Below are 144,179 nucleotides of genomic sequence, written 5' to 3'. Positions count from 1 at the left end.
GTTGCGAACCCGGACGCACCAACGGACGACACCAGGCTCGGGGGATCTGTCGAAGCAGGATCTCACTTTATTGTGCGGGGGCACACCTTATATAGAGCAGCAGAAGGGAAGTAAGGACAGAGGGGGAAGAGCCAATAAGATCGGGCGAGAGGAGGAAGTGCCATAGGTTTCAGGAACCAAAACTGTGAAATTGGCGCCTTGTTGGCCGGTGGAGGCACCTTATATCCCCTGAGTGGACAATGTGTGCCTAGTGGCTTTGGTTAACTGGCTGGAACTGGAGTAGTCACAGGCTGTGGGGATGCTGGGCTGTGCCATGTGTCTAGCTGAGCAAGATGCATAGAGCTAGAGTAGGTACATGGGTGAGGTACCCTGGGGCACACCATGCTGAGGCTGCCTCAGCAGAAGGGCTAGAGCTATAGGGGTACAGATTAGGTCTGTGCCTGCATATGCCATGCCGAGGCCACCTTGGTAGGACAACTAGGATATATAAATGCTTCACATTTATTATATTACAAATAATTCCAGGATGACCATTCGTATAACTATGGATCTCACCTGTATTCCCACTTATTTTCTCAGGTTGTGTTGAACTTAAGGAAGTTGAATAGTTGCTTAGCATTTTACGAACCTTTTGAGGTTTTGTAGATATAATGGGCAAAATACTTTTCAGGTTTGAATAAATTCATAAAGATTGAAATAAATTAATAAGCATAAACATGGATTTTTATTGGGGCGCCTGGGTGGTTAAGCCGCTGCCTTCAGCTCAGGTCATGATCTCAGGGTTCTGGGATTGAGCCCTGCATCGGGCTCTCTGCTCAGTGGGGAGCCTGCTTCTCTCTCTGCCTCTGCCCTCCTCTCTGCCTACTTGTGATCTGTGTCTCTCTCTTACTGTCAAATAAATAAATAAATAAAATCTTTTAAAAAAATGGATTTTTATTTTTCCATGTGTTGAATTTGTATAATGTCTGAAAGGCATAGATTATTTGTTTCTATGTGACCATTTTGCATTTTCAAGACTAGCCTTTTTTTACAATTTAGACAACACTATTCCATTTCACTCACCTTCATCACACATCTAGGCAGAAATAAAGTTGTTAAAGTATCATTGAAGCAAAAAGGGTCATTTGTGGTGAAAGCTGTTACTTAAGTTATTTTAGTGTCGACAAGTTGTCCTTCAAGAGTTCTATGACAATGGTGACTCAGGAAATGAAGTGCTATTATAGAACCTGCTTTTAAAGAAGCCTTAACTCATTGATGTGGTGGTGTTTTAATGCCACTGTCATGTAGTGAACAGTTTTTTTCTTCATTTTTAACTGTAGAGTGTTTTTTATCCTAGAATTTCATTCACATTGGTGTGGAAGGCACAGGAAAATGCCTTGGTCCTTATCATTTACAAGTTTTATCATCTTGGGTAAACCCCTTAAAAAAAATGTACCTTTCTCTCAGTTTCCTTTTTCTTCTAGAACGCTTGATCATATACTGTGAAAATCACCTGATGTAGTTGGGATAACAGTAAAGAAGTGAGGGGAGAAAGGGCAGAAAGAGATAGGAGAGAGAAAAAGAAAGCAGGGTAGAGCCTGAAAGAGAGATAGTAAGAATGTTAAGAATATTGAGGCAAAATCTCGTTATTTTCTTCCTGGTTGTTGCCGACATATGCAGTGGTGATCCCCCTGGCCAGTGCTGTCTCACTGGGGCAGCATCAAAAATGAACAACTCAACAGAACATAAAGGGTAGCTTCTGTTTATTCTTGTAAAGCCTAAAGAAAACCAAAGATATATTGCCATCTATTCTTTTTATTATGCTATGTTAGTCACCATGCAGTACTTCATTAGTTTTTGATGTAGTGTTCCATAATTCATTGTACGCATATAACACCCCAGTGCTCATTGCAATACGTGCCATCTATTCTCATACCTTTCTCATGTTTCTGTTTATGTTTAGAAATGAATATAATTAAATTCACCGTTTTTTTTATTTCTTTTTTTCTTAATTATGTTACTTACCGTACAGTATAGTTATTAAATTCACTGCTGAAAAAGTAAGCTATAGGGATATCTGGGTGGCTCAGTTGGTTAAGTGTCTGCCTTAATCTCAGGTCATGATCCCAGAGTCCTGGCATCGAGCCCCACATCGGGCTCCCTGCTCAGCAGAGAGTCTGTTTCTCCCTCTCCTTCTGTTTCTTCCCCGGCTTATGCTCTCTCACTCTGTCAAACTAACTTTTTAAAGGAAACTGTATCACATATAGAACTATAAAAGTTAGGAAACAATTTTAAATGATGTACATCCTGGGTTACTTCTCAATCACTCATCTTTGAACAATTGCTTCTTTTATTACATTTTACTAGGGCCAGCTCATGAAGATTTCCATTGTTTGTAATCATATACAATGGGTTAACAGGAGTTGTTAAATTGTTTTCTGCCTTCTATAGAATTCAGTAAATCTATACTGCCTAACTTTAAGTTGTATTCTTTCTTTTTCTCTTGGGTCTTCACATGTCGACTTAAGCCAGTTTGATTGATGTTTACTCAGTGTAATAAAGTAGCTCTTCTGGAAGGTCACATTTGCTTTCTTTATGACAATAAATTTCCAAGTTGAAAGCTCTAGAAAGAGCTTATGAAGCAATTTCCCTTGGTAAACAGATTTTTTTTTTCCTTTTTTTAGCATCCAAAATGGCCTCTGGGACCCTAAGATTATTTAATCCTTGGAAGAAATTAGCTAGAAAATGTAGACAACATAACCAAATTGTCTTTTTATTGCGTGGAATTTTTTGAATGAGTTAGTCAGTTGTTCAATTTGATTTTATAGGACCAGTATAGCAATGCTTTATAATCATGGAATTGAAATGGAGTTCAAATAGGTGGTTTACCAAATCTCTGCCATTTTGTCATTGCTTGGGAAATCTTTCATGTGTGCTCGGCCACAGGGTCCTTTCTATCCCACTTTGGCATTCTGGGGTGATTAGCAGGTGATGCTACTATTGTGTACGATGGTTTTTTGATCTGAGTTGCTTGACTGAAATCACTGGGTCAGTGAACAGGCTTTTGGATCCCTATGCCTGAAAAGTAATTGAGCTACAGAGTAAATGACTCGCTTGAGCAACAGGGCTGTAATGACTCACATGACCTGGGAAGTAGAGAATTTAACGTGGCTAAATCATGACAGATTTAAGGTACTCATAGCCCAATTTCGAAAAAAAAAAAAAAAATCCCTCTGTGCGTTTATCTGTGTAGAGAGAACTTCTTACACATGGCTAGAGAAAATGGTCATCAGCCAGTTTAAATATAAATGGTGCTTACCATTCATGGGTTAATAGGGTGGGCTTCTCTGATTTTTTTTTTTCTTTTCTTAGATCTCATGGCCTTCTCAACCATTCCTTTAGCAGAGGTAGGGAGTTGGTTGGGATATCATGTTGGACATGCTGTCTCAAAGACAAGGTGCTAGGAAGGGGTGGTTTCCAGAACATATGTATTAAGATTTACTGGAAAAAAATGAACAATTAGCAACTCTGATATTTGGTACTGCATCTGAAAGCTTGAACGTGTGTGACATCTTTACTCAACAGGCCTTTTCCTTGGGAAAAAAAAAAGTTACAGGGATGTTTTCTCCTTAAAATTGGAGTGACTGAACAGTTGCCATTGTGCTAATGAAGCTTAAAGAAAAGCAATTAAAAATCCAAATGTCTGAGAAATGACATCCATTAAACCTTCATTATACTGCTATTAACTCAGGGAGCTTATTATGTCACACGGTAGATGTATGAGATGATCACTTTGGAAAAGCTAAAATTGACTTATTTACATGTATTTATTTTCTTACATTTACCATAGATACATTTCCACATTTTGTATAAAATATGTTAGTCACAAGTTGTATTTAAATCTGCTACAGATTTCCAACCGGATCTTGTATAAAAAATTTATAGATGTAAACACTCAAAAATTAGTAGCTTTACATTGGTAGCAATAAGTACAGCTGGCTCTGTAAGCTTTACCCTCTTTTTCACACTTAAATGTAAGGCAGTCACTGCTCTAACTTTTCCTTAGCCTAGCTGAACTGGAATTAAAGAATGTGGACCCTATTTAAAAGGACCCTATTAAACATAAATACATGCCTTCCCAAAAAAGGGGGGGGCATTGCTTAATTAGCAACACCTTAGGAAAACAAGTACACCTCAGTGAGAAGTTACCTATGAAGCCCCATGGTGTCAGACTTTGAACTCCAGAAAGGGTTGGGAGTGAAAAAGGTATAGTTGATTCTTTAGCATATTGAAATAAATATTCCAACACAGATTGTTGGTTTGTGGAACTAGAAGTTGTAAGGGCAATTGGAAAATACTTCTGCTGCATTTACCTCTACTTTAAGGAAACGGCACATCTATACGTCAGCTATCCAGTTTAGATTGCTACTTTCTTGGTCATCCAATCTTTCCCAAATGCTTTTCCTGGGCTAGCTTCTTTTCGCTAGGTTTCAACTCTCCTCTGTGGTTGGCATTATCAACCCCAACCATTTAAAAAAAAAATTTTTTTTTTGAAGTAAGATGCCTCATCACATTTACCTTGATAATTTCATACTATTAGCTCTTCCAACTATAATACAATTGTTACGGTCCATCCCGGGGCACTGTAATGCAGACATTAAGGATATTAGCTTTGGAGTCACACAGATTTGAATATTTACCAGTGGTTTGATACTGAGTAAATTAAGTTTCTGATGCTTATTTTCTTCATGTGGGAATAAATGCAATATTAGTATAATTACAACCTCATAGATATGCAAACACTCAATAATTAATTGCTTTACATGAATAGCTATAATAGTATTTTATTTCTGCAGATCAAGAATGCCCAAATAGGGGCACCTGGGTGGCTCAGTGGTTTAAGCCTCTGCCTTCAGCTCAGGTCATGATCTCAGGGTCCTGGGATCGAGTCCTGCATCAGGCTCTCTGCTCAGTGGGAGCCTGCTTCCCTCTCTCTCTCTCTCTTTCTCTCTGCCTGCCTCTCTGTCTACTTGTGATTTCTCTCTGTCAAATAAATAAATAAAATCTAAAAAAAAAAAAAAAAGAAAAGAAAGAATGCCCAAATATTAGGGGCCCAAATGGAAGATTCATAATGGGATCATCTTCAGCCCTATTGCTTAATGTTCTCAGATTAAGATGCTTTGTTAAGCAAAAGTATTATCCAGGATGCCAAAGAATATTCTGAAAGTATTCCCTATCCCAACTTCTTTTGGTTTAATCCCAAGCTTGTATAAGACATTAAATATCTTTCCACTTCAATGTTCTCTCATGACTGATTTAATAGAATTTAACTTCTCCATTAATCATCAGGGCCTATACTTCCAAGGAACCCAATGTAATTACTTTCTATAACTTCCACCTTGTATCTAACACCATATTCCTGAGTACAGCTATAAAAAGAACTGTGACCCACAGTTAAAATGGAGCTATACCAAATTCTGTATTACTGCATTTCCTCAGGAAGATCTGTTGGTCTTCCCTGACCAGCTTTCTCCTTTACCTCACCTCTCCAGGTAAACTCAAGCATGGGCCATATTTATACACTATGTCAAGTCTTTTAATATCTATTTTTAGTGAGGCTTAGTTTTTGTGACCATGTTGGATTCTTAGGAGTGGGCTTTCTGACTCGCTTTAGGATGAAGACATTTGCCTAGATCAGATTATCCCCACACCTTTTCTAAAATTGATACCATGTAATATGGATAGAAAATATGTTTAACCTACCCTGACAGAGTAACTAGATGATAGAGCAAACTATAAACTTCATCTTGTAAATTTAAGTGGAAAAAAGAAACCTGGGATCAGTAGAATCAGGGCTATGAGCCTGATGGTAGGTGCACAGAAGAATAGGGACAGTAAGATCTTAGGAGTAGAAGAAGACAGACAACTTCAGTAAAGGTTTACTTCCTGAAGAAGGTAGTTCTGTCTCCCATCAGAGCTCCCATGCCCAGCTCCAAGAAGGCACATGTCAGAGCCATCACAGTGAACAAATTAAAAGGAAAACGTGTGGCACAGTAGGTTTCCCTGGGAGAAGCAGCAGATACTAAAGCTACGGAATAAGCCAGCTAAGGCTAAGAACTTGTTAAAATACAGTAGAGAAAACCACTGCCAACAACAGCATTTACCTATTGGAACTGTAAGGGGCTATAGGAACGCACAGGAGAAAATCACCCCTCAGGGAGCAGAAGCAACGATCAGAGGGTTGGCATTTGTAGACATGAATTTTTGTTTGTTTGTTTTTAATTTTGTAGGCATGAATTTTTAACACAGTTACTATACATATGTTTTATAGGCTCAGATTTCAAAAAGAAACATGAACATAATGAAACAAGTAGATGATACAAGAAAAAGAATCAAATGGAAACTCTAGACCCAAAATAGGTGATATTGAAAAGGAAGTTTTTTTTTTTTTTAAGAATTTTTTTTTTAAGATTTTATTTATTTATCAGAGAGAGAGAGGGGGAGAGGCAGACAGAGGCAGAGGGAGAAGCAGGCTCCCTGCCAAGCAAGGAGCCTGATGTGGGACTCGATCCCAGGACGCTGGGATCATGACCTGAGCTGAAGGCAGCTGCTTAACCAACTGAGACACCCAGGCGTCCCGAGAAGGAAGTTTTTATGAGGTCATAATAACAATGAGTAAGGGTGCTAGAAGAGATCATGCAAACAGTCAAGAGAAGGCTGGTGTGGTTATACCAGCATCCACTAGGTCACATAGGAGGATGTTTGATATAATTTATTCTGTACGTTTAATATAGTTTTCTATATATATGTAAAATTTAAAAATTAAAAAAAATACACTGAAAGTACTAGTCAATGAAATTAAACAGGAGAAAGCAATTTGATATATAACAAATGTGGAGAAGAAGTTGAAAGTAACTCTTAAGAAATCGCTTTTTTATTTAGCTGGAAAAACTGAAAAAAAAATCAATGGAAAAGCTACTACAACTATGGGAAAATTCATGAAGGGGGCGGGATATGAATTGAATCGCTCATTATGTATAAAAACAATCAACCAGATGCCATAGTGAAAAGAGAAGACCTCATTTTCAGTAATGAAAATATGAAATATGGTAGTAAGAAATATGTTAATCTTGGAGGAAGAAAATGGTAAGTAGGTCCTCAGAAACAGTAGTGGGCCTGAGCAGTGCTTGAATAGCTGAGTAACATCTCCTAAAACACCTACATGTTAAAACCTAAGAGGAAGCGTCAGTAATAAAATCACTGCATATGACTCAGACCGACGGACAGATGCGTATAAGAGAATCTAAAATCTAGACAGACAGCCCAGTGCATAGGAAATTTAGTATGCAGTATGCATGTTGTTTCAAATCAATGAAAAAGAGGTAGACTTTTTAATGAATGGTGTTGGAGTGTTGGGTCACCTAGATAGCTCTTCCTAAAATGTTACCTCACATTGCATGATGGGGTCATATCCACATGGTCTGAAATTTAAAAATGGAAATGTAAACCATGTCATTATAAAATGACATTGGTTGAATTCTTCTGTGAGCTTGGAGTGAAAAACATTTTTATTCAAATTCTGGAAATAGTACAAGAAAATAGGAATTATTGTAATACATCATTCAGAGATTTTTAGAAAATAAGGAAAAATAAAGTAACAGGAAATTACTTGTTGTTTATAGACAGGCATAGGTCAATCTCACAAACTCATTCAGACCTCCTTGTTACCACGTAAAAAAGGTCCGAGCTCCTGAGAACACAATGGTCAAACACATAAAAAGCTTACTTAAAGAAATGCCGGTAACCTGTAAGCCTGTGAAAACAACACTCAGATTTACTCTTATAAGAGAAAAATCAAAACAACACTTAAAATGTTTTCTCATCTCTCGAAACAATGAAAATCCAGACCGTTTGATACCAAAATTAGGAGAAAAGAAATCGTGTTATTTATCTCTGTAGGGATGGTATTTGACAATATCTTACCACTTCAAGGCAAGTATTTTCTTTTTTTTAACAACTCTAAAATCAGGTTGTATTTTGTGTATGACACATCTCTCTGTAGGGTAGCAGGCTGATCATGTCTTAATTATCACTAGTGTAATTATCATGTATCATAATTCAAGTTTTTTATTTATTTCCAGTCAAATAGAGTGTGATATTAGTTTCAGATATACAATATAGTGATTTTATATTTCTATACAAAATCTGGTGCTCGTCATCACAAGTGGCCTCCTTACTCCCCATCCCCCACTCTCACCCATTCCCCCCCCCCCTTCTCTCTGGAGACCATCAGTTTATTCTCTGTAGATGAGTCTGTTTCTCGGTTTCCTTCTCTTTCCCTCTCTCTCTTTTTTCCCCCTTTGCTCATTTGTTTTTTAAATTCCACATATGAATGAAATCCTGTGGTGTTTGTCTTTCTCTGGTTGAATTCTCTCTCTTAGCATAATACGCTAGCTCTGTCCCTACTGTTGCAAATGGCAGATTTTGTTCTATTTTAGGGCTATTACTCCGTTGAGTTTGTATACCACTTCTTTATCCACGCTGTTTCCATATGTGACTATTGTAGATAATGCTGCTGTAAACATTGGGTGCATATATCCTTTTGATTTAGTATTTTTGTATTCCTAGTGTAAATTCCCCCTAGTGCATTTGCTGGATCATAGGGTAGTTCTATTTTTAACTCTCTGAGGAAACTTCATACCCCTTTCCACAGTGGCTGCATGACTTTGCATGCCTGCCGGCAGTGCACAAGCCAAGGGTGCCTTTTTTCTTCACGTTCTTGCCAATACTTTTGTTTTACTGTTTTTTATTTTACCCAATCTGATGGGTGTGATGTGATAGCTCATTGTGTTTTTTTATTTGCATTTCCATGATGATCAATGATGTTGAGCATCTTTTCATGTGTCTGTTGGCCATCTGTCTGTCTTGTTGGAAAAAATGTGTATTCCTGTCTTCTGCCCATTTTTAATTGGATTATTTGGGAATTTTTTGATGTTGAGTTATAGAAGTTCTTTATATATTTTGGATACTATCCCTTGAGTAAATATGTCATTTGCAAATACCTCTCCTATTGCATGGGTTGCCTTTTAACTTTGTTATTGTTTCCTTCACTGTGCAGAAGCTTTTTATTTTGATGTAGTCCCAGTAGTTAATTTTTGCTTTTGCATCCCTTAGCTCAGGAGACATATCTCGAAAGAGGTTGCTTTGTTGGCATATGAACATTTTAATAGGTTTTTTTCCCATCATCTAAATTGAGTTATGTGCAGAATTGAGCCACAGGTTGGAGTTGTACACCAAGCAAAGCAATTGAAGGCATAAGAAATTGCCAAATTTATCAGTATAATTGAAGACTTTTAAAACAATAATAGGCTAGTGTCACTGATTCATTCATAATTCAGAATCATCTCTGAGATAGGGTGCATCAACTTACAAAAACTTTCTGGTGATCTTGAGTAGAAAATGTAAGTTTTCTTAAACAGTAATATATCCAAGTGGGTTCCAGTCCTTTGGATTTAAAATCCAGAGATAATGGTGCCACTATATAAAGAAATGTTGCTTTCCACAATAAATGTTGCAAAAGGACAATGTACTATAAAACAATACAAAGTTTGATGACTTTGAGTTAAAAAGTGATTCAGAGTAGGGCTTAAATATGACACATTTAGAAATGGCTTAATTAAATTATTTAACTTTTAATTTCTGTTTTATACAAGAAGAATTTTGAATATATGTGTTAATAAGATATGTCTTCATCTCCAACTTGTATTTCTCTGTTTGAATTATTTTCTCTTTAATTTTTTATTTGAGTGACCCTGATACCTTAGTTTGAGTGAACGTGATGCCTTTGTTTTAAGTGTACAGCATAGTGATTCAACTTCTCTGTTACACTATGCTCAACAGATAATAATATAAGTAAACAAAATGCTTAAAGATATAAAAATGTTAGCATACCTTATGTTGATCTCCATCTTGCTGTTAATATTGTATGATCATTTTGTAACTATTTCATGCATGTTGCATGAAAAATTTTGGGGGGGAATCACATTTCTATGTGAAAGACAATATACACATATATATGTATACCAAAAAAAAAAAAAAATAACTGAAACCCTGAAGTGTTGAATTTGAAATGGAAGTACATTAGACAATATATTTCCTAGGCTCACTACCAGAAAAGTTAGAAGAAATGATACCAACAATAAACTCTGGTCCCTAATTAGCGATAAATTCTACTCTTCACTAAGAACTGGCACTTCCTGGAGAACTGACAGTCTTCAGTCCTTGACAGGGAATCATAAGAAGGGCCTGTAACATTCTGTGAGAAAAGCAAAAGACAAGCAAATAAAAATGTACTTCTAAAAAAAAAAAACCTGTAAGGGCCACCTTGAACTCCTCCCTATTTGTCAATTTTAGAACTACTTAAACATCACATAGAGAAATACTTCAGTTGCCTGAAACACTCTAAACTTATGAAAAATCCGTGTTTATAATTATGTTCAAAAAGAAAGTGAACAGCAAACAATGATGACAAATATTTGACACCATTAGAAATGACCCACTCCCTCGCTCTCTGAAAATTGGTTAGTGGGAAGAATTATACATTAGTCTTGGCATTCCTCTGGAAAATATTTTCATGGTTAAAATCACGTAATTGCTAAGAAAAATCTGTAATGAAGAATAATAGTGAATAAATATAGATAGAATGATAAAAACATATATATTTTCCCAATTTTTTTATTTCTAAAATAGTCATTTTGAAAAGACCTTCAACATATGCTAGGTCCATGATGTAAAATGTTCACAGCAAACCTGGATTGTCCAAATTCTCATTCTTTAGATTACTTGCTGTATAAAGAGTGAAACTAAGTCTGCATGGAGAGCAGTTTCTGTCACTATTTGAAGTCAGAGATGAATCTCATCATCACTAATTATGGGAGAACAGAAATGTCAGGTCTCCTAATGTGATGTGATCCAAAATGTACGGCATCATCTCTTAAAGTAATCTTGTCAAAATAATTTCAACTTGAATTTACTGGAGTCTTTAGATAAAACATGTATTCTGCCAGTAATAAAATATGGTGGGATTGTCAAATCCCAACATGAGGAACAATCACTTCAGTGCAGAAGGTAGGAAACGTCTGCAAAAGATATCACAGCCATCACTGCCATCAATGGAAGACTTCTTTGGATTAAAAAGACAACCTAAAGGGTTCAGCTAAGGGATAATTATCTATTCAAGCAGCGGGAAATGATATTGGGGAAAACAGAAAAAATATGAATATGGATTGGATATTAGATATAATTAGAGAATAATTGCTGCTTTTGTTAGGTCTGATAACCATGTCTCGGTTATATAAACGAGTCCTTATTTGTAAAAGATGCTCAGAGAAGTATTCATTGTTGAAATGTAATGATGCCTGCAATTTATTTTAAAATGCTTGTAAAAAATAGTTGAAGCAATTAGTTTTGAATTCTTCAAGGTAATGCATATAGCTTTTCATTTTATTCTGCATTATATATTTAAATAATTCTGTAACTAAGAGGAAAAACAAAAACGTTCTTCAGAGTTCCTACATCTTCTTGTATATATTTTTTAAATTTATATATTGACTTTTAATAAACATATAATGTATTTTTATCCCCAGGGGATTCTCTGTGAATCACCAGTTTACACATTTCACAGCACTCATTATATCACATGCCCTCCTCAATATTCATATCCCCACCACCCTCTCCCATCCCCCCTCCCCCCGGCAGGCCTCAGTCTGTTTTGTGAGATTGAGTCTTTTATGGTAGGTCTCTCTCCCAATCCCATCTTCTTTCAATTTTTCTTTTCCTACCCCCAAACCCCCCACATTGCATCTCAACTTCCTCATATCAGGGAGATCAAATGATAGTTGTCTTTCTCGGATTGACTTATTTCACTAAGCATAATACCCTCTGGTTCCATCCACGTTGTCACACATGGCAAGATTTTATTTCTTTTGATGGCTGCATAGTATTCCATTGTGTACATATACATCCTCTTCTTTATCCATTCATCTGTTGATGGACATCTAGGTTCTTTCCATAGTTTGGCTATTGTGGACATTGCTGCTATAAGCATTTGGGTGCACGTGCCCGTTCAGAGCACCATGTTTGTATCTTTAGGATATATACCTAGTAGTGCAATCGCTGGGTCATAGAGTAGCTCTATTTTCAGCTTTTTGAGGAACCTCCACAGTGTTTTCCAGAGTGGTTGCACCAGCCTCCATTTCCAACAACAGTGAGGAGGGTTCCCCTTTCTCCGCATCCTCGCCAGCATCTGTCATTTCCTGACTTGTTAATTTTAGCCATTCTGACTGGTGTGAGGTGATATCTCATTGTGGTTTTGATTTGTATTTCCCTGATGCCAAGTGATGTGGAGCATTTTTTTTTATGTGTCTGGATGTCTTCTTTGCAGAAATGTCTGTTCATGTCCTCTGCCCATTTCTTGATTGGATTATTTGTTCTTTGGGTGTTGAGTTTGCTAAGTTCTTTATAGATTCTGGACACTAGTCCTTTATCTGATATGTCGTTTGCAAATATCTTCTCCCATTCTGTCAGTTGTCTTTTGATTTTGTTAACTGTTTCCTTTGCTGTGCAAAAGCTTTTGATCTTGATGAAATCCCAATAGTTCATTTTTGCCCTTGCTTCCCTTGCCTTTGCCATTGTTCCTAAGAAGATGTTGCTGCGGCTGAGGTCGAAGAAGTTGCTGCCTGTGTTCTCCTCAAGGATTTTGATGGATTCCTTTCTCACATTGAGGTCCTTCATCCATTTTGAGTCTATTTTTGTGTGTGGTGTAAGGAAATGGTCCAATTTCATTTTTCTGCATGTGGCTGTCCAATTTTCCCAGCACCATTTATTGAAGAGACTGTCTTTTTTCCATTGGACATTCTTTCCTGCTTGGTTGAAGATTAGTTGACCATAGAGTTGAGGGTCTATTTCTGGGCTCTCTATTCTGTTCCATTGATCTATGTGTCTGTTTTTGTGCCAGTACCATGCTGTCTTGATGATGACAGCTTTGTAATAGAGCTTGAAGTCCGGAATTGTGATGCCACCAACTTTGGCTTTCTTTTTCAATATTCCTTTGGCTATTTGAGGTCTTTTCTGGTTGCATATAAATTTTAGGATTGTTTGTTCTATTTCTGTGAAAAAAATGGATGGGATTTTGATAGGGATTGCATTAATTATGTAGATTACTTTATATAGAATAGACATTTTCACAATATTTGTTCTCCCAATCCATGAGCATGGAACATTTTTCCATTTCTTTGTGTCTTCCTTAATTTCTTTCATGAGTACTTTATAGTTTTCTGAGTATAGATTCTTTACCTCTTTGGTTAGGTTTATTCCTAGGTATCTTATGGTTTGGGTGCAATTGTAAATGGGATTAACTCCTTAATTTCTCTTTCTTCTGTCTTGTTGTTAATATAAAGATATGCAACTGATTTCTGTGCATTGACTTTATATCCTGACTCTTTACTGAATTCCTGTACAAGTTCTAGCAGTTTTGGAGTGGAGCCTTTTCGGTTTTCCACATATAGTATCGTATCATCTGCAAAGAGTGATAGTTTGACTTCTTCTTTGCCGATTTGGGTGCCTTTAATTTCTTTTTGTTGTCTGATTGCTGAGGCTAGGGCTTCTAGTACTATGTTGAACAGGAGTGGAGTTAACAGACATCCCTGCCATGTTCCTGACCTTAGTGGAAAAGCTTTCAGTTTTTCTCCATTGGGAGTGATATTTGCAGTGGGTTTTTCATAGATGGCTTTGATAATATTGAGGTATGTGCCCTCTATCCCTACACTTTCAAGAGTTTTAATCAAGAAGGGATGCTGTACTTTGTCAATGCTTTTTTCAGCATCTATTGAGAGTATCTTATGGTTCTTATACTTTCTTTTATTAATGTATTGTATCACATTGATTGATTTTCAGATGTTGAACCAAACATTCAGCCCTGGAATAAATCCCACTTGGTCATGGGAAATAATCCTTTTAATGTACTGTTGGATCCTATTGGCTAGTATTTTGGTGAGAATTTTCACATCTGTGTTCATCAAGGATATTGGTCTATAGCTCTCTTTTTTTATGGGATCCTTGTCTGGTTTTGGGATCAAGGTGATGCTCGCCTCATAAAATGAGTTTGGAAGTTTTCCTTCCATTTCTATTTTTTGGAACAGTTTCAGGAGAATAGGAATTAATTCTTCTTTAAATGTTTGGTAGAATTCCCCTGGGAAGCCGTCTGGTCCTGGACTTTTGTTTGTTTGGAGATTTTTAATGACTGTTTCAATCTCCTTACTGGTTATGGGCCTGTTATGGGTTTTCTATTTCTTCCTGGTTCAGTTATGGTAGTTTATATGTCTCTAAAAATGTGTCCATTTCTTCCAGATTGTCGAATTTGTTGGCTAAGAGTTGCTCATAGTATGTTCTTATAATTGTTTGTATTTCTTTGTGTTCGTTGTGATCCCTTCTCTTTTATTCATGATTTAATTTATTTGGGTCCTTTCTATTTTCTTTTTGATAAGTCTGGCCAGGGGTTTGTCAATCTTATTAATTATTTCAAAGAACCAGCTCTTAGTTTCATTGGTTTGTTCTACTTTTTTTTTTTTAAATTTCTATTTCATTGATTTCTGCTCTGATCTTTATCATTTCTCTTCTCCTGCTGGGTATAGGCTTTCTTTGTTGTTCTATCTCCAGCTCCTTTAGGTGTAGGGTTAGGTTGTATATTTGAGACCTTTCTTGTTTCTTGTTTCTTGAGAAAGGCTCATACCACTATATATTTTCCTCTCAGGGCTGCCTTTGTTGTGTCCCACAGATTTTGAACAGTTGTGTTTTCATTATCATTTGTTTCCATGTTTTTTTTTTTTTCAATTCTACTTTAATTTCCTGGTTGACCCATTCATTCTTTAGAAGGATGCTGTTTAGTCTCCATGTATTTGGGTCCTTTCCAAATTTCCTCTTGTGATTGAGTTCTAGCTTCAGAGAATAGTGGTCTGAAAATATGCAGGGAATGATCCCAATCTTTTGATACCAGTTGAGACCTGATTTATGACCCAGGATGTGGTCTATTCTGGAGAATGTTCCATGGGCACTAGAGAAGAATATATATTCTGTTGCTTTGGGATGGAATGTTCTGAATATATCTTTGATGTCCATCTCATCTGGTTCAGTGTGTCATTTAAGGCCTTAGTTTCTTTGTTGATCTATTGTTTAGATGATCTGTCCATTTCAGTGAGGGGAGTGCTAATGTCCCCTACTATTATTGTATTATTGTCAATGTATTTCTTTGATTTTGTTATTAATTGGTTTATAACGTTGGCTGATCCTATTTTAGGAGCATAGATATTTAAAATTGTTAGGTCTTCTTGTTGGACAGACCCTTAGAGTATGATATAGTGTCCTTCCTCATCTCTTATTATAGTCTTTGGCTTAAAATCTAATTGATCTGATATAAGGATTGCCACCTCTTATTGTTTTCTTCTGACGTCCATTAGCATGGTACATTGTTTTCCACCCCCTTACTTTAAATCTGGAGGTGTCTTCGAGTCTAAAATGAGTTTCTTGTAAGCAGCGTATTGATGGGTTTTGTTTTTTTATCTATACTGATACCCTGTGTCTTTTGATTGGGGCATTTAGCCCATTAACATTTAGGATAACTATTGAGAGATACGAATTTAGTGCCATTGTATTGCCTGTAAGGTGACTGTTACTGCATATTGTTTTTGTTTCTTACTGATCTACTACTTTTAGGGTCTCTCTTTGCTTAGAGGACACCTTTCAATATTTCCTGTAGAGATGATTTGGTGTTTGCCAATTCCTTCAGTTTTTTGTTTGTCTTGGAAGCTTTTAATCTCTCCTTCTATTTTCAATGATAACCTAGCAGGATATAGTATTCTTGGCTGCATGTTTTTCTCGTTTAGTGCTCTGAATATATCATGACAGTTCTTTCTGGCCTTTCAGGTCTTTGTGGATAGGTCCCCTGCCAATCTAATGTTTTTACCCTAGTATGTTACAGACTTCTTTTCCCGGGCTGCTTTCAGGATTTTCTTTTTGTTGCTAAGACTTGTAAATTTTACTCTCAGGTGATGAGGTGTGGACTTATTTTTATTGATTTTGAAGGGCATTCTTAGCATCTCCTGGATTTTGATGTTTGTTCCCTTTGCCATATTAGGGAAATTCTCTACAATATTTCTCTCTGGTATACCTTCTGCTCCCCTCTCTCTCTCTTCTTCTTCTGGAAACCCAATTATTCTAATGTTGTGTCATCTTATGGTGTCACTTATCTCTCAAATTCTCCTCTCCTGGTCCAGTATTTGTTTGACTCTCTTTTGCTCAGCTTCTTTATTCCCTGTCATTTGGTCTTCTACGTCACTAATTCTTTCTTCTGCCTCATTTATCCTAGCAATAAGAGCTTCCATTTTTTATTGCACCACATTAATAGCTTTTTTGATTTCAACTTGTTTAGATTTTAGTTCTTTTATTTCTCTAGAAGGGGTTTTTATCTCTTCAGAGAGGGTTTCTCTAATATCTTCTATGCCTTTTACAAGCCTTGTTAGAACCTTGAGAATTGTCATTCTGAACTCTAGATCTGTCATTTTACCAGTGTCTGAATTGATTAGGTCACCAGCCTTCAGTACTGCCTCTTGTTCTTTTTTTTGTGGTGAGTTTTTCTGCCTTGTCATTTTGTCCCAATAAGATTTGCTTTCTCCTCCTCTGGAATTCCACTGTTCTCCTTGGTGAGTGATGTTGGTCTTGGCTGGGTTTCTTGTTGATCGTCTAGGGGAGGGGCCTGTTGTAGTGATTCTCAAGTGTCTTTGCCCCAGGAGGAATTGCACCACCCTTACCAGGGGCCGGGTTGAGTAATCTGCTCAGGTTTGCTTTCAAGAGCTTTTGTTCCCTGAGTGCTTCCCATAAAATTCTGGAGGACAGGAATGAAGATGGCAGCCTCCCAATCTCTGGCCTGGAGGAGCCAAGAGCTCGGGGTCCTGCTCCTCAGTGGGCCCTCAGAGAATAGCGCCAACCACCTCCATCTCCCTGACCTCTAGTTGCACTTGGGGGAAAGCCTCAATCGCTTGCACATGCAGAAAAAGGCCTGATCGCTTCTGTCTCTGTGGCCTCCTGCCACACTCCATGCTCACCCAACCTGCAACCGGTTCAAGGTAACTCTGAGCTGAGAGCTCACTGTTGAGCTTTGTTGCTGTAGCTGGCTTCCCCGCTCTAAGACCTGTGAGCTTTGCAACACTCAGACATCCCCAGTCCTTCTGTGACCCTGCGGGACCTGGGGTTACGCCAACCCCACATGGGCTTCCCCCCAGTTTAGCCTCTGGAGCGAGGTCCCTCCATGGAGCAGATTTTAAAAGTCCTGATTTTGTGCTCCGTTGCTCTGCCACTTGCCAGGAGCTGCCCTCCCCAACCCCCCCCCCCCCCCGCAGTCTATATTCCCATCACTTTGGATTCACTTCTCCGCAGGTCCTACCTTTCAGAAAGTGATTGATTTTCTGTTTCTAGAATTGTTGCTCTTCTTCTCTTCGATTTCCCGTTGGATTTGTAGGTGTTCGCAATGGTTGGATAAGGTATCTAGCTGATCTTCTGCTACCTGATGTCGTCTCAGCCTGCTACTAATCCGCCATCTTAACTCCTCCCCCTCCTTTTATATTTTTTAAACCTTCCGCATGAACTCTCGATGAAAGGAACCTGAACTCCTTCCTTAAAGAACTCCGCCATATAGATGACTCATAAGGAAAACAAAAACAAAAATTTAAATTTTTATTTAATTAAAATTAATTAATATAAATTAATTAAATTTGATTTAATTCAAATTTAACTAATTAAATTTAAACTGATTTTTATTATTAAAGACAAGGACATATCTTAATAACTGAAATATTTTTTTTAAATATATTTTTTCATAGATATCAGGATATTTAACTTTTTGTCAGTTTTTCAAAAAGGGATCAGCAGCTGCCTTGGAAAATGAATATTTAAGTAGCTGAGAATTGTTAAAATTTGAAATTTTTATTGAATCTATAAAACCATTACTCATTTTCATTAAATGCCCTCAAATATCTTTTTTTAATTTTTTATTTTTTATAAACATATATTTTTATCCCCAGGGGTACAGGTCTGTGAATCACCAGGTTTACACACTTCACAGCACTCACCAAAGCACATACCCTCCCCAATGTCCATAATCCCATCCCCTTCTCCCAACCCCCCTCCCCCCAACAACCCTCAGTTTGTTTTGTGAGATTAAGAGTCACTTATGGTTTGTCTCCCTCCCAATTCCATCTTGTTTCATTTATTCTTCTCCTACCCACTTAAACCCCCATGTTGCATCACCACTTCCTCATATCAGGGAGATCATATGATAGTTGTCTTTCTCTGCTTGACTTATTTTGCTAAGCATGGATGGAACTAGAGCATATCACTCAAATATTTTTTAAAAGATATATTTTTAAAAGATTTATGTACTTTAGAGAGCACATGAGCAGGGTGAGGGGCAAAGTGACAGAGAGTATCTCAAGCAAACTCCCCACTGTGTGTTGAGCCCCAGGTGGGATTTGACCCCACAACTCTGAGACCATGACTCAAGTGGAGAGCCACCTAGGTGCCCCTTAAATTCTTTTTTAAGCTTGTTTTGCATTTATCTGACAATTCTACCATTTTTTCAGTGAATATGAACTTCTTTCTTTTCCCTAATACCTTTCTCCTTCCTCTTTGATCTTATTCTGCTAGGGGATAGAGAGGAATTTAATGAAGAACACCATCATAAGAAATAAAATTATAATTAGTGTAACTGAATAATAGTTGTGTTGTAGTGTGTATAGATACAGCATTTTTCACTAAATTGAATTAAATATCAAGTCCATAAATAAATTGAGTCCCCTCAGATTGTCATTTGGTTAACCCATACTGTGTCAAGCAATACAGTTAAACTCAAGAGTTTGAAATTTCTGGGATGAGACAAGGATCCCTACCACTCTCCCACGCTGGCTGTTTGATCTCATAAGGTCTTAAAACGTTTGTGCACAGTAGATGAAACATAATTGACAAAAGCCTTAGGAAAAAGTCAATTGTATCAAAGGGGCTGGGGAAGGTACAACATAACCTGGAGGTAAAATCAAATAAAATACAGATTTGAAACTGGCTAAAAGGGAGAAATTACTACAACAACTGCACACTGGAGAAGATGATTTAATGATTTGCATTATTACAATTACTCTATTATTCGAAGGGATATTGTTTGGTGCAATATTAAAAATCCTAGAATGCAATAATGGAACTTATCCTTGAAAGTTAAATATTAGGAAAGAATAACCTCTTATTAGATTCAACTGCAGAAACCACAGAAGGACAATATGTCATCAAAATAAAAAGACATTATTCACTAATGCAAATTAAGAATTTAATAAAAGGAGATATTTAAGTTTTTAAAAAGCAAAAAGATAACATAATCCTGGATATATACCAGCTGTTACTATTTTCATCAAGATGATTATGAAGTTTAATTGCAAATTGGTATGAAACTAATATTGGGATAATTGAGTGGCATGCGGATATGATACCTTTAGACCTTTACCTCTTACATAAAAACACCGTCCAGATGGAGCACGTGCTTTAAGTGTCCAAAAATAAATCAGAAAATAATTTATTATTTTGGAGGACAGAAACCTTTCTACTTCTATCACAGCCTATAAGGAAGGTAAGGATATGTGAAGGAGATGGCCAGTAGCTGGCTTGAAATCTTGAAAGTACATGAATGACAGACCTGCTAGCAATTGCACTAATGGGACTTCTGTGGTACAGAAGTAGCGGTGTGTAATTGCTCTGTCTCTGTTATTTATGGCAAATAAATGTGGAGCCAATATAATTATGGGTCATGAGAAACACTATTTTATACTGTCAGAGTGTAAGACATGGATATGTAGTGATGAAGACAGCTTCCTCCTGTGTAAATGATGTGATCACCTACGTAGCTGAAACACCTCAGTTATTAGTTAATCTGACCTAGACAGAGAACATGTAATAAGCCAGGAAAGGACCTAGGGGTTTCTCTGGTTGATCTCAACTACATCTGGCTCTGCTCCAGCCTTCCTGGATTTATTAAATTATTAGTAGAACCTGACACTGGGTAAAATCTCTAATTTGTACTGATCGAGGCGGGCAGTGCTTGAAGTGGTATCTCCCTGAGAGGTTGTCTTCAGTGATACTGAACTTCAAACCACCTCTTCTGAAGCTGGTAATTCCCACCATGATGCAAAATGCCTTACTTAGTCATCGTTCCAGATTGTTGTCTTTCCAAAGACCAGGTACTTTTAGGAAGACTTAAGTATAATAGAGTATTTTTAGGTTTCTGAATGAATTTCTCTGTGTACCTTTTCCTGAAGCAGAATTTTAGCAGAATTGTTGAAGGCTAAAGTGGGTGTTAATTCTTGACTGTGATAGAAATTACCCCATACAAATGGTCATACCTTCCCCACCACCTCCAATGTGTATGGCAGACATCAGGATGAACGTCCAGCCTGTTTTTCTCCCAGTCAATCCCACTCTAGCTTGCAACACAGATAGATGGTTCTTTAATACCTCAGGAAGTACCGTTGATCCATACAGTTCGGTTCTCAGAATGAACTGTGTTTCTTATTCATAGTTACACAGTGCTGTCTACTAAAAACAGTATGATTGTGTGGGTAGACTGAGCATTAGAGATAAAAATAACACTGTGGGGGACCTGGATGGCTCAATGGGTTAAGCCTCTGCCTTCGGCTCAGGTCATGATCCCAGGGTCCTGGGATTGAGCCCCACATCAGGCTCTCTGCTCAGCAGGGAGCCTGCTTCCTCCTTTCTTTCTCTGCCTGCCTCTGACTACTTGTGATCTGTCTGTCAAATAAATAAATAAATAAAAATCTTACAAAAAAAGACATTTTTTATCAGTGTACTAGTAATTAACATATGCCTTGCAGGATGGGTTTGTGTTTCACGACAGCACCTATTAATTTTATCTATACCATATGTAAGGATTCTGGATTCTGTTGCTGTTTGTTGTATTAGAACCTTTTTAGAAGAATACATAGACTACATCAGTACTTCAGTACCTACATACAAGATTCTGTTAACTGTTCTGCAAGGAATATAGATCCAGCCCAGTAGCAAAGGGGGTCACAGTAAGCTCTCATGAGAACCAGCAGACCTATGCTATGTTAAACAGTATCACTGTTTCTGGAAGAGCAGAAGTGAGAGGATGAACAAAGTTAGTTATTGCATCAAATACTGAACTTTTTAAATAAAAATCCCCTGCGACAATGTGACTTTTTATTGTCAGGTGCTTAAACAAAAATGAAACACCAAACTTTCTTATTTCAGATGTCCACTTCATGCAAAGCTAAATCCTGTAGTGCACACAGAATCTTTATAATGAAAGCACTAATATGTGAATAGGCTGTGATTAAACATAATGAGAAATCTCCCATGATTTCTGCTCTCGCTACACCAGACTTTCTTCATGTCCTCAGGTATCTGTTCTTTCTCCTGGCTTACGCTCCTTCCTACTCCTCTGCCTCTTTGTAAGAAACACGGAATTATTGACTGATCGGCCTCAGGGATGGATGGTGTTTTCTAAAAATAAGCTACTTTGGAAAGAAAGCACTTCTTTCTGGAGTGACTTCATCTCCTTAGTTTTCCGCAGGACTGGGGCCCCAGGGTGATGGGCAGATAACATTTCCAGCCCCTCTGCACTTGTACATAAGCCCAGCTACTTGGTGTACAAGTACACCACTTCTCTTGCAGTCACAAACCACTCTCATGCTAACGGAAAAGGAGCAAGGTCCTCCCAGTGGAGCACAGTACGCATGGTATTCTGCCCCCCCCCCATCATGCCATTCTGCACGTTTTAGAGCCAGTGGGTGCCCAGGCTTCACTTCATCCTTCGGTACCAGGTGGTAACTGTGTTGCTTGCCCTGAGACTTTCCCACAACATGGTCCATCAGAAGATTTATCCCACATCTTGGGGATTCATTTTAGTATTCAGATCTCTGCCTGCCTACTTCTTTTTCAGAAGTGTGCCTCAATCCCTCTGGCTCATATCATTTACACACTCTTACAGCTTCCTGTAATTTTTATTGTTGCATTTGTGTCATGCTCATAGTACTCTGGATGGGCAGTACTTACATATAAAAATACTGGTAAATAATAAATACTGGTTTTCCAGGAAGGCTGTAATATTCTTGATCCCCAGGATAAAGTATATTTTATTTACTATGGAATACCAAGAGTTTGGAAAATAATGTGTTCAATTAAGCAATCATTCAATAAATGGATGAAGGAAATACCAATTGATTAAAGAAAGGACAGATGTTACATGAAGGTTATTATTCCCTTTTTGCAGGACAAGAACTAGAGTTACAGTCTGTTATCAAAATTTCAGTGCATATAGATTTGATATGGAGTTAACCAAGAGTCATGGATTCATTCTGTAGCTACTTAGAAATTGCCTCCTGTGCACCTGCCCCTGTCCTAGGCTCTGGGCATATAGTGGTGAGCAGCACAGACAGTTTCTGATGGAATTTACAGCTTTTTGGATAAGACAGACAACAAACGATTATGCCAATAAATGCCTCATCTACATAATATTCACCTGACATATTTGATATGAAAGCTAGACAGAATCTAAATTGTATAATAGAGTGATGACATAGCTTAAAACTGAAACTGGTGAATTCGAGGAAGAATGAGTTCTGAATAAAAAGGTTGAGTCGTTCTTATAAAAATGATAGTGTCAGAGGAAGGTAGCAAACCGTGTTTTGGGACTATGAATCAAGAACTTGTCAAAATCAGTGTTCCACAGGGCAAAATTCATCACATGATGGTCTTTCAAATCTTCCAGGTTTTTAATGAGTGTATTATGGATGGCCACAGCCAACCATGGGATCTATGAGAAACATCAGAATTGACTCCGGTTAATTGATCACCCATCTCTAAAATCCTCATACACAGTACATAAAATGAGACCTTAGCTGATGTTTCTGTTTTTCAGATTTATGGTTTTAAAACCTCTCACTATGAAAACTTCATTTTTTAGAGGATCAGTGAATATATCCTACATAAAGCAAATAGTTGTTAGATTACATTCTAGACATTACATTTTCTCAGATGACCCAAGACATGGGTTTGGGAAAAGAAAGCTCACCTGCCCTATTTATTGTTGGCTAATGAGGAGACAGTGCATATTTATGTCTAGGATCACGTAACAAAGCTCTCCCTGTTCTGCCATAAAAGTAGCATGCTTAATACTTACAAATCATCTCATAAATTGTGGCAGAATCATGGCATGTCTTTGTGCATGTAAATGAATATAAACAGTTAAGAAGTAAGTACAAGGGATGCAGTGACTCATTACAGTACTATTTAGAACACACAAAAAAGCACAAAACACAAACCACAAAAAAATAGAAAACATGTACCAGATATATACCCCCCCTTTTTAGAGGATTTTATTTATTTATTTGGCGAAGATCACAAGCAGGCAGAGAGGCAAGCAGAGAGTGAGGGGGGCAAAGCAGGCTCCCCACTGAGCAGAGAGCCTGATATGGGGCTTGATCCCCCATCATGACCTGGCCAAAGACAGAGGCTTAACCCACTGAGCCACCCAGATACCCCAAATTAAAGTTGACACATGGTGTTAAATTAGTCTCCCGTGCAACAGAAAAAGATTCAACAACTCTGTGCTTTATGCTATGCCTATCACAACTGTAGCTACCATCCCTCACCATCCAGCTCTGTTAAAATACTATATGTTCCCAGTGGTACACCTTTTATTCCTATGACTTGTTCATTCCATAGCTGGAAGCCTGTACCTCCCACCCCACCCAGTTCTCCCATCCCTTCTTCCTCCCACTTTCCCCGCTCTGGCAACCAGTTTGTGGTTTGTATTTATGAATCTGTTTCTGCTTTGTTTATTCATTTGTTCGTTCGTTCTTTCTTTCTTTCTTTCTTTCTTTCTCTCTTTCTTTCTTCCTTTCTTTAGATTGTACATTGAAGTGAAATAATATGGTACTTGTCTTTTTCTGTGTGATGTATTTTTCTCTTACATCCTCTAGGTCTATCCATGTTCTTGGAAGTGAAAAGCTATCAATCTTTTTATTTTTCTTAATAGCTGAGTAATATTCCCTTGTGTGTGTGTATGCTACATGCTTTTTACCCACCAGGTATAACTGGTTACTCACATTACCTCCGTATCTTTGCTATTAGTAATAATGTTACGGTATATGTAGAGGCACATCTATCCCTTTAAATTAGTATTTTTGTTTTCTTCAGGTAGGCATCCAGTAGTGAAATTGCTGCATTGTATGTTATTTCTACTTTTAATTTTTTGAGGATCCTCTGTACTGTTTTCCAGAGTGGCTGCACTGACTGACATCCCCACTCACAGTGCGGAAGGGTTCCTTTGCTCCTTGCCAATACTTGTTATCCTTTATTGTTTTGATACTGGCCATTCTGACTGATGTGGGCTGATGTATCATCGTGATTTGGGTTTGCATCTCCCTGATGATGAATGATGGTGAGCATCCTTTCATGTGTCTCTTGACCATCTGCATGTCTTCTTTGGAGAAATGTCTATTCTGGTCCTCTGTTCATTTCTAAACTGGATTATTTGTGGTTTTAGTATTGGGTTGTATCAATTCTTCATATATTGTGGATGTTAGCTCATTATTAGATGTATTAATTATGAATATCTTGTCCCATTCAGTAGGTTGTCTTTTCATTTTGTTGATGTTGTCCCTCTTTGTGAAAAATCTTATTTTGGTATAGTCCCAATAATTGATATCTGTTTTTGCTTCCCTTGCCTAAAGGAACATCTAGAAAAATGCTGGTAATGCCAATTTCAAAAAGATCACTGCCTATGTTTTCTTCTGTGAGTTTTAGGGTTTCATATCTCACATTTAGGTCTTCAGTCCATTTTGAGTTTATTTTCGTAGATGACATAAGAAAGTGGTCCAGTTTCATTGATCTGCATGAGCCATCATTTCCCAGCACCACTTTTTGAAAAGATCATCTTTTCCCCATTGTATATTCTTGTCCTCTTCATCATAGATTAATTGACCATGTATCTGTGGTTTTATTTCTGGGCTCTCTATTTTACTCCGGTGGTATATGTATCTGTTTTTAACATCAGTACCAGGCCATTTGGATTCCTACAGCTTGGTAGTATAGTTTGAAATCAGGGAGTGTGATACTTCTCATGATCAATTTTAATATTTGTGGTCTTTGTGGTTCCACACAAATTTTAGAATTTTGTTCTCATTCTGTGAAAAATGCCGTTGGTATTTTGATGGGGGATTTCATTGACTATGTAGACTGTTTTGGGTAGTACACCCTTTTTTAAGTGGAATAATTTAATCTTCCCTGTGTGTATATTTAGGTGGTTTACTTGAATATTTAGCTCTCAAGATGACATTGAATAAGCACATTAAGGGTGTCAGAAGTTGTGTTCACTGAAGAGGACGGAATTTAAAAAGAGTCAGTCCTGTTTTAGTACAGATTGTACTGAAAAGAACACAAAAAATGAAAGTGAGTACTTCTTTCAAAGGGTCATAATTGGTAATGTGGCAAATTTGTCACAAGTATTACATCCATTGTAGAGCCACCGAGATCACTGTTAGAACTGAGAAATTTCTCTCTCGGAGAATGGAAAGGTTTTTGACTCACGGTTCTCAGTTTTCAGCCCCTTCAGAAAGCTAAGTCAGCTAAAGAGAGGCTACCCATGGTCAGAGTTGTCTTCAAAGACCACCTGTATCCAGTGCCTTTTTGATACGGCAGCCTAAGGAGCCAGGTCCCAAACAGAAATCCTGAACAACCGAGATAGGTCATCACTGCAGGGATGGCTGGGACTGCATTGCTGTCCAGCTTCTTTCTCTGCAGAACCCTGTGTTTTTGTTCTTCCTTCCCCCGACGTTGACTCCAAAACACCCCCTAATAAACTTCTTCAAAGGCAATCTGTCAAGTCACTTCTCCCAGAAACCCATCCGTGACTTTCTCCAACTCTGTCCTCCTACCTGACATTGTTAATGTATCAGGTAACTATAGGACTAGTCTCTTCTTGGCCTTTCCATTTCTTCTTTGACAACACATCCATGTCCATAGGTGAGGGTAAAGAATGCAAATTTAATGTAAAAATATTTGTTCAAAGGTGGTGTAGTTGCCTATGACAGGCTAACTTTTTCCTGACTCTTCTTATCTAAAAACTCTTGATAAAATTTAAAGTAAGCAAATTTGGTTATTATGAATTAGTTTGTCTTCTGCCACCTATTTTTGTTGATCTTTTGAGTGTCCTCACAAAAATTCTATGAGGGTTTTTTGAACTATCTGTCCTGACTAAAATTTGCAAAAAAGCTGTGAGACGTTATTAAAGAAAAGGAAGGAAATATCAATATTGGAATTTTATATATCAGAGCCGTCTAGTACAGGGACAGTTTTATTTGGAAGCAAAGGGTCTTGCTGTCTTTTGTATTGCTTTAATTTGGGGATTATCTTACCCTGAGTGTAAAAGCTCAATCCTGTTAAAAAGTATGCTTTTAACCTTTTGTGATGATATAATTTGCAAATATCCTTATTCTTACTTTTTCTTCTATCTATAATTATATAAATCTTATTAAATCTTATTACCTGGCGCAAATGATTTTCTCATTCCCATCTTCAATGCTTGAAGTTAAATAAAATAATTTTATAGGAGATATCTAATGGGATTTTTATGCTGAAAATCAGCCCTATGAAGTTTTTTTTTTAATATTTTATTTATTTATTTGAGAGAGAGAACATGAAAGAGAGTGAGCACAAGAGAGAGGGAGCATGAGCATGAGCAGGGGCAGAGGGAGACAGACTCCCTGCTGAGCAGGGAACCTGACATAGAGCTTGGTCCCAGGAACTCAGGATCATGACCTGAGCAGAAGGCAGACACTTAACTGGCCAAGACACTCAGGTTGCCCCCCTTTGAAGATATCTCTTTTCAGATATAATGAATTATACACCTTTAATGTCCTACCCTCTCCTATTTGAACTCTTATCATATAATTATATTCTTTTAGCCTTAGCATGCTACAGAAAGAATAGACATCTACCTGATTCTTTTTACATATACTAAAGAAAATATACTTTGTGGATAGAATAAAATCTGTAATAGCCATGGGCATTGCTTATATACAGGCAGTGCTTATCCCAAGAGAAGGAACATAATCTTATGATCTTCTCCTGCATGCAAGAACCACTCCTGAGATTGATACGCAGACTGTATAATTTGGAATTACTTGGATCCTCAATTGAGTTCTTGGGGATCTTACCATCGAAACTCTTATGCCTTTTCTTCTTGCATGAGATTTCTTAATGTACTGCAGAAGCCAAGTGAAAGTACTTTTCAGATGTTACCCATATTAAAAAGTGAGAAAACTACACACACAACTATGATTTATGCTGCATCTTTTTTTTCTGTTTGGATGGTATATATGGATCTGCCACATCTCCATGGGACAGATTGCAGGATGTTAGACCATGAAACAGATTATTTCTCCATGCGTGCATAGTTGCTTATATGCACCAAACTGAGAGTTTGCAAAACTCTATAGGGTAATACATTAAAAGCAAATGCCACATACACAGATTACTCAGTTGCGCATCTATCTTTTATGCCATAATTTTTTAAGGATTTGCAAGCTGAAATCAGTTATGTTTCAGTCAGTGGCTTTGGGCATTATCTCTTAGGTACTAGAAATTCTAAGATAAAAAATTCACTGTCCTCTAGGACTGAGTTTAATGCAACTGAAAATTGGAACTCAACAATTTGACCAGCTGTGAGAGCTGTAGGTCCTAGAAGGGAGTCAGTTTCGTTGACAGTCTGGCTTGCACATTCTTCACCTTTGACCTGAGATGGGATGATGTGAGTTATAAGACAATGATGGGGGGGAAAGTGAACATAATTCTTCTTTGAACAAATTGTATATTTTCCATTGCCTCTTCCCTTTGAAGTAGGAGGGGGACCATTTGAGAGGCATTGCTGTTAATCTCCATGCCCCCAGTCTGTGGCACTCCTTTTGAGAAGGAGTTACTTCTTTTTGGACAACTTTGAGGAGAGGATGCTTTGGAGAGGACAACCAAGATTTTTGGTTACTAGTTAATTATTAGAGTACATTAGTCAGATGATGAAATTGTGTTAGAGGATGACAGCTAATGTGTGAGGAGAAATTTAGAAACTAAGAAATTTACAGATTGGAGAACTGTCCTCAATTTGAAACACTATCTTTCCTGGAGATATATTATGGTTATTTGGGGGTTTCTTTTCCTTTTGGAAAGAATTTCTAATCTTATTTGGTTATTTGGGGGTTCTTTTCCTTTTAGAAAAAATATCTAGGGGCACCTTGGTGGCTCAGTGGGGTAAAGCCTCTGCCTTCGGCTCAGGTCATGATCTCAGGGTCCTGGGATCGAGCCCTGAATCGGGCTCTCTGCTCTGCAGGGAGCCTGCTTCCCCCTCTCTCTCTGCCTGCCTCTCTGCCTACTTGTGATCTCTATCAAATAAATAAGTAAAATCGTAAAAAAAAAAAAAAAAGAGAGAGAGAGAGAGAGAGAGAGAAAGAATATCTAATCTAAACAGGTAGTAGAAGGGCATCTTGGCTCTTTCCACAGTTTGCCTATTGTGGACTGGAGGAGATGATGCTAAGTGAAATAAGTCAAAAGAGAAAATCAATTATCATATGGTTTCATTTATTTGTGGAACATAAGGAACGGCATGGAGGACTTTAGGGGAAGGAAGGAAAAAATGAAGGGGGAGAAACTGGAGTGGGGGATAAACCACGAGAGGCTGTGGACTCTGGGAAACAAACTGAGGGTTTCAAAAGGGAGGGAGTTGGGGCGATGGGTGAGCCCAGTGATAGGTATTAAGGAGGCACGGATTGCACAGAGCACTGGGTGTTATACTCACACAATAAATCAGGGAGCACTACATCAAAAGCTAATGATATACTGTATGGTGACTAACATAACAAGCAAACAAACAGTGGTAGGAACTGTCGCTCTAAAAGATTTTTTGTTAAAAAAAAATGTGGCCAGACAAACAACCTAACTTCAGCATCCCTTAATTCTGTTGTTTAACCTCTCCAATTTTATTTCTTATGTAGTGAAAATAAAATGCTACAAGGTTTATGGATACTTCTTGAAATCCTAGATTTCTTCTGACATTTATTTATGGAGGTTAAAATATATTAATCTGGGACACCTGATTGGCTCAGTTGGTTAAGCTTCTGACTCTTGATTTTCACTTAGGTCTTGATCTCAGGATCATGGGATTGGGCCCCACATCAGATTTTGTACAGGGTCTGCTTGACCCTCTCTCCCACTCCCAACCCCACCGTTCTCTCAAATAAATAAATTGATTAATTAAATCTTAAACATGTTTTAATCTAACATTGTAAGCCTGATATTATGTGAAATACAATTATAAAATATAATCCCTATAACATTGCTTCAGTAGTATTTTCTGTAGATTCTGCAGTTCAGGCCTAGTTTGAAATTTTCCTTTGCACTTAACCAATAATGCTTAATTTTCACTTTAAACACACTATTTAGGAGCACACAGATTTGCATGTTGCCAATTTTCTTATTCATTATCCTAGGGCCACAATATAGTTGGATCTACAGTGATTAACACAGATCTCATCTTGGATTTTCCCACTCTTAGAAATTGAGGGCCTAAAATTCTGAAAAATACTTTAATCACACTCTCATGATGTTTCCCTTATTCAAAGGAAAGTTTACATTTTTTTAATCAGTATTGATGCTACATTGATTGTATAAAATACATTAGTTGCCATGCACTAGGGTGAAGGAGTAGGAGCCTTATGTAGTGAAGACTGTAGATAGATGGAGAGATAGAAAGATAAGAAAACAGAAACATATATGCATTCATGATATTCATTCATGATTCCAGAAAAACAAGGAATCCTATTTTGCCTGGGTAATAACGAAATACCTCCCGTGATACTTATGGATGTCATTCTTTACATGTAAAATATATCCTGCCACGTTGCTGAATTGCTCTATGAGTTCTAATAGTTTGGGGGTGGAGTCTTTTGGGTTTTCCATATAAAGAACCCTGTCATCTGCGAATAGAGAGAGTTTGACTTCTTCATTGCCAATTTGGATACCTTTTATTTCTCTTTGTTGTCTGATTGCTGTTGCTAGGACTTCTAATACTATGTTGAACAAGAGTGGTGAAAGTGGGCATCCTTGTCTTGTTCCTGATCTCAACGGGAAGGCTGCAAGCTTTTTCCCATTGAGGATGATATTTACTGTGGGTCTTTCATAGATAGATTTGATGAGGTTCAGGAAGGTTCCCTCTATCCCTATACTTTGAAGCATTTTAATCAGGAACGGATGCTGAATTTTGTCAAATGCTTTTTCTGCATCAATTGAGAGGACCATGTGGTTCTTCTCTCTTCTCATATTAATTTGTTGTATCACATTGATTGATTTGCGAATGTTGAACCATCCTTGTAGCCCAGGGATGAATCCCACCTGATCATGGTGGATAATCTTTTTAATGTGCTGTTGGATCCTGTTGGCTAGGAGATTGTTGAGAATCTTAGCATCCATATTCATCAGTGATATTGGTCTGAAATTCTCCTTTTTGGTACGGTCTTTGCCTGGTTTGGGGATCAGGGTAATGCTGGCTTCATAGAAAGAGTCTGGAAGTTTTCCTTCTGCTTCAATTTTTTGAAACAGCTTCAGAATAGGTGTTATTTCTTCTTTGAAAGTTTGGTAGAATTCCCCGGGGAATCCGTCAGGTCCTGGGCTCTTGTTTTTTGGGAGGTTTTTGATCACTGCTTCAATCTCATTACTAGATATTGGTCTATTCAGGTTGTCGATTTCTTCCTGGTTCAATTTTGGTAGTTTATAGTTTTCCAGGAATGCATCCATGTCATCTAGGTTGCTAAGCTTATTGGCATATAACTGTTGATAATAACTTCTGATGACTGTTTCTACTTCCTTGCTGTTAGTTGTGATCTCTCCCTTTTCATTTATAATTTTCTGAATTTGGGCTTTCTCTCTTTTCTTTTGGATTAGTGTGGCCAATGGTTTATCGATCTTATTGATTCTTTCAAAAAAACAGCTTATAGTTTCATTGATACATTCTACTGTATCTCTGGTTTCTACCTCATTGATCTCAGCTGTAATCTTGATGATATCCCTTCTTATGTGTGGAGTTGGCTTGATTTGTTGTTGATTCTCCAGTTCTTTAAGGTGTAGAGACTGTGACTTTCTCATAGAAACCATATTGTATTTGTTCTCTCTCTCCTTCACTCACGCTCTCCTTTTTACTCTTTCTGTGTGTGAGAGAGAGAGAGAGAGAGAGCATGAGTATAATTAAAAAAAAAATTAAAATCCAGGTGTGTGCTGACTATGTTCTGCCATCTGTGATTTGGTGCTATTTCCCTGATTTGCAGATGTACAGCTAACTGGTTAGCCAGCTGAGTCCATAACCCTCAGCCTGATTGTGTACATAATTACCAAAATTTAAAATTATCTTTGATTATTCTTCCAAATGCTTACCCCCCCAAAAAAAGCCCTATTAATGAGGAGCTCATTAGAATAATCCCTCCTTAGAAGAATCAATGAAACAAGATGGGATTGGGAGGGAGACAAACCATAAGTGACTCTTAATCTCACAAAACAAACTGAGGGTTGCTGGGAGGAGGGGGGTTGGGAGAAGGGGGTGGGGTTATAGACATTGGGGAGGGTATGTGCTTTGGTGAGTGCTGTGAAGTGTGTAAACCTGGCGATTCACAGACCTGTACCCCTGGGGATAAAAATATATGTTTATAAAAAATAAAAAATTAAAAAAAAAAGAATAATCCCTCCTTAACTGCAGGGAATATGTTCTAAGACCTATAATCCCCAGTGGATACCTGAAACCTGGGTAGTACCAAACCCTATATATACTGTTTTTTCCTAAATATACATACTTGGGATAAAGTTTACTTTATAAATTAGGCACAATAAGAGGTTAACAACAATAACTATTAAGTATAATCATTATAACAATATACCATAATAAAAATTGTATAGTCTCTACCCACCTCACTCTGAAAATATTATTTAAAGATTTATTTTATTTTTTTAGAAAGAGTACTCTCCCTTTCGCAGCACATATTCTAAAATATTTATGTTAGAAAGAGAGTGGGGGAGACTATAGGGGGGAGAGGCAGAGAGAAATCCTCAAGCAGACTCCCTACTAAGTGTTGAGCACAATGTGGGACTCAATCCCACAACCCAGGAGATCAGACCTGAGCCAAAACCAAGTGTTGGACACTCCACCAACTGCACTTCCCAGACGCCCCTCATGTCTTACTGTACTAGACTCACCCTTCTTGTGTTGATGTCAAATAACACAGTGCCTCTGTGAGAGATGAAGTGAGGTGAGTGACAAAGGCACCATGCGGCAGTGTTTAACTACTATGGACTTTTCGATGGTAAGTCAGAAGGACGATCATCTGATTTGAGACCATTGTTAACTGAATAACTGAAACTATGGAAAAAAAAAACCCATGCATCAAGGATGCCTAATGTAGTCCAAAGGAGTTCTTTTCCATAGTCAGATCTGAATGATATTAAAAATCTTCATGTTAAATCAAAATCCCTGACCATACATATATTTTCTGTCCATTTACCCTACTTGAAACCATTTCAGTGGCTGTGGTTAACTGAGTGCAATGGGCTAAAGCTATGTGAGTGTGTCCATCCCCCTGACAAATTCATAAATTGAAAACCCAATGGCCCAAGGTATTGGGACCTTTGGGATGTGATCAGGTCATGAGAGCCCTTACATAAGAGATTAGTGCCTTTGTAAATGAGTCCCCAGAGAGGTAGCTCCTGCCTTCTGCGATGTGAAGTTATAAGGAGTCTGGAGCTTAAGATGAGGGACCTCACCCAACCATGCCAGCATCTTGATATTGGACTTCCATCCTGCAGGACTGTGATAAATAAATTTCTGTTATTTATAAGCTATGTTGCTCATGGTATTGTTTATGGCACCTGATGGAGTGTGCCCTGAAGCAGAATGGTCTCCTATATCTCCCTCCTCCAGCCTTCACTCCTGGTTTTCTGATAAGCTCCTATCACCTGAATGTCCTCCTGTGAAGGACTTTTTGTTCTAGCTTCTTCTATAGCCCTGTTCTTGGGGTCACTTACTGCCTAGGACACAGGGTTTTCCTCTAGCTCCATTTCATTTCATTTATTTTCTGGCAGTTGCATTGTCTGAATGGAAGAAGAAACTTCCTCCACAATGGTCCCTGTTTCCATGGGGAATACTTTGTTCTACCATTTTATCTCCCATATTTTTTACATTTTTATATTTTACAGGCTCCTCTTAGAAACAGTGTGTTTTTTAGTAGTTGTATTATTTAAAGTTCTAATGCGATTATTTCTGTACATAAGTTCTACATATCCCATAATTCCTGTTTTCTGTATGAAACATCTGACCGATGTTTTCCCCCCACTCATTTCTTGTATTTTTTTTTTTTTTTGGATATGAAGAGTTTCTTTTATCTTGACTATGCTTTCTTCTTCTGAACTATTTTCTTGTGAGTTTTTATTTAAATTCCAGTTAATTAACGTGCAGTTCTTCTCTAGTGATTTCAAGATAATACAACCTGTTTCTAATTTTCACTTCTGACCTAAGAAATTACAATTTAAAAATTTAACTTTACCATCTTCAGTCCCTTGTGGCTTATATTTATTGTTGGAATACTGGTTAATTCTTTTTTAATTAGATTTCTATAATACATTACTATAGTTTCCAGTAGTCAATATGCATTTGCATTTCCCAACATTTTCCTGACTTTTCCCCTGTCCTTCCTATACATTAAATCTTCCAGCTGAGGTAGAAATGCAGCCTTCAAAAATCCTCCAGCTAGATTTACATTGTGTTTTCTAAAAACAGTTTTATTTTGGTCATACTCTCCAAAGACAGCTTTGCCAGGAATTAATCAGTCGGTAGTTAACGTACTTCATTACAGAAGGAAAGACCATAGACATAATTTGTTATTTATTATAAATAGTGTTATTTTACAGCAAAGAGGACAAGTACCCAAGAATATTAAATTATATAGTTCTGTTTCTGAAGTATGACAAAAGATGATAAAATTCGACTTACAGAGACATCTTGTTCAAAAAAACAAATGTAAAACAATGGACACAACTTTCCACCCTATGGGCCTGAAATTGGAGTGAGGTAATCAAGTGAGAGTTAACACAAAGATGATAGAAATTGCATCTTTCTTGACTACAGTAGGGTTTTCTGCCTTCTTTCTTCAACAGTGAAATAGTGCTCTATTCTGGAACTTGTCATTATATTTCTAATTTCAGTAATTCTGTGTTCTTCCTTTAAATTAAAGAAGAGAATGAAAATTATCTATCACTGCCATATTAATCTTGCTTGTATTTAATTCACCTTAATACAGCTTTGAACTTTCCCACCTCTATAATGTGAACAATATAAACACCCTCTGATTCAATACATACAACTCTGAATCCCATCCCTCAAATTCTCAACACCTTTTGAAATCTGTGGAAATGATGTTATTTTAATTGTGTATCATGGCTTTAGTGTCACAGTCATTTGAAGTAACACTGCAGTGTGGCTTGGTCAAACTTGTGCTGGGAACTGTTTGTTATTCATTCTCCCCCCTAAAATCCACAAGAATATGCTGTTAGAAATGCCATGGTGACCTCTGGATTGTGATTTAAAGCTGCCCTGAGGTCACAGTTCGCCCAGACTTTCTTAACCAGGTTTTGTGACCATATTGGAATTTCTGTCACTAATACCATAGTGGCCTTGGGAAATAGCTCCTTAAAACTTTAAACAGCTGTATCGATACTATAGCTCTAAAAAGCCAGAGCATCATAATGAACAGAAACAACTTTGAAAAGACTCCAAAATAGTGTAATATAGGCTAGAGAAATGTGTATGAGATACCTTACAGATGCTACTCTTGATGATGGGTTATTATTGTTTCTAAACTGGACTCCATATTTTTTCTAAAGTTTTATTTATTTGAAAGAGAGAAAGACCGCACGAGCAGGCAGAGCAGCAGGTACAGGGAGAAGGAAAAGCAGGTTCAAGCAGGGAGCCTGATGTAGGACTCAATCCCAGGACCCTGGGATCATGACCTGAGCCAAAGGCAGACACTTAACAACTGAGCCACCCAGGCACCCCTAGACTGGATTCCCAAAATGAGGATCCTCAGGAAGTTCTATTTGAATTGAAGTAGAAGAGAAAATTTAAATAGTTAGATGCTTGGTTGTGTGCATTTTCTTATTTCACATAATTTGTTCCAGAATTGTTCAAGTTGGAGGAGAAACATCAGTTTAGTCCTTAGTTACCTTAACCGTTTACAGAAAGCAGTTCATCTCTCTCTAGTTGTTTTGCTATAAAGACACATGGTTTTTAGTGCAGACTAATTAGTCCTAGACACCATTTTAAAACAGCAGTTAGCAATACCACTTATTAGGCAATAAAGTGTTTACAAACCTACTCCCTTTGAAGACAATTTTAGAGAGATTTTGTGACATGTGCATTCACGCACATGCTGGTGACGTGAAGGCAGTGACATTTTATAACCATTTTTAACCACTTCCATAAAAAGGAAAATACAAATGGCCTTTTCTTCACATGAATGAATATAAATTAAAACTACATAAGCTGAAGTGTTTGTTTAGTTACACAATGTATTATGCCAATGCTTTTGAATGATGGATGTCCAAAACAAAAGGTCATCCTTCTTTAGTTCAGAGATGCACCTCCTTTTGTTTCTGGTTTGTTTGCTGCTTTTTTGTTTCTGTGATGGGAGTTAGCTTACAATCAATATGAACCTGTGATAATCCTGTCTTTTCACCCTTTCTTCCTTCCATAACTAAATCTATAGTGTGCCTTAAAAGGAAAGGAAAGGTAAAGGTAAGGATATGCAACATGTGATTTCTAATCAAAAAGTCTTTATACAAAGAAAAACTAAGTTTTGAAATGGAAATTTGGATGGACCATATTTCAAAGGCCTCTGGATCTACTAGGTGAACTGATCTAACTGCATCATATAGGAAATTGAGGGTATATTTTATCTTTTATATTCATTAAAATCAAACAACATGAAATGATTAGCACATGTAATGTTTCAGTATCTTTTGTTTTTAGTAATTTTGTTCAGCATCAGTTTAAAGAACATTTTTCCTACAGCAGTAATAACAGACACTACACTACCAAACTGACAATAAATTCTCTATAAATATGATACAATTTTATTTGTTAAAATATAATACACAATTGTGTAAATAACCTGAAAGCCACATAATTTGAAAGAACACAAAGTGTTGAAACTTGCTTAAAATTAAGATTATACTTTGGGTGCCTGGGTGGCTCAGTCAGTTAAGCATCTGACTTCGGCTTATATCAGGATCCCAGAGTCCTGAGATCGAGTCCCGTGTTGGGCTCCCTGCTCAGCAGGGAGTAAGCTTCTCCTTCCCCCCTTGCTCATGCTCCTTCTGTCAAATAAATAAATAAAATCTTAAAAATAATTAAGATTACATAAAATGTAACAATACAGTTGTAATGAGTGTTAAAGATATTGTGGAAATAATCTTGAGTATCTCAGAAGTATTCTTAAAATGGCCCATACACTGTAATGACCTTTCTTTAAAATACATACCTAGGTACACAAAGACCTGGTATAATACCAAAACATGACAAGTATATATATTAATCTTTAATTGAAGTATAATGGAAATAAAACACTATATTAGTTTCAGGTGTGCAATATAATTTTATATATATATATACATATATATATATATATATATACACGTGTGTGTGTGTGTGTGTATAGTTTCAAAACAACCAATAAGTCTAATTAATATCCATTACCATATATAATTACAAAATCTATTATCTAACCTTCAGAACTTTTAAGATCTCTCAGCAGTATTTGTGCAGTACAGAATTGTTAATTATCATTACTGTGCTATACATTATATCCCCATTACTTAATTACTCTATAGATGGAAGTTTGTACCCCTTAATCCCTTCACTCAGAACACCCACCACTCAGCCCTTGCCTTTGATACCACCAGTCTGTTTTCTGTGTCTGAGTTCAGGTTTTTGTTCGCTTACTTGTTTATTTGTTTCTTTGTTTGGTTTTAGATCCCACATACAAGTGAGATCATACACTGCTCTCTTTGACTTAATTTACTTAGCATAATGCCTTCAAGGTTCATCGATGTCCTACAAGGTCCATCGTGCATTGATTCATTGATGCACAGATAGATTGTTTCCATATATAAATCATTGTAAAAAACACTTCAGTGAACATGGGAAACATGTACCTTTTCCAGTTTGGTTTTTGGTATCTTCAGATGGAAACCTAGACATGGTATTACTGAATTATATGGTAATTCTATTTTTAATTTCTTGAGGAATCTTTGCACTCTTTTTCAGAATGGCTGCACCAATTTATATTCTAACCAAGAAGGTATACCTTTTTTCTGTATCTTTGCCAGCACTTCCTCTCTTTTCTCTTCTGGTTACTAGCCATTCTAACAGTTGTGAGGCGGTGTATCATTGTGGTTTTGAATTGCATTTTCCTGAAGATCAGTTAAGGTTTATCAGTTTTTTGTGTACATCTTGGCCATGTGTATTGCGTCTTTTGAGAAATATTTGCATCTTCCCCCAATTTTTAAAATATTTTTTTCACTACTGAGCTGTATGAGTTCTTATGTGCCCTGGATAATCCCTATTGGAGATGTATGATTTGCAAAAGATTTCTCCCATTGGGTAGACTGACTTTTCATTTTGTTGATGATTTACCTTAGTGTACAGAAGCTTTTTACTTTGATGTAGTGTCACTCATTTATTTTGTTTTGTTACTTTTGCTTTGGGCACTACATCCAAGAAATTATCCACAAGACATGTTAAGTAGCTTAATGCCAATGTTTTCTTCTAGAAGTTTTACATTTCAGGTCTTAAGTTCAAGTCTGTCCTCTATTTTCTGTTAGTTTTTGTGCATAATATAAGATAGTGGTACAGTTTTTTGTTTGTTTTTTGTTTTGTTTTGTTTTGTTTTTGTAGGTTTTCAGTTTTTCAGCACCATATTGGGAAGACTGTCCTTTCCCAATTGTGTAGTCATGGCTAATCTTTGTTGTTAATAAATTGGCCATATTATGTGGGCTTATTTCTGGCCTCTCCATTCTGTTGGATTGATCTTTGTGCCTCTTTGTATGCCAATACCATACTGCTCGGATTAATGTAGCTTTGGAAAATACATTGAGCTCTGGGAGTATGTTACTTTCACTTTTGCTTTTCTTTCTCAATATTGCTTTGGCTCTTTGGGACATTCTGGGGTCCATACAAATTTTAGGATTTTTTTTTTAAAGATTTTATTTATTTATTTGACAGAGAGAGATTACAAGTAGGCAGAGAAAGAGGAGGAAGCAGGCTCCCTGCTGAGCAGAGAGCCCGACGCGGGACTCCATCCGAGTACCCTGAGATCATGACCTGAGCCGAAAGCAGTGGCTTAACCCACTGAGCCACCCAGGCGCCCAGGATTTTTTTATTTCTGTGAAAAATGTTATTAGAATTGCCATAGAACTTGCATTAATGCTATAGACTACTTTGGGTTGTATGGACAGTTATATCATACATATTTTTTCAAATTATGAGAATGGAATATCTTTCCACTTCTTTGTGTTTTCTTCAATTTCTGTCACCAGTGTCTTATAGTTTACAGTCTACAGGTCTTTCACCTCTTCGGTGAAATTAATTTCTAGGTATTTTATTATTTTTGACACCATTATAAACAGGATTGTTATTTTCTCTTTCTGAATGTCATTATTCATGTATAAAAACTGGTTTTTGTGTATTGATTTTGTATCCTGAAACTTCACAGAATTATGAGATCTAATAGTTTTTTTTAGTATAGGTTTTCTATATAATATCATTTCACATTCAAATAGTGACAGTTTTACTTTTCTTTTATAATTTGAATAACTCTCATTCCTTTTCTTGCCTAATGGCTAGATTTCCAGTACTAAGTTTAAAGAAGGGGGGGGGATGAGAGTGCATATTCTTGTCTGTTCCTGATCATAGAGGGAAAGATTTCAGCTCTTTAACTTTGAGTATAATGTTAGCTGTGGGCTTGATATAAATACCGTATTATACCAAGCTATGTATGATTTCTTTATACACATTCAGTTGAGTGTTTAATCATAAATGGATATTGACTTTGCTTAAATGCTTTTTTCTGTATCTCTCGAAATAATGACATAATATTTATCCTTCATGTTAATGTGGTATAGCACCTTGATGATTAACAAATGTTGAATCATCCTTACTTCCCTGGAATAAATCTCATTTGATCATGGTGTATGATCATTTTAATAATTGTTAATTCTGTTTGCTCACTTTTTGTTGAGGATTTTTACATCTATATTCATTAGGGTATCTGTCTATAATTGCTTTTTTTTTTATGGCTACCTATATATTCTGGTATCAGGGTAATACTAGCCTCATAAATAAGTTTGGTAGTGTTGCCTCTGTTTGTGTGCTTTTTTAAGAGATTGAAAAGGATTGGCATTAATTCTTCTTTAATACTTGATAGACTTCATTATGAAGCCATCTGGTCTTACACCTTTGTTAGTGGGATATTTTTAATTACTGATTCTGTCTCCTTACTAGCAATTGATCTGTTTAGATTTTCCATTTCTTGATGATGCAGTCTTGGTAGTTGTATGTTTCTAGGAGTTTATTGTTTCCTTCTGGGTTTTCCAATTGGTTGGAATTAATTGTTCACAGTAGCCTCATCTGATCCTTTGTGTTTCTGTGGTATAAGTTATAATGCCTCTTCTTTGCATAAGGATAATCTGTGTTCTAAGAGGGCTGACCAAGTCAGCAGGGGAAATCCAGTCCTTGCCTCAGGGCCCTTACAGGTTATTCTTCCTGCCCCACATCCCACAGGTGCCAAAAGTGCCACATATATGGAAGTAGAATTGTATAAATTAGACCCCTTACTTGTGCTTGGGACTCACAGCTTTGGAGATCACTCACCTCTGAGCCTGCCAGTGTCAAATACACCCACTCTCCTCCAAGATCTCTGAGTGTCGCTCGATTCTTCTGTTGGGCAATCCAGTCCAGGTTCTGTAACACTTTTATTTCTAATTTTATTTATTTGAGCTTACTCTTTTTCTCTTGGTGAGTCTAGCTAAAGATTTGTCAATTCTGGGTATCTGTGCAAGTACCAGCTCTTAATTTTATTGATCTTTTCTATTGTCTTCTTAGTTTTTATTTCATTTATCTCCACTTTGATCTTGTTATTTACTTCATTCTTCTAACTTTGGGCTTTGTTGCTCTTTTTCTAATTCCTTGAGGTATCAGGTGGGGTTGTTTGATATTTTTATTGTTTTTTGAAGTAAGCATTTATTAATATGAACTTTGTTCTTAGAACTGCTTTTGTTGTGCCCCATGAATTCTGGTATATTATTTCTCCCTTTTAAACAATTAATTTTAGTTAAGGTATTTTAAAAAATTTCTCCTTCAATTTCTTATTTCACCCATTGGTTACTCAGTAGTGTGTTGTTTCATCTCCACATTTTTGTGAATTTCCCTGTTTTCTTCTTATGTTTGTTTTCTAGTTTTATACCATTCTGTTAAGAAAATATACTTTGTATGACTTTAGTCTTAAAATAATTTAGACTTGTTTTGTGGCCTACTATAGAATTTATCCTGGAGGATGAACCATGTGCATGTGAGAATATTGTGTATTCCATTGCTTTTAGATACAGCCTTTTGTATATATCTGTTAAGTGTATATCTGGTCTAACATGTCACTTAACACTACTAGTGCCATATTGATTTTCTATCTGGATAATGGATCCGTTGATAAAAGTAGGGTATTAAAGTCTCCTACTATTATTTTATTGCTGTCTAATTCTCCCTTTAGGTTTATTATTATTTATGTGCTATTTTAGGTGCCAGATATTTACACATGTTATATCCTATTATTGGATTGACTCTTTGTCATTATACAGTGCCCATTTTTGCCTTTTACTACATTATTTTTAAAGTTTGTTATGTCTGTTATATGGAATACCTTTCTCCATCCCTTTACTTTCAGTCTGTGTCTTCTTACATCTTATAAACAGTATAAAGACGTGTTTTCTGTGTCACTCTTGGTCTTTTGATTGGAGAACATATTTCATTTACATTTATAGTAATCATTGATAGGTATGTATTTACTGCTATCTTGTTAATTGTTCTTTGACTGTTTTGTAGTTCTTTTGTTCCTTTTTCTCTCCTCATGCCCTCTTAATTTGTAGTTTTGATGATTTTCTTTAGTGCTGTGTTTAGAATACCTTCTGTTTTGTTTATTTACCTAGGTTTTTGATTTGGGGTTACCATGTGGCACACATAAAATAACTTTTATTTATAATAGTCTATTTTAGCTTGAGTAAATTCTAAAGCTTTACATTCTTACTCTTCACACACACACATTCTATGTTTTTGAAGTTATATTTGACATCATTTATATTATAAATTCCTAATAACTAATTATCATATTTTTACTACTTGTATCTTTTTATCCTTTATACTAGCTTATAAAAGATTACTTCTCCACCTTTAGTTTATCTTTACCAGTGAGATTTACACTCATGTCTTTTTGTTACTAATTAGTATATTTTCATTTCAACTTAAAGAAGTCCTATTAACATTTAAAACCTTTACATTGGGGATGAAAGCCATTAATGCTTGAGTGTCTGGAAACCTCTTTACCACCCACCCCTTCAATTCTGAAGGACAGATATGCCATGTATAGCATTTTTGTTTGGCATTTTTTCTTTCTGCACTGTATGTATATTATGCCAGTACCTTCTGGCCTGCAAAGTTTCTGCTGAAAAATATTTTATGTCTCCTGTTGGGTCCCTTGTGCATAACAGGTTGTTTTTCCTTTACTGCTTTTAAGATCCTCTTCTTTCACTTTTGACTTTTTATGATGTGTCTGTGTGTCTGTTGGTTCCTGATACTAAGAACTCTTCAAACTTATAGGATATCTCTTTTCTTTTTCTAGAGTAGGGAATTTTTCAGGCATTATTTCTTCAAATAAGTTTTCTACTCTTTTCATTCTCTATTTTCCTTATGGGACCACTATAGTATAAATATTGGTCTGCTTGATGTTGTCCCATTAGTCTCTTAACCTTTACTCACTTTGTTTCTTTCTGCACATTTTTGCTGCTCTGATTGAGTCCTAGTGTCCCTTTTTCAAGTTTACCGATTCTTTGTTCTGCTTTGCCTGGTCTGCTCTTAAACCCCTGTAGTTTATTTTTCATCTCAGTTACTGTATTCTTCAGCTCTGTGATTTCAGGCGTTTATTCTTCTCCTGAGTTTAATGACCATCTTTATTACAATCACTTTTAACTCTTTATCAGGTAAATCACTGAGATTTTTACATTTTTTTTTCTGAAATTAGGTCTTTTTAAAATTTGGATCAAATTCCTCTCTTTCTTTTTTCAGTTACTCCCTGTGTTGGTTTCTTTGCACCAGTTAAAATAGTCACCTCTCCCTATCTTGAAGGAGTGCCTTCCTGTAGGAAACAAACCATATTGTTCAACCTTGCTGTAGTTCTTGGTTGTCTCCCCAACCTTTACAGTTCTTTAAGCACTTTCTTTTATTTCCAGTGGCTTCCAGTAGTTGAGCCATTTTTACACCTGTCACGGTACCCAAGGGAGGATCTTAACATTTAGATTCAGGCTGATTTGATGCCACACTTTCAGGCAGCAGCTTTTAAAGTGTACAGATGCAATATTGTGGAACCACAAAAGTAAGCCTCACTGGCCGCTAGAGTCATACAGTCTAGAAGTGTCCCCTGAGAGCATCCACAAAAATCAGAACACCATGCAGATGAAGTTCAGCAGTGGTTGAGTGCAAACAATGCTCCTGCCATTCCTTGAGAGCTGTTTTGTAGGCTCCCAGATGTGTGCCAAACCAGAAGCCTACCCATCAGGCCAAACCTCTTAAATAAGCAAGTAGCCCTCTTTTACATAAAGACTAGGTATGTTTTCAGTCTTCGGTCTGAGTAGTGCCCTGTGGTGTTAGTCAGCCAAGGACAGTCTCTCTGATTGCTACAGTCCTGTGGGATCCAGAGACACAAGTTTCTCTGGCCAGGTGACCACAGGGGTTTCTGGAGTGGCAGGCTATCAGCCACACACACTAATGATGCATGAAAGCTCCCTTTCACTGGCACTTGAGAGTGTACCAGAGGGAGTCTGAAGCTAGCACCTGCTCTCAGAGGTCTTTGAGAAGGATTACAGTCAACTCTTAGATGTGTGTTTGATTAGAAGCCTGTCCTTGAAGCCAAAGTGGTGAAGATAACCCAACAAGCCTCTTTCATATAAAGCCTAGGCTCTTGAGACTGTTATCTGTTGCTGTGTCTTGGGGGTGGCAGTCATTGAAGAACTCTTTTTCCACTGGATATAGTTCTCTGGGACCTTGGGGAATAAGTCCTGCTGGCCACAGGAGCCAGGAAATCTGGTGGTGTCCCTTGGGTGGCAACCACCAAAATCATATAGTCAGAGGTGGTTTCAAGGTCCTTTTCAAGAAATAACATCAACCTGGGTGCAAGGTTGGCATATAGTGTGAAGCAGAGAGAGTGCAAAGATAGCACCCACTAGCTTTCTTTCCTGGAGAGAATCCTAATGGCCCTCGAATGTGTATTAAGTTACCCACCTAATCCTCAGGCTGACACTTGAAGATAGGCAAATAAGCCTCTTTCACATTAAGACTGGGCACCTTTCAATAAACTGCCTTTTCACTGGTCATTGGAACAGGTGAGTCTGAAAGCCTGAGATCTTTTAAGAACTGTTTCCCAGTTTGCTATAGCCTTGTGGGTCTTGGGGATGTGAGTTCCAGTGGTTTCCAAGGCTAGATATTGAAGGGCCCATTAGTCAGGAACAGATCCTAAAATTTGAGGTTCCTGTTTAGTTCCAACTCTTTCTTTCTGAGGGAGAAGCTTCAAATTTTGAGTTACCTCTTGATTGTCATTATACTGGAGCTAGAGTTTATAGTCAGATTTTTGTCTCAGTCTCTTTTACCTGCTTGGGTGTTTTTTTCCCCTTGTTTTCCTGATAAGTGTAGGTGTTAATCATCTAATTTTTACGTTTGTTTATAAGGAAACCGTTTCATATGTAGCTGTAGATTTAGTGTTTCAATGTGAAGAGTGAGTCCAAGGATCTTTCTTTGTCATCATCTTGGAACAGAACCTTACATATTAATTAAATTTGAGTCTTAAAGAAAATTGTCTTACTGAGCTTGGATTAACTTTTCAATAACAGCAATATTAAACTTAAATTAAAACTTTTAAGTTTAATTTAATATTCAGTTTATAGTTCTAAATCTAAAGGCTCCTCTACCATATTTTTAGGTGATTAAAAATAGATGGGTTGGTGAAATACTGATAAGACCTTTTGACTCGCAAAGAGAAGTATAGCCCCAGTGTACACTCTTCCACGCTCTTAGGAACGTTTTCCAGTATTTTCAGGATTCTTCAGTCAAATAACTTGAAGAAGGGTAGCTATTGGACAAAGCTTTTAACCCACACGTATTTTTCAACATTTAAATGGATCCTCAACACTTTTTTAAGTTTTAATTTTTATTTTTTTAATTTCTATTTTTTTAAAGAGTTTATTTATTTACTTGAGTGAGAGTATAAGCAGGAGGGGCAGAGGGAGAGGGAAAGGGAGACTCTTAAGCGGACTCCATACTGGCTCAATCCCAGGACCCTGAGATCCATGACCCGAGCTGAAATCAAAAGGCTCAACCAACTGCACCACCCAGGTGCCCCAGTTTTGTAAGTTTTTAAATCCAGACAGTCCCATAGTTCTGTGGATCAGAAATATCTCTCTCTATTGTCTAGTTAAAAAAAAATCAGGCTTATCTCCATGGGAAATGAATAAAAAAGAAAATCTCCACACCATATCTTTTATTTTTATGTTTTCTCTAGTCTGTCCCATTGAAATTACAGTATGTATTCAATTTTTAAAAGTTAACCTGGTTATACTTTACCATCTTCACATCTAAAAAACAGACAAAAAACAACTTCACAAGCAACAGCTTGGAAGGAAATCTCAGGGATGGTTCCCACTTTCTTGGAGTTGTCATTTTTAGGGGATAACTTGGCTTCCATCTGATCATTTTCTCCAGATATATGTTGAATTTAAAAAATTCTGAGGGAGCTTTAGAGAACAAAGGGTGTCAAATTTGGCTCCCTGAATTCCTTGGTCTAACTGAGATTTTGGTTCCCCACATCATCTATTTCTAGCTTCTCAACTGTTAGCTGCTTTACAAGCTCCCAAATAACATTTGATACCAAAATGTTTGAAAACCATAAGTACAGGATGAATTTTGTCATTTGAGTCACCTGCCTTGTAAGTGGTAGGACCCGTTACTGCATTCTTACATAATAAATTTGGGAGTAAATTAGCATAAATTTTTCCAGTAAACAGTAGTTAATGCAGGGAACTCCACTGTATACTTAATTCCAGAGGAGGTGTGCAAATTTAATGTCACATTATTATTTTTTTTAATATAATTTTTTATTTTTTATAAACATATATTTTTATCCCCAGGGGTACAGGTCTGTGAACCACCAGGTTTACACACTTCACATTATTTTATTCAAAATATATCCATGAAGCAATAACTGAGAACCAAGTATGTAATGGTCTGTGAAAGGTTCTGTATTAAATATGGGTAAGAAAATTCGTAATGTATTGCTTTGTCAATATAGTATTAGTAAAGATAATCTATGTTAATTACCTGCTTGGCTTTAATCCATGCTAATAGCTAATGTAGTCTGTTCAGAAGTCATATAAAAGCTTAGGGCTAATTCTTAACTCTGCAGTTGCTTTTTTATTTTTTTTTTCTTACATATATTAAATACTTTAGATTAGCATTAATTCACTTTTCCTCTCTCCTTCTCCCTCCTTCCCTCTCATGTTTTTCTTCTTTTTGTTTTTCCACAGATTTATTCAATGCTTTCTACTTAGTGCTGTAGGAAATAAATTAAAGAGATAATGTCTAGATACTTTATCTAAGTTTAAAACACGCAACGCTTACAATATATGTTTAGAAAGGTTAATATATACATACTGAGGCAAAAATAAAATGTTTCTTTGGAGTTTCTTAACTTAATACTTACATTACCTCTAAAAAAACAAGAGGAGTAGAAATGCCAGAGATTTTATCTTTAATGAGAAAGAATAAATAAAACCAACCAAAATTAAAAAAAAAAAAAAAAGACATAGCATCATCATTCCATCTAGTTTTCATTGTAACTTATTTTTTTTTATCAGGAATTGAGTTAAATGTTCCCCATATGTTTTCTGTGATGTTTATGATAACTCTGTCAGGTCCATACTATAATACTAATTATAAGTGGAGAAATGGATGCAAAGATAGTTGAGTATCATCTTGTCCCCCTTTGTACCCCCACATTGTGTAAGTGATGTACTGATTGAATCTGGGCAGTCTGACACCACTGTCTAGTTCTTAAGCCTGCATTCTACTGTTTCATGTTGGGGTTAATGTAGAAACTTCTACTGCCTCAGTCATGTACTCACATAACTTTCCATCTGTCTGCATTACTTCTTTGATGCTCTCTTGCATATACTTTTAATGGAAAAAGTTTCACATACCTTTAGGAGACACAGAATGTTAAGCATAAACCTGCTGGTTGGTCCTTTCATCATAAATCTTCTTCAGAGGCCTCTGCTATTGTCCCTGTCAGATTGATAATTAAAATGAAACCTTGTACTCCTACAAAAATTGGAGCATAACAGATATCATGGAGGACAAGGGGTGTTAGAGAGGAGAAGGGACTTGGGGTAAATTGGAAGGGGAGGTGAATCATGAGAGACTATGGACTCTGAAAAACAATCTGAGGGGTTTGAAGTGGCAGGAGGGTGGGAGGTCGGGGTACCAGGTGGTGGGTATTATAGAGGGCACGGATTGCATGGAGCACTGGGTGTGGTGAAAAAATAATGAATACTGTTTTTCTGAAAATAAATAAATTGAAAAAAATTTTTTTAAAAACTTAAAAAATACATTAAAAAATGGTCATTACAGTACAATGTTTAAAGGTGACATGTTTCAAATTATTTTGGTAATCTGAGTTTTCTTTGTGTTTAGAATATCTCATCCTGGCTGGAATCTAGGTTTTTCTTTCCAACCAAGGAAGATAATATTTTATAAAAAATACAATGAACAAAAAACAACAAAACAAACCATAAACTTTTTCACAATTGTGTTTTAGTTTTCTACAGAATGTGTGGTTTAGGCTCTCTCTTCCCTTCCTTGATTGTATATTCCTTCTCTCTTTCAGACTGATTTTTCTGTGAAAAATTCTCTTGCCTGACTTTTTTTTTTTTTTTTTTTACAATATATGGGCAATACCAGGTCCCAATTTATTAGATACAAATAAACTTAGACTTCATGAATAAAAATATAGCTAAAGTAATCTGAATATTTTTCAATGTTAAAGAACTCATACAAAGTAATAGATAACTTGAGCAGTTTCTTAGATAACTCAATACCACAAATGCTTTTCCACTTGAAGTGTGTGAGAATACTTTTCTTTCTTCGGTTTTTCAGTTCTGTTGGCCTGATAGAGCTCTTTGCTGAGCTGCACACCTCTTTTTTATTTTTTTTTCCCAATCTTTTTTTCTTTTTTTAATTTATTTTTTATTTTCAGCATAACAGTATTCATTATTTTTGCACCATACCCAGTGCTCCATGCAATCCGTGTCCTCTATAATACCCACCACCTGGTACCCCGACCTCCCACCCCCCGCCCCTTCAAACCCCTCAGATTGTTTTTCAGAGTCCATAGTCTCTCATGGTTCACCTCCCCTTCCAATTTCCCCCAACTCTCTTCTCTCTAACTCCCCATGTCCTCCATGCTATTTGTTATGCTCCACAAATAAGTGAAACCATATGATAATTGACTCTCTCTGCTTGACTTATTTCACCCAGCATAATCTCTTCCAGTCCCATCCATGTTGCTACAAAAGTTGGGTATTCGTCGTTTCTGATGGAGGCATAATACTCCATAGTGTATATGGACCACATCTTCCTTATCCATTCGTCCATTGAAGGCCATCTTGGTTCTTTCCACAGTTTGGCGACTGTTGCCATTGCTGCTATAAACATTGGGGTACAGATGGCCCTTCTTTTCATTACATCTGTATCTTTGGGGTAAATACCCAGGAGTGCAATGGCAGGGTCTTAGGGAAGTTCTATTTTTAATTTCTTGAGGAATCTCCACACTGTTCTCCAAAGAGGCTGCACCAACTTGCATTCCCACCAACAGTGGAAGAGGGTTCCCCTTTCTCCACATCCCCTCCAACACATGTTGTTTCCTGTCTTGCCTGTCTTTTGCCTCTCTTGCCCCTTCTCTGTTTTCATGTGCACACTCTATTTTTCATTACTTCCAGAAAAATAGTTGTTGAATGAGGGCTGGCTGAGCATTTGTCAGTATTAGCTACTGGTTAACCCTGCATACCAGTAGAGTGCTGGACTGGCACTTTGAACTCTTCCGGAAAAACTTCTCTCATTTCTGTACCTAGTGTTAAAGGAACTGTGTTGTATTGTTTTGTTTTGTTTTGTTTTTGTTTTTTTGCAGCCCTGGAATATTCATAGTGATGAATTCTACTCTTTGATCCTAAATGATGGTCTCGGTTCTGATTTTTTTTTTTTTAAGATTTACAGATCTATCTATCAGAGATAGAGCACACAAGCAGTGGGAACAAGCACACACCCCACTGAGCAGGGAGTCCAATGCGGGGTTTGATCCAGGACCCTGGGATCATGACCTGAGTTGAAAGCAGATGCTTAACTGACTGAGCCACCCAGGATCCCTAGGCTCTGATTTCAAAGAAAGAATTCATTATTTGGTTTCTTTGTAATTAGTCTGAACTTTTTGTGAGGGCAAACACACTGGGGTGAATGCATGAATCAGGCTGTGGGGCTACAGATCAGTCTTGTCCAGGAATGGGGGCTGGTTCTTTAGACACCTTAGGTTTTGTTGTATGACCCAGCTTAATTCTTTGTTTTCTAATTACCCCCATATTCATTTCTCTTCTGGAATGCATGTAAGTGAGTTGTCTAACATGACTTCAGTTAGGAGAGGATAAGGGGTCCTCACAGTCATGGGGAGAAGTCTGGTCCTTTGGTCCGTTACTGTGTAGAAGGACAAATATGACCGCTCATTGGACTAAGGACCATGGAGCTGTGCTGGTATTGTACCTGGGCTGAGTTTGCAGGACCAGAGGAAGAAGTAACAGCCTTTTTGTCTTTATAGTGGAAGCCTTACCCTTTCTTATGCTTCTTTGGCCTCACGTTAGCCACTGCACCTTTACCTTATGAATGCCATCAGGCAAGGATGCCTCCTTGACTTCTCCTAAGGGACAGGTTGGATGTGAACACCAGGGAATGGTAGAAGTTGAGGGCTTATTTTTTCCAAGAAATGAAATGTGAAGCAATAAAATACTTAACCTTCAACAATTTTTTTTTCAAATGTATGTGCAGTCTCCAAAAGTCAATACATTTTAATGAAAAGAATGTATTTCAGTAACCCTTAAGATGCTTAAATGTTTCTGAAGAACCACTACTTTAAATAACTCAAGGTTTTGGGATGCCTGGGTGGTGTAGTGTTTAAGCATCTGACTCTTGGATCATGCTTTCAGGGTTGTGAGATTGGTCTCCACATGGGGCCCCACGTTCAGCATGGAGCCTGCTTGAGATTCTCTCTCTCCCTCTGCCCCTTCTGCTCCTGCTGCCTCTCTTCCTCTCTCTCCCATTCTCTAAAATAAATAAATAAATCTTTAAAGAAATAACTCAATATTTTGTCATTAAATGTAACTATAAATTAAATAGGAAGTGAGAAAATTACCAGGTTTGTGCAATTAGGAGAAAAGCTAACTGAGGAAATTCAGCTTTCTCTTTTTATGAGGATTCGTTTAGTTTTGTTTTGTTTTTCTTCATTGGAAAGCACTAGAATGTAATGCTTTAGAGCATGGTCTCTTCCCAAATTCAAACTCTGACTCACATTTAGTAACTGTGTGATCATGACAATGTCACGTAAACTCTCTAATCTCTTCCTCTTGGCCAAAAAATGAGCATAACAGTTGGAACCTGAGACAGTGATTTAAAATAAAGATAATCTCTTACTGTAGTAATTAGTACTTAAAAATACTCAACAAATATGACTTATCTTATGCATTCCCATATTAATGACATATAGTATCAAATCCTTTGTTTTCAATTTTCAAAACACAAATTTGTGAATACAACCCACAGATTAATCTATGATAGGCTGTTACTAATGTTACTACTTATATTAACATTTTACATGGCATTTCCGTCATCAGGAAAACACTGTAAGTGAGCACAAAAATAATATAAACCTCTGAGATCTATCTTTCTCATGATATGCCCAAGAAAATTCGATATGATCCTGATTGAGTTTAAGCATTGCTCAGAGCCCAAAAGGAGAAAAGTAGAAAAATAAATGACTTTGGAATGCTTTTTCTTTTACCGCTTCCAGTCTGTTACCAGCAAAAGAGTCAAAGAAATATTTTTGAATCATTCAACCCTAATGTATCACTTTCTAATAACTTTTCACAACTAAAACTAGATCCCCTATTATTACCATGACCTTTAATTCCATACAAGTTCTGTACCCTAAACCTTTGTTAGCACCCTTAATAGTTTCTTTCCACCACACTGGCCTTTTTGCTATTGTCACAGAAAACACACCATCTCCTCCTACTCCTGGAATTTTTGCACTTTCTCTTCTGTTTGTATAATATTATCTTCCCCTAAATAGTTCAGTGCCTCTCTTCATCTAAGGTGTTCCTGTTGATCTCCACAAAGAGTAGTCCCATAACTATCATAATCTAAAAAGTACAATATTTCTTCTTTTTTTAATAAAACCTACTTAGTTTATTTAAATTCAATGAGTGTTTGCATTTAAATTCCAAATGATTTTTTTCTTTCATTATAGTTCTGAAACAAATAATAAACTATATGTGAACTAATCCATTTTAAATAAAATTAAAAATAAAAGTTCACTTCTTATCACTATTTTCTTACCTTTTCTATTTTCTATTACAGAATATTTATCACATTTATATTTATAGCTTTTTAGTTCATGCTCCACACAAGAATATATGTTTTATAAGAACAGAGTTATTTTTGCAAGAAGCAGACTCAAAACTACAGAGAACAAACTGATAGTTACCAAAAGGGACATGGGTCGGGGGGTTGGGGGACATAGGTGATAGGGATTAAGAAGGGCACTTGTCCTGATGAGCACCGGGCAACATATGTAAGTTAAGTGTTGAATCACTATATTGAACACCTGAAACTAATATAACATTGGGTGTTAACTGCCTTGAATTAAAATAAAAAGCCTCTAAAAAGAATTATTTTTAGGTACAATTAAAAAAATAAAGCTACCCCCTGCTTCCCTGCCCCCCCCCCAAATCTTTTATTTATTTGGAGATTGTAGTTGAAAACATGTATTTTTTTTTACAGAATAAATTTTTTGGAATGTATATAGAGGATCAGATTTGAGGTTGGAAACAACTCACTATATTTAGCTTCATAAATGCAATATGAGATATTAATGGGATTTATATTTTAATCATGTTAACAGCAAGTTGACAATAAAATAATATAAAAAAAATCTATCTTAAAAAGAGAATAAAGGGGCATCTGGGTGTCTCAGTGGGTTAAGCCTCTGCCTTCAGCTCTGGTCATGATCTCAGGGTCCTGGGATCGAGCCCCACATTGGGCTCTCTGCTCAGCAGGGAGACTGCTTCCTCCCCCCCAAACCCCCCTCCGCCTACTTGTAATCTCTCTCAAATAGATAAATAAAATATATGTTAAGAAAAAAGAAAGAGTTGAGTTATTTTTTATCTCATTGTCATATACCTTGAAGAGTAACAGCCATTTAGTATGTGCTCAGTAAATATATACTAAATAACTAGTAGGCATTCAAAAACATTTGGTGAATAAATATTTTAAATATTTTATGAATTCTACCTCCAGCTCTGTAGGAATAGTTTGTATCACACAAAGCAGTACATAATGCATGAATGGAAAATCTGAATTATAGTAACTAACACGTGATGGCATAGGAGAACAGCCAGAGCTCTGAGAATTTAGGGGAGCCAAGATCAAAGAGTATAGAAGTGAGTACAGTATTCTGAGTAGATTCTTTCTTTGAGGTGAAACAGTTTTAGTTGAAACATCCAGGTCTAGAAGCCAGATAGCTCAGATTTTCTGCTATAGAGAATGAAGTAATGAAAAAAACCCAGAGTGAAAGATTAGAGAGGCAGAGAACCAACTGGAAAATGATGGGTGAGACACTGACAGACAGAGTCCAGTTGTAGACACTTTCATAGACACAGGAGCAAAGAGCATCCAAGAGCCCAGGAAAAAATGGGTACAAGGCATGGAAACAAGTGTAATCCCTCCAAAGGGAGCACTAAATAAGTTAGTTAAGAAATATTTATCAAGGGGTGCCTCGGTGGATCAGTGTCATGATTCTAGGGTTCTGGGATTGAGCCCCATATCGGGCTCTCTGCTCAGCAGGGAGCCTGCTTCCCCCTCTCTCTGCCTACTTGTGATCTCTGTCTGTCAAAAAAAAAAAAAAAAAAGACTTATCAAGAGAAACCTACAAGGGAAATACGTATGCCTGAAAAATACTCAAATCTGAAAGAAGCCCTCCTTCAAAAAATAGATATTTGTTAAGTAAATAAACCAGTCACAGGTGTGCAAATACTGTGTGCTCTCACTTAGATGAGGTATGTAAAATATTCAAACTCATAAAAGCAGGGAGTAGAATGGTGGCTACTAGAGCCCGGTAGGGAAGAGTGAGTGGAGAACTTACTCAAGGGGCATAAAGTTTCCATTCTGCAAAGTGAATAAATTCTAGAAATCTGCTGTACAACCTAATGCCTATAGTTATCAGTACTGTTACTGTACTCAAACCATTTAAGAGGGAAGATTTCATGTCAAATGTTCTTACCACAATAGGAATAATTTCTCTAAGATTTGTCTTTATCTTAAAATCAAAATGCTGTGATTTTTTAAGTAGTTAAGGAAGCAGAATTTCTTTATGATTTTAGATTGTGTTGTTTTATTTGACTGTGATTTATTTTCATGATTTTCTACCTAATACTGTGTTAAGAGAACTATTTTTGTGACCTTTTTCATGTTAGGTTTTCATGAGGTTGAGAAAAGGAACACAGTAATGTTTTATTGTATGTTTTATATGTATTTGCTTTAATAACATTTCAGTATTTTAGACTTTAGAGAAATATAATCTGAGCATACTCATTGTAGATGGTAGAGTTTCGGTAAACAATTTTGACTTTTAGATGTCCCTCTTTCAGTAGTAACAACAATTGATGTGTTTATTTACAAAGAAAATGCAACTGAAATAGTTTGTTATACCTAACAGTCTCCCTGGTCAAAGTGGTATTTTATGAAAGGCCACAGATCCTATGATTTTATTTTATAATAGCCAACATTAATCTTTACTTAGAACTTTCATGATGCTTTTTCTTGCATTGAAAAGTAACTTTCCTATGGTGGGATACCCAAACCTATCCATGTGCGAAATAGGTTGAAATACACTTTTGACCACAAAAATCAGAGAAGGAAAAGGAGGGAAGGATCTCTCAGATTTAATTTACTTACTCTGCAAGCACTGCATTTTGAATTCTGTATATTATCTTGTTTTTATGTTCCTTTAGAGGTCTTTGACTGGTCTTCACCTTTGAAATTGCATTAATTTTATACTTTTATACTTCTGTCTGTGTTTTGTTCAAAGATAGAATCTATTAAAAATTTCAGAGCTGAATTAAAGTGCTCCTTTACATTACTCACTTAAGAACATTTCTTATTATCGCTGAGAGATTATCCTTCAACTTTACCCCACTTGATCTGATGATACACAGGCAATCTTTTTTGTTATGAATATATCTCGAAATCTGTCTTCATTTTATGTTACTTCAAGAGTAAGTAGCCAGTTATTTTACACTTATCTTTTGTATAACTACTAGGAAGTAAACTATAAATTTTAATTGTAGCCAGAGACTTCATTCAACATATTATATGTATATATGATATATCCTACATTTTTTAAGATTTTTTTTAAATTTATTTTTTATTTATTTTCGGCATAACAGTATTCATTATTTTTTCACCACACCCAGTGCTCCATGCAATCCATGCCCTCTATAATACCCACCACCTGGTACCCCAACCTCCCACCCACCTGTCAATTCAAACTCCTCAGATTGTTTTTTAGAGTCCATAGTCTCTCATGGTTCACCTCCCCTTCCAACTTCCCCCAACTCCCTTCTTTTTTTAATTCAAATTCCAGTTTATTCACATACAGTGTCATAGGAATTAGAGGTGTATCAGATATCTGCATTTTTTTTGTTGTTGTTGGTTTGTTTAAAGATGTATTTACTTTAGAGAGAGGGGCATGAGCTGGTGGGGCAGAGGGAGAGGGAGAGAGAAACCCAAGCAGACTCCATGCTGAGCACGGGGTTCAATCCCACAATCCTGTGATCACAAGCTGAAACCAAGAGTTGGATACCCAACTGACTACATCACCCAGATGCACCAATATCTCCTGCCCCAATATCTGCCACATTTTTATGGCAACAGCAGACTTGTATAAGGAGTAAACCAGGACAGTTAAGAACTTACTTTCTTTCCTGAAGCCAAATGTCAAAGTCCTTTATTTTTTTTTCTGGAAATAACCTCTGTACAAATCATCTGTACCTCTTGGATGTTTTTGTTTTGTTTGAAAATTTTTGTTAATTACAAATTCAAATTAATTACTAGCTATAGTTCTTTGTCATAGAACTCTTTATTCTTGCATCTTTCAATAACGTGGGTACAACTCACATAGTTGTCCTATTTATGGTTATAATGTTTTTGGAGTATTTATTGAGGTTTGTCTAGTGATGTCAAGGCACTCATTTCTGTTTTGGGTCTTCTCTGACTTTTATAATTCATTTGACGAATAGTTTTTAAGTTTGGTTGCCCTCAAAGAACCAGTTTTTGTTTCATGGATAGTTTATGAGCATTTTCTGTTGCTTATCACTTTGGTTTTTAAGCTAATGTTTTATTTCCCCCATTTTATGCTTCTTCATTCCGTTTTGTTGGTTCTTCTTTTTCTAGTCTCTGAGGATAGAACCTGTGGTAATTAACTGGAGATGTTTCTCTTCTTTTCTCATATAAGTGTTGAGTGCTGTAATTTTCTCTTTTCTGAGCATGACTTTGGTTGCATTCCACACATTTTGATAGGTTGTGTTATCATTTTCACTTGACTCTGTATAGCTTCACCTTTACCACTATATATGATTCAGCTCTAGCCTTTACCTAGTTTCCTTCAAGAGTAGTCTAAAAGGAAAAAATAATTTCACCTTTTTATGTATATTTATTCCATTTCCATGGCTCCCCCATCTTTTAAAAATAGGATATAAAAACTTCTGTCTGGTATTCCATACTTTCTAAACAAATAGCTTATATTTTTGTAGTTTCAGTCTAATGACCCTGAATTTTTTCATTGGGTGGTGATGGTGGTATTATTAATATATGAGACAGACTTAATTGTCTATATTATATTTGGGGCTGGTAATTACAGATTGAAATTTGATTTTAATACCATAAGTCATCACTTAAATGCCCTTTGGTTTGTCTGGTCAATGTTAAGATGCCATCTGTATGAAAATTAACTAAAAATGATTAAAGACCTAAACATAAAACCCAAAACTATAAAACTACTAAGAAAAACAGGGTGGAAGTTGACAAACATGGATCTTTGGCAATGATTTAATGGTTACGAAGGTGAAAGCACAGGCAAAAATAAAGAAGTGAGATGACAGCAGAGTAATAGGCTTCTGCATGGGAAACAGCCAACAAAGGGAAAAGGTAACCTGCAGAGTGAGAAAGCATATTTGTAAATTATGTATTTGATAAGGAGTGTATTTGTAAAATATTTGAGGAACTCCTACAAATTAGTAGCAAGCTAGCTAGCTAGCTAAATAAGTGGACAAGGGAACTGAATACATTTCTCCAAAGATCTATAACTGACCAAGAAGTGTATGAAAAGATGCTTAATACCAGTAATCGACAAGGAAGTATAAATAAGAATCATAATGATTGATCACTTTATAAGATGGCTGTTATTAAGAAAACAAACAAGAAATATTTTTCTTATTCTAAATATAATATATATACACTATAATATACATTATAAAATATATTCTTTCTTGTACATGATTAGTTAGCATATAAAATTGATTATAATAAGTATATTCATTATCTCTAATTCATTTTCAAAATAGGAGAAAGATTTTCTATTCTCCAGACCCCAACTTATTGAGTGGGGAAACACTGTGGTCCCAGCTCAGTTCTTTTTCAGTATTCTGGAAAACTCTCTCAGTGACTCAAAATTCCTATATTGGAAGGTTTTACATTATTCCAGTTTCCTGGGCACTCGGTTCAATAATTCAATAGGCAGTACTTTCATCATATAAAAAATCAGTGGGTATATTCCAGGTATAAAATATAACAATTCACTATTTGTATGTACAATGAAATAGTCACCAAAATAAGTTTAATTAACACCTGTCACGGGTACAGTTTTTTTTTTTTTGTTGTTGTTGTTCTTTTAAAGATTTTATTTATTTTTTTGACAGAGTGAGATCACAAGTAGGCAGAGAGGCAGGCAGAGAGAGAGACAGAAGAAAGCAGGGAGCCTGATGTGGGGCTCGCTCCCAGGATCCTGGGGTCATGACCTGAGCCGAAGGCAGAGGCTTAACCCAATGAGCCCCTCTGGCGCACCACAGCTACAGTTTTTTAAGAAGTTTTTAAATCTCTCTAAACCTACTAATTCTCAATTTAAAACTTTAAATGTTACATACACTTGTAATTTCCAAATTCTTTTGACAAATAGATGGTTTTCTAGTTGAATTACAAATAAATAAATTCACACTAATGAAGTCTTGTGCCATTAGCATTTCATCAATTTACGATCTCCTATCTTGACAGTTTTTTTTTCTTTTATTAAAGATTTTATTTATCTGTCAGAGTGACAGAGAACATAAGCAGGTGGGTAAGGGGCAGGGGGAGAGGGAGAAGCAGGCTTCCTACTGAACTGAGAGCCAGATGCAGAACTCTGTCCCAGGACCCTGGGATCATGACCTGAGCTGAAGCCAGGTCCCTGAGCCACCCAGGGACCCCAACAGTTTTAAACTGGTTTGAGTAGCTTGACTTTTTTTCAGCTAATGTAAAAATATTATAGAATAAAAGAGTTGTTGAAATTTTTTAAAAAATTAGATAGTAATAAAAGAAGTTTCATGAGATTTCCACACACATGCACATAAAATGCGTCTTTCTGTTAATATTCAGTCCCTTTCCTTCAGCAATATATTCCAAAAAGACAGTTTTCTGCCTTTTCAGAGAATTTTTCCACATCTTGATCAAGTAACTTAAAATAGTCTTCTTAAATCCACATTTTACCCTTCCACCTTTGTGGTGCTGTTCCCCTCAGTTCTGGTGATCAGGATTTTACCTGTATGTCTTTTCCTTCTATAACCATTTTTATGAGGATTGAAGACCTTGTCTTCCTTCTCAACTAACTTAGTAGGTTTGAGGAGATAAAATAAACTAAATGGGACAGTTTCAATATGGTCTCTTTATTTTCAAAATACATCAACGTGGGGGACAAGATGGTGGGGAAGTAGGAGAAGGCACCTTTTCAGCCTGTACCCCAAAGTGAGCTGATTACCTACCAAAGAACTCCATTCACCCATGAAATCAGCCTGAGATCAGAATTATACACGTCTGGATCTCTACAGGGGCAGAAGACACCAGTGGGCAGGTAAAGCAGAGTGGGAACAAGGGACTGATATTGGAAAATAAACAAAAGGGGGAGGGAGCCACCAGAGGCGACCAGTTGGAAAGTAATACCCCAATATGAGCGAGAGTGCCCTGCATCTGGGGACCAGCATGAACTTGGAGACTGGTTGGAAGCACTCCAAAAGAGCAAAGCATCCCAGGGGGGAAATTGTGGGACGGGGCGACTGGGGACAGGGGCTTAAGTCCCCAATACCAGGACAGCCTCCCTGGCGCTGAGGCAGAGAGAGTGCAGTGGAGAAACCAGCTCTTGGTCCCTAAGCCACCAGCAAGCCCGAGAATGCATGGGTTCTAACTCCTGTGAGGGGATGGGAGGCCCTCCAGTTGGCAGAACATGCAAGCCCTGCTACAAAGCCTGAGACACGTGTGCACGCACGTCCCTCATGCTCCCCTGAGAGAGTTACAAAGGCCTGGCCCGGTGCTCTTTGACCTGTGCCATTGTTTCAGAGCCTAAGCCACACGCCCCAAACTCTCCCCTGACAGAGGTGCGCAAAAGCCCAGCCTGGTGCTTTTAGACCTGCGCCCCATTCTCAGTGCCTGAGATATACCTGCGACCCATAGCCACCCCTGAAAGAGGTGCACGCAAGCTGGACACTCTTAGACCCAGCAAGACCGGGCACTCCCAGCCCGGGCCAGCAGGAAAATCTCAGTGTGCAATTGCTGCTTGGAACCTCTCTGGTGGTCAGGAGCTTCCAGACAGCCACCACTGCCTTGGCTTTGGGTACAAGCACAAGATCCTGTGACCCCAGGGTCTGTGACTTGGAACCTCGTCTGCCAGTGGCCAAGGGGGAACTTATTTAGGCTCTGCACCCAGACTGAGGCTTCTCTCTGAGAGGGAGATCAGGGTGCAGTTTGTTTTCCTTTAAAACTACAGAAACCATCAAAAGTGGTCAAGGTGAGAGAAAAAAAAAGTGAACAAACATAAAAACCACCAGAGAACAAAAGCCTGAAAAAAACAGTTTCCTTAGAGCCCACCCCCTTGAGGGGGGCAGGAGGACTTAACTCAGGAAACAACATTGACTGACAACCCACGTGGCAGGCCCCTCCCCCAGAAAACAAACCAAGAAATTAAAAAAAAAAAAAAAGAAAAAAAAAAGACTACAAGAGAACAACCACTACTTCATAGGAAAACTTCTATTTTTCACTTGTTCCCACTATTCTGGTTCATTTTTTTTTTTTTACACAATGTAATTTTTTTAACCTGTTTACCATCACAGCGAGCTGTACAATACATCAAATTCCATAATACCCTTCTAACCTGAACTTTTTGATACATACATCTATGTTTTTCTTTTGCATTTTTATTTTTTGAATTTCTTTTTTTAAATTTTAGTTTAGTTTAGTCTAGTTTATTCCTTTTTATTTTTATCCTCTAATATTCATATTGAGTTAAACTTCAAAGTAATCCCCTTTCCCCAATCAATACTACCCCTATAGGTAAACCAATTTTTGATCCCCTTTATCTTAGGAAAGTTGAGTCCTTTAACAAAGATATCAAGATACATCCAGGAAGAATCAAAACAACCTTCCTCACACACACTGAGAATTTATAACCATTCTCCCATCTTCTTCTTCCACCAGTGTTTCTGTGTTTTTGTGTTTGTCCTGATGGCATATAAATCTTACACTTGGGGTTCTTTTTGATGAGGTTCTTCCTTTATTTGCATATATGTACTTTTTTCTCTTGTCATATACTTGTATCAGTCTTTTTGTTTGTCTCTTTTTGTTTGTCTACTTCATAAATCTTACCTTGGGGCCCATCTGGACTGAACCTTCTCTTTCATATTCCCTTTCTTTCCTGTCTCTCTCTCTCTTTTTTTTCTTTTCTTTTTTCTTTTATCTTTTCTTTTGTCTCTCATTTGGGTGGGGAATCCTGATGGCTCAGAAGTGTTCCAGGATGCACCTTGACTGCACCACAGTTAATACATCTAGCTACATCTGTTCAGTCATCTCCCACAAAAATGATTAGGAGGAGGAATGCCCAACAGAAGAAAAATACAGAGGATGGGCCTTCTGCAACAGAGCTAATGGCTATCAACATAGACAATATGTCGGAAAGAGAATTCAGGCTAACAATTATCCAGGCAATAGCTAGGTTGGAGAAAGCCATGGATGACCAAACAGAATTGATTAGGGCCGAACTGAAAGCAACCAGACAGGATGTTCACAATGTTAGGGCAGAGCTTAAAGCTACCAGGGAGGAGGTTCACAATGCTCTCAATGAGTTCCAATCTAATCTAAACTCTCTCAAAGCTAGGGTAACTGAGACAGAAGATAGAATTAGTGATCTGAAGGACAAACAGATAGAGAGAAAGGATCAGGAGGAAGCCTGGAACAAACAGCTTAGAAACCACGAAAACAGAATCAGGGAAATAAATGATGCCATGAAGCATTCCAACGTCAGAATTATTGGAATCCCTGAAGGGGAGGAGAAAGACAGAAGTCTAGAAGATATAATGGAACAAGTCCTTCATGAAAATTTTCCCAATCTCGCGAATGGAACCAGCATTCATGTACTAGAGGCTGAACGGTCTCCACCCAAGATTATACATTCCAAAAAAACATCATGACTCCTGATAGTCAAATTGAGGAATTATAACTGTAGGTATAATCTCTTGAAAATCAATAAAGGGCAAAGAGGCTCCTTACTTACAGAGGGAAGCCCATCAGAATAACGTCAGACCTGTCCACAGAGACCTGGCAAGCCAGAAAAGGCTGGCAAGATATATTCAGGGCACTAAATGAGAAGAACATGCAGCCAAGAATACTTTATCCAGCAAGACAGACATTCAAAATGAATGGAGAGATAAAGAGTTTCCAAGACCGGCAAGGCTTAAAAGACTATGCAACCACCAAGCTGACACTGCAGGAAATATTAAGGGGGGGTTCTATAAAAGAGGAAAAATCCTAAGAATAGCATTGAACAGAAATATAGACACAGTCTACAGAAAGAAAGACTTCAAAGGTAACTCGATGTCAATAAAAATGTATCTATCAATAATCACCCTCAATGTGAATGGCCTAAATGTGCCCATAAAATGGCACAGGGTTGCAGATTGGATAAAATGACAGGACCCATTCATATGTTGTCTACAAGAGACCCATTTTGAACCTAAAGATACACCTAGACTGAAAGTGAAGGGATGGAGAAGCATCTTTCATGCCAATGGGCCTCAAAAGAAGGCTGGGGTAGTGATTCTCATATCAGAAAACTTAGACTTGAAACTAAAGACTGTAGTCAGAGATACAGAAGAACACTACATAATCCTTAGAGGGACTATCCACCAAGATGATCTAACAATTGTAAATAACTATTCCCCCAATATGGGAGCAGCCAATTACTTAAGAAAACTGTTAATCAAGATAAAGAGTCATATTGATATGAATACACTAATTGTAGGAGATCTTAACATGCCTCTCTCAGAAATAGATCATCGAAGCAGAAAATCAATAAAGAAACAAGAGCATTGAATGACACATTGGAACAGATGGACCTCATGGATATATACAGAACATTCCACCCTAAAACAACAGAATACTCATTCTTCTCAAGTGCACATGGAACCTTCTCCAGAATAGACCACATACTGGGTCACAAATCAGGACTCAATCAATACCAAAAGACTGATATTATTCCCTGCGTATTCTCAGAAAATCAGTGGATTTCTTATACACTAACAATGAAAATACAGAAAGGGAAATTTGAGAATCGATTCCATTTATTGTGGCACCAAGAGCCATAAGATACCTGGGAATAAACCTAACAAAAGAGGTAAAGGATCTGTACTTGAGGAACTACAGAACACTCATGAAAGAAATTGAAGAAGACACAAAAAGTTAGAAGACCATTCCATGCTCTTGGATCAGAAGAATAAACATTGTTAAAATGTCTATACTGCCTAGAGCAAACTATACTTTTAATGCCATTCCAATCAAAATTCCACTGATATTCTTCAAAGAGCTGGAGCAAATAATCCAAAAATTTGTATGGAATCATAAGAGACTCCAAATTGCTTAGGAAATGTTGAAAAACAAAAATAAAACTGGAGGCATCACGTTACCTGATTTCAAGCTTTTTACAAAGCTGTGACCACCAAGACAGCATGGTACTGGCATAAAAACGGACACATAGACCAGTGGAACAGAGTAGAGAGCCCAGATATGGACCCTCAACTCTATGGTCAATTAATCTTCGACAAAACAGGAAAAAATATACAATGGAAAAAAGACAGTCTCTTCAATAAATGGTGCTGGGAAAACTGGACAGCTATATGTAGAAGAATGAAACTCGACCATTCTCTTACAGCGTACACAAAGATAAACTCAAAATGGATAAAAGACCTCAACATGAGACAGGAATCCATCTGAATCCTAGTGGAGAACATAAGCAGTAATCTCTTTGATATCAGCCACAGCAACTTCTTTCAAGATATGTCTCCAAAGGCAAAGGAAACAAAAGCGAAAATAAACTTTTGGGACTTCATCAAAATCAAAAGCTTCTTCACAGCAAAGGAAAGAGTCAAGAAAACAAAGAGGCAACCCACGGAATGGGAGAAGATATTTGCAAATGACAATACAGACAAAAGGTTGATATCCAGGATCTATAATGAACTCCTCAAACTCAACACACATGAAACAGGCAAACATATCAAAAAATGGGCAGAAGATATGACCAGACACTTCTCCAATCAAGACATACAAATGGCTATCAGACACATGAAAAAATGTTCATCATCACTAGCCCTCAGGGAGATTCAAATTAAAACCACATTGAGATATCACCTGACACCAGTTAGAATGGCCAAAATTAACAAAACAGGAAACAACATGTGTTGGAGAGGATGTGGAGAAAGGGGAACCCTCTTCCGCTGTTGGTGGGAATGCAAGTTGGTGTAGCCTCTTTGGAGAACAGTGTGGAGTTTCCTCAAGAAATTAAAAATAGAACTTCCCTATGATCCTGAAATTGCACTACTGGGTATTTACCCCAAAGATACAGATGTAGTGAAAAGAAGGGCCATCTGTACCACAATGTTTATAGCAGCAATGGCCACGGTCGCCAAACTATGGAAAGAACCAAGATGCCCTTCAACGGACGAATGGATAAGGAAGATGTGGTCCATATACACTATGGAGTATTATGCCTCCATCAGAAAGGATGAATACCCAACTTTTGTAGCAACATGGACGGGACTGGAAGAGATTATGCTGAGTGAAATAAGTCAAGCAGAGAGAGTCAATTATCATATGGTTTCACTTATTTGTGGAGCATAACAAATAGCATGGAGGACAAGGAGTGTTAGAGAGGAGAAGGGAGTTGGGGTAAATTGGAAGGGGAGGTGAATCATGAGAGACTATGGACTCTGAAAAACAATCTGAGGGTTTTGAAGGGGTGGTGGTGGGATGTTGGGGTACCAGGTGGTGGGCATTATAGAGGGCATGGATTGCATGGAGCACTGGGTGTGGTGAAAAAATAATGAATAATGAATACTGTTTTCTGAAATTAATTTAATAAAATAATAAATAAAATAAAATATACATATATATGTGTATACATAAAAAAAAATGCATCAACAAAACCCAGCAAACAAAAGGTTGATTTGAGTAAATGAAACTACTTGAGTAAAAGGAAATAAAATTTTTAATGAGTGGAGAAAACTATAATTTTTATTTTTGATTATGTAGTATCTTTTTTTCCTGAATGCCTTCAGGAATTTTTCTTTTCTTTTGTGTTCAACAAATTCAGTAAGATATGTCTACATGTTTATTTTTGTTTGACATTCATCCTTGCTATTTACAGATTCTCTTGGAATTGTCATTGGGGATCTGTCATTAATTTGTAAAAAAATTCAAGACATTTTGTCTTTAAAAACTCCCATTACATATTCTTAATTTTTCTTCTGGCATTCCAATTTTACGTATATGAAACTATTTGATATCGTCTTACAGGTTTTAGAAGCTCTGAATTTCCCCCATCATTTTTTTTTCTTCTATGTTTATGAAAATTGTCAAAAGTCTTTAAGTAAAGCACCTATGACTGAAATTACTATGAAAATCAGATAAGGAGGAGTTTAGGAGAAGACATTAGGAGTGATAAAGCATAAGGAGAAAAAAAATTGAAGTGATAAAGCATATTCACTGGAATTAATGCCTATAAAAGTAAGATTGGCCGTGCATGTGACCCTATCACTATGCATAATCTTTTTCTCTTCTTGGAAACTTAAACAAAATCATGGCTATATTGTTTTTTCTATAAAGCTTGAGCTTTTCACATCATATAATGGCTTTTGAAAGCCTAGAGAAGCACCTTGTTTAGTAGACTGACAGCCATTTAACTGGGAGTGGGGAGGGTGGTCAAAAATTATCAAGTTAATACAGCAAAATCATTGACGACCTTAGAATATCTGAAAACGATGAAGGAGGGATTGGTAAATGTTTTGTTCACAGACTTAAATGCCAAAGCAAATATAAGATGGCCTGAAAGATTTGGGAACTCAAATTCTACATAATTTGTAAAAGCAGCTTCCACATACTGCACACCAAATCTTAGTACAAAATTATATTACACGTCCAAACTGAGGTGAGTATGAGCATGACTTTGACGGAAACATCACACGCAAAGATTTAATTGCCACTGCAGGCTGAAGTTATTATGGAATAATGACAAGGAAAGTAAATATGTAGTCACATTATGTATTTGCTTTTCTTTCTGATAATTTGCCTTCCTGTAGTTTTGAGAATGTGGTGGCTTTGCCTCCTTATTTTGAGTCTTAAGTGCAAAAATAATGTTTTCTACCAGATCTCTTTATTTGGGTGTAAATGAACGCTGACAAATACCTGTTTTACTCAGTAGTGTAACTACATTCTGCTTAGCTTCAGTAACACCAAAGAGCAACCAAGAGATTTTACTTAGGCATTGTTTTAATGATAGAAAATACTTGTTAATCGCATCATTTTTAGCTCTTTTACTGAAAAGTAGTTATTATTTACATGTCTCTTTAATAATCTTTTAGTATTACTTCACAACCACTTGCTCACTATTATTACACTTGCACAGAAATAAACACACGGATGAGTTCATCAAATGCCAAAATAGATGACTGATGTTAGGAATATTTTGTATCTGGCAAAAGTCAAAGGGACATTGTTATATATAAAGGTGCTTAAATTATCTTAATGATACTGAGAAAATTGGATGGGTTTAATTAATAGGTGGGAAGTGAATTACTATATTTTAACATTTAAATAGATGGAATGTAATTTCCTACTATTTCAGAACTCATTATCCAAAATGTTAGGAAGCCATCCTACTTGGGTTATCAGGGGTGTCTTACTAAAATGATGCTTGACTATTTCCCAGGAAAAGATAAAAGACTTAAAATTTAGTTTCAGGAAATAGGAAAATTCCCAAATGATATAAGTGAGAAGAAATATACACCTAGAAATGTAGTAGCAAAACTGAGAAACAAAAATATAGAAAATTTTCAAAAACATGAACAGTATAGACAGATGATAAACCTGAAAAATTAGGATAAATACTCTGATTTATTAAGAGTAGTAATACAGAAGAGTGAAATATCCTCAAAATGCTTGGAAAAAATGTCAGAAAAATTGGAATGAAAATGCTGGATGCTGCTTCTAAAATGAAAGCAAGTTCACAGAAAAAGAAGCCCTCTAGCAATTTGTTAATAGCAGGTGTGACTAATGATTCTAATCTGATACTAGGTTTTTTTAAGTAATAATTTTCATTTGTAAAAATGTCTACTTCAGTTGAATAAAAAAGGGGGAAATAAAATAATAGAAATATCTAACAAGAATGGAAGGGGTTAGTTAAAAAGAAATGTTTATAGTTTCTTCTTGTGTTGGAAGATGAATGATAGTGATTTTTAAAATTCATTTTTAAATACATAGTACAGTTTTAAGAGTATCAATTGGAATATAAAGCTTTAAGCTGTCAATTATTTTACAATGATCTACAGTTTGAATGTAATCCCAATACTGATTCTATCACAGCAATTTGAAGAATCTCAGAAAATATTTTGGAAAACTCATAAAGCCTGATTTCATGACTTACTATAAGCTCCTATTATTAAGCCAGTGAGGTATTGGCAGAACAGAGACAAATAGGTGAGGAATAGACTCAGACTTACATAGGAAATGGAAGTTCAATAAAGGCTCCGGAAAAATTCCAGAGTGTGGAACGTAAAGTGTTTTCAACAGTGGCATGGCTCAGTAGATTAAACCTCTGCCTTTGGCTCAGGTCATCATCTAGGGGTCCAGGGATTGAGCCCAGCATCAGGCTCTCTGCTCAGTGGGGAGCCTGCTTCTCCCTCCCCCTCTGCCTGCTTCTCTCCCTACTTGTGATTTCTCTCTCTGTGTCAAATAAATAAATAAAAACTTAAAAAAAAAAAAAAACAGTTGCACTGGAACAGATAGATCCTGTCTCAAAAATCATGGAACCTCAATATCTACTTATATTTATACATGTAAACTAATTTGAGATAGATCATGAGTGAAAATGTGGAGGTTGGCAGCATTTCCTTAGGACACAGAAATTACTAATAATTCATTGAAAATGGAAAAAAGAATTGCGTGAATCGTGAAGAATCGTGAAACACTTTTACAAAAAATTATTCGGGAACTGGAAAAAGAAAGGCATGAGAAGCTTTCTGTGGTAAGGAAAATGTTTTCTGGGATATTGGTTACATAGGTGTGAACATTATTTGAAACTCGTATCACTTTGCAGATTACTTCTATACATTGCATTTTACATAAATCATAACCCAATAAAAGAGTAACATATAGAAGGTGCTGTTCATTTTGTGATGATTTCTTAAATGTATGTTCATCTAAGAATGCAGTTAAGTGAATGAAAAAAAACACACTAGAAATAAAAAGGATTGTATTCAGATTAACACTGTGAAAAAGAAAAATACCAGTAAACTAAACATAATAGTATCAAGAAAAGGATAACCAAATGGCAAAGAAACCCATAAAAAGATACTCAACATCATTATTATTATTATTATTATTACTACTACTACTACTGAAGTGTAATTGACAATGTTAAATTAGTTTCAGTTATACAACATACTGATTTCAGCAATTCCGTATAGAATTCAGTGCTCAACCTGACTATTGCCGTCAGCATCCATCTCCATAAATTATTATTCACCATATTTTCTATACTGTATTTTCCATATCCATGACTGACTTATTTTATAAGTAGGAGTTTTTACCTCTTAATCCCTCTAACTATTTTGCCTATCCCACACCCATCTTCCCTCTGGAAGCCACAGTTCATTCTCTGTATTTAAAGCCTGTTTGCTCTTTTTTTTTTAATTCCACATATAAGCGACATCATATAGTATTTGCATTTCTTTGATTTACTCGCTTACCATAATGTTCTCCAGGGCCACTGATGTTGTTGCAAATGGCAAGATCACATTCTTTTTGTATGGCTGAATAGTATTCCATTGTATATATATTTACCACATCTTCTTTAACCATGCATTTTTCAAGGGACATTTGGGATGCTTCCATATCTTGACTATTGTAAATAATACTGCGCAGGATTGGTATTTTATTTTCAGTGGATAATGACCCACTAGTGGAAATACTGGATCAAATGCATTTCTATTTTTATTCCCCTAGGTATCCTTTTTGTTTTGTTGATGATTTGCTTCTCTATGCAAAGTCTATTTATTTTTATATACTCTCAGTAGCTTATTTTTGCTTTCATTTTCCTTGCCTAAGGAGACATGTCCATAAATATTATATCCAAGATATATAAATACCCAAGATATTACTGCCTTTGTTTTCTTTTAGGAGCTTCATGGTTCAGATCCCAAATTTATTTATTTATTTAGAGATTTTTAAAAAAATTATTTATTTGACAGAGAGAGAGATCACAGGTAGGCAGAGAGGCAGGCAGAGAGAGAGGAGGAAGCAGGCCCCCTGCTGAGCAGAGAATCCAATGCAGGGCTCCATCCCAGGACCCCAAGATCATGGCCTGAGCTGAGGGCAGAGGCCCTAACCCACTGAGCCACCCAAGCACCCATCAGATCCTACATTTAAATCTGTAAACTATTTTGAGTTTATTTTGGTGTAGTATAAAAAAAGTAGACCAGGGGCGTCTGGGTGGCTCAGTGGGTTTAGCCTCTGCCTTCAGCCTGGGTCGTGATCTCAGGGTCGTGGGATCAAGCCCTACATCGGGCTCTCTGCTCCAGCAAGGAGCCTGCTTCCTTCCCTCTCTCTCTGCCTGCCTCTCTGCCTACTTGTGATCTCTGTCTGTCAAATAAATAAATAAAATCTTAGGGAAAAAAAAGTAGGCCAGTTTCATTCTTTTGCATGTAGCTGCTCAGTTTTCCTAACACCATCTATTGCACATGTATATTCTTGCTTCCTTCATAAATTAAATGACCATATAGGTATGGGTTTATTTTTGAGCTTCCTATTCTATTCCATTGATTGATGTGTCTATTTTTGTACCATCAATTGCTTTGAGTTGTATGGACATTTTAACAACATTAATTCTTCCATTCTATTAATATGGTTTACTTTTTTATTTGTTTGTGTAATCTTCAGTTTCTTAGTTTTTAGAGTGTAGGTTTTCAAGCTCCTTGATTAAATTTATTCCTAGGTATTTTATTCTTTCTTATGTAATTATAAATTGGATTGTTTTATTAATTTCTCATTATGCTGTTTTGTGAGTAACCATACAGAAACACAACAGATACCCATTCATTAATTTTGTATTCTTCGACTTTACTAAATTCATGTATCAGTTCTAATAGTTCTTCTTTGGAGTGTGTAGGGTTTTGTATATATAGAATCATATCCCCTGAAGATAATGTGTTTTCCTTCTTCCTTATCAATTTGGGTACCTTTTATTTACTTATTTTTGTTGAACTGCTGTGGCTAAAACTTCCAGAACTATGTTGAATGTAAGTGGTGAGAGTGGACATCCTTGTCTTGTTCCTGATCTTAGGGGAAAAGCTCTCAGCTTTTCATCATTGAGTATGCTGTTAGCTGTGGGTTTTTCATACATGGCCCTTAGTGCATTGAGGTATGTTCCCTCTAAATCCATTTACTGTATTTTGTGAAGATTTTTTCCTGCTTCTGTTGAGATGGTGCTATGCTTTTATCATTTTGTGAATTGAATGTTTCACCTTGATTGATATATTGACCCACCCTTGAATCTCTGGAGCAAATTGCATGTGGTTAGGTGAATGATTTGTTTAAATGTATTGGTGAATTTAGTCTGCTAATACTTTGTTGAAAATTTTTGCTTCTATGTTCGATAGACACATTCGCCTATACTTGCTTTTTTTTTTTTTCTTTTTCTTTTTTTTTCCGTAGTGTCCTTTCTGGTTTTACTATTGGTGTCATGTCTGCCTCATAGAATGAATTTGGAAGTTTAAAAGGATATTCATTTTCAATATCCCTTTGGCTATTCGAGGTCTTTTCTGGTTCCATATAAATTTTAGAATTATTTGTTCCATTTCTTTGAAAAAGATGGATGGTACTTTGATAGGAATTGCATTAAATGTGTAGATTGCTTTTTAGGTAGCATAGACATTTCACAATATTTATTCTTCCAATTCAGGAGCATGGAACATTTTTCCATTTCTTTGTGTCTTCCTCAATTTCTTTCATGAGTACTTTATAGTTTTCTGAGTATAGATTCTGTGCCTCTTTGGTTAGGTTTATTCCTAGGTATCTTATGGTTTTGGGTGCAATTGTAAATGGGATTGACTCCTTAATTTCTCTTTCTTCTGTCTTGCTGTTGGTGTAGAGAAATGCAACTGATTTCTGTGCATTGATTTTATATCCTGACACTTTACTGAATTCCTGTATAAGTTCTAGCAGTTTTGGAGTGGAGTCTTGTGGGTTTTCCGCATATAGTATCATATCATCTGCGAAGAGTGATAATTTGACTTCTTCTTTGCTGATTTGGATGCCTTTAATTTCCTTTTGTTGTCTGATTGCTGAGGCTAGGACCTCTAGTACTATGTTGAATAGCAGTGGTGATAATGGACATCGCTGCCATGTTCCTGACCTTAGCAGAAAAGCTTTCAGTTTTTCTCCATTGAGAATGATATTTGCGGTGGGTTTTTCATAGATGGCTTTGATTATATTGAGGTATGTGCCCTCTATCCCTACACTTTGAAGAGTTTTGATCAGGAAGGGGTGCTGTACTTTGTCAAATGCTTTTTCAGCATCTATTGAGAGTATCATATGGTTCTTGTTCTTTCTTTTATTGATGTGTTTTATCACATTGACTGATTGGCGGATGTTGAACCAACCTTGCAGCCCTGGAATAAATCCCACTTGGTCGTGGTGAATAATCCTTTTAATGTACTGTTGAATCCTATTGCCAATGTTGGTGGCATCACAATTCCGGACTTCAAGCTATTACAAAGCTGTCATCATCAAGACAGCATGGTACGGGCACAAAAACAGACACATAGATCAATGGAACAGAATAGAGAGCCCAGAAATAGACCCTCAACTCTACAGTCAACTAATCTTTGACAAAGCAGGAAAGAATGTCCAATGGAAAAAAGACAGCCTTTTCAATAAATGGTGCTGGGAAAATTGGACAGCCACATGCAGAAAAAGGAAATTGGACCATTCTCTTACACCACACACAAAAATAGACTCAAAATGGATGAAGGACCTCAATGTGCGAAAGGAATCCATCAAAATCCTTGAGGAGAACACGGGCAGCAACCTCTTCGACCTCTGCCGCAGCAACATTTTCCTAGGAACAACGCCAAAGGCAAGGGAAGCAAGGGAAAAAATGAACTATTGGGATTTCATCAAGATCAAAAGCTTTTGCACAGCAAAGGAAACAGTTAACAAAATCAAAAGACAACTGACAGAATGGGAGAAGATATTTGCAAACGACATATCAGATAAAGGACTAGTGTCCAGAATCTATAAAGAATTTAGCAAACTTGACACCAAAGAACAAATAATCCAATCAAGAAATGGGCAGAGGATATGAACAGACATTTCTGCAAAGAAGACATTCAGATGGCCAACAGACACATGAAAAAGTGCTCCATATCACTCGGCATCAGGGAAATACAAATGAAAACCACAATGAGATATCACCTCACACCAGTTAGAATGGCTAAAATCAACAAGTCAGGAAATGACAGATGCTGGCGAGGATGCGGAGAAAGGGGAACCCTCCTCCACTGTTGGTGGGAATGCAAGCTGGTGCAGCCACTCTGGAAAACAGCATGGAGGTTCCTCAAAATGTTGAAAATAGAACTGCCCTATTACCCAGCAATTGCACTATTGGGTATTTACCCTAAAGATACAAACATAGTGATCCAAAGGGGCACATGCACCCGAATGTTTATAGCAGTAATGTTCACAACAGCCAAACTATGGAAAGAACCTAGATGTCCATCAACAGATGAATGGATCAAGAAGATGTGGTATATATACACAATGGAATACTATGCAGCCATCAAAAAGAAATGAAATCTTGCCATTTGCGACAACATGGATGGAACTAGAGCGTATCATGCTTAGTGATATATGTCAAGCAGAGAAAGACAACTATCATATGATCTCCCTGATATGAGGAAGTGGTGATGCAACATGGGGGCTTAAGTGGGTAGGAGAAGAATCAATGAAACAAGATGGGATTGGGAGGGAGACAAACCATAAGTGACTCTTAATCTCACAAAACAAACTGAGGGTTGCTGGGGGGAGGGGATTTGGGAGAAAGGGGTGGGATTATGGACATTGGGGAGGGTATGTGCTTTGGTGAGTGCTGTGAAGTGTGTAAGCCTGGTGATTCACAGACCTGTACCGGGATAAAAATATATGTTTATAAAAAATAAAAAATTAAAAATAAATAAATATATAAGAGGATATTCAATCTAATTAGCAACTAGGGTAATGGATAGTAAAACTAAATGAGATGGCATTACATGTCTAGCAGATGCACAATGGTTTTTTATGGGTGCAGATCAGACAAAGCCATGTGCTGGTGAGGATTACCAAGAGTAGGGCTTCTCAGAGTCTGCTTGTATGAACATAATTTTGTTAAGCCCCTCTGAAAAACAACTGTATATTTTTTACTGTAGTTAAACATTTACATATCCTAATATCTAGCAGTTCCAAATCTTAGAATATACTCTGCTGAAACTCTTGCACATAGGCACCAGGGACTGATGCAAGGAAGTGTATGGCAGCATTATTCTTAGCAGTGAAACACTCAGTGCAACCCAAAAAGCTAACAGTGGACTGGATAAATAATTGATGGTATTTTCAAAAGCTGGAATATCATGTCTGTGGTATTTAGCTTCGAGAGTTGAATGTTTTGTTTGACTAAAATTTCTAAGTTTGAGTGCTCTGAGCATAGCTTCTGGTTTTCCTCTTATCCCAGAGTAACGGACTCTCTCTTTTTATCCTCTCCATTATTCGTAGATTTTATTTATATTCAAGTTAACATGGTGTGTTATTAGTCTGAGGTAGAATGTAGTAATTTGTCTGTTGCATATAACACCCATTGTTCATTCCATCAAGTGCCCTCTTCAATGCCCATCACCCAGTGACCCCATTCCCCACTCCCCCGCCTTCCCTCCAGCAGCCCTCAGTTTGTTCCCTGTAGTTAAGAGTCTCTTCTGCTTTACCTCCTTCTCTGATTTTTATTTTTCCTTCCTTTCCCCTCTGCTAATCAGATTTTTAATCCAAGTGCGGAACTGCCTTCCTCACTGAAATAACCCAAGTGTATTTTTATGAGCTCTTCAGTACTAACTTTTGTGTAGTTCGGTAGTATCGTATAAAGTTCAGGAAAAGTCTTTTGCAAGTTTTCTTGCCTGTTGCCAAAATGTTGGTGTCCATCAATTTTTTTCTTTCTGTTTCATCATCTCTCTGTTCTCCATGTCACTCATGGTTAATCTAATACATGCCTGGAGCTCTAGCATTTATGTTCCTTTATGTACAGAACTGATACTTCTCTGCACAGAGATTTCTGTAGCTACACGTCATTACATCATTTAATTTGTCATCTACATCAATGCTTGAGAGAATGACTTAAACGCAAATACAAGCCACAGCTTTTAGGGCAGACAGAGATGCCTATCATTCTACTAATATTCAGCTACCTTTTGATAGTTCTATTTTAATGTCTCACAGCCCCTGAAAATTTATGTGTCTTTTGGCTGAACTTACCTTCTTTTGAGTCAAGCCAGCTTTTTAAATTTTTCCATTCACACTGCTTTATCTCTGAAGTCAGAAAGCCAATACCATTCCCACTTTCTTCTTCCTCTCTCTTCACATTATCTCCGATACTGAGCATTTATAGAAAACTTTAAAAATATCTCCTAAATCTTTTTATTCCTCTTTACCCCTATTGTAACTAGTTCCAATTTTTCTTACCCTCTTGTATCAGAGCAGACCTACCAGACTCTTTTCTGTTCCTCATCTCATATTCCAAGCCCATCTCCCTACTGCCTGGGAATTAACTTCTAAACACCAAACTCTGCCCTGTGATGCCCTTTATTCACTGCACTTTGACTTTTTAAAAAAAATTGATCCCATAGTACTTTTAATTTAATTAATTTATTAGTTAATTATTTGTAGTTTCAGGAGTAGAACTGAGTGATCATCATGCCCTTTGACTGTAAGATGAAGTTTTTGAAGTCTTTTATTCTCATTGCTAGTTCGTCTAGGGGTCTCTCTCTCTCTTTCTGTGTCTTTGTCTCTGACCCCACATTCAGCATTAAAGGGAAATACACATAACCCAATTCACCATGCCTCCTTCATGTTTTTTGACTTTATGGTTTTCTGAAATGTTTCACAGTGTATTTGATTGTGGTTAAGTTGAAAGATCCAGGAGTCAAACACCTTTATTGTTTTCCTCATTTCCTCTCATACTTGAGACAAAGCCAAGGTATATCCCAAGTCAAAGGCTAAATACATTTTGCTAGGTTTTGCTTTATTTTATAATATTTATGTCCTCCAAATTCTTACACTATACTATGTTATTCCTAGATATTTTTATTGTTATTAACATATAAAAATCTTAATTTTATTCTCTATTTCTTGTTGCAAAATGAATGAGAAATTGCTATTTGGATCTACGCTAATAATTTTATTTTTAATGTTACTAAATGTTATAATTAGAGCAAATTACAGGAGAAGGGTTATTATTGTTCAAGATTTATATATATTTCAACTTAAAGCAGATAGCTCTTGAGATAGAGGGGTATCCCATATAAGAAAAAAAGAAATATGGTGTGTCTGGGTGGCTTACTCGGTTGCATATCTGGCTCTTGATCTCAGCTCAGGTCTTGATCTCAGGGTCATGAGTTCAAAACTCTGTTGGTTTCCATACCGGGTGTGGAATGTCACAAAAATGTGACATTCTAGGATATATAAGGGAGGATATCAACATGATATATAAATAGACAATTAATATTGGTTATGGGATAAATCTAGATAAAGAACTAACTGCCTATAATTAAAGTATAATCAATGAAACTAGGATTAAGTGATGTAGAAATAAATGGGATTGATATGAAGGACTGGGAGAAGTGAATGAAATAAAAATTTGAATACAAAGTACAAAAAATAATTTTGAGAAGATTCCTCCTAAAAGTGAATGTAAAATGCAGTTTTCTTATTTTTAGTGGTGGTAAATTCAATGAAGAATGAAAATGGGGGAAAACCTACTGGCATTAATTAATTAATTAAGGTATATTTATTCCTGTGTTGCAGGGGTGATTGAATATTTACAAATCAATCAATGTGATACATAAATAAGAGAAAGGATAAGAACCACATGATTATTACAATAGATGGTAGGAAAAATATTTGACAAATACCACATCCATTCATGATGAATTACATCATGAATAAGCATAACATCATCATCCTTAATGGGGAAAAACCGACACCCTTTCCCCTAAGATCAGGAACAAGACAAGGATGCCCACTCTCATCACTTTTCACTCAACATAGTATTGGAAGTCCTAGCCACAGCAATCAGACAACAAAAGGAAATTAAAGGCATCTAAATCGGCAAGGAAAGAGTAAAATTTCACTTCTTGGGATGGTGTGATACTATATATAGAAAACTCTAAAGAGTCCACCAGAAAACTACTAGAACTGATAGATGAATTCAGTAAAGTTGCAGGACACAAAATCTGTTGTATTTCTGTACATTAATAATGAAGCGGCAGAAAGAAATCAAGAAAACAATCTCATTTACAATTGTAAGGAAAAGAATAAGATAACTAGGAATAAATCTAGCCAGAGAGGTGAAAGACCTGTAATCTGAAAACTATGAAACACCAGTGAAAGAAATTTGAAGATGACAAAAAGAAATGGAAAAATATTCTGTACTCCTAGATTAGAAGAACAAGTACTGTTAAAACATCTATACTACGACAAACAATGTACACAGTCAATGCAGTCACTATCAAAATATCAGCACCACTTTTTACAGAACTAGAACAAACATTTTAAAAATTTATATGGAATGGGGAGGCCACTTGGGTGGCCCAGTCAGTTAAGCATCTGCCTTTGGCTCAGGTCATGATCTCAGGGTCCTGGGATCAAGTCCTGCATTGGGCTCTTTGTTTGGTGGGGAGGCTGCTTCTCACTCTGCCTGTCGCCTCCCCTGCTTGTTCTTGTGCTCTCTCTTTCTCACACACAAACAAATATATAAATAAAATTAAAAAAAAATAAAATTTGTATGGAACCAGAAAAGATCATGAATAGTTAAACCAATCTTGAAAAGCAAAGCTAAAGGTGCCACAATTCTAGACTTTAAGTTACATTATAAAGCTAAATTAAACACACACTATGGTACTGGTACAAAGATAGACACAAAGATCAATAGAACAAAATAGAAAACCCAGAAATAAACTCACACTGTGTAGTCAATTAGTATTTGACCAAGCAGGAAAGAATATCCAATGGGAAAAATTCTCTTCAACAAATGGTGTTGAGAAGACACAACAGTAACATGCAAAAAGAAAAAAAAAAAGAAAGAAAGAAAGAAAGAAACTGGACCACTTTCTTACACCATACACAAAAATAAATTCAAAATGGCTTTGAGATCTAAATGTAAGACCTGAAACTATAACAATGCTGGAGGAGAACACAGGCAGTAACTTGTTAGACATCAGCCACCACAAGTATGTTCTAGATAGGTCTCCTGAGGCCAAGGAAACCATAGTAAAAACAAACTATTAAAACCAAATTTAAAAAAAGAGAGAGAGAAAGAGAGAGAGAGAGAAAGAAAGAAACCACATCAAAATAAGATGTTGTTTTCTGGATTTTGAGTTGGATAAGTTCTTCATAGATTTTGCATACTAGCCCTTTACCTGTTAAAACATTTGCAAATACCTTCTCCCATTTTGTAGGTTGTCTTTTGGTTTTGTCAGCTGACAAAATACAGCATCCTTTCCTGATGAAAACTCTCCACAGTGTATGGATAGAGGGCAACATACCTCAATATCATAAAAGTCATAGGTGAAAAGCTGAAAAGCTCACATATTACTGAGAGCTTTTCCCCTAAGGTTAGGAACACAACAGGGATGTCCACTCTCATCAGTGTTCAAATAGCACTTGAGGTCCTAGCCTCAGCAATGAGACAACAAAATGAAATAAAAGGCATCGGGGGCACCCGGGTGGCTCAGTCATTAAATGTCTGCCTTTGGCTCAGTTCATGATCTCAGGGTCCTGGGACAGAGCCCAGCATCAGGCTCCCTGCTCAGCGAGGAGTCTGCTTCTCCCCTCCCCCTGCTCATGCTTCTCCTCTCTCTCTCTCTCTCTCTCTCTCTCTCTCACTCACTCTCTCCAAAATAAGTACATCTGAAAAAAGAATAATGGTCCTGGGTTGCTACTACTTGAAAACTTGTTTTATAAAATTTGTTTTTTAATCCATTTGTTTCTTTTATGCCACTGCCCTAAGGGATAGTTGACAGTTGTTTTTATACTGGATAGCAACATAATTTTTGTTCTAAATTCCAATTATTTTATCATCTTTTAAAAATAAAATTCAGTTATTTTTGCTTTTTTATTCCACAGGCTCTAACCATAGCATCATAGTTATCAGGTAAGTTATTCTTTGTCCAACCTACTTCTCTCAGGCCCAATGTTCTTCTTAGATTTGGGGTTATGTTTAAGATCCAGAAATTTGACATACCCTTTGTATGTAGTTTAAAGCCTAGCCTTTTTAGTGACTCAGCAAAATACAATTTAAAGTTGAGAATAAACATCTTGTCATGTAATTCTTTTATTCGAGAACTTTTTTTTTAAACTCCTCATAGGTGTCAGGTTTTGCTCTATTAACTCATTTAATCCTCATAAGTATTCAGTAAAGGAATTATTATCATTCACAGTTTATCAGTGAGAAAATAGAGCCACAGAAAGGCATAGTGAATTGCTTCCTAATCGTACAACTAGTCAATACAATAAATAGGATTTGTACCCAGACATTTCAGATCCAGGGTTGGGGTTCTTAATCATGCTATGGTATTGCCCTAGATACAGGTAAAGCAGCATTTAGATAAACATTTATTTTCTGAAATGCCAATATTGGTAAACAAAATAAAATGAAAATAAGTGAACTGAAAAACCAACTGTAGTTAGGGCAATAAAATCAATCCAAAGGAAGGATAACAAAGCATAATCAGGGTAGAAACAAATAAAAACTAGAAACCCCCAAAAAAGCAGCACTAATAAAGTAATGCGAGACCTTGATCTTTGGTCAGAGCAGGGGAATGCTAAACCCTCAGATAAGAGAGTACCTAAAGAAAAAGAAAGCATATAGCATAATAAGTCAATCAGAGACAGACAATTATCATAGGATCTCCCTGATATGAGGAAGTGGAGAGGCAATGTGAGGGGTTTGGGGCAGGAAAAGAATAAGTGAAACCAGATGGGATCAGGAGGGAGACAAACCATAAGAGACTCTTAATCTCTCAAAACAAACAGGGTTGCTGGGGGAAGGTGGGTAGGGAGAGGGTGGTGGGGTTATGGACATTGGGGAGGGGATGTGCTATGATGAGTGCTGTGAAGTGTGTAAACCTGGCGATTCACAGACCTGTACCCCTGGGGCTAATAATACATCATATGTTTATAAAAAAAATTATTTAAAAAAAAGAAAAAGCATAAATCACAAAAGGAGAAATGCTAATCAAATAGCCACATGCACATACACACACAAAAGCTGGTTAAAATAATCCTATTGATCAACTACATAAATAGATTTTAGAATATGAATAGAATATATAACTTTGTTAGTACATAGAATTACCAAAACTGACCTCAGAAGACAAAATAAAAACTCACCAATCACCATAAATAAAACAGAGAAAATTGTTGAAAAGATACTCTTTGGGAGAGCAACAATCCCAGTTTTTTTAATGAGAATTCTATTAAACTTCTAAGAAATAAAAATTTCAGTGGTATTTAAATTATTTTCAAGGAAAGTTTTATGAATTTTTTGATGATGCCCTCATGACATTGACATCCAAACCCAACAAAAAGAGCGCAAAGCAGACAGCTACAAATGGTTTTATCATTTTTTAGAATGCTTTTTAATGAAGTGGGGCTTCTTCTAAGAATTTGAGAATTATTCAAGTAATTCTCTGAATTAATTTAAAAAAAGATTTCTAGTTCCATCCATGTTGTCGCAAATGGCAAGATTTCATTTCTTTTGATGGCTGCATAGTATTCCATTGTGTATATATACCACATCTTCTTGATCCATTCATCTGTTGATGGACATCTAAGTTCTTTCCATAATTTGGCTATTGTGGACATTGCTGCTATAAACATTCAGGTGCACGTGCCCCTTTGGATCACTACGTTTGTATCTTTAGGGTAAATGCCCAATAGTTCAATTGCAGAGCGTATCATGCTTAGTGAAATAAGTCAAGCAGAGAAAGACAACTATCATATGATCTCCCTGATATGAGGAAGTGGTGATGCAACATGGGGGCTTAAGTGGGTAGGAGAAGAATCAATGAAACAAGATGGGATTGGGAGGGAGACAAACCATAAGTGACTCTTAATCTCACAAAATAAACTGAGGGTTGCTGGGGGGAGGGGGTTTGGGAGAAGGGGGTGGGATTATGGACATTGGGGAGGGTATGTGCTTTGGTGAGTGCTGTGAAGTGTGTAAACCTGGTGATTCACAGACCTGTACCCCTGGGGATAAAAATATATGTTTATAAAAAAAGATTTCTATCTCCATAGATGTTAAAAAGGCACTTTGTAAATTTAACATTAGCCATTGTTTGCAAACTTATAAAAATGAAACAAGTGTACTATGAAAAATTTCCGTCCCCACTCTGGGAGAGTATCTCAGAGTGTTCACATGCTGCTTGTGGGGCATCCAGACTCATCTGCTTGCAGGAGAGTTCTCTTTCCTTGTTGGCTGTCCCTCAAGTTATGCTTCTCTCCTCTGTTCTTCTGGTACAGTCACTCGTATCCTTCATAATGGGTTTAAATTTTGATAAAACCCAGGGATAGACATTGACCAAGAAGCTATGACTCTGTGCACTGGAAAATATTATTGAATCGAGGCATGAGAAGCAAAACTCTAAAGAAAGACAGGATGAAACCATCAAGGTCCGCTGTCTTCTCAGTAAATTACCCTGCTTCAGTACTGGGAACGTGAGGACCACACCTCTGCCTGGTTTTTGAGCTTTCTGTGATGTGCCCCACGTCATTCTTTCCAAGCTTGCCATATTCCTTACTGTTTCTGTGGGTCTGTTCCTATTCCTTCACTTCTCTTTATTCAGCTTTTAACCACACAACTTCTAAACATCGTGCAAAATGCAGCAGTCGCAGTTACCTCCTAACTGTAACATTTCGCCGATGAAACCAACACACATCCTTCATTTTCTTCCTTGATTGCTTGGTGGTTCTGTGTTGTCAACCCCCACTTGGGAGTATATATATATATTTTTTTTTAAGATTTTATTTATTTATTTACAGACAGATCACAAGTAGGCGGTGAGGCAGGCAGAGAGAGAGGGGGAAACAGGCTCCCCATTGAGCAGAGAGCCCAATGCGGGGCTTGATCCCAGGACCCCGAGAACATGACCTGAGCCGAAGGCAGAGGCTTTAACCCACTGACCCCACCAGGCGCTCAGGAAGTATATTTCAAAACTATTGAATGAAATCTTGTATTTCTTACACCAAAGGCTTAAAGAAAACATACTATGTTAAATATTCTGGTTTTCCCCAGCATATAGTAGCATTCATTTACTATGATTTATCTCTGTATTTTTGTGATTTTGAAGATCTATCATTAAATGTTGTTTATGCTTTTTAATGTTTATATCCATAATCTCAGGATTAAGGAAGTTGAGGCATATCATAGGTACATTTTATGAAGAAATCTGAGCATACATGCTTTTTCACTACACAGCTTGTGTCATCTTCTGGGCACTTGGTCCTGAGAGCATTTTTTCATTTCAGGTACCATGTCACCATTTGGATATGTGGGTAGTCCCTCTGTGGTTTGCTGGAAAAACCCTTTACATATTGGGCTTAAGTGTACGTTGATTTATATTTCTGCATATTTGTTCATTTCGGTGATGTTTACCCCTGATTCTGTTAAATCGGTACAGTGCTTTCTTAGATGATTACAACTTCCCTTCTGCAGCTAGAACATGCTGCGAAAAGGTTCTCCTGGGCTAAGAATGCTAGACCTCACTCTCCTACTAAGGGAACTTTGTAAAAGCTTCTCCATGTTCTCAACTTCTGTGCCTTGTGCACACTGGGTGATCTATATCTGCTGGATTTTCCCTTTATTTGGCCCAATTTTCCTTGTGTTAATCAGTTACTCTCAGTTTCTTGTGGTTTGTCATGTGGCTTTCCTAATTTTTTCTCTTTATTCTTTTTATTATTTCGATTGATGTTTTAAAAGACAGTGTCCTATATAAGGCTTTATTCTAGTTTTTTTTCTCCACCATCTCATCCATCTATTATAGTGCATCTTCTGTTTCATTTGTGATTTATTATCATCTCAGATTTCTACTAAGCCTTGAGTTTGAGCTCTTATCCTCAACTGTGATAACTTATGGATGGAAACGTGACCACTAGATGAGTGGAGAACATTAATCTATGACTACAACATATTAATTTGTGTATTCAGTTTTTCACATACGATAGATACAGTATGAATCATTCTCATTTTGATGTTTAATGTGTTACCATTTTTCATTGAATCATAAATGATACATAATTACACACGTTATTAATTACCTCCAATTGTTTAATTTATTTCTTAGCAAGTGAGAACAAGTGCAAAATAGAAGCTCATTATTCAGAATAATAAGTGCCTATCTATGAAAGTCTATCAATTTCCGATCTGTTCATCTCCTCTCCTAATAGATATCATTTTACAAGAACAGCCTAAAGATCTGTTATGATCTTGCAGCTTTGTATACACATCAATTCTCACCCATTGTTTGATCACATTTGTATGGATTTTTACAATAATACATTTCTCAAGAGGGAAAACCAGTATGTTGTTTCTGTTTATGAACAGAATTTAATATGATCTTTAGCTTGTAAAATTGTGATACATATTTCTTCTTGTCCCCATAAAGATGAGCATTTCTTATACTACTTTAGCCAAGGGCCTCACCAACAGTGAGTTCTGATAAATTCCGGTTTTAGCAACAGCCATGAGCTTTCCCAAGCAGTATTTTTAACTGTAAGCACAATATACAGAGGATAGCTAGAGTTTGCTCATCATGTGAACAGAAACTTCATATCCGTTAGAAAGCTGCTCTTGACTTCTTTCTACTCCCCAGCTCTTGGTGACCACCGTTCTGTTTTCTGCTTCTGTACATGTACCTCATGTAAGTGGAATCTTGAGTATTTTTCCTTATGTGTCTGACTTCCTTCACTGAGCATAATGTTCCCAAGATTCATCCCTGTTGCACATACAAGGATTTCCTGCTTTTTATGGCTGAATAATATTCCATCGTGTGTATATACCACGCTGTCCTCCCTCCCTCCCTCCCTCCCTCTCTTTCTCACTCTCTTTCTTTCCCTCCTTCCTTCCATGCATTCTCACTCCCTCCCTTCCTTATTTTTCATTTTCTTTCTTTTCTTTCCTTCTTTCTCCCTTCTCTCCATTCCTTCCTTTCCTCCACTCCTCCTTCAGTCCACTTGTCTTTCCTTCTTTTTGACAACGTTGAAGATCTACCCTCCAAGATCTACCATCTAAGCATATCTGTATGTAAATCTGTATGTGAATGACAAATGTGTAATACATGGTTGCTAACTAGCATCACATTGCTATAGGTGACCTCTCCAGAACTTGTCAAACTGCAGCCTTGGATCCTTTAGCCAGTATCAGTCGATGTCCTCCTTCTGGTCCCTGGAAACTGCCATGATAGTCTCTGGTTCTATGAATTTGATTGGTTTTAATTTCACATATATGTGAGGTGATGCAGTACTCATCTTTCTCTGTCTGGCATATTTCACTAAGCACGGTGTCCTCCAGGTTCATCCACTTTCTTGTGCATGGAAGGATCTCCTTTAAGGCTGAGTAATATCCCTCTATGTGTGTGTAATCATTGTTTTTAATCATTGCATCAACTGATGAATATTTAGGTCATGTTTATACTTTGGCTACTGTGAATAATGCTGCAGTGAACATGGGTGTGCAGATTTCTCCTAGATTCATTTCATTTCCTTTATATGTGTACCTAGAAGTAGGAATACTGGATCACAAGGTAGTTCTATTTCCAACTTTTTGCAAGAACTTCCATACTAAGATACCTCATGGTTATAACGGTTTCCATCCTCACCAAAAGTGTACAAGAGGTTCCTTTAATTCCACAAACTCACCAATATTTGTTACCTTGGTCATTTTTATAGTAGCTGTCTTTACTGGTGTACGGTGATATCTCGCTGTGGTTTTGATTGGCATTTCCCCGATGATTTTTGATGTTGAACAGCTTCTTAACTATCGGTTGGCCATTTCTGTGGCTTCTTTGCAGAAAAGTCTATTCAAATCTTTTGGCCATTTTGAAAAAGGGTTATTTGGATTCTGCTTTTGAGATGTAGGAATTCCTTAAATATTTTTGGAAATTAACCTCTTATCAGAGAGGTGGTTTGCAGATACTTTCTCCCATTCTGTTGGATGTCTTTTCACTCTGTTGAATACTGTTATTTGCATAAATATGCTTTGATAAAATCCCACTTGCCTATTTTTATTTTCATTGCCTGTGCTTTTGATGTCATATCCTAAAAAAAGCACATGTTGCCTAGATCAGAACCAAGGAGCTCTTTTCCTTATGTTTTCTTTTAGGAGTTCATAATTTTATATCTTATATTTAAGCCTTCGGATGGAGTTGATGCTTGAGTATGATATAAGATAAAGTTGGATTTCATTTTATCATACGTAGATCCAATACTTGCAGACTAGAGAATAAAAGGATTTATCAAGGTAGGAAGACTAATATGAGCAAAGACCTTGGGACACACTCAACACTTGTTGTTAAATTATATATTTAACTTTCGGGCCCTGATACACACTTAAGTTACTGTATTTGTACTTCTGGTCTCACAAAAATGACCATGATATATTCATTCAAGTTTGCTAATCTTTGTTGTTGGCACCTGTGTTTCTCTTGTAAACTCAGGATAAGTTCTATTTTTTTTTTTTAAGCTCTTAGTCATTCCTCCAGTTCCTGCTGAAATACTACATTCTTCAGAAATCCTTCCATAACTTAGTCATTATTCTTGCTCTTTAAACATCCTGTAATATATTGATTTTTTTTTTATTTTTTTGCCTCTGTGTTTGGTCTTCACAGCTCAATTGCAAGACCTTGTATTGGCAGGTCCATAAATTACACATTTTTATATTCTACCAGGTCCTCCATAGAGTAAATACTATAATAATATTAATCACAATAACTAGCTTTTATTACCTTCTTATTGCATGCCAGAGAATAGTGAAAAATTTCTGGTGGATTGTTACAAATGAGTAACGTGAAAGGGCACTTACTTTATGAATTGGACAATAAAAATTAAACGCTTGGACAGCTTCCAGGAGTTGCCAGTTAGAATCCTATGAATACCGCATGGCTGTTTATACGGACTAATGGACAGATTATACTTCATGGAAAACAGGAGCATTCTCATCCCTGTGCTGCAGTTGTGGGTGAGGTAGCTGGCTTTCATAGATCTGTAGCCTCTACCTATTCATATCCATCAGCTGTATGTTGTCTCCCCAGACCTTGGATAAGGAAAGTTAAACTCCATGTGTAACAGAGAATTTCTCTTCTTCTTTTCTATTTTCTGATTACAGCTGTGCCAGCAACGCTGACTAGGAGAAAGCTGTACACAGCTTCTGCTCAGAAAATACCATGATCTTTACATCTGCACATATGTGTAAGGTATAAGGAGTTTGTCTTTACTTAGCTGACAGCAGTGCTCATGTCGCAGAGGCAAATGTGAACCGTACTTATATGCCACAGGAAGGTAATCAGAGGCTGAACTTATGCTAACACTGCATGTGTCTGAGCTCAGGCCTACTGAAGCCAAGGCAGTGTGGGTACTGGGCAGATATAAAGAATGTAAAGAAGCTGCTAGACTCTGTCTGGCCCATCTCACTGAAAGAATCTTATATCAGTTAGATCAACTGAGTAAGAGGAAACAATTAGAGATTGTCTCCATTAATTTAAACTGTGTTTCATTGCTCACAAAAGATCGGTTTCCTTATTAGGTGATGCTGTGTTTTGAGAACGTGAAGCAAAATTACCTTCTTCCGATACTGAAATGGTGAAATCCGATGATTTCTGAGTGCTCAGACCAGTGCCAGAAGCAGGATGTCAAAAACAAGAAAATTACAGAAAATATCCTGTAGGAAACATTACCTTTGTTTTGACATCTGTTAATATAGATAGATAAAAAATATAACACATATTTTGGGGGGTTTGGTTTTGGTTTATTTTGCTGGGGAGAGGAAGTCACTTATTTATTAAAACTTTTTATTGAAACATTTTGGGAAAAACCATTTCATCTTTCTTCATAAAGCTCTTTTTATAGCAACTTATGTTGCCATCTTAAAGCAATGGGAAATATGTTTGGTATTCAGATCACACGAAGGCTACTAGAACAGAAGGCCTTTTGCTCTACCTATGAATTACAGAATGACAGCCTACCCCGAAACACAACAGCTTATAATAACCACCAGTCTATTCTGTACCTGACATGTTTTGGGTCAGGAATTGAGGCAGGGCTCAGCCGGGTAGTAGTTCTGTTCCATATGTCATCAGAGGTCCTGGAATTCTGTATGTCTCCTTTCTTTGTCTTGCTTTCTAAAAGTCATAAGGTTTGCATTAAATGGATTAAGTTACACATAAATTAATAACTTGATGCTTGTTTTATATCAGACACAGCTGTAGGTACTAGAGAAAATAGAAGAGTCAAACAAAATTTGTGTGCTCAAAACCTTGAACAGTGTGGAGGTTGGGGATGCTGACCCTCTAGGCTGTTGGAAGTTCACATATAACTTGCGCTCCCCCCTCCCCAGAAACTTAACTAATAATAGCCTACTCTTCGGATAACATAAATAGTTGACAAGAACATTTTGCATATTACATGTATTATACTGCATTTTTACAATAAAGTTGAAGAAAATGTTAAGAACATGATATGGCTGAGAAAATAAATTGGCAGTACTATCCATATTTACCGTAAAAGAAAACTGTGTACGCATGGACTTGGGTAGCTGAAATGCGTTTCATGCAGCGTCATCTGTATAATGAACAAGACAGATATATAATTTGTTAATAATATAACATAGTGACAGATTTTTTTTTTTTTACTCTTAGGCCTTACTTGTGTATTGAATTAAGCTATAGGGGAAAAAAAGAAATGTTAATGGGAACATCAAACATGAAAGGTTTCAATTTTTGTTAATAAATAATCTTTTATATGTCTTTTATTTATTTATTTATTTTTTTTTTTTTTTTTTTTTTAAAGATTTTATTTATTTATTTGACAGACAGAGATCACAAGCAGGCAGAGAGACAGGCAGAGAGAGAGGAGGAAGCAGGCTCCCTGCTGAGCAGAGAGCCCGATGCGGGACTCGATCCCAAGACCCTGAGATCATGACCTGAGCCAAAGGCAGCAGCTTAACCCACTGAGCCACCCAGGCACCCCTTTTATATGTCTTTTAATTAGAAAAAATAATGTGGCCAGTGGTATTTGGTCTGAGTTTCACGATTTGTAGAATTGAGCACTGAACCTGCTTAATTTTTTCTGTGTCAGCAGCAGTCTGTTAGACCTTTCTTGACACTTCGCTATCAAAAGTAATGAGGAAAAAAATTTAGAGCAATTAACTCTTTGATAATTATTTCCAAAGTTATACTCATTGATTTTTTTTTTAAAGATTTACTTATTTATTTGACAGATTGAGAGCATAAGTAGGCAGAGTGGCAGACAGAGGGAGACGGAAAAGCAGGCTCTCCACTGAGCTTGATCCCAGGACCCTGGGATCATGACCTGAGCCGAAGGCAGCCACTTAACCAACTTAAGCCACCCAGGGGGCCCCATTAATATTTTTAATTTTACACTATTTAATACCCTCTGTCATAATATTAAATCATAATATTAAATCATAATCAATAAATGTAACAAACACAAAGACTTTCAGAGTGTTGCCAGGTCTTAAGACATGTTATTAGGCTATAACCATTATTAATTCAACTTTTAAATCATATGTATTGTTTAATGTTTCAATATTACTCTTTCTTTGGGACACTGGGAAATTATATTAAAAAATAATTGGGTACTGTCCCAAAATACTTCAGGAACAAATTATAATTAAAATAATCACCATGGCAACTTGGATAATTAATGTTTAGTACCAAATTTCCCAGCAGCTACCTGTTTTCAGATGCTTTTCATTGTCAAGCCCCTAGTTTCCTCATGATTGGAACTCTCCCTGTATTATGCAGCCTAACTTGCCTAGTCTGCAAGATAACAACAGCACCTTTGGGAGAGAGAGTCATTTTGACCCTATTGAATTTATTGGCTGATGGTGATGGACACTATATGAAACCATGGCCTAAGTTACCTTTCGACTCCAGGGGAATGTCGTTCCCAGGTGTCCCCCTAGTAGTGAGTACAAACTAGAATGTGAACGAAATCCCCAAACATCAACACTCTGAGCTCCTGCTTCCTTCAGTGTTCATCTTGTTATATTCTTTGCTTTATCCTCAGCATAAAATTTCCCTTCATCCTGTAAGATATGAATCACTTCCCCATTCTCTTGCCGTAGCCACTAGTCTGTGTAGAAATACAAGCACATTTTGTCTGCATCTTTTTGCTCTGTATCCATGGCCTGTTGGATTCTTGGATGGGAAGCCTATCCTTCCAGCTGAGATGGGGGAAAAGTCTTAAAGATGACATCCTTTTTTTTTTTTTTTTAAGATTTTATTTATTTATTTGACAGAGAGAGAGATAGATCACAAGTAGACAGAGAGGCAGGCAGAGAGAAAGAGGAGGAAGCAGGCTCCCCTCGGAGCAGAGAGCCTGATGTGGGGCTTGATCCCAGGACCCCGAGATCACGATCTGAGCTGAAGGCAGAGGCTTAACCCACTGAGCCACCCAGGTGCCCCAAGACCACATCCTTTTATATGATAAAGGTTAAAAGAGAAACTGCAGTTTTTTAAATTTATTTTAGTCAATGCCAAATTTCATACATTTTAATAGTTGAAGGTTAAAATCCTAGCTCCAACACTTTTATAACCTTGAACAAATCACTTAACCTCTGAGTTTGTTTCTTGTTTGAGAAATCTGGGCTAATAAAAATTAACTGAGTTGACATAAGGGTTAACTTGATCAGTGTACAAACAAGTGGTACCTGATACAGAAAAGAAATTCAACATGTGTTCCCTCCTTGTAGTAGTAATGTATTAAGGATAACAAATTGCTAGGAAATACTCCTTTACTCCTATGTATGAAATTGAGCCTTTAAAGATACATGACATCTGGATGCCTGGGTGGCTCAGTCAGTTAAGCATCTGCCTTCAGCTCAAGTCATGATCCTGGGGTCCTTGGATCAAATCCCACATGGGGCTCCCTGTTTAGCAGGGAGTCTGCTTTTCCTTCTCCCTCTTCCAATGCCCCTCCCCTCTGCTCAGGCTCACTCTTTCTCTGAATAAATAAATAAAATATTTTTTTAAAGGATACATGATATTTACATGTAAGAATGAAAGAAAATATTTTAGTTTTCATAAATGGATATCTAGCCAATAGTCCTTATGGTCCACCATTAGGTTGTGTACCAGCTGGTGAGAGTGACTACTCTAGGTTTGCTGCTCATGACTTAGAATCTTGAGATGCTACAGGAAGAGTTCTCGGGGTAACACCAGAAGTTTTCTAATGAACTGGGGGAGCTGGAAATCGCACCGAGGTGGTGTGTGCCACAGCCAGCCAATCAGAGACTGACTAGTGCAGACCTGCACTTCTGTAGGAACTTAGTCACTACTGAGATTTCGCATGTAGTTCAGGCCAGGGACAGTCACCTCTAGTTCCCCCCAGCAAGTCAAGCCTGCAAAGTCAGCAGAAGTGTATCTTGCCCCTCTGTGACAGATTGAGTACAAGTGTCTGGAGGCCAATGTTTCTACTTTTCCACTCTTCCCCCTGCATTGCCACCATAGTACCAGAGTAACTACGTGGTTTTAGGTTTAAGAGATTATACTCACATTTTAGAACAACATTGATGCCTTTTGTCTCACACTAAGACTTTGGTGCTAAATCCAGCCCCAGTGACCCATATCCAAATTTCTGGTAGAGGATTTCGTCCCCTGTGATCTGAAGTCCTTTCCTCTGTGGGACTTCAGATATATCCTGCTTATATCCTTGAAATATCAGTAGTGGTATCTGAAGTACTCTTTTGTTTCTTTGGGGACAATTAAGTCCCCATTCTACATTTTAACCATAACAGTAGTAAAGTGCATGCTATCATTTTAACTTGCTCTTGTTCAAACATATGATATTCTTTTATATCTATGGTTTATCAGTCTAGTACCCTTTAAAAGAATGAATGAAACAATATTCAACAATGGAGATGATGAGAAAAAACCTTTGGGTGTTCTCAAAATGGAATATCATAGCGTAAAAAATTAAATTTACACTGGCTAATGTGAAGGTGTTGCCATGACAGATCAGTTGAAAAGAGTGTGGCACCGAAAGGCAGTAACAGATAACCCCAATTATTGCACCTTCACAGAATTTTCTATGTGTGAGTTTAAATGTGAACAGTGACACCACTAACAACAATAACATTTATTGAACTTCACTATGCCTGGCTATGCAGGAAGCATTTTACATTGTTTATCTTAATCAGTTTTGACACTAACCTTATGAAGTTATATGTGGGAAAAACAAACCCTAAAATTTAATAAGGCTAAAATACATGCACAAGTACACCAAGCTATTGAGTGGTAGAACTAAGACTTAATGAGACAGTAAGATCTCAGGGCTTACACTTTCTTTCTTTTTCTTTTTTTCTTTTTTTTTTTTTAAGATTTTATTTATTTACTTTACAGAGCCAGAGAGAGAGATCACAAGTAGGCAGAAAGGCAGGCAGAGAGAGAGGGGGAAGCAGGCTCCCTGCCAAGCAGAAAGCCTGATGTGGGGCTTGATCCCAGGACCCTGAGATCATGACCTGAGTGAAAGGCAGAGGCTTAGCCCACTGAGCCACCCAGGTGCCCCAAGGGCTTATACTTTCAAACTCTAGTAGAGACTGAAACTTTCAGGGGTTATATCACTGAAGAATAGGGTTATCCATGAATTTACATTAACAATTACTTTCCTTAATTGTTTTTCTCATATGTTTGATGAGCATGCATCATAACACGACATGCTTTCTTCGGGAATCTAGAAGTCCTAAGAATCACTACTTTGTTCTTTTGTTCACAAATTATCCAATTATTCATGCATTTTTGAAAAAGAGCCAGGATAAGATGAAGTGAATCAGGCTACCATTTCACCATACCTTGTTTCACTTCTCCTACTTAACATGACAAAATGGCTGCTGGTGTACATGTGTGCATCCATGCACACATTCTTTGACTAAATGTATTTATTGTGCACCCATTCATGCTGGGTGGTGTTCCAGGCAGTGGGGATAAAGAAATTTATTCAAGAGGTTAGATGTCTTTTCTTGTAAGCTTATAATCTGGTGGAAGAAAGCGGACAATAACAGAGAGTGGTGGAAATGAAGTCTGTATTTCTTGATCATTAAGGTAAACAAAGCAGAATTCTGTGACAAAGATTAAGTAAGTAGTAGTGACTGGATGGTTGAGCAAAGCTTTTCTGGAGATGTGATGTTGCATGATGAAGTGAATGTTGAGAATCAGCCATTCCACAGTGCCTGGGTAGCTCACTCGGTTAAGCTTCTGCCTTCTTCTGCTCAGGTTATGATCCGAGGGTGCTGTGATCTTGAGCCCTGCGTCGAGCTCCCTGCTACTGCTCCCTTTGCCTGCTGCTCCCCCTGCTTGTGTTCTCTCTCTCTCTCTCTCAAATAAGTAGATAAAATCTTAAAAAAAAAAAAAAAAAAAAAAAAGAGCCAGCCCTGCAAAGGTGTGCTGGATGAGCATTTCAGAGAGAACACAGAGCAAAACATAAAATCCCTTAATTACAAATGAATTTAGCAGTTTTGATTTAATCTCTCGCCTTCGGTTTTTGTCCTGCAGGGCTGTGAAGAGATAGGAAAGATGGCAAGAAAGGCCTTAAACATGATGATGAGTACCTCTTTGTTAGAAGTTTAAGGTTAAAACAAACACGGTGCTGCCAACGATTCGCTTCTTGGAGGAAATTAGGTAGTTCTTGCCATAATCAAAGGAGAAAGAATTTCAACATGCGGAGCACTCCACATTAACATAAAAACCAAAATTCTGGCAATGCATCAAGAATGTGATAAAAATTAAACAAAGGGAAGCATGCAAAAGCTGTCCTCATTATTGTTGTGCATTTATTCTTTTGTTCAGTTATATTGGCAAAAAGACTTTAAAAACCAAGCAGATTAATGATTCTAAAAGTTTAAGCTCCTTTATCTTCAAACTACAGAATGATGTGTGTTCTGCCTCCATCTGGTCTTACTGCTTTTTATCTTACTTATTTGTCATCATGTATTCGGTATTAGTGATTTCAGCGAGGAGCAATTCTTCAGCAAAAAACTTCACTGTTTCCAGCATAACGAATGAACATACCACAGTTCAATACAGGCTTTGATGTTTGCTTTTTACACAGGTGGAATTGCATGGAGAGTCTCACCTGTTTCTCATGTGGCTTGGTTTTGACCCTCCTCCCAATATGGTCTGGTTAATCTTGCAGAGAGGACTATGTTTTCTAACTTGGAACTTGAGAATTTCTCATTGACAAAGCCTGATGCAAATTATTTCTACCCGTCAGTGACCTAGAGTATATGAATTCCTTCTTGGTTATTTTAGCCTCAAGCACTGAATTTTGTTTTTCTTACTCTGTGGATTACATGTTGCTTATTTTATTATTTTTTTAAAATGCCAGTGCACCATACATTTCTCTTTTTGTGTTATTTTTTTTCCACTTCTCCAGAAAAATAATGGAGATAAATCACTGTGTACATTTAAGGTGTATAGCACCTTAAATGTGTGGTTTGATTTACATATATTGTGGAATGATTGCCACAATGGGTTTAGCTCACATTCAACATCTCATATAGATACAATGAAAGGGAAAGAAAAAAATGTGTTTGCGTGATGAAATCTCTTAGATCTGTTGTTTTAAAAACATTGCTGTAGGGATGCCTGCCTTCAGCTCAGGTCACAACCCAAGGGTCTTAGGATTGAGCCCAGCAACATTCTCCATTCTCAGCGGGGAGCCTGCCTCTCCCTCTTTCTCTGCCCCTCTCCCTGCTTATGCTCGCACTCTCTCTCTCTCATATAAATAATTAAAAAAAATAAAAATTAAAACATTCCTGAATGTCATAGAGCAGTGTTACCCCTAGTGACCATGTACATTACATCTCCATTACTCTTTTATCTTATTACTGGAAGCTGGGACTTTCTGAAGACATTTTTCCAGTTCCTCCTCCCCATATTCCCCTCTGCTGGGAATAGCAAATCTACTATCTTCTACTATGAGTGTGGTGTTTTGTTTTGTTTATTTATTTATTTAGTTTAGTTTAGTTTTAGATTCCCCATTTAAGAGAAATCATACAGGTAATACCTTTCTCTGGCTTATTTTACTTAGCATGATGTTTTCAAGGTCCATCATGTTGTAAATGGGAGGATTTCCTTATTTTTCTATAGTTGAAGAGTATTTCACTGAATAAACACATGACAGCTTCCTTATATATTCAGCTATTAATGGACATTTAGGTTGTTTCCATGTTTTGGCTCTTGTAAAATAAAGCTTCTGTCAACATGGAGTGCAGGTATCTTTTGGAGTTAGTGTTTTTCAATTCCAAAAGTGGAATTCCTGGGTCATATGGTGCTTCTGTACTTAATTTTGAGTAACACCATTACTATTTTCCACAGTCGTTATACTTTTTCATTCCCACCAATAATGCACATGGGTTTCCTTTCTCCACATTCACACCAGCATTTTTATTGCTTATTTTTTGATGGTGTCCATTCTAGCAAATGTGAGGTGATATTTTATGGTGGTTTTAATGTGAATTTCCCTGATGGCTAGTGATATTGACCATGTTTTCTTGTACCTCTTAGTCATTCATATATCTTCTTTTGGAAAAATATCAATTCATGTCCTTTTCCCAATTTTAATTGGAGGTGGAATTCTTTTGGTTTTTGTTTTTTTGCTTTTGAGTTGTTTTAATTAATTGTATATTTTGAATATAAAACCCTAAGTAGGTAGATGATTATAAATAATTTTCCCAATTCCACAGGTCTTTTTCATTTGTTGATGGTTTCTTTTGCTGTGCAGAAGCTTTTTAGTTTGATGTAGTCCCACCTCATTTTATTGCTTTTGCTGATTGTGCTTTTCATGTGCTGTCCAAAACACTATTACCAGGACCCAAGTCCAGGATCTTTATTTCTGTGTTTTCTTCTATGAGTCTTATGTTTTCAGGTCTTTACTTGGTGTCGTGGTGTGAGATAGGGGTCAAGTTTCTTTTGTGTGCATTGGAAGTTCTACTGCATGTAAATATCCAGTTTTTTCTCCATTGAGTAATTGATTTGTATTATTAAATTTATTTATTTATTTATTTTTTATTGACATATAATGTATTATTTGCTTCAGGGGTACAGGTCTGTGAATTATCTTTCACAATTCACAACCCTCACCATAGCACATACTCTCTCCAATGTTCATTACCCAGCCACCCACCTCATCCCTCCCATACCCCTCCCCTCCAGCAACCATCAGTTTGTTTCCTGAGATTAAGAGTCTCATGGTTTCTCTCCCTCCAATGAGTAATTTTGACTCCCTTATCAGATATTAGTTGATTATATATATATGAATTTATTTCTGGGCTCTCAAATCAGTTCCATTGGTCTACTTGTTTGTTTTTATGCCAGTACTATATTGTTTTCATTATTACAGCTTTGTTTGTAGCTCGAATGTATGTGTAGTACTTTCTGCTTTGTTTTTCTTTCTTAAAATATGCATGGCTATTTAGGGTCTTCTATGGTCCTATATAAAACGGGCAGAGGCAGAGGGAGAAGCAGGCTCCCTGCTGAGCAAGGAGCCTGATGTGGGACTTGATCCCAGGACCCTGGGATCATATGTAGAGCTGAACCAACTGAGCCACCCAGGCATCCCATTTCTAAGTATTTTTAAGTGTGCTATTATAAATGGGATTTTTAAAAAATTCTTTTTGAAATAATTAGTTGTTAGTGTGTAGAAATGCAACTGATTTGGGTATGTTAATTTTCTTTCTGTAGTGTAACTGAACTTGCTGACTAGTTATAATAGTTTTTTGGTGGAATCTTGAGGATTTTTTTTTTAATTTTTTAAGGATTTTCTAGGTGTAAAATCATGTCCTCTGAAAATAAAAATAATTTTTCTTTTTTGTTTCCAGTTCTCATGCCTCTCCTTTCTTTTCCTTGACTGACTGCTCTATCTAAAACATATTGTACTATGTTGAATAGGAGTGGAGAGAGTGAGCTGCCTTTCCTTGTTCCTGATCTTAAAGGAAAAAGTTTCAGTCTTTTACCATTGAAGATGATATTACTTGTGGGCTTATCATGGGACTTTTATTATGTTCTTATATATTTATTCTATGCCTTTTTTGTTAGGATTACTTTATTATGAATAAGTACTAAATATTTTCAAATAGTTTCTTTGTGTCTTTTGAGGTGATCACATGATCCTTTTTCTCTTAATATGAAATAATACATTGGTTGATTTGTTTATGTCGAGCCATTCTTGTACTCCAGGATAAATCCATTCGATCATGGTGAATGGTCTTTTAACTGTACTACTGAATTCATCTGCCTAGTACTTTGCTGAGAATTTCTTCATTCATATTCATCAGAAATATTAGTCTATAGTATTCTTTCCTGGCATCATCCTTAACTGGACTTGGTAGCAAGGTAATCTTGGCCTTGTGAAATGAGTTTGTGGGTACTCCCTCTTTAAATTTTGGAAGAATCTAAGAAGGATTGGGGCTAATTCTTCTTCAAGTGCTTGGTAAAATACACCAGTGCAGCCATCTGGTGATGGGCTTTTCTTTGTCTTTTTCTTTGTCAGGAGGGTTTTGGTTACTGCTGCACTCCTTTCCCTAGTAATTGGTCTATTCTGATTTTCTATTTCTTTCAAAACTTCAGTCTTTGTAGGTTGTATATTTATAAGAAGTTTCACATTTGTTCTTTGTTGTCCAGTCTGTCAGCATGTGGTTGTTCATAGTAGCCTCTTATGATCCTTTCTATGTCAGTGCTATCAGTTGTCATGTCTCCTTTTCCATTTATAATTTTATAATTTGGGTTCTTTCTCTGCTTCCTTTGATTAGTATACCTATCTTAGTGTATTTAAGATTTTGTCAATTTTGTTAAGTTCTTCCCAGAACCAATGATGAGTTTGGTTCATCTTTTATATGGGTTTGTTTGCTTGTTCTCTATTTCATTTATTTCTGCTCTGGTCTCCATTACTTATTCAGCTAAGCTTGGCTTGCTTAGTTATTTCTCCATTAGAGTGTAGCCTTAGGTTGCTTACTTGGAATATTCCTGGCTTTTTAAATTCTTCCTAAGCATTTACTGCTTATGTACTTCCCTCTTAGAAATACTTTTGCAGGAGGGCCTATGTGGCTCAGTCAGAAGCATCTGCCTTCAGTTCAGGTCATGATTCCAGGGTCCTGGAATCGAGACCCACATTGGGCTCCTGCTCAGCGGGAACCTGCTTCTCCCTCTACTCTCCCCCTGCTTTTATTCCTTCTCTTGCTCTCTGTCAAATAAATAAATAAAATCTTTAAAAAAAAGAAAAAAAGAAAGAAATTCTTTGGCAACATTCTCTAAGTTTGGAACACTCCACGTGTTCATTTTACTTTTTTTTTTTAAATTTTATTTATTTGACAGACAGATATCAGAGGTAGGCAGAGAGGCAGGCAAAGAGAGAGGAGGAAACAGTCTCCCCACGGAGCAGGGAGCCTGATGTGGGGCTCGATCCCAGGACCCTGAGATCATGACCCGAGCCGAAGGCAGAGGCCCAATTCACTGAGCCACCCAGGCGCCCCAGCCATTATTGCTTTAAATGAGCATTCTGACCTTTCTCCTCTTCTGGAATTCCCATGAATCAAATATAGGCATACCTCATTTGTGGCACTTTACTGTCTTGTGATTCACAGATAATGCATTTCTTTAAAATTGAAGGAATGGGGTAACATGCATCAAGCAAATCTCCTGGTGCCTTTTTTTTTTTTCCAACATTTATTCCGTTGGTGTCTCTGTCACATTTTGGTATTTCAAAATATTTCACACTTTTTCATTATTATTATATTTGTAATGGTTGTCTGTGATGGGTGGTTTTTGATGTTATTATTCTGAATATTATATGGGTATGGTCTGTGGCACCCTGAAAAATGGTGAATGTAATCACAAATCTCATATGTGTTCTGACGGCTGCATCATCCACTATCAGTCCACTCTGCCATCCCCCCCCCCCCAGTCTCTCTTCCTCTCCTTGGCTTTCCTAGTCCATGAGAGAGAACAAGTGGAATTAGGGTAATTTATAACCCTATATTGGTCTCTAAGTGCTCAAGTGAAAGGAATAGTCCTATATTGCTTGCTTTAAATAAAAAAAAAGAGAAATGACTAAGCTTACTAAGGAAGGCATATTAAGAGCCCAGACAGGCCCAGAGTTAGGCCTTTTGAGCCATTTCTGAGGTAGGCCTATGCATAATTATATCCATGGGAAGAATGAGAGAAAGGAAGAGAGAAGGAAAAGGAAAGGAAGAGAGAAGGAAAGGGAAAGGAAGAGAGAGACAGGAAGAAAAGAGAAAGAAAGAAAAGAAATAAGGAAAGGAAGATAGGCAGCACTATAACAAGTTTAAGGATAATTGCACATAACACCTTACTTAGCTGGCTAGGATATTTTGACATGGATATGTGGGAAATAGGGCTACCATCTGTCCCATCATAGCAGCTTCTCTCCTATTTTCTCATCAGATACTAGAAGACAATAGACTTCTGAAGGACATTAACAATCTATAAAACTAAGGGACAAAAAAGTGATAAGTAGTGCCATGAGGTTGCTTACTCACTGGCTGTGTGTGTGTAAATACTTGGATTCATCTGGACAGTCGGAACTAAGTTTGACAATGAACTACTGCTAAACGCTTTTTGAAAAAGAAAATATCATATTGACTCAGCATCCTTAATGAGGAATTGTGTCTATTATATGGCAGAAAGAACAACCCCTGGTAATCTTTTATTCACATAATAGTGGATCCTTTCTAAAAGTGCTTCTTAGTTATTATTCTATAAACATCTACCCCACAGTGCTTCTCCCAGGTATGATGCCTTACAGTGAACAAAAAGCTTCCACTCATGCTTTAAGTTTTAACTTGGAGTATCTTCGCAGTGATCCAGAGACCATGTTAGCCTGCTTATTCTAAAGTTGGTGGACTGGAAGCTAAATGAAGTGAGCAGCCTCTTCACACTCAGCTTCTAGGGAATAATGGGTGCAGGCTGGCCTGGCGGGATTTGATACTTGGACCATTCCAGTCTCCCAGGCAGGTGAGCCTCTGTGCTGACCTGATAGAGGCAGGCTCCACATTTCAAGGGAGTTTGGCTCCAGATGTTTACTTATGATCTAGTCATTAAGAACACCAAGAATTTTCCTACATAAACCACATTCTGCAAACTATATTGTAGGGAATTCTAATTCGACTGTGCCTGTCTGTACAATTTCATTGCATTGGTAAATTACATTTCAAATTCTGGATTTGGAACAGGGTTCTTCCCCACAGAGGAGCATTTAATGACTTGGAATTTTTGAAACATCAAATGGGGATGAAAATTGAAACTCATCCAGCCCCACAATCTTATTGTTCTGGTTTGCGACACCAAGGCATAGAGAGGATAAAGACTTGACTTGTTTACTTTGAGTTTGCAATGCACAAAGAATGTTGGCCACAGGGGCAGAAAAGAGCTGCGGTTCAGCGGGATTCCACTGGGTCAACTGTATGGCTTGGCCCAGGGCCAGCCATCTGAAAAGGGGTGTTTTGTTTTTTTCTGTTTTTTGTTTTTGTTTTTGTGTTTTTGAAGGTGCCAAGTTCCGTGCCTGTGGGGATGAGTCTGCTCAGAGTTGAGCTGTTTTCCTCATGTGCATAAAGGAACTGTTTTTTTTTTTTTTTGTTTTGTTTTTTTTTTTTTTTTTTGGCCTTTCCAGTTTCAGGTTATTACAGCTCATGCTATGAACAATCTCACATTCTTTTGGTCATTTGATCAGTATCTGCTGATGATAAAAGTTATCACGAGTTTTCAGTTTGCCAACACATGGAATTTGAAAATGAGCTCACATGGCCCCGTCTCTAGAGTTTTTGATTCAGTAAATGTGGGATGGGGCCCCACAGTGTACATGGGATGACAGTTCTTAGGTCCTGCAGCTGCTCTACAACAATCACGCCATTGATGTTCTCACTGAGTGAATGTGATAGGTTTCTTGCCAGCAGTGGGGATTCCTGTGGAATGGGCATCTTTACATTGTAAACCAACCATGAAGACTGGCCTTAGCTAGTTTGATTGATTTTGGAACCAAAGAAAAATCAGTATGTGCCATAAATGTATTTTAATATTTATTTAACTTCTAAGAGTTCAGAGCGTATATCACAGTCTATTGTCTTGGGATGTCCTGGCACATCTTGGCTTAAGTCACTGTGGCCCAGGACTGGATTGTTTGTACGTACTTAATAGGGGTGGAAAGGGGGGAAAGCAGGAAGGATGAAGGGAGAACTGGCAGTTTTAGGACCTGTTTTTGTTTGTTTGTTTTTAAGAAAGTTCACATTCTTTTTTTTTTTTTTTTTTTTTTTTTTTTTTTTAATTTTTTATTTTTTATAAACATATATTTTTTATATACATATATTTTTATCCCCAGGTCTGTGAATCACCAGGTTTACACACTTCACAGCACTCACCAAATCACATACCCTCCCCAATGTCCATAATCCCACCCCCTTCTCCCCAACCCCCTCCCCCCGGCAACCCTCAGTTTGTTTTGTGAGATTAAGAGTCACTTATGGTTTGTCTCCCTCCCAATCCCATCTTGTTTCATTTATTCTTCTACCCACTTAAGCCTCCATGTTGCATCACCACTTCCTCATATCAGGGAGATCATATGATAGTTGTCTTTCTCTGCTTGACTTATTTCGCTAAGCATGATACGCTCTAGTTCCATCCATGTTGTTGCAAATGGCAAGATTTCATTTCTTTTGATGGCTGCATAGTATTCCATTGTGTATATATACCACATCTTCTTGATCCATTCATCTGTTGATGGACATCTAGGTTGAACCCTCTTTTTTTTTTTTTTTTAAGATTTTATTTATTTGACAGACAGAGATCACAAGTAAGTAGAGAGGCAGGCAGAGAGAGAGGGGGGAAGCAGGCTCCCTGCGGAGCAGAGAGCCTGATGCAGGTCTTGATCCCAGGACCCTGAGATCATGACCTGAGCTGAAGCAGAGGCTTTAACCCATTGAGCCACCCAGGAGCCCCAGTTTTAGGACCGCTTGAGCTCACTTCTCACTATTAACCATGGGACACAGGAAAATCACCAGACTCTCTTGTCCAAAGACCCCTCCTTCCTCTCTCTGCATGCTCCCTGACTTTATTCTGAGAACCTGCTCAGAGTGAATCTAGCAGAAAATAAGGGTAGTCATCAATACTTTTTGGTTATTAATGCAATTTCCATACTACCAATGGAAAAAAGTTTGTACTTAGATCTTTTTGTTTTATGCACTCAAAACTGTATTAACCTTTTTTTTTTTAAAGGGTAGATAAAGGCTTCAATAACTAACAACTCAAAGAAGGTTTCCATTTAGTAGTTCTGAAAATAAAGCAAAACTACAAAGAGCTTAGCTTTCAAAACCAAGGTCATGGTTACGGTTATCATGGGAAAGATTATGATGAATATGGGAAGGACTCCTTCATTATTCAGAACTGCTGGGTATTGAGAGAAGGCTCCTAAGTCAGAGTACTTCATGTAAACTTCATTCTCTTTCCAAAGCAGACCAGTAAAACTTTAAACCCAGAAAGATAATGAAAATGGTTTACAAAGTAACGTACATGAGGCTGTAATTGGTGGACGGGTGTTGGAGAAGCTGCTTCTTGCTAAACCCTGCCCTTTTCCCCTCTGCACACCATGTTGAAATCCAGAAATGGGCATTGAAGCCTACAGGTGTGAGTATCACGGCTTCCAGAATATCTGGCATGGAAATAATACTCATAGTCCTCTCTGCCTCATATACTACTAACCAGGAAATGGACCACATGTGAAAGTGAGAAAAGCAGGCCACATGTGAAAGTGTAAGCAAAAAGTTGAAGAATGGACGTTAGAAAAGATGTCTTCATATGCTCTACAATGAAAACAATCCACAAATGAGAGAAAGTATCAGCAAATAGAGCCATGTAAAGGTCTGAGGCTCTAATGTTACAATGCTTCACTGATTCCCTTGACTAACTTTAAGAAAAATCACTGGGCTACGACCTGCCCTTTACAAATTTCAAACTATTGAGATAGAAAAGGTACAGCTTAAGGCATGGAGGACCAGGTAGGCATAATACTTTTCTAAATATACATTTTCATGTTTAGAGTAATAGTTCAGTTTTTACTAATTATAGATAATGATCCACATGGAAGAGAACTCCCAATGAGCATTAAAACCCTGGATTATTCCTTTATTACATTTTTTTCTGTGTGCAGTTCATATATTAATGTATATTCATATAATTCAGAAGATAAATGAACTATAATAAAATGAAGTAGGTTATATTCACATCTTATTTTCTACACCAGTATTTTATAAATGAATGGCTAATGTTCTGAGATATTACTTTAACAAAGCACCTTTAAAACAAGAGAGGGTTGAGAAGTCATCATCCTCTGATTCCGAAGCTTTACAAAACAGGCCTGAGGCAACCATATCCTTGTTGGTTACCCTGGAGACGCTTTTCTCCATCTGGAACAGTTAACCATTCCCTAGCACAGAATGGGAAGAACAGAAGGGAGATGGGAAGGGGGAAAAGCCATTTGGACATTGTGCCTGTAATGATTCTGTGTTGGGAATGCTGTTGATATCATAACAAACAAAGCAAAACACACTTGGTCATCTTGGGGCCATTCAACATAAATTTCTGTTGAAGTTCTCAAAACAAAACAAAAAACAAAACAAAACAAAAACAAACCTTATATTTGCTAATTATCATGTGATATAACACAGTATGATAATTTATTAACTATATTGCAAATTAAAATGATGGTTCCCAGCTAGGATCAGAGAACCCATTATATTCTATCTAGCCACATTGTGGTATCAACATCAATGATGGTAACTAAAAAACCATCTTTTGAGCTACTGAAGGTCATGGGGGAAACTATCTTATCTAGAAAATCAATTCTACTAGATAGAAATGAGTACTAAAAGTATTTTGTCATCCTCTAGCTGAATGTCAACTTAAAAATATTCCTTGACTGAGGTACCTGGGCGGCTCAGTGGGTTAAAGTCTCTGCCTTTGGCTCAGGTCATGATCCCAGGGTCTGGGATCAAGCCCCAAATCAGGCTCTCTGCTCCACAGGGAGCCTGCTTCCCCCCACCCCCCCCCCCCCAACCAGCCTGCCTCTCTGCCAACTTGTGATTTCTGTCTGTCAAATAAATAAGTTCTTTAAAAGAAAATTCCTTGTCTGAATTATCTAAAAGCTAGTGCAAGGGTTATTTCATATAAGGAAACTGAGTCACTGCTGCTATAATACACCCTTCCAAGAAATTAGGTTAAGCTAAAAATTGGTCTTTGTTCCTTGGCAAGAGGTCTTCTGGTGAAAGAAATTTTATTTTACTTTGTTTTATTTTATTTAATTTTTGGAGAGAGAGAGAGTGAGAGTGGGCGTGTGCAGGAGTAGGGTATGGTGGAAGGAGAGGGAGAGAGAGAATCTCAAGCAGCCTCCATGGTCAGTGAGGAATCTGACTCTGGGCTGGTCTCAGGACCCAGACACCATGATGTGAACCAAAGTCAAGAGTCAAAGGCCCAACTGAGCTACCCAGGCACCCCAAGAAATTACTGTAATGACAGAAAATGCCAGGAAGGATACCTTGAAAATGCTATTTAATTATATCTTTATTTTTCTTAATAGCCTATTTCATATTACAGTAAAATTTCTTTAGCTCAATCGATGAACACACCAGTTACTCTTCTGTTCCACCAAAGAGTAAAGCCTTCTCAAAGAAGAGAGCTTAGAAAGGGAGGGACACCACATTCTCCATATTCCCCATATCCACCAGAACTGTCCCCTAGAAGTAGCCACAGTCAGTACTGTGGTATTTGTCTTCCTAGTCTCTTCTCTGTACAAACATATCTATATTAACACAAAGAATCAAACTATATAATTAGGTTTTTCTCTTTTGGCAATATATTGTTAATGTTTTTCCTTAACAACAAATACTCTTTCATAACATTTTTAGTTATTATAAAGGATTCATCATAGAAATGTACATTGTCTTATAACATGTAACTCATGAATCACTAAATTACCTCTGAAACTAGTAATACACTAGATGGTAATTAAATCAAATTTAAATAAAAATAAGTAAGTAGTAAGTGATGTTTTGTGTATTTCAACTTGGGATTTTTCAAAAAGCACCTAATTCTAAGGATATTAATAAAAAGTTATGACCTATTTCTACCTCAGTTAAAGCCCTTTGGAAGATCAATAGTGATGGTTGTTAAGTTCAAGCAGAAAAAGAAGAAACCATATTGAGACGGTAGTGAGTCATCTCAGAAGAGGACAGAACGGGGTAGACTCTTCAACATAAAATGATACCAGCACAACTGGTGGATTGATTCTATGACGCTGGCTCCAGAAAGCAGGGAGCTGTGCTCTGAGACTATACACTACCTCAAGTATAACTCACAGAAAGCGTGTCTAGGGTCTCCTGTTGCTAGCCTTAAAGACAAGCAGGTGCTTTTCTTAGTGAACTGTATTCTTGCACTTAAAGTAAAAGGCATCAAAGCAGACTTCTTATTATGAATGGATTTTGCCTTACTAGAGGTTGTTCCTGAAGAAACAGTTGCATTCTTCAGTCTTAAAGGATAAACAACATAGAATTTTTTTTTTCCTGTTGAGCAAGAAAGTCATGAAATTATTTGGGGAATGGGTATATTGAATTAGACGGGCGATAAAACAATCTTCCTTCTCTTTTATTTAAAGTGTTATGCGGGACACCTGGGTGGCTCAGTGGGTTAAGCCGCTGCCTTCGGCTCAGGTCATGATCCCAGGGTCCTGGGATTGAGTCCCGCATCGTGCTCTCTGCTCAGCGGGGAGCCTGCTTTCCTCTCTCTCTCTCTCTCTCTCTGCCTGCCTCTCTGCCTACTTGTGATCTCTCTCTGTCAAATAAATAAATAAAATCTAAAAAAATAAATAAATAAAATAAACAAAAAAAAATAAAGTGTTATGCAAAGTGTCCTTGAAAATCTTAAAAGCAGTCAAATATAAGGAAACAGTGCTGAACATTAGGAGGTGAATTTACTAGACCATCTACTAAGTGATCTAAATTAGGAATGAGAGATACTGGGGGCAGAGGGAAGAAAGTAAATTAAAAAGATGAGCATACATTTTATTGATTTTGTTGACTTTGTTAAGACCATGTAATTCCAATTTTAACTTAAATCTCATAAATATAAAAAAAATATTAAAAATATAAAAATAAGGGAACTCAAAACTCTTGTGACTTCTGTTTTCTCGAATATGTAAATATTTTTAAAGCATAGAAGTCTATTACCAGTTGATTTGGCTTCATTATGAGATCGACTTGTACATGCAATTCTGTGAACATTCATATACGACCCACTGTGTGCCAAGTATCAGCCTTGGTTTCAGACAGGGCAAAGGCTCCATCTGATTGCACTTGAAGGCCACTTGATAGTTAGCATTTTTTAGCCATAAAGCACTTTTTCATTAAGGTATGTGCACTGTATTTCTAGACATAATGCTATTATAGTTAATTGTTGACGGCATAGGTAAACACAATTTTGTATGCACTGAGAAACTGTGGTCACTTAAGTGCACATTTGCTGAAATCATAGACACTGAGAAGCCAAAAGCTTGGTTGGTTTTACTGTGATATTTTTTTAATTGTGGTGTCTGGAGCCAAATCCATGATACCTCCAAGGTACACATGTACTCTCGATTCTCTGCATTGTGTGTATAGGACCCGTAGGCTTTTTTATTTCTTTTTCCCCTACTGTAATTGAATGATTAAAAATGCGTTATTCTCTGGGTCAGTGATTCATGTTTGTGTGTGTGTGTGTATTTTATCCTTCTCTCTCTCTTTTTTAATTAACATATAATGTATTATTTGCTTCAGGGGTACAGGTCTGTAGATCATCAGTCTTACACAATTCACAGCACTCACCATAACACATACCATCCCCAATGTCCATCAACCAGCCAGGTCACTGATTCTTTCTTTTAAATGGTCAAATCTGCTTCTAAAATTCTATAGGGAATTACTAAATTCAGTTATTAAATCTTTCTGGTTTTCTTTTTAGAGGTTTCTGTTTTTTGCCCAAACTTTTTTTAGTCATGACTTGTTTTCCTAACTGTGTAGTGGTCTGTGTGTTTTTCTTGTTTGCCAAACTTCCTTCAGAGGATTATCCTGAATTCTTTGTCTGACAGTTCATACATCTTCATTTCTTTAGGGACAATTGTTGGAGCTTAATTTTTGTGTTTGGTGATGTCATATTTACCTGATATTCTGTTTTCCTTGTTTTCTTACTTGGTATCTAGATGCCCAGATACATCTTCCCAAGTTTGTTCAGTTGGGTGTCTGGGCACATATGCTAATAATGTCCTGGACAGGTGGGTCTGCTCTTGTGGTCTATTTTTGGATGAGGCATCTGAGCTCTGATGTTGGGGACGGGAGGGTATGCATTTGGCTGAGAACAGTAGGACAGTACTGCTAGCTTGAGTCCCTACCCAAGTGAGGCTATAGGATGGGCCTGGGGTTGTCTGAATTCTCTGGTCAGCCTCACTAAATGGTCAGGACTGGGCACTATATTGAATAAGAGAGGGAGCTATGAATTTGCTTCCCTGTCCTCACAAGGCAGCAGAACCAGACCCAAAGCTTGTACAGCTCATTGTTTGAAGGTTTGAATCAGTTCAGTGCATACTGAATTACCCAGTCTGGTGAGGCCACTAGTTTTGGACTACATCTAGGGAAAGCCAGGGTCCATGCTCTCTACTCAAATGCCACCATAAGTAGGGCTGGTGGATGAGCTACCCAGCTTCTTGTGAGCCCTGCTTGGGTTCCGGGGTTGTGCAGGCTGAAGGCTGTATTCGTCAGTGGGTCAGGCTACAAATTAGTTTCTCTGTCTGGAAGCAGCAGAAGTTATCTATAGAATCAGTAAAGCTATTGGTTTGTTGCCTTAATCCATCCTGTATCCCAAACTCTCTAGATAAATAGGGCTTTTCTCTGCAGACTATAGGATCTGCCTGTCAGACATCTATGTCGAGAAGGGCTGGTTGGATTTTTGCAGTTTCCTAATGTCCTTGCCAGCCCTACCAGTCAGATGGAGATGGGAGAGGATGGACCCAGTCCTGACCATTTAGTGAGGCTGACCAGAGAATTCAGACAACCCCAGATGGATTCTGCAGAGAGGGTAAAGCTGTCTCTGCAGGGTAAAGCTGTCTCTTGCCTGGATGGGATGGAGATGGGCCACTCCAAGTATCTTTAAATTTCTCCCAAAAGGCCTGGTCCATCAAGAGGGGCCAGAGACTCCCTTGGGCTTGGCTATGAATTAATCACCCTGCCTAGGCATTCCAGGGAAGTCCTTCAAGCCTTGTACTAGCTTTGCTCCAGGGGCAGTAATCTCCACTTTCCTACCTCTCAGCTCATGCACTCCTGGCTACACAGCTTCCAGGTGTTCTTTTGAGCCCCTCAGGCCAGATGGGGTCCAGAAGCCATAGCAGGTTGGGTCAGGTTTCAGTTCACTCCTCTGGGTGGAATGGAGGGGCCACTGTAGGCAACTCCCTTTTTTTCTAAGTAGACTTTCCCATGAAGAGGGGGTTTGGGAGCTGCCCTCAGTCTTGGGTATGAATTACTCTCCCTGTCTAGAGAGCAGGAGCACTCTATGCCTGGTACTGGTTTTGTTTTGAGTGCAATTAGCTCTACTGACCCGCCTCTCTGCCTGAATGGGGTTTCCAGGTGTTGCTGCCAGCCCCTCTGGCCAGATGTGGTTAGGAGACGCTCTGCCCAGAGGGTGGGACTGGGATCGCACCTTCCCTGGGCCTGAGCAAACCAGGTTCTAAGACCAGCAGAACCTCTCATTTGAGAATCTGAGTAAGGCAGATTTGCCAAGTTCCCTACCCAGGGTACACCTTTGGCTTGCTTCTGCAGATGGACACAGGAGGTGGTTAGGGTTCTTTCCTGGGCACTTCAGGTAGAATTTTGTATGCCTAGATGTGAGTGTTGGGTGTTATAAGCCCCTCTCTCTTCTCCATGGCAGTGGCACTGGAGAAGTGCGTGAGCCCCACAGATGGCCCTGCAATCCCCCATGAGACCAGAAAACAGTCACTCACAAAGTGATGTACAATGCTGAAGCAAACTAGTCCCTGTGGGCTGTTCCCCACCAATCCCCCGCCACCCCCACTGGAGGTAAGAGTGTCTCAGGAGAGACGTCTCCAGGTGGTGTTGCCCTGGCCTGGGAAAGGGACAGTGCTCTCAGCATGTAGCTTCTCCTAAACTTCTAATTCAGTTGGCCTTGGTCTCTGTGGTACAAAGGAGTGTTTCAGCTTCATGTCCTGTGTTCTAGAATTCTCTCAGTGATGTCTTGTTCTTAAAGAGATGACAGTTGTTCTTGTGAGTGGGAATAAAGTCAGGAATGACTGCATTGTCATCTTGGTAATGTTAATTAACCTGAATCATATTAACCATATCTTTGATAAGCTCAAAATTGGTGAGAATATGGAAAACACTAGAAGATACTGGATGACTAAAATGGGAAGAGAGCTAGCGATTTGATTTAAGGAAAGTGACACATGTTTGTATGAATTTGTACTGACATTAATCACTAGAGTCCTTGGGCTAATTTTACATCAATATTACTGTATCAATCATATGTAAGGTATACATCAACTTACAAACAAATAGCATTTAGTAAAGGTGGTGCCTTTGTTACAGCTTACTTCTTCAAATGGCTAGCTGTGTCATTCACTTAGTAAATACTTACTGAGAATCTACTCTGTACCTGGCCCAGGGTTGTAGGGATACTCTGGTGGCCAAGATAAATCCCTCCCTAAATACCTTCAGTTGTAAGGAGAGCACAGACCAGTAAAGAGGCTAGTAGAAAATGGCACTCGTGAAGTTAAAACTGAATAGGTGCTTGGTACAGAAAAAGGAGGTTTACTCTTTCTTGCAATCAGATATTATTAAAATGAGTTGGAGGGGCACCTGTGTGGCTCAGTCAGTTAAGCATCTGACTCTTGATTTCAGCTCGGGTCATGATCTCAGGATCCTGAGAGCAAGCCCTTTCCTGGGCTCCATGCTCAGTAAGGAGACCGCTTGTCTCTCTCTTGCTCGCTCGCTCATTCTCTCTCTCTCTCTCTCTCTCTCACACACACACACACATAAATAAAATCTTTCTAAAAAATACGTTTGAAAGTCAAAGGTAGGAAAAAAAAAATCAGATCCCTGCAGCTTTTTGTGTAGCTGAAGTGAGACAGCAGAAGGTGGGAAGCAGTGTGTGATATTAAAGAGGAAAAGCTGGGTTATGTTGAAAGGGTACACTTAATGGTAGGAGTTCCTCTGAGGGTATTGGTGGGCAGGTTGTCAAGGTACTGAGCAGCATCCCTCTGCTTTGAAGAGAAGATCAAGCCCTATCCAGCTTTGGACCCTTATTTTCATCAAAGCCCAAGGTGTGTAACTTATTCTGGCTATTGATGAAGGTTATCTTTATCTTGCTAAATCTGTTACTCCTTTTCACCTGGGTAGTTCTACAACTCTTCCTAACTCTTAAGGTCCTCATACAGTTACTTAGGATATTTTACAGCAAAGAAACTAAAAGATGTATTTGTTTTAGAGGGAGAGAAAGAACATGCGGGTGGGGGGGGCAGAGGGAGACAGAGAATCTGAGGCAGAGTCCCTGATTAGCACAGAGCCCCGGGTCCCCTTGATCTCTGGATGCTGAGATAAGGACCTAAGCCAAGATCGAGAGCTGGCTGCTTAACAGAGTCACCCAGGCGCCCCTTAAAATAAAGAAACTTCTATCATGTCACTGATTAATGGCATCCTGATTTTTGATGACTCCTTTTCCTTTTCTCTCTTTAAATCTGTTTCTTGGGGGGAGGAGTCAAGATGGTGGAGAAGTAGCAGGCTGAGACTACATCAGCTAGCAAGAGATTAACTAGATAGCTTATCTAAAGATTACAAACACCTGCAAATCCATCGGCAGATCAAAGAGAAGAACAGCAATTCTGGAAACAGAAAAACAACCACTTTCTGAAAGGTAGGACCGGCGGAGAAGTGAATCCAAAGCGACAGGAAGATAGACCCCTGGGAGAGGGTCCGGCTCCCGGCAAGCAGCAGAGCAACGGAGCACAAAATCAGGACTTTTAAAAGTCTGTTGCGCTGAGGGACATCGCTCCAGAGGCTAAACCGGGGCAAAGCCCACGCGGGGTCAGTGTGGCCTCAGGTCCCGCAGGGTCACAGAAGGATCAGGGGTGTCTGAGTGTCGCAGAGCTTGTGGGTATTGGAACAGGAAAGCCAGCTACAGAGAGCCAACAATAAGATCACAGCTCGGGGTTACCTTGAAACGGTCGCAGGCTCGGTGAGCTCAGAGCGCATCTGGAGGTCAGGCAGACGGGAGTAACTGGGCACTGTTCTCTGAGGGCGCACTGAGGGATGGGGCCCAGGGCTCTCGGCTCTTCCAGGCCGAGACCAGGAGGCCACCATTTGTATTCCCATCCTCCAGAACTCTACGGAAAGCGCTCAGGGAACAAAAGCTCCTGAAAGCAAACCTGAGCGGATTACTCAGCCTGGCCCCTGGTAACGGCGGTGCAATTCTGCCTGGGGCAAAGACACTTGAGAATCACTACACCAGGCGCCCCCACGAGAAGATCAACAACAAATCCAGCCAAGACCAAGTTCACCTACCAAGTAGTGTGGTTTCAATACCAAGGAGAGCAGCAGAATTCCAGAGGAGGAGAAAGCAAAGCACGGAACTCATGGCTTTCTCCCTGTGATTTTTTTTTCTTTTTTCCCTGTGATGTTTTTAGTCTTGAAGTTAATTTAATTTTTTTTCTTTTTTATTTTTTTTCTCTTCTTCTGCTAACATTGTTTTTAACTTTTACCCTTTTCGTTTTTAACGTTTTTTAACTAGTTTATCTAATATATAAATTTTTTCCTTTTGATATTTTTCTTTATTTGTTTTATTTTTTTAATTCTTTTCTTTTATTTATTTTTTCTTTCTTTCTTTTTGAACCTCTTTTTATCCCCTTTCTCCCCCCTCACGATTTGGGATCTCTTCTGATTTGGTTAAAGCATACTGTCCTGGGGTTGTTGCCACCCTTTTAGTATTTTACTTGCTCCTTCATATACTCTTATCTGGACAAAATGACAAGGCGGAAAAATTCACCACAAAAAAAAGAACAAGAGGCAGTACCAAAGGCTAGGGACCTAATCAATACAGATATTGGTAATATGTCAGATATAGAGTTCAGAATGACAATTCTCAAGGTTCTAGCCAGGCTCGAAAAAGGCATGGAAGATATTAGAGAAACCCTCTCGGGAGATATAAAAGCCCTGTCGGGAGAAATAAAAGGACTAAAATCTAAACAAGTTGAAATCAAAAAAGCTATTAATGAGGTGCAATAAAAAATAGAGGCTCTCACTGCTAGGATAAATGAGGCAGAAGAAAGAATTAGTGATATAGAAGACCAAATGATAGAGAATAAAGAAGCTGAGCAAAAGAGGGACAAACAGCTACTGGACCACGAGGGGAGAATTCGAGAGATAAGTAACACCATAAGACAAAACAACATTAGAATAATTGGGATTCCAGAAGAAGAAGAAAGAGAGAGGGGAGCAGAAGGTATACTGGAGAGAATTATTGGGGAGAATTTCCCCAATATGGCAAAGGGAAACAGCATCAAAATTCAGGAGGTTTAGAGAACGCCCCTCAAAATCATTAAGAATAGACCCACAACCTGTCACCTAATAGTAAAATTTACAAGTCTCAGTGACAAAGAGAAAATCCTGAAAGCAGCCCGGGAAAAGAAGTCTGTAACATACAATGGTAAAAATATTAGATTGGCAGCTGACTTATCCACAGAGACCTGGCAGGCCAGAAAGAGCTGGCATGATATTTTCAGAGCACTAAACAAGAAAAACATGCAGCCAAGAATACTATATCCAGCTAGGCTATCATTGAAAATAGAAGGAGAGTTTAAAAGCTTCCAGGACAAGCAAAAACTGAAAGAATTTGCAAACACCAAACCAGCTCTACAGGAAATATTGAAAGGGGTCCTCTAAGCAAAGAGAGAGCCTACAACTGGTAGATCATTAAGGAACAGAGACAATATACAGTAACAGTCACCTTACAGGCAATACAATGGCACTAAATTCATATCTCTCAATAGTTTCCCTGAATGTTAATGGGCTAAATGCCCCCAAGCAAAAGTTGCAGGGTCTCAGAATGGATAAAAAAACAAAACCCATCTATATGTTGCATCCAAGAAACTCATTTTAACCCTGAAGACACCTCCAGATTTAAAGTGAGGGGGTGGAAAAGAATTTACCATGCTAATGGACATCAGAAGAAAGGAGGAGTGTCAATCCTTATATCAGATCATTTAGATTTTAAGCCAAAGACTATAATAAGAGATGAGGAAGGACACTATATCATGCTCAACTTCTGTCCAACAAGAAGATCTAATAATTTTAAATATTTATGCCCCCAACGTGGGAGCAGCCAACTATATAAACCTATTAATAACAAAATCAAAGAAACACATCAACAATAATACAATAATAGTAGGGGCCGTTAACACTCCCCTCACTGAAATGGACAGATCATCCAAGCAAAAGATCAGCAAGGAAATAAAGGCCTTAAACAACACACTGGACCAGATGGACATAACAGATATATTCAGAACATTTCATCCCAAAGCAACAGAATACACATTCTTCTCTAGTGTACATGGAACATTCTCCAGAATAGATCACATCCTCGGTCCTAAATCAGGACTCAATGGTATCAAAAGATTGGGATCATTCCCTGCATATTTTCAGACCACAATGTGCTGAAGCTAGAACTCAACCACAAGAGGAAGTTTAGAAAGAACCAAAATACATGAAGACTAAACAGCATCCTTCTAAAGAATGAATGGGTCAACCAGAAATTAAAGAGGAATTCAAAAAATTCATGGAAAGAAATGATAATGAAAATACAACGGTTCAAAATCTGTGGGACACAACAAAGGCAGTCCTGAGAGGAAAATATATAGCAGTACAAGCCTTTCTCAAGAAACAAGAAAGGTCTCAGGTACACAACCTAACCCTACACCTAAAGGAGCTGGAGAACGAACAAAAAAGAAACCCTAAGCCCAGCAGGAGAAGAGAAATCATAAAGATCAGAGCAGAAATCAATGAAATAGAAACCAAAAAGACAATAGAGCAAATCAACGAAACTAGGAGCTGGTTCCTTGAAAGAATTAATAAAATTGATAAACCCCTGGCCAGATTTATCAAAAAGAAAAGAGAAAGGACCCAAATAAATAAAATCATGAATGAAAGAGGAGAGATCACAACTAACACCAAAGAAATACAAACTATTATAAGAACATACTATGAGCAACTCTACGCCAACAAATTTGCCAATCTGGAAGAAATGGATGCATTCCTAGAAACATATAAAGTACCACAACTGAACCAGGAAGAAGTAGGAAGCCTGAACAGACCCATAACCAGTAAGGAGATTGAAACAGTCATTAAAAATCTCCAAACAAACAAAAGCCCAGGGCCAGATGGCTTCCCAGGGGAATTCTACCTAACATTTAAAGAAGAACTAATTCCTATTCTCCTGAAACTGTTCCAAAAAATAGCAATGGAAGGAAAACTTCCAAACTCATTTTATGAGGCCAGCATCACCTTGAACCCAAAACCAGACGAGGATCCCATCAAAAAAGAGAGTTATAGACCAATATCCTTGATGAACACAGATGTGAAAATTCTCACCAAAATACTAGCCAATAGGATTCAACAGTACATTAAAAGGATTATTCATACGACCAAGTGGGATTTATTCCAGGGCTGCAAGGTTGGTTCAACATCCGTAAATCAATCAATGTGATACAACACATCAATAAAAGAAAGAACAAGAACCATATGATACTCTCAATAGATGCTGAAAAAGCATTTGACAAAGCACAGCATCCCTTCCTGATAAAAACCTTCAAAGTGTAGGGACAGAGGGCACATACCTCAATATCATCAAAGCCATCTATGAAAAACCCACCGCAAATATTATTCTCAATGGAGAAAAACTGAAAGCTTTTCTGCTAAGGTCAGGAACACGGTAGGGTTGTCCATTATCACCACTGCTATTTAACATAGTACTAGAAGTCCTAGCCTCAGCAATCAGACAACAAAAGGAAATTAAAGTCATCCAAATTGGGAAAGAAGAAGTCAAATTATCACTCTTTGCAGATGATATGATACTATATGTGGAGAGCCCAAAAGTCTGCACTCCAAAACTGCTAGAACTTGTACAGGAATTCAGTACAGTGTCAGGATATAAAGCCAATGCACATAAATCAGCTGCATTTCTCTACACCAACAACAAGACAGAAGAAAGAGAAATTAGGGAGTCAATCCCATTTACAATTGCACCCCAAACCATAAGATACCTATGAATAAACCTAACCAAAGAGGCACAGAGTCTATACACAGAAAACTATAAAGTACTCATGAAAGAAATTGAGGAAGACACAAAGAAATGGAAAAATGTTCCATGCTCATGGTTGGAAGAATAAATATTATGAAAATGTCTAAGCTACCTAAAGCAATCTACACATTTAATGTAATTCCTATCAAAGTACCATCCATCTTCTTCAAAGAAATGGAACAAATAATTCTAAAATTTATATGGAACCAGAAAAGACCTCGAATAGCCAAAGGGATATTGAAAAAGGAAGCCAAAGTTGGTGGCATCACAATTCCGGACTTCAAGCTCTATTACAAAGCTGTCACCATCAAGACAGCATGGTACTGGCACAAAAACAGACACATAGATCAATGGAACAGAATAGAGAGCCCAGAAATAGACCCTCAACTCTGTGGTCAACTAATCTTCGACAAAGCAGGAAAGAATGTCCAATGGAAAAAAGCCTCTTCAATAAATGGTGCTGGGAAAATTGGACAGCCACATGCAGAAAAAGGAAATTGGACCATTTCCTTACACCACACACAAAAATAGACTCAAAATGGATGAAGGACCTCAGTGTGAGAAAGGAATCCATCAAAATCCTTGAGGAGAACACAGGCAGCAACTCTTCGACCTCAACTGCAGCAACATCTTCCTAGGAACATCGCCAAAGGCAAGGGAAGCAAGGGCAAAAATGAACTATTGGGATTTCATCAAGATCAGAAGCCTTTGCACAGCAAAGGAAACAGTTAACAAAACCAAAAGACAACTGACAGAATGGGAGAAGATATTTGCAAACGACATATCAGATAAAGGACTAGTGTCCAAAATCTATAAATAATTTAGCAAACTCAACACCCAAAGAACAAATAATCCAATCAAGAAATGGGCAGAGGACATGAACAGACATTTCTGCAAGAAGACATCCAGATGGCCAACAGACACATGAAAAAGTGCTCCATATCACTCGGCATCTGGGAAACACAAATCAAAACCACAATGAGATATCACCTCACACCAGTCAGAATGGCTAAAATCAACAAGACAGGAAATGACAGATGCTGGTGAGATTGCGGAGAAAGGGGAAGCCTCCTACACTGTTGGTGGGTTTGCAAGCTGGTGCAGCCACTCTGGAAAACAGCATGGAAGTTCCTCAAAATGTTGAAAATAGAACTGCCCTATGACCCGGCAATTGCACTATTGGTTATTTACCCTAAAAATACAAACGTAGTGATCCAAAGGGGCACATGCACCCGAATGTGCTTTGGTGAGTGCTGATTCACAGACCTGTACCCCTGGGGATAAAAATACATGTTTATAAAAAATAAAAAATTTTTAAAAAGTTAAATAAAAAAATATGTTCCTTTTTTTTATTATTTTTTAAAAATTTTTATTTTTTATAAACATATATTTTTATCCCCAGGGGTACAGGTCTGTGAATCGCCAGGTTTACACACTTCACCGCACTCACCAAAGTACATACCCTCCCCAATGTCCATAACCCCATCCCCCCTTCTCCCAACCCACCTCCCCCCAGGAACCCTACGTTTGTTTTGTGAGATTAAGAGTCACTTATGGTTTGTCTCCCTCCCAATCCCATCTTGTTTCATTTATTCTTCTCCTACCCACTTAAGCCCCCATGTTGCATCACCACTTCCTCATATCAGGGAGATCATATGATAGTTGTCTTTTTCTGCTTGACTTATTTTGCTAAGCATGATACACTCTAGTTCCATCCATGTTGTCGCAAATGGCAAGATTTCATTTCTTTTGATGGCTGCATAGTATTCCATTGTGTATATATACCACATCTTCTTGATCCATTCATCTGTTGATGGACATCTAGGTTCTTTCCATAGTTTGGCTATTGTGCACATTGCTGCTATAAAGATTCATGTGCACGTGCCCCTTTGGATCACCTCATTTGTATCTTTAGGGTCAATACCCAGTAGTGCAATTGCTGGGTCATAGGGTAGTTCTATTTTCAACATTTTGAGGAACCTCCATGCTGTTTTCCAGAGTGGCTGCACCAGCTTGCATTCCCACCAACAGTGTAGGAGGGTTCCCCTTTCTCCGCATCCTTGCCAGCATCTGTCATTTCCTGACTTGTTGGTTTTAGCCATTCTGACTGGTGTGAGGTGATATCTCATTGTGGTTTTGATTTGTGTTTCCCTGATGCCGAGTGATATGGAGCACTTTTTCATGTGTCTGTTGGCCATCTGGATGTCTTCTTGCAGAAATGTCTGTTCATGTCCTCTGCCCATTTCTTGATTGGATTATTTGTTCTTTGGATGATGAGTTTGCTAAATTCTTTATAGATTTTGGACACTAGTCCTTTATCTGATATGTCATTTTCAAATATCTTCTCCCATTCTGTCAGTTGTCTTTTTCATTACATACTATGTCTTTTTTAGAGAGAAAATCTCTTTCTTTTTTTCTTTCCGTTGTAACTTCCTAAGAGTTAACCCCTCCATTGTGGAAACACAAAGACAGTCACAAATACTATGATCCTCTGAGAGTCATACCTGTAGTCATCTACCTTTTCCCTCTCTCACTGCTGCTCTGTCACATCACATTGATCTTACTGGCAATTGTTTGTCTCTTCCATTACAACCCCAAATCGAATATATTTTTCTTGGTCCTGGGCCTACAGGGAAAAGTTAACTGACTGTCCTTTTTTTTTTTTTCTTTTACTGTACTGCAAAAAAAATATTTCATTTGCTTTATTTTTTGAAAATATAGGTCCTGTATGAGGGAGTTACCTTCTATTCATGAAGAGTTTGCTCATAAATAAGCCTGAATTATATCAAATATGTTCCCCAAATCAATTAAAAGGAATACTCTGATTTTTTTCTGTGCATATTTCCTTTTAATCACTCTTGTCTTTGTAAAATATGAATCTCTCGGTGTACTTCCACAGTCAACTGCTGAATTCATTCTGAATATGTATTTATAAATGTCATAGCTGTTTGAATGTTCTCTTTTTCACTGTCTTCTTTGTTTTACCTAGAATTCATGCTTCATCACTCCAAAAAGATTTTGCCCATACTCAAACTTTACTGCTCTTACATCTTTTCAACTCATTCAACTTGTCAAATTCTAACATAAATAGGCTCTCCATTCACTCTCTCTTAAAGTCCCACAGAAAAAGTTGTTTAACAGATAGATTGCTATTACCATAAGTAGATAATCTTCAAACCCAACTGAACTCAAGGGACCACGCTTACCCATCATACAAAAGAGTACTAGTCAACTCATATTCCCATACATGACCATATTGGCTTGAAACTTTCTCCTTTGTCTGTGAAAGAAAAACTGTACTGGATACTTGTTTATATGGCAAGAGAATTTATTCAAGACTATCACAATAGGAGTAGGAGACTGAACTCAACTCTGCCAAAACACAAGAAGAGAGATTATAAGGACCAGTGAAATCTAGGGGGAAAGTACTGGAGAACAGTGGGAAAGAAATTAGTCCATATGAGTAGACATCTATGTTTGCATTTAAAAAAAAAATATGGGAACCTAGTTGGCTCAGTGGGTTAAGACTCTGCCTTCAGCTCAGGTCATGACCTCAGGGTCCTGGGATTAAGCCCTGAATCGGGCTCTCTGCTTAGCGGGGAGACTGCTTCCCCCTCTCTCTCTGCCTGCCTCTCTGCCTACTTGTTATATCTCTCTGTGACAAATAAATGAATAAAATCTTAAAACATATATATATATAATTAGTATATAATTATAAAATAATCATAAAATAAAAGTATATAATTATATGAAATTGCATAATTATAAAATATATTATAAATAATAAATATAAATACATTTCTATATTATTTGTATATGATTATAGAAAATATAATTATATTTTATATAATTTATATTTATAAATAATTTATGATTTTGTTTTATATTATGTATAAATAATAGCTTTAGAATATAATATATATGTATATATTATATAATATGTATTACATTTTTTCCCATGTACCTACACACACCCTCCCCTCCTGTTGGTTTTGTTCCTCTGGAGAGCCCAGAGTTGGTTATGCTAATGTATGTATACATACAAATGTAGAGACACAGACAAACTTACACGTATCTACTATACTCTGTGCAGCCATTGACATGAATGAGCTTTAAAGCCCACAGTTGGAGTTAAAACCAGCCTGCTGACCAAGTGAACAGAACAGTTGTTCAAGAAGATGCCAACTATACTCCAGTTATCTCTAGATTGGAGGTCGAGGATGGACGAGAGAAGCCAATCATGTCAGTTGAACTTGAGAGTTTTTTTCTTCTCTGTGCAGGAGACAAATATGGGAGGGTCTCAGTTTCCCTTTCCCCATCCTCCAGGAGACCATTTACATTTGCCTGAAGAATGTGGAGCATGATGCTTTCAGATGTGCTCTTCTTGAGATTGCTTTGGACTTCCAGAATCTTAAATGATTACATACAGATTTTAGGATTTTTGGTTCTATTTCTGTGAGAAAAGACATGGGAAGTTTGATAGGGATTGTTTAGAATTTATAGACTTCTTTGGGTGGTATGGATGTTTCAATCATTTTTATTATTCTAATTTCTTTCCCTGTATTTGTGCCTTATTCAATGTGATCAGTGTCTTACAGCTTTCTTTGTGCAGATCTTTCATATCTTTATGCTAAACATATGTAATTTACTGTCTTGGTGATTCTAGCTCTAGTTTTGTCGGTTTTGTTACTTTTTGAAGAACCAGCTTAGTTTCATTGATCTTTTTGTCTTTTTAGTCATCAGGCACCAAGTGTCTATTTATTCCACTCAGACCTTTGTTCTTTCCTTATATCTACTAAATTCAGGCTCTGTTTGTTCTTTCTATAGTTCCTTGATGTATGAAGTTAAGTTGCTGGAGGCTCTTCTTGTCGTTGGTTGTAGGCATTCATCACAGTGTACTTCCCTGTTAGAACTGCAGTTGCTGTATCTGTCAGTTTTGCTAAGTTGTATTTCCCTTTTCATTCATCTCAGGTATTTTGATTTCTCTTTGGATTTCTTCATTGAGCCACTGGTCATTGTAGCATGTTGTTTTGTGGCCTAACATCAGATCTATCCTGGAGAGTATTTTGCGTACAGTTGAATATGCGTATCTGTTCCTTTTGAATGGTCTGTTCTCTACAGAACTGTAAAGTCCATCTGGTCTCATGTGTCCTTTTAAGGCCAGTGTTTTCTTATTGATATTGTGTCTGGGTGACCTATCCTTTGATATAAGAGGGGTATTAAAGTCCCCTCCTATTATTATATTGCTGTCCATTTCTCCTCTTAAGTATGTAAATATTTGCTATATAAATTTCAGAGCTCCTATGTTCGGCACATAAATACTTACAACTGTGTGTGGTGTATTTAGAAGGAACCTGGAGAGAGCCTGTCATTCATTACCATCAGGCGCCAAGTATTTCTTGGCAAGGACATTTTTATCTTTGGCGGTTGTCTGTTCACCTTGGAAAAGAGACATTAACTACCTCAAAATGCCCAAGCTCAGGCTAGAACACATTACACATGCAAAAACAAAGACTACAATCTCTGTTTCCATAATAGAAGTCAAGGAAATTCATGGGATTAGGTCTCAGTGTCTCAGATCAAAGTTTACAGGCAGATAAAGTTATTTTTGGCCTCAAAGGAGGACTCCTAAATCAGGAGGGAGGAGATTGAGCTGGGGATTTAGACTCTAGAAAGCAGACCGTGAGTCTGGTTTTCTTCTGGCTCAGTATGTGAATGAACCTTCCAAGGTGTTAGGTTTGGACACCCTGATACTGACCATGGCTTGATGGAGAGTGGTTGAGTCTGTGAGTCTAAGATAAGGAAGGGGTGTGGATTGTATTATCTGTGCAAGAGTCTAAACCAGGAGGGCATCCCAAGACCAGTTGCCCATCAGGCCTCTGAAAATGTGAAAGCTACAGTATGTGACAGTGAAGCCTGCACCACAGTAATGAATAACATATTGGCCATATTGTGAATCAACAGCTTGAAGTTTACAGCTGTCTTACAAAACAGCTGTCAAAAAAGACATTGGAAGCTTTTGAAGTAAGATTCTAAAAGTGACTAAAAGTCCCTGTGTTTTAGATCATGCAGATCAAAGCAGAGTTACTAAACCACATGCCAGTTAGGGACAACAGCCATTAATTACGAGTTAAGAAAAAAAAAAAACATTTTTTTTATTAACATAATGTATCATTTGCTTCAGGGGTACAGGTCTGTGATTCATCAGTGTTACACAATTCACGGCACTCCGCATAGCACATACCCTCCTCAGTGTCCATCACCCAGCCACCCCATCCCTCCCATCCCACGCCCATTCAGAAACCCTCAGTTTGGGGCGCCTGGGTGGCTCAGTGGGTTAAGCCGCTGCCTTCGGCTCAGGTCATGATCTCAGGGTCCTGGGATCGAGTCCCGCATCAGGCTCTCTGCTCAGCGGGGAGCCTGCTTCCTCCTCTCTCTCTCTGCCTGCCTCTCTGCCTACTTGTGATTTCTCTCTGTCAAATAAATAAATAAAATCTTTAAAAAAAAAAAAAAAAAAAAAAGAAACCCTCAGTTTGTTTCCTGAGATCAGGAGCCTCTTATGGTTTGTCTCCCTCCCTGGTCCCATCTTCATTTTTCCCTCCCTTCCCCCCACAAACCCCCACCCTGTCTTTCAGATTCCTCATAACAGAAAGATAATATGATAACTGTTTCTCTGATTGACTTATTTCACTCAGCATAATACCCTCTATTTCCATCCACAACACTGCAAATGATGAGATTTAATTTTTGATGGCTGCATAGTATTCCACTATATATATATGTTACATTTTCTTTATTCCTCCATCTGTTGATGGAAATCTAGGCACTCTCCATGGTTTGGCTGTTGTGGACATTCCTGCTATAGGCATTAAAAAAAAAAAAAACTCTGATTTTGTTCCCAAGCTTATGAAATATAATATTAGGTCTCTTCTACAGGTTTCTTACCATTTATTACTTTTCATTCCTCTGTATATCAAAATATTTTTGTTTGACTTTTGATTATACTTCAGAATCTGATACCATGTTTAAACTTCCTCACATTTTAAAATTAGTTATTTTTTTAAGACTTACTTAAGTGGGAGGGGAGGAGGGAGAGGGAGAAAGTCTCCTTAGCAAGGAGACTCCATGCTGAATATGGAGTCCTATATGGGTCTTGATCTCATGCCCCTTCGATCACAACCTGAGTCAAAATCAACAGTTAGATGCTTAACCAACTGTGCCACCCCTTCACCCTATCAATTATCTTTTCTTTTTTACTAAATAATCTTTATTTAGTAAAGTCATGTTCTCTTAACATGACCTTTCTGTAGAATTGCATAATGTTGGGTTTCTTAAATCTTACTGGAAATAACAATTATTTTAATGTTCCTCTTGTTCCTTACTACATCTATGTCAAAGAAGGAAAAAATGTTATTCCTCTAATTCATCTTTATTAAATACATTGTGGATGTGCTGTCTGTAATTGTTTTAGATGGATTCTCAAAAATCATGGTATCCCTACCTAAGTCTTTCAGATACAAACAAATGGAAAACATTTGAGAGTAATTTTACTTTCTTATCTCAGATGCCAATACAAGGGGGAGGAATTAAGAGGGGACAGTAGACAGGGCAAGAACCTTTCTTGCGCTGTCACACCATTTCTTCCCTGTAGCAGCTTCAGGTGGTTTCAGTCAGCACCACTCTGTACCCTGCATAGTGAGCCCAGGATTGGTAGCTGTGTCCAGGCTACACCTTCTGATTCTCCAAAATCTGAAACAAACCCCAGATGCATGAAGGAGACAGTACCTCCAACATAGTAACCCAGGCCTGTTTTCATTCTCTGGCCACAAAGCCTGAGTGGAGAACTCAGGGTTTCTGCTGACAGTTTTATATTTTCCACCCCTAGGAAAGAAGGCCTTTTCCCTCACAGGAGGGGTGGCACATTTCCCAAGCCTTCATTTATGCTCTTCACATACTCCTCCTACTTATGTTATCTTCTGAGGTAATCTTTGAAGTGTCTTAAAAGTAAATAACATTTTTCCTTCTCAGAAATGATTCACATTTTCCCCTATGTTGATGATTCTTAGGTTATTTCTTTGAGAAACTGAGTTAGTCACCATGAAAACACATATGCTTAAGAAAGTAACTTATCAAGAACTATTCACAGAATACTGAATGAGAAATAAGAATGAGAAAAACTTGGTTCTGTAATCTAAGGGTGATGTAAAAATTTTGAATTTATGATTTGGGGGCTGGGGGTGTTAAAGGATAGGCACAGCAAAGATATAAGATATATAAGATATAGGATAAGATGTGAAATATCAAAATATGTATAATCCCTAGATCCATGAACAATGAAAAATTAAAATGTTGTGGTCAGTTCTTCAGGAGTAGAATGGACATACCTTTTCCACTGAGGGCATCTAAACACTGTCTTGTGTCGTATGTCAGTATTTACAGCAGTTATTATTACTTTGTGTCATTTTTTATTAAGAATTCAGTATTTGTTTTAGATCAGCTCTAAATACAAGAAAAAAATCAGACAAAAGCTGGAAAAGGCCTTTCCTATCCTCATGTATTTCTCTCTTGGTAGTTGACAAGCATGAACATACTTGATCAGTTGCCAGGGATACTGAGTTAGACTTTAACACTCCTACCCTTCTCATTCTCTAGTTACTACATTTTTTTCCCCAAAATTTCCAGCTCTCTGCTTACGTTACCCATCTGTTATGGCATACTGTCTCATTTATTCCCATAGAGTCCTTAGCATATTAATAATGGTGGCTTTAAAAACACTGGTGCACTTGGGTGGCTCAGTCAGTAGAGCATCTGACTCTGGGTTTTGGTCTCAGGAGAGTGAGATGAAGCCCCTGCTTTGGGTTCTGTTCTCAGTGGGGACTGCTGTGGATGTCACAGGCTCATCACACATTAAGCCTCCAGAAATTTGTCCATTAGAGTTCAGGTTTTCCTACCCTCTGTACTGGTTGCCACAGACATTTAGGTTTATACTTAGGTAGGGTGTGATGATCTGTATTCCCCTTCCGGTCCCACTAATTTAGAGAGAAATTTGCTTTCTTACTCCTTTGATGGAACTAAGAAGAGCTATTACTTTTTTAGTTCCTTCAAATTTTTCCTTGTTAGGACAGAGTGGAAACCAAATGTCCCTTCTTTATTACCATAACTACATCCAGTTTGTGAAAGTCGGCCCTGACACACCGGTGCTACACTGAATTGATATGTAAATGTTATGGAAAGCCTGCCTGGAAATGCTACCCTGATAGTAAGTAAAAATTTATAACGTGAATGAAAATAGAGAACATGAATTTGGTTCATAATTAGACATATGAATGACAGTTAAAAATAGGACAGTGTACTGACTGTGAAAGCAAAACAATGTATTTATTCTTTTCATTTCATCCTAAAGGTGTCTACATAACCGAGGTCAAGGAAATGACTAACGATATTTTGGAGTGATTTTAAGAAAAAAATCACTTTGCACATTATAATTTTCTCATATGTCCTTATTTTTATAATGCAGAGATTTATGCTTTTCTAGATGCTTATGCCAATGCAAGAACCATGTTTTAAATCTGACATTTTAGTGTAGACAGCTTTCAAAACTGTTTATTTTTTTTAGTATTTTTATTTTCACCATAACAGTATTCATTGTTTTTTTACCACACCCAGTGCTCCATGCAATCCGTGCCCTCTCTAATACCCACCACCTGGTTCCCCCAACCTCACACCCCCCGCCGCCACTTCAAACCCCTCAGATTGTTTTTCAGAGTCCATAGTCTCTCATGGATCACCTCCCCTTCCAATTTCCCCCAACTCCCTTCTCTCTAACTCCCCTTGTCCTCCATGCTATTTGTTATGCTCACAAATAAGTGAAACCATATGATAATTGACTCTCTCTGCTTGACTTATTTCACTCAGCATAATCTCTTCCAGTCCCATCCATGTTGCTATAAAAGTTGGGTATTTGTCGTTTCTGATGGAGGCATAATACTCCATAGTGTATATGGACCACATCTTCCTTATCCATTCGTCCGTTGAAGGGCATCTTGGTTCTTTCCACAGTTTGGCGACTGTGGCCATTGCTGCTATAAACATTGGGGTACAGATGGCCCTTCTTTTCACGACCTCTGTATCTTTGGGGTAAATACCCAGGAGTGCAATTGCAGGGTCATAGGGAAGTTATATTTTTAATTTCTTGAGGAATCTCCACACTGTTCTCCAAAGAGGCTGCAATAATTTGCAGGGTTCCCCTTTCTTCACATCCCCTCCAACACATGTTGTTTCCTGTCCTGCTAATTTTGGCCATTCTAACTGGTGTAAGGTGATATCTCAATGTGGTTTTAATTTGAATCTCCCTGATGGCTAGTGATGATGAACATTTTTTCATGTGTCTGATAGCCATTTGTATGTCTTCATTGGAGAAGTGACTGTTCATATCTTCTGCCCATTTTTTGATATGGTTGTCTGTTTTTAACTTACATCGAATTAACATGTAACATTATGCTATACACCAAAAGCTCATATGATTGAATATTTGTATATTTAGAGAAATGATGACCATAATAATTCTAGTTATGAGGTAGGTTCTAGAATCTACCTGATTCTCCGTATATTTTTTTCCTCTGATGAAAACTTTTAAAATTGATTCTCCTAGGAACTGTCAAATATCCAATATAGTGTTAACTATACTCCCCCTGAAGTATATTCCATTTCCATCATTTATTTGATAACTCCAATTATATTTATTCTAACCCTATTATTCCATTGTCCTCACCCCCACCTCTGGCAACTACCAGTCTGTTCTGCGTATGTTTTAAGATTTTATTTATTTACTTGAAAGAGAGCACAAGAAGGGAGAGGGTCAGAGGGAGAAGCAGGCTCCCCACTGAGCAGGGAGCCCAATGCGGGACTTGATCCCAGGACTCCAGGATCATGACCAGAGCCAAAGACGGTCACTTAACCATCTGAGCCACCCAGGTCCCCTAACTTGGGTATTTTGTTGGATTCTACAGATAAGTGTGATCATTCAGTATTTATCTTTCTTTGTCTGACTTACCTCATTTAGCAAGATGCCCTCAGAGTTCATCCATGTGGTCACTAATGGCAAAATATTCAGTTTTTCTGGCTGAATAGTAGTCATTTTATATATTATACCTATATATTTTACAATATATATGTCTATATATAGGTATAAACATATATGGTATGCACACATATGTATATATCTGTATGTACACACACACACACATACACACACACACACACAGATACATAGCTAAAGAAAATGTGAAATATATTTATACTATTTCTTCAGTGCTGGAAATTTAGGCTGTTTCTGGATCATGGTTCTTATATAAAATGCTGTGATAAACATGGGGGTGCATATTGTTTTTACAGTAATGGTTTTTTGTGTGTGTGTTTTAACACCCATGTGGCATTTATTGATCAATTCCTATATATCAGGCATACAACTCTAAGATATTGACCCTGTTCACAAAACCTCTGGGACATGTAAACCATCAAATGAGTTGGGGTGTTTGTTGTAGCTGCCAGGCAGAAGAACCAAGGGGTCCAGGGGACAAAACAGGCAATGTCTAAGCTGACTGCAGACCTAGGAGGATGCCCAGAGACATCTTGGACAGGGACGCCAAGGGGGTAGAGGCCCTGCTCTGGGGCCAGCACATGCCCAGGGAATAGAGGGCATGGCCCACGGGGCACAGATGCAAAGCAGGGCAGCCCTGTGGCCCTCCTCACAGCTACCTCTCCTGCTCTTCCAGCCTGACCTCTCTGCCCAGATGTCTGTACTCCCACCTGAGGCCCCAAGCTGCAGCTGTGAGAGAATCCTCTGCTTTCATTTTCCTTTTTTTTTTTTTTTTAAGATTTTTATTTATTTGACAGACAGATCACAAGTAGGCAGAGAGGCAGGCAGAGACAGAGAGAGGAGGAGGAGGCAGGCTCCCTGCTGAGCAGAGAGCCCGGCGTGAGGCTTGATGCCAGGACCCTGGGATCATGACCCGAGCCGAAGGCAGAAGAAGCCTCAACCACTGAGCCACCCAGGTGCCCCTGCTTTCATTTTCTTAAGCAAGTCCACAGAAGTGGAATTCCTGGATCATAAGGTAGGTTCCATTTTTAATTGTTGGAGGAACCTCCATTCTGTCTTTCACACTGGCTGCACCAGTTTGCATTCCCACCGACAATGCACTAGAGTTTCCTTTTCTGCTCAGCCTTGTTATTTCTTGTCTTTTCGGTAACACCTTTTCTCAGAGGTGCGAGGTGGTAACACTGCAGTTAAGATTTGTGATTCTTGGGTGCCTAGGTGGCTCAGTGGGTTAAGCCTCTGCCTTCGGCTCAGGCCATGGTCTCAGGGTCCTGGGATCAAGCCCTGCATCGGGCTCTCTGCTCGGCGGGGAGCCTGCTTCCTCCTTCTCTATCTGTCTGTCTATATGCCTACTTGTGATCTCTATCTGTCAAATAAATAACTAAAATCTTTAAATTACAAAAAAAAAAAAAAAAGATTTGCGATTCTCCCCTGATGATTAGTGATGTAGATCACCCTTTAGGTACTTGCTGACCATCTCTGTCTGCCCGGAAAAAAGATCAGCTCAGATCCTTTGCTCATTTTTCATTCAAAGGCCCCTTGTTTGCTACAGTCTTATAGGATTTCTTTATATATTTTGGGGTATTAACCCATTATCAGGGACGTAGTTCACAAGACTTCTCCCCAGCTGGTAGGCTGCTTTGTTTCGTGGAGTATTTGCTTTGCCGTACAGAACTTTCTAGTTTGATGTAGTCGCACTTAAGTCTGCTACTTTTGCCTTTCCTTTTGGTGTAAATATCGTTGCTGACAACAGCTGCCAGCCTACATTGTCTTCTAGGAGTACTATTTCAGGTCTTACCTTCGAGCCTTCATCCACTTTTAATTCTGTGGCAGGTAACCGGCCAGTTTCCCCAACACCATCTGTTGAACAGACTCTCCTTTCCCCAGTGTGTCTTCTTGCCTTTGGCATAAATGAATTGACCATAAAGGTGTGGGTTTCTTTGTAAGCTCTCCATTCTGTTCCTTGGATCCGTGTGTCTCTTTCCATGCCGCTTCCGTACTATTTGATTAGCACAGCTTTCTGCTATAGTTTGAAATCAAGGCATGTGAGGCCTCCAGCTTTGTTCTTTTTCTAGATTGCCAACTTGATGCCTTCTCTAATTCCTTCCAGGGCTTAGGACTGCTTATTTCTATAAGAAATGTCACTTGAATCTTTGCATTGCTTTGGGAACTATGTACATTTTAACCATATTGAGTCTTCTAATCGATGAGCACAAAACATCTTTCCATATATTTGTGATATCTTCAATTCTTTCACTGGTGTCTTAAAGCTTCGTTGCATATGTCTTCTACCTCCTTGACTAAATCTGTTCCTTGACATTTTATTCTTCTTGAGAGAGTAGAAAATGGGATTATTTTCTTAACTTTTTTTCCCTCTTATAGTGCTTTATGAGTATACAGAAATGCAACAGATTTTTGTACCTTGATTTTATATCCTTTGAACTATTTGTCTTATTATTTTTAACAGTTTTGGTGGAGTATTTAAGGTTTCATATGTGGTATTACATTGTATTCAAGAAGTAATAGTTTTACTTATTTCTTTCCAATTTTGGGTATCTTTTATTGCTTCATTGCCTAAATGCTGCTGTTAAGAATTAGAAAACAGGCCTATCTCAGAGATATTTTCAGTTTAGTTTCAGACCATCACAATAACCAAGCATCATAGCAAAGCAAGTTAAATGAAGTGTAGTTTCCTAGTGCATGTAAAGGTTAGGTTTAGAGGTCCCTGGGAGGTTCAGTCTATCAAATGGCTGTTTCTAATCCTAGGGTCCTGGCACCAAGTCCTGCATTATGCTCCATGCTCAGTGGGGAGTCTGCCTGAGGATTCTCTCTCTGTGAGGTTCCTCTGCTCACACACTCTCTCTGTCTCAAATAAATCTTTTTTTTCAAAGTTAGATTGACAATATACTGATGTCTATTAAATGTGCAGTAGCATTATGCATAAAACGTATACACAGTGATTTGAAAAAAAAGCACTTTATGCTAAATAATGCTAATAATTTTAATCTGAGTTTCCAGCAAGGTAGTCACTGATCACCATGACAAAAATAATGAAAACGTTTGAAATATTGCGAAGATTACCAAAATGTGACACAGAAACATGAAGCGAGCACATGCTGTTGGAAAAATGGCACCAATAAACTTGTTCAGTACAGGGTTGCAAGAAAACTTCAATTTGTAAAAATTGCATTTTATCTGCAAAGCATAATCAATTGCAGTGACAGCAGGTGTGCCTGGTCATATCAAAGCGGCAAGAGTGGACATCATTTTATCTTTTTCCTATTGAGTATCATGTTAACTGTGTGTGTGCTGCACATGGCTTTTGTTATGTTGAGATATATCTACATATAATTTTTAAGTTTCTTTCATGAACAAATGTTCCACATTGTCAAATCTTGGTCTGTTGAGAGATCATACACTTCTTTCATTCTTTTTTTTTTTAAGATTTTATTTATTTATTTGACAGACAGAGATCACAAGTAGGCAGAGAGCCAGGCAGAGAGACAGGAGAGAGGAGGAGGCAGGCTCCCTGCTGAGCAGAGAGCCTGATGCGGGGCTGGATCCCAGGACCCTGGGATCATGACCTGAGCTGAAGGCAGACGCTTTAATCCACTGAGCCACCCTGGTGCCCCGACTTTTTTCATTCTTTTAATGTGATGTAGCATAGTGATTTGCAAATGCTAAACCACCCTTGTATTTGAGATGATTGTTCCTTTTAACGTGCTGCTGAGTTCTGTTTGTCAGCATTTTGTTTCTTTTTTTATTTTTTCTATTTTGCATTTATACTCAGCAGGGAGACTGGCCTAAGGTTTTCATTTCCAGTAGTGTGCTTCTCTGGATTTGATACCAAAGCAATGCTGGCTTTGTAAAATGAGTTCAGAGAATTGCCTTCTCCTGAGTTTTTTTTCAAGAGTTTCAGAAATGTTAGTGTTAATTCTTGAAATGTTTGGTAAAATTCCTGAGAGGCCATTTTTCCTTTGGGAGGGTTTTGCTTGCAGATTCATTTTGTTTACCAGTAACTGGTATATTTAGATTTTCCTTTCCTTTCTATTCATTCTTGGTATTTTGTATGTTTGAAATAATTATTTTCATTTGTTCTTGGCTGTCCAGTTTGTTGGCCGATAGTTGTTCATAGTAGTCCGTTATAATCATTTGTATTTTCATAGTATCAGTTGTCTTACATATAATTTAGTTGATTTGGATATGCTAACTTTTCCTTGGGAGTCTAGCTAAAGGTATGTCCATCCTATTTAACTCTTAGTTTCATTCATCTTTGCTGCTTTCATGTTCTCTATTTCATTTATATCTGCTTTAGTTTTCTTTCCTCCCTTACTTGTGCTTCCTTTGGGTTGGATTTGGGCCTCCTCTTCTGTATCCTTAAGGCATAAGAGTTAGGTTCTGAAGGGGTCTTCCTTCCTAATGTAGGCATTTGTTGCTGTAAACTTCCATCTTAGGAAAGCCTTTGCTGTTTGTTCTAAGTTGCTGTATGTTGTGTGGCCTCAGATACATCCTATCCTAGAAAATGTTACTTACGGGTACAGATTTCATCCACTATCCAGAAGTTTGCTTCATGCCACTGCACTTTTTTGAGAGACCTGCTTCAGTACCTGTTGGCACTATTACTATCTCATAAAAATGGTAATTCTGTTTGCACTAACCACAAGAAATCCAAACAGAATTACCACTTTTATGAAATAGTAATGACCTCTCCCTCTTTTGCCATTTCTACTAGTAAAGGTTTCTGACTTCAGGACAGGGGCACAGTATTAGTTGGGTCTCTGTGGTCCACAGTGTTACTCACATCTCTTTCATTACTCATTCTCCATCTGGATGGTCTCTCTGTGGCTGAGAGGGGGCTGTGAAGCAGCAATATGGTCACAGTAGGGGACTTTAGCTCTCCTTTTAGCTCTGTTAGTTTTTGCTGTATAGATTTCGGCTGTTCCGATTTGGGGAGCACAGACATTTACAATTGTTACATCTTTGTGGGCAAAACCTTTATCATTGTATAATGATATTCTTTGTCTCTCATTCTTAGTTGGTATTCTACTTTGTGTCAGTGTAGCTACCCCTGCTCTGCTGTTTTTTCCCAACTTGCAGTAGTTTTTTAAAAATTTTATTTATATTTATTTATTTATTTATTTGACAGAAAGAAAGCATGAGAGGGGAGAAGGTCAGAGCTTCTGTGCAGGGAGCTGATGCAGGACTCAATCCCAGGACTCCGGAATCATGACCTGAGCTGAAGGCAGTCGCCAACCAGCTGAGCCACCCAGGTGCCCCCCACTTGCAGTAGTTTTGTTGTTCCCATTTGCTTGAAATACCTTTTTCTGTGTTTTCACTCTGTCCTTGTGTATCTTTAAGGCTACACTGAGTTTCTTTAGGCAGAATATCATTGCATGTTGTTTTCTTATCCATTCAATCATTCTGTCTTTTGACTGAAAATTTCATCTGTGTAGTAATTATTGTTTTGTACATCCATTAAGGCAGTGGATAAAAAGGAACATCTTGTGTTTTGATGTCTTTTCACATCAGCATACTTCCATTACTTTACCATGTTCTTTCGTGAATTGCGACCAGATTTTCACTTGTGTTTATCAGGAGGTTTACATAAAATAAAATCATACTGCTCTACTTTAAAGTGATAACTTCAATATAGTTCTTAAACTTTGACTCCTTTAGCCCCACATATTTTAGGTGACTGATGTCGCAATTTCCCCATTTGTTGTTGGTTGCATAACTAACAACAACTTACCATAGGGCTTTTTTTTTTTTTTTTTAAGATTTCTTTATATTAGCATGAGAGAAGCAAGTGAGGGGAGGGGTAGAGGAAGAGAATCCTCAGACTCCCCACTGAGAGCAGAGTCCAACACAATCCCAAGACCCGTAACATTAGGACCTGTGCAAAAACTGAAAGCCATGTAACACTTATGTTTTCTTTGAATATCTGAATTTGTTGTTCTATTCTCTCGCTGGCCTGGAAAATCCACCAATTCTTGTGGGCTGTTACCTTGTTTGTTACTTCTCTCTTTCGTTACTTTTTAAATTATTTCTTGTTCTTTGATATTTTTGGCGATGTAATAAAATGTGTCTCACTATAGCCCTGTTGATGGCAACTTTTCAGCTACTTCAGACCCTCTGATCTGTGTTTATTTCTCCCCTTAGGTCTTCCAAGTTTTAAGCTATTATTTTTTCTATATACCTTCTATCCTTTCCCCTGCATTATGCTTCATATTTCCCTCAGGCTTCCTTCATATTATTGTTCTTCTGGATTAGATCATTTCAAATGTCCTACCTTCTAGTCGCTGCTTCTTCTGCATGGCTGTGTCTACCTGAGGTTTTTATTGAACTCTACAGTTCAATCACTGCATATTTTGACTCTAAGATTTATGTTTTCTTGTTGTTGCTTAGGGTTTCTCTGATCCTGTTGTGGTCATGCAGTTTTCCTAATTTCATTTTAGTTGTCTGTGTGCTCTTGGAGCTAGACAAGCCCTGGGTATGTGGTCCTAACTTGGGCTAACCCACAACCCCTGTACTGTTTACACCACAGACTATCAGTGCTGCCTGCTCAGGTCTTGGCCTGAGTGTTGCTGGGAGATACAGCTTCCAGGTGTTGTTGTTTGCCCTCTGCTCCGTTGGGTCCCGGAGCCAGGCTGTGCTACATGGGGCTATGTTTTAATTCCCTGTTTGGACAAGACAGGGAGGGGCCATTCAAGGGAACTCCCAGGTTTTCTAAGTAGGCTTTACATTAGGATAACCAGTAGCTACTCTTCTTGTTAGGCTATGGATTAATGCCCTTCCCTAAACCTAACACAGGAACACTCCTCTACTGGTATTGGGAACGATCAGCTCTGCCCAGCTCTCAGTATGCATCCTCCTTGAGTTCTTGCCAATCCTTCTGGACAGGTGGGGCCGGGAGCTACTCTCCTTATGAGTAAGGGCTTTGATTTGCCTCTTGCCTGGGCAAATAAGGTCTCAACATAGAAAAATTACTCCATTTGAAAGCCCAAGTCAGGTCAACCTACACCTCCTCTAGTTCCCTGGTCAGAGTATGCCACCCATTGGTTCTGTAGATAAACAAAACTGCTGGTTAAGACTGATACTTTGGCTTTGCATATATAAACCCAGTTTCCCAGTGAGGGCTGTTGCAAGCCTTTACCCCTCCACCATCACAATCATGTCCCAAGTAGTTGAGTTCCATGAATTGCCCTACAGTCCCTAAGGGGCAAGATCAGAGTACTTGCACCCATGAAGTGACCTACAACACTAGGGGAGGGTGCTGGATGCCCCCCCCCCCATGCTCTCTTTTCTAATGAAAGAACCATAAGCTCAGGGGAGACCACTTAGGGGCGCTCTACACCAGTCTTGTGCAGGGGCAATAGCATCAGTGTGTAGTGGCTTCTCAGACCCTTCTAATGCACGCTGCCCTTGCAATGATGTTGAAGTGATGACTTTGAGCTCAATTGAAAAGCCACTAATGAACAGGAAAGCTTTTGAAAGCCTAAGTGTCACTCGGAAAGGTAAATATATAGTAAAACTCAGCATAATTTAATATTGTAGAGGTTTTAGATTACTCTCTCACAAGCTTGATAAAAGTTAAAAGACTAAAGATGTGAAAGGGACTGTAGCTACAATACTTAAAATGTATTCAAACTTCAGCTGTTACCAACTTAAAGGTAAGCCTCATGTTAACCACAAAGCAAAAATCTATAGCAGATCAACAGAAGATGATATAAGCATACAGTATAGAAAATAATGAGATAGTGAGAGAGAGCAAGAGAAGAAGCAACAGAGAACTACAAAAATAAAGAGAATAAGTAAATGGCATCAAGAACATCCCTATCAATAAATAAGCAGACTACATTCTTTGGTCAGATCCATAGGGTAACTGAGTGGATATAAGAATGAGATCCATCTACTGTACCCCTGGGGCTAATACATTATATGTTAATTTAAAAAATGAGATCCATCTAAATGCTACTCATAAGAGATTGACCTCAGATCTAGATAGACTCGGAGTAAAGGGATGGAAACCAATGTGCCACCCACATGAAAAACAAAAGAAATACGGGGTAGTTATACCAGACAAACTTGAAAACAGAGACTGGAATCAGAGACCAAGAAGGACATTACATCATAATAAAGGGGGGAAATCTAAGAAGTTGTAAATATTTCTGCACCCAAAATAAGCGCAAATGACTATGTGTAGTAAATATTAACAGATCTCAAAGGAAAAGCAGAAAGAAATACAATAGCAGCAGGAGACTTTTACACTCCATTTTCATTCATGGAGTGATCATTCAGAAAGAAAATCAGTAATGAAACATCAGCCCCATGGGACACGTTAGACCAGATGGACTTAATAGACACGTCCAGCATTCCATCCAAAAGCAACAGAAGATAACATCTTTTTAAAGAGCATATGGACCATTGTCCAGATAGATCATGTTAGGCCACAAGTATTCATTAAAATCATCAAACATTTTTTAAGAAGAAAAGTATGAAATAGAAATTACAAACAAAAAAGTGAAAAACTTACAAATATATGGATATGAAAAAACATGCTACTACATTACAAATAAGCCCAAAGAGAAATTTTAAAAATACCTTGAAACAAATAGGACTTGGGAAAGCACTTCGAAGAGGGAAATTTATAGTGGTAAACCTATATCAAGACATAAGGGAGATCTCACAAAACTGAACTGGATGCCTCAGGGAACTAGAAAAAGAAGAAATTGACTTCAAAGTTAGTTGAAGGAAAGAAATAACATAAATCAGAGTGAAAATGAATGGACAAAAGCTCATAAGAGCTTAAATATTAAATTGGCAAAACTTTAGCTAGACTCACCAAGATCAAAAGGGATAAAATTCGAAATGAGGCATGAAAGAGAAAATCTCAGAATCCTTTATATTTCTGTGCTATCACTTTTAAAAGCCTACTATGAACAGTTATATGACAACAAATTGACAGAAAGAGAAATGAAGAATACCCCAGAAAGATGCAATCTACATAACCTAAATCATGAAAGTAGAAAATATAAACAGACCAGTTTTTAGTAAGGGGATTCAATAAGGCATCAGAAACCTAGCAATAAACCAATGCCCAGGAAGAGAGGGCTTCTCTGGTTAATTTTACAGGATGCTGAAGAATACTAATCCCTCTCAAACTTTGCCTAAATTCCAAACTCTTACAACCCAGAGAGGATTGACCCCAGAAAAGAAAATTTCAGTCCTAATTCCTCATTAATATAGATATAAAACTAATGAATAACAGCAAACCAAATTCAGGAATTCATTAAAAGGCTTATAAACCATGATCATATGGGATTTGTTTCAGGGATACAAGGATTAGTCCACATGTGCCGATCCCTGATTGTGATAGACCACATTAACAAAATGAAGGATAAAAATCATGGGATTATTCTCACAGATGCAGGAAAAAACATTTCACAAAATTCAACAGAAATTTATCATGAAAGCCCTACTAAAATGGGTATAGAGGGGATGTACCTCTACATCATCAAGGCAGCAGAGGACAAGCCAATAGGTTAACACGATCCTCAATGATGAAATGCTAAAAACAAGTATGCTTATTCTCACTGCTTTTATTCAACATTGCATTCATTGGAAGTCCTACCCAGAGCAATTAGGCAAGAAAAATGAATAAAAGGTATTTAAATTGGAAAAAAAAAGTTGACCACTATTTGCAGATGACATGTATTACATACAGAAAACCCTAAAGACTTTACCAAAAAACTATCAGAATAAACAAATTATGTAAAGTTTCAGGTACAAAATCAATCACAAAAACCTGTTACCTTTCTGTACACTTATGCTATCCATAAAGAGAAAGTAATAAAACAACTTCAGTTATAAATGCATGGTAAAGAACACAATACCAAGGAATAAATCAGTAAGAGCTTTGAAAAAGTGATGAAAGAAACTAAAGCAAGAAATAATTAAATATTCTGTGTTCACAGATCAGAAGATTTAATGTTTAAATGTCCCTACTCCCCACAGGCAACTATAGATTCAACAATCTGCAATCCCCACCAAAATACCAATGACAGGGCCCCTGGGTGACTCAGTCGGTTAAGTGTCTCCCTTTGGCTCAGGTCATGATCCCAGAATCCTGGGATCAAGCCCTGCAACAGGCTCCCTGCTCGGCAGGAGGCCAGCTTCTCTCTCTCCCACTCCCCCTGCTTGTGTTCCCTCTCGTTTTGTTTCTAATAAAAATAAAATCTTAAAAAAAAAAAAAGCCAATGGCATCCTTTACAGAAATAGAAATAAAACCCTAAAATTTATACAAAAGACCCTGAATAGCCAAAGAAATCTTGAGATAAAAGAATCAAGTTGAAGGTTTCACACTCGCCAGTTTTAAACTACATTGAAAAGCTATAATAATCAAAGCAGACACAGAATTGATGAAGTCCCAGAACCTAAGTCAGCTTCGGTGGGGTGAGGTTCGGAGCTGACGACTAAAGAAAGAATTCTTAAGACATCTTTGGTGCAAAATGGTGGTTTATTAAAGCACGGGGACAGGACCCGTGGGCAGGAAGAGCTGCTGCCCCGGGTTGTGAGGAGTGGCTGGTTATATACACAGGAGTTGGGTAGGTGAGGACAAAGGGTTGTTCAGAAGGGCTATTGGGATAAAGAAGACTGTCAGGATATGGAAGGCCTGGTTACTATCAAGCCAAGGCCACTTTCCCTCTAATGAGGCACTAACATAAAGACAATTGGGAGTCTCCTGGTGGAATGTTACATTCCTGCTATCAAACGTCCTTGTTAGTGAGATTTAGGTCTTTGGAACAGAATAGAGTCCAGAAATAAAACCTATGCACTTATAGTCAATTCATTTATGACAAAGGAGGTAAGAATATACAATGCTAAAATGACAGTCTCTTCCTCAAATGATGGTTAAAAAATACTTGACAGCCACATGCAAAAGAATGAAAGTGGAACACTGTCTTGGACCTTATATAAAAATCAACTTAAAATGGATAAGACTTCAAGCAATAATATTCCTAAAAGACAATATATGTAGCCTACTCTTTGACACAGTTCTTGGTGTTGGCTCTGACATGAAAAGTCAACCAACCATATGAAAGCACAATAAATGACTACATCAAACTGAAACCCTTCTACACTGCCACAGGAATAAATGTAGATTAATATCAAAAGCAGCAGAGGGAGACACGCAATGTATCTATATAAGGTTTTCAAGAAACACATGTAACTCAACCATGTGTTCTTTAGGGTAAATGCATATATGTGAAATGTGCCAGGTACAACAAGGACAGTTTCTGAAATATTAGAGTTACAGGCAAGAATACACATAAGGTTAAATAGGAGAGAGACTCAGATTTCTAATAGTATTGAGGAAGTTAGAATTTTCTCATTTTTTCATTTTTAGATGCTACACATATTTTAAAGATCTTCTACATTTAACTATAATATGTATATTTTTCAAATTTAGCTTTTGGTTTCATTAAATACTTCTGAGATAATATATCTGTATATTCACACAGGAAAATCAAGCACCTACTTTATTGTACCCAAAACCTAACAAACCCATTCAAACTTTCAGTATCCAGCATTTGCTTCCTGCTTTCCTAATCCATGTCATTTCTCTGTCCCACTCCACACACATTATTTTATATCCAGGCTGAACATCTACTTGTCTCAGGAGTGCACCATAACACCTTTTGTATTTGGATTGTTAGAAATGGAATTTCCATCCTGAAAACTCTTTCCTATCTCCATGTCACCCTCAATTCTTCTGTTGCTCCCCTTCATCATGAACCTTCATACAATGCTGGTAGGTATTCTTCCAAGTACACTGACAGTACTCTGTAGTTATTTATATCATTGTACACCTGACTATTCCCTCACTATCAGATTACCTTTGTCAGGAGACAAAGACACAATAAGGAAAGAAAACTGCAGGCCAACACTCCTCATGAAGACAGCTGCAGTATCAGTAACAAACTATTAGCAATGACGTGCCGGGATAATTCACCAAGATCAAGGAGGGTGTTTTCATAGGGATGCAAGGAAATCTCATTGTTTGCAAATCAATGAATGTGATGCATCACATTAACAAAATAAAGGCTATTAAGCAAAAACAAACTTGAGGACCCAGGCTGGTCTTACTGTGAAAGATGAAACCTTGCATTCCATCCACAACTACTTCGTGGTTCACGTAGATTGGGTAATTAATGTATGTATATAGATTGTTAATATTTTTTCTTAGCTCTTGAATTTTCATTTTTTTTTCTCTTTTTTTATTACACAGTAAGATCATTTACTTCATCCTTTTGGGGAGTTTTGCAAATTCTATTATGTTTTCAAGTAGGCATTTCTCCAGAAATACAAATAGCATTATAGCTATATTGTGTTCTTCATTTTTATTACATGAAATGTATAAAATCACCCAGTAATGAAATTAAAATGAAGCCTCAGCAAATCAAAGCAAAAATAGTAACTAACATAAGCCTAACAGAGTAACAGATTTTCCACTGATGAATTTTTTAGATTTCCACATTGCTGATGAGTCAGGTACTATGGCATTCATACTGCGGCCCAATAGAATCAGTAGCTGTCTATTTCAATAGAGAGTCATTGACAGGAGCAGTGAGAAAAATCCCCCAGATGTTAGCTCCCTTTTAAAGATCTTCTCAATTTGTTTCTATCATTTTTCACTACATTGTTCAGCATTTTAAGCCCTTCTGTGTTCTTCATGCCTTAGATTGGTGTGGGAAAGCTGTTATCTTGTTCCTCTTTTTGTCCTTTGATAGACTGTACATAAAGAACACTCTCATTTTGCCACATAAATCATTTTTCAAGGTTCTTTAATCATTTCTGTCTAAATCTTCATTCAGCTTTCTCCACTTAGCTCATGAATTTTTGATTATACAGTGCTCAAATTAAATGCAGAATTGAAAACATCATTTTATAAGAGTACTGGAGACTATAGTTTCTTGGCATGGGTATATATCAAACATTTTCAAAGTTTCTCTAATATATGAGAACTTAGGGAAGGAAAATTAAAGAAAAAATTAAATTGTACCTCTCACTTCTCTTTTTACTAAATGCAACTTAAAGGCATGCTTTGTCACACAAGTTGTGTCTTCAAAAAATGAAACAGCCAATAAAGGAAATCTGTTGACCTATCATCAACCCACCACTCAATTACAGTAAATGAGGTTCGATATCTAGAAAGCAATGCTTAAAAATTTGAAGAAGTATTAAAAAGTAATGCCAATGGAGAGCTCCAGGGTCACACATTGTAAGGAATACAGAATCGACAGGATTATTCCTGAAAGTATGCTAAACAACTAAGCAGCAATTAAATAATAGAAGAAAGAAAGAGAAAGAAAAACTAGCCATAACCAACTTGGGAATGGACAGATGTAATAACAACTTGTTACAATATCTAAGATGTCTAGCTTTACCACCCACCAAAAAATACATGCATAATATCAGTAAGTGTGCCATTCCACACATAGCCAAAGACATCTGATATAAATGTTGAAGGGAACCAAATTTTGCATTTAGTGAATAAGTATTTTTAAATAAGGTATTTTAGACATTTTCAAGGAGCTACAGGACAGAGTTTACAGTGATGTCTCAAATAGAGACTATCAATAATGGAATTTTAATTATAAAAAAAATTCTGCATATGACACATTAAAGTGATTGGAATCAAAAAGTCACTAGAGAGATTCAAATAGATTTGGGCTGGCACAAGAGACAATCTGTGAATGTGAAAAGAAGTAAGTAAGATTATCCTGTCTAAAGAACAGAGGGGGAAAACGGGAAAGCAAAAAACAAACAGGGACTCAAGCCTAATGGAATACCATGGGATCTACCAAGAAATGTCTAATTGAAGTCCCAAAAGAAGAGAGGAAGGGAAAAAAACAGAAACAAAACCCCATTTTAAAAATTAATGGCATAGGAGCGCCTGGGTGGCTCAGTGGGTTAAATAAAGCCTTTGGCTAGAGTCATGATCCCAGGGTCCTGGGATCGAGCCCTGCATTGAGCTCTCTGCTCAGCAGGGACCCTGCTTCCTCCTCTCTCTCTGCCTGCCTCTCTGCCTACTTGTGATCTCTGTCTGTCAAATAAATAGATAAAATCTTTAAAAATAAATGGCATAAACCTTCCTAGTTTCATGAAAAATATCAACTTGTATGCAAAAACCTAATTTATTCTAGATTTTAAAAAAATTAAAGAGATTTAAGAAAAGTTGAAGAGCAAGTAAAAAATATTTATTAAATACAAGTGGTCCTCCATCGGATTAACAGCTGACTTCTCATCAAAAACCATAGAGGCCAGATGACAGTGAGAAGACCTCTCTGAAGAGCAAATAAAAAAGCTCTCAATGAAGAACTCTCCCTCAGCTTCACTATCCTTTAAACACAGTGTAGACATTAAGATAGCTCTGATTAAAAAAATATCACTAGCAGACTTGCCTTACAAAAACACCAAAGGAAATTTTTAAAGGTTAAAGAAAAGAATACCGGGTAGCAACTTGAATCCACATGAAGAAATAAAGAGCACCAACAAAACTAACACATATTATGATAGAGTATAAATAAATATGTTTGTAACACTTCACCTTTGTATCTTTTAAGAGGCATCTGCATAAAGCAGTAATTATAAAACTGAGTTGAGTGGCGACAACATATAAAGTTGTAATTCATAGGGCAATAACATTACAGAGGAGGGGTAAGACAGCAGAGGCTTTTCTCAAGCAATGTTTTTATATAATGTTGGCATCGATTAGAATTAATTTGAATTTAGATTGTTTCAAATTAAGATGCTAACTGTAATTTCCAGGAACAGCAATAGGAAAACCAGCCGAACATGTAGTATCATTGCCATCAGCATGATGACATTATCAGTCATTCTTTTCCATCCCCTTTTATTTATAACTAAGTAGCCATTTATAACCAAACAAAAGTGCCTCTGCAAAAAGTACCCTAGAGCACTGAGGAGATTTCTTCCCTTCCTGTGGATAGGACCTTGATGGCACTGCAGATTCAAAGGAGTCACTAAGCCTGTCCTGCTCCCAATTATTGAAGCTAGGGAAAAAGCCAAACTGTCAACCATTGCTCATCACCACACAGGTCCTCCTCAATACCCATCACCTAGTCCCTTCTGTAACCCTCAGTTTGGTTCCCAGAGTCTCTCATGGTTTGTCTCCCTCTCCAATTCCTTCCCATTCAGTTTTCCCTCCCTTCCCCTATGGTCCTCTGTGTAATTATGTTCTACCTATGAGTGAAACCATATGATAGTTGTCTTTCTCTGCCTGACTTGCTTCCATGGATGAGCATAGTTCCATCCATGTCGATGCAAATGGTAGGTATTCATCCTTTCTGATGGCTCAGTAATATTCCATTGTATATATGGACCACATCCTCTTTATCCATTTAATTGTTGAAGGACACCTGGGCTCCTTCCACAGATTGGGGGTACATGTGCTCCTACTTTTCATTTATCTGTACAATGGGGTTAAATACCTCCTAGAGCAATTTCTGAGTCATAGGGTAGCTCTATTTTTAACACCTTAGGAAACCTCCATCCTGTTTCCCAGAGTGGCTGTACCACCTTGCATTCCCACCAACAGTGTGAACCACCAACATTTGTTGTTTTCTGTCTTGTTAATTTTTGTCATTCTAACTGGTGTAAGATGTTATCTCAGTGTGGTTTTGATTTGTATTTCCCTGATGGCTAGTGATGTTAAACATTTTTTCATGTGTCTATTAGCCTTTGGAGAAGTGTCTATAAGTGTCTGTTCATGTCCTCTGCCCATTTTTTGACTGGATTATTTGGGGTTTTTTTGGTGTTGATTTTGAGACATTCTTTTTAGATCTTGGATACTAGCCCTTTATCTCTAAGGTCATTTGCAACCACCTTTAAACGCTTTAGACCCAGAACCAACTCAGGTAAAGAGAAACCATCAATGTGAGCTATAATGCCATCTTGTGGAAAATGGAAGAAGGGTTTTTTGTTTTTGTTTTTCGTTTGTTTTCTGTTTTTTCTTTTTTCTTTTTTTTTCTTTTGCTAGTCTGTGGAACTATAATGAAATAACTAATAAAGGTTTCTACATTTATAAAGTAATGGCACAAAAACATTTCATCAAACAATATAATGCCACAGTAATATGATGTCATAATTCTCCAGCAACCAAAACCAAAGGCACGGAATATTGTGATCTGATGGAGATTTCAAAATAATTATCATGTAGACATTCAGTGAGCTCCAAGAATACTCAGAAAGAAACTTTGGTGAATCCACTAATGTAATAAACATAAGGAGTTCTCTAACAAAGAAATTAATCATTTAAAAAAAATGGAACCAGAGAAAATCTGGAGCTTATGGATTTAATTAATTAAATGAAGAATACATTAGAGAGCTTAAGAAATTAGGCAGATCAGATCAAAGAAAGAATTACCAATCTGGAAGGTAAGAATTCAGAAATGAGAGCATGAACTAAGATTTTAAAGAAATCAAGAAACCCTACAACAGTTAGCAACATTAATGAGAAAAATATGTATTTAAGAATTACTGTTATGGGGGCACCTGGGTAGCTCAGTGGGTTAAAGCTTCTGCCTTTGGTTCAGGTCATGATCCCAGGATCCTGGGATCAAACCCAGCATTGGATTCTCTGCTCCGCAGGGAGCCTGCTTCCTCCTCTCTCTCTGCCTGCCTTTCTGCCTACTTGTGATCTCTGTCTGTCCAATAAAAACATAAAATCTTTTTTTAAAAAATTACTGTTATGCCAGGAGAAGAGAAGAAGGGAGAAGAGAGTTTATTTAGAAAAATAAAAGCTGAGAACTTCCCAAACCTGAGGATAGCAGTAGACATACAAGTTCACGAAACTAACACAACACTCTATTAGTTCAATGCAAAAAGACCTTCTCCAGGCATGCTATAATCAAACTGCCATCCGTGATAAAGACTTTTAAAGTGATAAAGACAGCTAACAAGAGACTAACTTACAAGAGAACCTCCATTAGGCTATAAGCAGATTTCTCGGCAGAAATGCAGTAGGAGAGGACAGGAGAATGACAAAGTAATACATGATAAAAACTGCCAGCCAAGATACTGTATCTGGCAAAGTTTTCCTTCAGATATGAAAGAGAGAGGCTTTCCCAGACTAACAGCCAACAACAACAACAAAAATTTCACCATCACTACTTATAAGTAATGCTGAAAGCAGTGCCTTATAAGTAATGCTGAAAGCAGTGCCTCAAGCTGAAATGAAAAGATAAGAATTGCTTATGTAATGAAATGCTTAGTAAATGAAAGTGAGCGTGGTCCCTGAATAACAGTCGTGTGAAAACAATACATATGCAGTAGAAACTGTATATTGAATTCTGAATTTTAGTCTTTTCCCAGTCTAGTATTTCATGGTATGATTTTCTTTCATAATGTCGGGAAGCTGCAGTGAGCAGTACCTCCCACTCAGCCATGCAGTCCTGAGGGTAAACAGCCAACACATTTAAAACCATTCTGTACCCTTGGGGTGCCTGGGTGGCTCAGTAGGTTAAGCTGCTGCCTTCGGCTGAGGTCATGATCTCAGAGTCCTGGGATCGAGTCCCACATCGGGCTCTCTGCTCAGCAGGGAGCCTGCTTCCTCCTCTCTCTATGCCTGCCTCTCTGCCTACTTGTGATCTCTCTCTGTCAAATAAATAAATAAAATCTTAAAAAAAAAAAAAAACATTCTATACCCATACAATCATTCAGTTTTCTACTTTCAGCATAGTATTCAATAAACTTCCCAAGATATTCAACACTTGATTATAAAATAGGCTTTGTGTTAGATTATTTTGCCTGACTGTAGGCTAATCTAACTATTCTGCGCATGTTGAAGCTAAGCTATATTAAGTTACGATGTCTGGTCCATTAGCTGTATTAAGTACATTTTCTATTTATGATTTTTCAATTTTAAAGGATACTGTGTGCCAAGAAGCCTATTCCAAATAGAAGAAGCCCTGTGCTTAGTATTCCAGCAAAGGCAAAGGATTAGTGATCCAGGTTAAATTATAATTCTGTAATAGAATGATGTGTTCACCACATTACTATAATGTCTTCACAGATTCACAATATAAAAACAGGCAGAGTGTGATATAAAAAAATGTAAAAGTCGAACAGTATATGAATGGAAACTGTATAAATGAATGAAGATAAATCTAAAGGCATACATAGAAAGGGAGACAGAACAAAACACTATGAAAAATTGACAAACATTTAGCCGGACTAAGAAGACTCAAATCACAAATTAAAAAGCACTTTGCAATTGATGCTATAGAAAGTCATATCATGTAATTGTTCACAACAGTCTCTTATGGTCCTAACAAATGAGATGATCCAGAAAAAATTGAGAAATTTCTAGAAACGCAAAAGCTACCAATATCGCTACCAAGAAATAAAAAGGGTAGACAGAAACCGTGGGAATAAGAAGCAAACAAGGTACAAAACAGCCAGAAAACAAACAGTAAGATGACAATAGTAAGTCTTTATGTATTAATAATCCCTCTCAACCAAAATGAATTGCATTCACTAATCAAAAAGCACTGAGTGGCTGAAAGGATAAAAAAAAAAAAAAAAAAAAAGACCCAACTATATATCGCCTTTTAGAAACTCATTTTACAACTAAAGGACACATAGACTCAATCTGAAGGGTGAAAGATGATATTCCCAAAGAAAGAGGCATAGCCCTACTTAAATCAAAGTACACTTTAAGCCAAATACCTATCAAGATATTATAATGAATAGATCAATGCATCCAAAAGATACAATAAATATATATATATTCCCCACACTGGAGCACCAAAATACACAACAAAGCAACATAGAGGAATAGAGGATTTCAATGCCCCACTGCCCACAATGGATATTGTTCAGGCAGAAAACCAACAAGGAAACATTGGAATTGAACTATGCTTTAGATCAAATGGACTAACCAGCCATATATAGAATGTAGCCAAATCCACGTTCCTATAAAGGGAACAGGGAACATTTTTCAAGACAGATCATATGATAGGGCATGAAACACCTGTCAGGAAATTTAAAAATTGCAATCCTACCACCTATCTTTGCAACCACAAGATGAAAGCGGGATGATATGCAAATACAGAGAAAGGAAGAATACAGTTCTGGACAACCAATGGGTCAAAGAAAAAGTCAAAAGGGAAAAACAACTTTAAAACAAATAAAAATATAAACACAGCATATCAAATCTAATGGGATACAGCAAAAGCAGTTCTGAAAAGAAAGTTTATGGTGATAAATGCATGCACTAAGATATTAGAGATCTCAAGTACATAACCTCACTTTATATCCCAACTATAAAAAGAGAACAAATTAGGTCCTATGGTAGCAGAAAAATGGAAATAATAAAGATCAGAGCATAAAGAAATGAAATAGACAACACACAATCAGTAACTTGATCCATTCTGGTTTTTCAAGAGGATAAAATTGACAAACATTTAGCCGGACTAAGAAGACTCAAATCACAAATTAAAAAGCACTTTGCAATTGATGCTATAGAAAGTCATATCATGTAATTGTTCACAACAGTCTCTTATGGTCCTAACAAATGAGATGATCCAGAAAAAATTGAGAAATTTCTAGAAACACAAAAGCTACCAATATCGCTACCAAGAAATAAAAAAATCTGAATAGACCAGTACCAAGCAAGATTAAATCAGTGGTCAAAAACTTCCCAACATGGAACATCACAGGATCAGATGGCTTCATTGGTGAATTCTACCAAACATTAAAAGAAAAATTAACACCCATCCTTCTCAAACTCTTCCAAAGAATTAAGAATGAGGAAGTACATACAGACTCCATCCTGATACCAGATAAGGGTACTAGAAGAAAAGTACAGACGAATATTCCTAGTGAATGTAGATGAAAAATTCTGAACAAAAGATTAACAAGCCAAATTCAAATACATATAACAAGGATTATATATAAGACCACATAAAATTTATCCTATGATGCAAGGGTATTTCCACATACACTAATTAATGTAAAATATCATATTAATAAAATGAAAGATTAAAATCCCATGATCATTTCAATAGCTACAGAAAAACATTGGCTGTATACACTAAGTTTTTATTAATTTTACAGAAAGCGATTGACAAGGGGGAGGAGCTGAGGGTGAGAGGCAATTCTCAAGAAGACTCCCATGCAGCACGCAGCCCAATATGGGACTCCATCTCCAGATCCTGAGATCATGACCTGAGCAGAAATGTAGATTCTTTGGCTTAGCTGACTGAGACACCCATACATCCCTACATCATCTTTGAATAATATCTCAGCTTATTGGATATAGAAGGAATATACATCAATATAATAACGATTGTATATAAGACTCCCACAGTGA

This window comes from Mustela lutreola, chromosome 5 (genome assembly GCF_030435805.1).
Source record: "Mustela lutreola isolate mMusLut2 chromosome 5, mMusLut2.pri, whole genome shotgun sequence".
NCBI classification, from domain to species: Eukaryota; Metazoa; Chordata; class Mammalia; order Carnivora; family Mustelidae; genus Mustela; species Mustela lutreola.
This window is presented reverse-complemented; position numbering follows the sequence as displayed.